Raw genomic sequence first — 127234 nt, 5'->3', positions numbered from 1 at the left:
ATAAACGAGACGAGGAAGCATTATTAAATGGCGCTCATTCGCTGTACTCGGACACTTTTTGCTGGCGCTGCGCCGAGTGCTGAGCGCTGTTCATTGTGAGCTTAAAATGCAAAATGCAAATAGCTGTAAAATAAGAAAACTGTGAAAACTGAAAATGTGCAATGCCAGTGGAAATATGATTCATTGACACTTTTGTTTTTTGTTCATTCTTTCCTTCTCATTTTTGTTTTTTTTTTTTTTTTTTGTTTGTTTTTTTGTTTGCAGCTGCATAATTATGACAACCGTTTTAACACCAAATAAAACAATGCGAATAACAAAAGCGTGAACTACAAAAACCAACAGCCAGGCAACAACAATAACAATTGCCATATTGTATTAAATGCAACGTAGCAGAGCGAGCGAGAATGATAGAGTGGGTGAGAGAGAGGGAGAGGGGAATATGTGAGGGCGAGCAGCCAGCAGCGAGAGAGTGTGAGGGGGAGTTGCAGCAATGGCGGTCACAATGGGCGCCAGTCTTACTCTGTGTGCATGTGTGTGTGTGCGTGATTGTGATTGTTTATTTAGCTTTAGTCACGCTTATTACTTACACACACAGACACACTGAAAGCTGATGGAGTTTTAAAGTGGCGCCCCCTACTCCTCGGCTCCCTTCCTGCTCCTCCTGGGGCAGCTATATCAACTCAGTTGTCACCGCAGCGATAAGACCTCGTGTGTGCCTATGGGCGTCCCTGCGGCGAGCGCTCGCAAAGTTAACTAAACAAAATTGCAGAAATTCAAGTGTAAACAAATTGTGTGCACAGCCACGCCCTGATCTGCCCTGCAGTGCACCCACACTCACACACGCACACACACAGAGAGCGCGACCTGAAGTGGACTTCTTTATTAGCCATCTGTTTGTTATTTGCACAAAATGTTGGCTTTCATTTTGGTTGCTGCGCCATGCAGCCCATGTGTGAGTGTGTGTGTGTGTGTGTGTTGGATTGGAGCCCAACACATTAAACTAGCAAATGTCTTGCTGACGCCATTTAAGCACACTTCAACAACTTCAACAACAGCAACAACAACGAAGAGCAACAACGTGATACGCATTGATAATGGACAGCTTAGTGTGGCAGTAGCAACAGCAACAGCAACTGAGTAAAGAGCAGCTAAGCCAGTTGTGTATAGAGTTGTTCAGTCAAAGGCAAACAATGCATGACAGAGCACAAATATGGCCAATAAAATAAAACGCCATTTAAACAGCGCAACAGCAAGCGCTCTAAAGTAAATACAAAATGAAAATGAAATGAAAAATGAAGTGCGCATCAAGTGAAAACATAGGAAGGAAATAAAAAGCTACTCATACGCCCACGCCTAAGCACGAACCAATGAGCAGAGCCCACTTGACGACCAGCAACATTTGAGCTGAGCCAGCAACATGAGCCCAGCAACATGTTGCAATGCTCACAAAACACGCCCCATTCCAGCGCAAGCTCAAACATACTTAACGAACGGGCAAAGCTTGTTAGAAAGCTCTTTTTAATTGATTTAAAATGTACACACACACACACACGCACACACACATGTCTATCTCTGTCTCTGTTGCTCTTTAGCTCGCTCATTTGTAATTGGAAATTGAGCTGTTGGCTTCGTCTGGCGCACTGCAATTAAAATGATCACCGTAATTTGGAGTACATACGACTACGGATTGATTTTGCTGATCATTAAATGCCAGACCAAATTTGACGTCAATATGCGAGCTAACGATATGCTAATTGTTGCCGTTGCTGCCGTTGCTGCTGCTGTTGTTGTTGTTGTTGTGGCTTGGTGTCATTAATTAGGGGAGGATCATTGAAACCTCTGATCTCGGCCAGAGATTGACGTGCGGCCTACGCCGCCTGCACCGACTGCTGCTAGTGCTACTGCTACTGTTGCACAAGTGGATAATGCCAGATAATGGCAATTTCCTGCCACTTGGCCAATTGTTGCTGCCGTGCCGCAACAGCAACAGCAGCACCCAACAGCAACACACACACACACACATACACAGACATACATGCATGTGCCCCTGGCTGACCGCAGCTTAAATAAAATTACATTCAAATTCAATTGTAAATGCATTTTATCTGTTGGTTTTCAGTTGTTGCTGCCGGTGTTGCTTAGACTCTCCATCGCTGTAAACTGCAATCATGTTGCACATTTTTCTTTCGCAGAGCCCCAGCAACGGCGGGGTCGCTGCCTGTGCCTGTGCCTAAACCAAGTCCGAGTCCGAGCCCGAGTCGCCGGCCTAGATGCTGGCCTTTTACAATCAAATGTAATTATTTTTGCAATATACACCTTCAGCTGCTGCTGCTGCTGCTGCTAGTGCTTCTGCTGCTGCTGCTGCTGCTAGAAGTTGCCGGCGTGGCAGCAACAAGTTGCTTAGCATACTTCCGTTTGCCACAAAGGCCGGGCGATCGCGTGATCAAAGTCAATTTAGTTACGATATACAGACACATTTGTTTTTGCTGCTGCTGCTGCTGCTGCTGTTGCAGTTGCAGTAGGCAAGTTGCACGTGGGCCGGGCCCAACGATCCTGTCGTCATCTGCTGCCGTTGCATTTTTTGTAGCTGCCTTCTGATCGCCTGTTCAGCTAAATTAAACCATTGCCGCCTTATCGACGACTGCAGCCAGAGCCAAAGTAACTGCGGCGCCTGCGGTCGTCCAAATGAGAATAAAATGGGCCAAAGGAGCTGCAAGTGCTGGCCCTGGCTCTGGCCAGGGTTAACTGCGAACCGGTTTGCAACCACTTAAGCACTCCAGCTCCACGAACCGCAAAAAGCCCTCGCACTCCCCATGCACTAAGCCAGCTAAACGCCCCATAAATGTGGTAGCAACCTCAAACAGTTCGAAATTACAAAACATGATTCATAGACCCTAATCGCAGCGCAATGCTGAAGCGAGTTTCTGCTCCTCGTGATGAAAGTCCGTGCGTCTCCAAGGGAATATTCTTATTAATATATTGCTCTACTTTATGTTTATCATTCATTAAAATAATTAAAAGCGAGGAGAGATAGTCTACGAAGTGTTCTTAAGAGAATAACTGAGTAAGCAAATGAAACATAAAAATATCAAAAATTAAACAAGTTGAAATATTTCAGTTTCACAAAATAAAATACTCGGATATATATACATACAGTTTATGCATATAATATTTATATATATCTCCAAATGATTGATAACATTTATATTATTTCATGTTTTTTTTTTCCTGATTTAATAATTCTGAAATATTTTAACTGGTTAGAATTTATTAAATATTTGCTTAATTTTTTGCGTTGCTGGCATTTCATCTATTATCTTTCATTTCCTGTTGCCATTTTTTGCTATTTCTTGCTGTCTGCATTTGTGCTGCTCCTCCTCGCTTCTTCTTCAGCTTCAACTTTGTGAAATGTTTATCATAATTAGCTACACGATTTTCTGCTTAATTGCCAAAGCGCCAAAAAAGGGGAAAAAAAGAAAAATTAACATAGACCACTGACGCGATCGCCAGAAGCGAAGCAAGTCGAACTCTTGAAATATTTAACTAAAAATCTCCGAAATCCTACTCATTTCATGCTAATTACATGGCTAGGCAAATGAATGGATGAATGAATGGTTACTCGACTGCGTCTGCTGCGTCTGCTGCGGCGGTCCGCCCGCCATTTTGAGCTGGGTTCAGAGACGCGAGTTGGCAGCAAGTTAAAAAATTATTTAATTTTAACCTTTGGGGGCCGGCAATCATCATTAACTACGCGTTTCGTATTTGTTTAGCTGGGCTTTGTGTGCTGCCTCGTAAAGGTTTTGGGTCACAGCCGAGAGGCATCTCAATCGCTGGCCAAGTCTTTTCGCCCCGCATCCCCCCGCCGCTGCGCTGCTCGTTTATCAACCAAAAGCGATCTTTGCAATTAGCCTTAAACGATTTTTGGCTCAACACTCACGCATTGCCATCTAGGTCAGGTGAGGCTGCAACTGCTGCGCCGACTGCGACTGCGACGACGGCGGCGACTGAGGCTGGACATTCGCCCGCTGTCCGTCACATTATCAGAACGAAATTATCGTATATCATGCAGCGCGGCGGCACAAGAACTGCACTCGATTCGAGGCGGCGAGGCGGCGAGGCGGACGTCGGCAGCGACGTCGACGTCGTTGCATATTTATTTTTAATCATCTTTGTGAAAGCAGGTGAAATTTTTGGCATTTATGAAAGTATGCAGCGTGACTGGCACTGGGCAGGAGGCAGCCAGCAGGCCGTTCAGTCTCGGGCTATATAAAAATTAATATAGATTGCAGGGTAGAGATACTCCTCGATACTGCAGGTACATGCTCGCCCGATCCGTTGGTACTTTAATACTCGGCACTTGGCACTCAGCACTCGGCTATCGGCTCTCGACTCTCGACTCTCGACTCTTTCGGCTGGCCGTTGCCCACTTTAAGGATGAGTTCGCCAGCTCTGGACTCCGCCAACAATTTGGGTTTGAAAGTTGCCTCAGCGCTATGTGCCGGTGCTGTAAATTTATTATGCCAAAGGCCGATCATTATCGGGTAGCCAAATTATATATGCGCGCGCGCACATGATGCGCATTAAAGGGTTGCTGCTGCTCCTGCTGCTGCTGCTGCTGCACAAGTTCCCACCAGCCAACGGCAGCAACGGGCAACATGTTGCTGGCAACATTACTCGCTCGCTGCTCCGATCGATCGCAGCGACCACAAGGCAAAACTATAAAATGTCGCAGACTATAAATCCACTTGGAGCAATAAATTTCTCAAAATGTCAGCACAGGCTCCCGCATTAATTACAGCCTCCACTCGATGCTGTTGCTCTCTGTTATTGGAGCCTTTCTGCGCCTGTCTGCAACACCCGCATCGAGGTCGCTGTTGCCTGTTGCTGTTGCCATTGCTGTTGTTGCTGACTGTTGCCTGTTTGTCGTATTGGGTAATGTGAGACCCAGCGATTGGCAACTTGTAATCAATAGTTGTAACCACCAACAGGCACTAGCACCACCAACACCACAAGCGTGCACTAGTGTTGCTGTTGCTGCTGCTGTTGTTGTTGTTGTTGGCGTATTGGGTTTTGACCGCAAAGCAAGTGCAAAACTAAAGCTTTCAATTTGCTTGTCGACGACTGCGTGCAGCAGGCAGCCGGCAACAGCCAAGAGGCAACAGGCAAAACAGCCAACAAGTTCTTTCAATTTGCGTTCGCAGTTGAGCCTGCCAGGTGGAAGGCGGCTGCAGTCAGCAACAGCAACAGCAACAGCAACAGCAATAGCAACCAGCAACTGGCAACTGGCAACCTACAAGAACAACACTCAACGTATATTCTCAACTATTGGGAGTTGCACATGTTTTATGCTGCATTTTGATTGCCTACAAGAGCTGTCGCTGTCACTTTGGCTTACCCAACAGTTGGAGGAGCAGGGCGTGGTGCGCTGTCGGGGAGTCGAGGGAGCGGAGAGACGCAGCCGAGTTCCAATTCAATGAAACGATGTTATTTTTGAATAATGAGTTCTTTAACATATTTCATCGATATGTTTCCATACATATATAATAGAGAAATGTGAAGACAGTATAATGAAGATCGATAAATAGAAGTCCCATAGAACAGGTTTCGCTTCATGTTTGGTTATTATCGCGCAATTATGTTGTATTTGATATGCTAATTTCAATGTGTTTGTTTACTGATTTCCAATCCAGCCCAGACCTAAAGATGGGAGACTTTAATGTATTCAACTCGTGGCTGCTCCTGCTGCTGCTATTGTATCAGACAGTCGCAGGTGTTAATTGATTATCATTGATTGGGCTGTTGTAATTTGTGTCGCTTTTACTGCTGCACGATTCGTTAACGAAATTCTCGAACTCGACTCACTCGATTATGGGAAACAATATTATGACAAATTAGTCAACATAAATCTACGCACTGAATATCACTTGAGAGTCTGAATGGAGTGAATGCATGAATGGAACTGCGCTCTGCCAGCCAGCGGCTGCAGGTTTTCTTCAGATTTTTTGTTAATTAAGCTGTATTTCATGCCGAGATACATTTATGAATAAAAGCGACCAAGCCACCTGAGATACAAAAGCAAAAACTGTTGCAAAAAACGGTTTTAAATTAAACGAAAAAAAAAAAAAAAAAAAATGAAAGAAACAATTGTGATGACACCAAAAGCGCGTAGCTTTTGTTAGGGCGTGTCAAAAGAAATTTCAACAAATAAATTAAAAATTAGCTGGCGGGCAAAAAGCGCCAATCCAACGAGCGACAAGCGACGACTGAGATTAAGTTGTAGTTGCTGCGGCGCGGCCTTAATCGCCCAGCCAGCCAAAGGTCGCACTCTAAGCCAAGCAATTGACAACGTTTCGCATTGACGTCATGTTCATTTTAGCCACAAAATGCCAATTTTTATGGCTCGAAGGGGCAGCTGCAATAGTTGCCGCTGCTGCTGTCGTTGTTGTTGTTGTTGCTGTTGTTGCTGTTGCTACAATTTGAACGTCGCCATCGTTTGCAAACTGTCGCAAGCAATTAATCTTCAAAAAGCAACAACATCGAGTGAGTTTCAGCTGTTTCAGCTGCTGCTGCTGCTGCTGCCGCTGCTGCAGCGAAGTTGCCGCGTTTTTATGACAAAACTTGGCAATCTGTCTAAAATGTTCAACTTCACTCATTTTCAATGGCAGTTGCAATTCCTTAGCGGCCGACTTAGAAGGTCGCCTGCCGTGCAACGCCCGCAACTAAAAGCTGCCCCAGACGCAGACGCAGACGCAGGCGCAGACTCTGAACGCAGACAACTGCCAGACTGAGAGGCTCGGGCGATCGGGCGAGGGGAGACGCTGCCGTTGCCGATGCGAAATTCATGCGAAACGCAAGACGACACTTGAATGTTGCTGGCCGGACAGGCGCACATGATCGATACGAATGAGAACTCCACCTGCCCGCCTCCGCTTCAGCCACCTCCGCCTCCTTCGCCGCCTTCTCATCTTGTCAGCTGCCTACTTTATGCTCCTGCAGTGCACGCATTAAATTCAAAATGCGTTTCAGATATTTTCTCATTTTTTTTTTTTTTTGTATTTGTTTTTGAGCTTGCGAAGGTTGCCAGCGTTGGCTGTGCATGGCCAGGCCAGGGTTGCCATTGTCAGCCAAAATACAAATGCAACAAAAACAACGAAACAAAACAAAGCAAAAAGCAGCAGCAGCAGCTGCTGCTGCTGCTGCTGCTGCTGCTGCTGCTGCTGCTGCTGCTTGGAAGCTTCTGATGTGTGCTTACCTCGTTGAGTTAGGATGTGTCGACTGCTGCTGCAATGGCCTCGGGCATATTCTGAAAGGAAGAGTGAACGAGGCAGGTTTATTAACGCTTCATTTACAACTGTAATTCGGCTGGGCTATAAAAGTGTTTGCTCTGAAATCGTGGTACAACTTTCTAGAAACTTTCGCATGGCTTTTACAACGCGCTGCCCACTTTATGGGCACTTTACGAGCCAGCTTCATTTTTTTTTTTAATATACACATATACATACGTATACACATATGTGCATAACTATGTTTATGTCCATGTTGATGCCTATGCCTAGGCCATAAAGACATGTGTGCCGCGTGTAACATGAAATGTGTTAACATTTCGCTGATGCTCATGACAAATCGTCGGAGCCGACAAAACTCTATTGCATTTAGCTGCTAATTGCCGCAGTAATTAAAGCAGCTCGAAACAAATCAAACATCATTAATCAAGCTCGAAAATACTTATGACTGAATAGTTCTACGGAGCTGTATAAATATTTATGCCAGCCGGACACACACACACACACACACACATAAACAACTCTCTATAGGTTTTGCAAATTTGTGAGTTTTTAATGATGTTTGCTTTTTTATGGTTTTTTATTCGACTTTTTTTTAGTTAAGCTAAAACGCAGACTGCGTGGCTTTGGCTTAGATTTGTGAGCCGTTTATGAATTTTACATTTTAATCATTTTTTTATTGATTAACAAACTTTAAACTTTCTGCATATATTTGCGAGAGATGTCGCTGGGCCGGGACGGGCCGGGCCGATTGCAACTTTGCCGCCGTTTTGGGCCACAAATTTGGCAACTGGACATTGATTGATGGAGCGAAATTACTAGAGAACTGAGAAGCGTTGCCACCCACAAAACAGACGAAGTAGACGGAAAAGAAACTACTGCCAATATACTTAAACAGTTGCTAGTGCCAATTAGTGGGGCGTGGCAGCAGCCCCCAAACGGTGGCCGCGCACAGACAACAAAAGCCTGAAAAGCCGCTCCAATGCCAAGCGCAAGCCACAGAGTCATGTTCCACGGCTGATTAATGATCGTGGCCCGTTTTAAATAAATTATAATATTTAACTCATTAATTATTTGAGCTGCAGTAGCAACAAATCAAAGCCCAATCAAATGCCAGAGCCAAGTGACAACATAAACTGCTTACCGCTCGCCTCCCCCTGCCATCTGCCTGCTGCTTGTTGCTTGTTGTTCTTCCCATTTTTGGTCAACAGCAGAGAGACATCAAATGAACAATAAACAATTGTTTTAATGTGTACTATTATTTACTAATCACACAGCAGAACTGTCAGCATGAGCCGCACCACATTTGCATTTTGCCTCGGACAATTGACAATTCACAATTGCGAATTGTTGCTGCTGCTAATTGGCTTGTTGCTGGCACAAAAGCGACATGTTGCTGCTGCGCCCACTCACCTCCCCCCACCAGCACCGCTGCAAGAGCGACAGCAACCCTTGTAACCGCAAACAGTAACTGTGTGTGTGTGTATGTGTGTGTGTAAGTGCGGCTGCTGGCATTTGCCACCTGTTGCAATTAGGCATGCAACATGGCATGTTGTTGCGGTTGCTGCCAATGCGGGTGAGCAAATAGCCAAAAAACAAAAAGCAACAACAAAAGCAACAAGAAATATGCACAAAAACCATGTGCCACATGAACAGCAGCTATTTATGTGGAAAGACTACCGCAGCAACAGTTGCTGGCGGCGCAGCTGTGCGACCTTAACAAATATGCCGCCCGACAAACTTGTTTCTAAACATATATCTCAGCAATGTTGCAGGCAGTCGGCCAGACTGAGAGACGGACGGACGGACGGACGGACGGACAGCAGCGCGCCGATTTCTGTTCGCTGCGACATGAATTTATTAGCACAACAATTTCCAATGTTCGGCATTTGAGAGTTTTCAGCTTTTCAGTGCTTGAATTTTCAGTCGCAGCTGCGCGCGGCTCGCTGATAAACTCTGGCTTCGACTCGCCTGTCTTATCGCGCACCCACAACAACAGCAGCAGCAGCGGCAGCGGCAGCAGCAGCAGCACGCATTGAAGCTGATGGCTCCCATGGCGTTATCTAGGCATTGAACCGGCCTGCCCTGCCCTGCCGTGCCCTGCCCTGAACCTTGGCCCGGCGCATCAGAATGTGCGTAAATTGGTACAAGGCAATGCTATGTAGCTCTGGCTGCTGCTGCGGACAACGCCTACTCAAAAATCATAAACATAAAAATAGAAAAGCCAAACGGCAACGCATACTTAAGCGATACTGCGATAACCATCATTGAGCGTTATTGAAATTGGAATTTCAAATGAGCTGAGAGGGAAAATCGGTTCACTTCTGCTTCTGCTGCTTCTTCTGCTGCTGCTGCTTCGACTTCTGCTTCTTTGTGAGAATATGGCATTTGAGTCGGTTTTGGGCGATTGTGCTTTTGTGCATATCTGAAAACCGTTTGACTTTTGCATTTAAACTTTCAAATGCAATTAGCTACGGGCATAAATTACACATGCAGAACTCGCAACTGACCAGCGAGCAGCAACAGCAACCAGCAACAGCAACCAGCAACAGCTACGGCAACGGCAGCAATACAAGCTGTTATTAACATGATTGCGCGGCTTCGGTCACCCTCCATCCAAACTGGAGCAGCACTTTGAGCCGAGAGAAGCTATAATGACCAGTGGCTAGCCATAGCCAAGCCAAATCCAAGCCAAGCCAAGCCAAGGCAGTCTGGGCCATGCCGGCCTAGCCACCTACTACAATCAACAAGGCGTACATGCAACTTAGAAATTGCTGCCTGCCTCGCAGCAACAGCAGCACAAAATTAGCAGCGCGTGCTAAACAATTGGCCCAGTCAACAGCGGCAGCAACAGCAACAATAGTCTAGCATACACACCCACACACACACACATACACATACAAAGAGACTGCGCAAACATGGCGGCAGCAGCAACAGCAGCAGCAGCTAGCTTTGGTAATTGCAACAATTTAACGGTCTGTCGCTTTGCTTTTGCACTTAAGTGTACTTTGGTGCGCTGTGCCAACTGCATACAGTGAGCCAGAGACTGCCCTGCCATCTTTTTGGGGACTACAACTTAATCAAAAACTAATTGCATTTGCATACAAGCAACATGGATGATGTTGCTGTTGCTGTTGCTGTTAAGTTGGCAGTTGTTGCTGCTGCCCACCACGGATGTGGTTTTCAACGCTTGGCTGTGTCAACTTTCAATCAAAGTCAACAAAAAACAACGAAAAACAACTAAAAACCCCTACTGTGGTTTACTGTACCACCAGCGCTTCCTGGCAGCAGCAACCGCAAGCAGTCCCGCTGACCCGCTGCTAGCGGGTGCTGCTCAGCTCAACCGTGGGAGCAAGAAAATGAGTAAATATATATCTGTATATACATTTTTTATTTTTTATTTTTATTTTTTTTTTTGAGCAGAAATAAAATACTCGAGAAACAACAACGCACATTCTAATTTATATGGCGGACGCCCGCGCAGGCTACGCATTTTTTCACGCAACGACGGCAACTGCAACAGCAATGGCAACAGCAATGGCGGGGCAAGGCACTCAACTGACATTCGCAAGTGCCTCAGTGCCACACAGCTGATGGATCACCGTAGATAAGCGAATCTTGCAGATAATCGCATCACTCACTGGCCATGCCAATGCTGCAAGTGTTTCGCCTTCTCAGTTTCTCGGCTTTGCATGCATGAGCCTGAATCTCAGAGTCAGACTGTAGACTGCAGACTGCGGACTGCAGACGGCGGACCACAGACTGCGGACGGCGGACTGCCGACTGCAGACTGGACATGCAATAATTTTCAAATACAGAAACAGCAGCAGCAGCAGCCGCAGCAGCAGCAACCGGCTCCAGTCCAGGCTGCAATGATGATGATGCATGACAGTGACAGTGCGTTGTAGTTGCTTATGGTTGCCGTTTGTTGTTGTTGTTGTTGCTGTCGTTGTCGTTGTTCTTGGTGTTGTTGTTGCTGTTCCCGCTGCATGACATTAAGCAGGTTGCAAACAGACGCTCACATGTCTGGACAGACTGTCTGTCCAACTGTCTGTCAGTGTATGTGTGAGTGTGTGTGTGTGTGTGTGTGTTTGTCTGTGTCAGTCTCTGGCTGAGCTCTGTTCCCGTCTCAGTCTCTGCAGCGAATTGTGGGTGCCTTTTGCAGCATTCTTTGCAGATTACTGAAATTAGCCGCGATTCGCCTGCAGCTTCAGTTGCACAACATATCTGTCTGTGTGTGTGTGTGTGTGTGTGTGTGTGTGTGTGTGTGTGTGGCAGGCAAAACTTATTTTCATGCTTTATTTGAGCGCGAGCCTTTACAAGCGCAACGAAACAGAAAATGAAATACAACTTTCAACTGTTGCTCCGGCTGTTGCTGTTGTTGTTGTTGCTGCTGTTGCTGTTGTTGCTGCTGCTGTCGGGCAAAAATCAATTAAAATTCATAGCCAATTGATTTGCGCACACTTGAAAAACTGCAATTGAAAACGCATTTTACGCACACACACACACACACACACACACACACACAGAGAGAGGCATACTCAGCCATACAAACATTTTGAAAAGTTATCTGACTTTCGACTTTTGTTTTGGGCCAGTAGAATACATAAAAACTGGCGCCAGTTGGGCAAACACAAGAGCCCCAACTGATAAAAATCACGCCGCTTACATCAACAAACAACCAGCAACAGCAGCAGCAGCAGCAGCCGCAGCAGTCGCAGCAGTCGCAGCAGCAGCAACATTAATGGTTTTCTCTACCTGTGCTTTGGTGGGGCGCAAAAGGGTTTTTTCTTCTTCTTTTATGTCTAGCCACCGACGCAGTTGCAGCCACCGCCAACACCGCAACCATCGCCACCACCGCCGCCGCCAACGTCAACGGCATCATCATTATCATCATTAAAATGTCAGTTAATAATTTTCTTGTGTTGCTGCTGTGGCTGCTGCTGCTGCTGCTGCTGCTGCTTCAAAACGTTGAGTGGATTTTCTGTTTGACGTTTACAACGTGGGCCAGCGCTGTCCGTCCAGCAGCAGCGGCGTCCCAGCCCTGCTGGGGCTACCTGACAGGCGACGGACTGCAGCTGCAGCTGCTTGGCGAGTGTATCTGGGTGGCCATTTTATTGGTCAAGTCGAATTCAAATTTTCGACCAGCCCTCGACCAATTGGACGCAGTTCGTTGCTTAAGTCTTTTGTTTATGCGCAGCGCAGCTAAAGTGCAAAACGCTGAAATTGCAGTGCAATATCAACAGTAAGTACTAAGGCAAGCTTGCCTGTTGTTGCTGGCTGCTGCACCTGCAGCTGCACACAATTGCTAATAATTATTTATGCCAGACAGAGATGGCCAAAAGGCTAGGAGGAGGAGGAGGAGAAGCTGTAGCTGTAGCTGTAGCTGCTGCTGCTGCTGCCGCCGAGTGGCATTGGCTACTGTTTCTCACTGCTGCGCGGCAGTGGCCACGGCTCATCAACAGCTAATGACCAGGCAGCCTGGCCAAGCCATCATCGTCGCCGTTGCCGTCGTCGTCGTCGTCGTCGTCGTCATCGCCATTGCAATCGCCACGTTGGCAACGTCTTGACTCCATAATTATGCACAGGCTGCATTTTTGCGCATGCCTCCTGCTCGACTGCCGTCGGGTGGGTGGAGTTACGCCTCGATGTGGCCGCCTTCAAGGCAACAGCAGCAGCCTCAGCAGCTGGCTCAACTTTTAATTTAATAATATTTTTATAGGCCGGCGCGACAAGCTTGTTTACACGCGTTCAACATGCAACTTTAAAGATACTTTCAGCCTAGCATAATGCGGCAATCATTTGTGTCTGTGTGTGTGTGTGTATGTGTGTGTGGGGGTTGCACTTTACATTCGCAAGTTGTGGCATTTTGCGCACTTCCTGTCGACTGTCAAGACATGCCAAGTTGTCCTCGTTCGGCGTCTTCTGCTCGACTTCCTGCAGGTAAAGCCCAGGCGAAGGTGGCTCAACTTTTGCTGCCTGCTGCCGTTAACTTTTTCCTTGCCACACGCACGCATTGCAGTTGTTTTGCATTTCTGTGGCAAGTGGCAAGTGGCAAGTGGCAAGTGGCAGTGGCATTTCACTTTTTACTCAACACCCCCGCCGCCAACAGCAACAGCAACAGCCACAGCAACTGCGGCGCCAGGTAATCCACACCAGAGACATGAGCTCCTCCTCGCTGTTGTTGTTGTTGCTGCTGTTTGTTGCTCGCTGATTTTCTGCTCGCTTGCATGCGATAAGTTTTGTAATTTGATTGCCGCGCAGTTGTAAGTTGCTAGTGGCACGTTGCGCGTTGCACGTTGCTAGTTAGCGTTGCATCTCACAGACACACATGGCAAGTAAGTTGTAAGCCCTGCGCCGGCTGCCTTTCGCGTGTTTGCTAATTGAAACAAGTCAAACTTCAGCCTCAAATGACACCAGACCTGTCCAAAAGACTTTACCAAAATTGCGCGCAACACGACCATTTATATGGCAGCCGAATATCTAATATCTAGGGGTAAGAAAAGGTATCTCTTCTCTAAAGCTGCTTAGAACCCAACTGAGTTGGCATTTTTATTTTATTTTTTGGCTCTTTGACTGCATTGCAATGCTGCATTTCCTGCTTAGGCGGGCAACTGGCTAACTACAGCGTCATGGCAGCAGAGATCTTACATAATTAGCCTGGCATGACGCGAATTCTGCAGCATCATCTAATCAAATCAGACCTCGGCCTCGGCCTCGGCGAGGCGAGGCGTAATAACTTCCGTTTTAGTTTCAATTAAATCAATGCCCCGGCTAATCAGGGCCCCTAATGGGCCGCATTGCATATCCGTTTCGTTCCAGCCAAATCACTGGCCGTCTTCCTTGCCAAGTCATTATCCCAGCAGCCGTTTGTGCTCCCGCTCGATGCTCTGCCCCGCTCTTCCTTCAACTCGCTGAGCTGGGCTCCTCCTGGCCGCAGCCAGATATTTTGGGCCCTCCGATAGATCCACGTGTGCGTCGTCTGTATTGTGAATGTGTGTGCGTGTGCGTGTGTGTGTGTGGACCAGTTTGACAGGTGTTTCTTGCGCCGACTGAAGCTCAATTCGACGTCGCGTCGTCTTCGTCTCTGTCTACTTATTCGTTTCAGATTCTGATTCTGTTGCTGTTTATTTGTTTTGTTTATCCGCTGGTCGTGTGGCGTCGGCGTTTGAATGCAGGTTGTTCTACTCGTATTTTAAATACGCTCTGACATCAGAACAGCATCTCGGCAACGGAATCAGCATCGGAATCAGAATCAGAATCAGAATCAGCGTCTTCAACTTAGTGGTCTTCAGCTGCGGCTGCTTTAATTATAATTTATCTGCCTGGTGGTTCGACGGCGACGGCGACGGCGACGACATCGAGGCAAACGTATCTCAAGTTTTTGACTTTTATCTGCTGCTGAATTGATGAGTATATAATAAGACTTTATTGGTCAAAGCCAAAGCCAAAGCCAAAGCCAAAGCCAAGCCAAAGCCGCAGAGCCAAAAAGCCGATAAACAGCCAAGACTGGACCGACGACACTCGATGCCCTGACTCGCTGTGGCAACATGTTTGTCTACTGATTGCCCGGCCATTAGCACCTGGGCAGCGTATCCCCCAGTCGCATACGCCCCAACCGCCATAGCAGCGCTAACTTGCTCTTCTTTCGAGCTGGGTCAGAAATTTATGCTATAAGCTGTCATGATAGCTGCGGCTTGTGGCTGAAGCTGTGACTGTGCCTGTGCCTGTGGCTCTGGGTGTGGGTGTGGGTGTGTGCTTGGACGAGCTCGGCGTGTCCTCCGTCCTGTCGTGGCGAGCGTGAGAAGCGACTGCGTCGCTGGCCTCAGCCTCTCGCATTGCTTAATTCAGCTCTTCTCGCTTGTTCGCTTGTCAAGGCTTGTCGCCTCTGCCCCCTCCCTCGGCCCCGTGGCAGTGCAATGCATTTTTGTTGTTGCTACAAATTCTACAAGCAAATCAACAAAAACAAACAACGTGTATGCCTTGGAATTTAAAACTTTACTTGGCGCACCGCATTTCGCTGTGGTTGTTGCTCTTGCTGTGGGTTCTTTTTCTTCTCTTCTCTTTTTGTAGCTGTTTTTTGTTGTTGCTGCTGTTGCTGTTGCTGTGTGAGTGTCTCTGTGTTTTTTTTATTGTATTTTGCTTTTTGTATAAATTGTCAACGGAAATCAGTTTGCCACTCAACAGGCTTCCCTTTTCCTGTGGCCAGCCGCGCAGATAGCGCTCTAGTTCTCCGTTTCTGAAACATTGGGGTGACAGCGGCGACTGCGAGCGGCTCAACTTGAGCTTTCAGTTGGCACCCAAAATAAATATTTAAAAAATGTACATGTGTATGTGTGTGCATATGTATATATGGAAAAGGAAGAAAAAACAGTAAAGTTTGGCTACTCGTCTGCCGTTTACTTAATTTTCGACTTTTTCAGTTTTTCTTTTTTAGTAATTTTTTCTTTTTTTGTGATTTATTTATGGCCAAGTTTATGCACACGTGCCAGCATTTAAAAGTCGCTTTGAATACAACAAATTCGAGTCTTTCTTTCGACAATTAGCGCACAAAAGCGGCAGCAAGAGTAGCAAAAGTGAAGAGCGCCGCAGCATCGCCACAGCCATAGAGATATGCATAAACATAAACATAATAATAACTATAATTTGCATATTCATTTGGCATTCGTTTCCAATCATCTCTCGAGCCCATAAGTCAGCCGAGGGCAGCGGCGCAGCGGCGCAGCGCAGAGCTAGGCTCAGTCCGGACTCCGGAGTCAAATCGTATGCTATGTTAGGCACATTGAAATATCACTGAAAGGCGGCTGCCAAACTGTAAAATAATCGCGCGACAAATTTATGATTAGTTGTTGGCCAGCTGGAGCTGTGCTGGCCATTGTGTGGCCAAAGGGGAGGCCCATCTTTTTGTTAGCCCTTTCGCAGGCAGCAAATCAAAGAGAATAACGAAAATGGCTTAGTGACAGTTTCTCAGGTTTGTTGGGCTTTAGGCGCGTCTACAGCCAAGAGCCAACAGCCAACAACAACAATAAAGCGGCTTACATTTTGTTTACAATGTTGCGTGGTATTTTACAGATTTCGTGTTGTTGTTGCTGGAGTTTGGCTGTGTTTTTGTTCTGTTGGCTGCGTCAATATTGATAATAAATAACAGCAACAGCACAGAAACAACAGCAGCAACAACAACAGCAACAAAACAAAGCAGCATTAGACAACAACAACAGCAACTAAAATAACGACAACGTCAGCAGCGGTCACGTCTCAAGTGAAAATGGTTTTTAAGTGCCCCATTGCCTAGTGAGAATTAAACTGTCCCTGGGCACGTCAGCCGCTGAGGCTGGACACAAGTCAGCGACAACTTCTTTAAACTGGGCAGAGTCTCTTCGTTCTGCAGTCTGCGCTCTGAGTCGCGAGCCCTTTCGAGCCAAGCCGCCTCAGCCGCCACAGCCACAGCCGCAGCCACCAAAACCAAAAGTGTCAACTCTAATTGCCTTTTGCTTGGCTTGCCCGCCTCGAACAAACTCAAACAGCGATTTGGTCATGGACCACTCCAGCTCCAGCTACAGCCGCTGAGCGTTGCGTCTTCAAAACCCCTTCCACCCCTCTCCGCATATGCTATTGCATGCCGACTCGCCGGCTCTCTCTCCCCTCTCTCTCTCTCTCGCTGCGTGCCTCCTGCTCGGCGAACATCTTATGGTCAGTCCCGCTGCCTGTCAAATATTTGCCTTAGCATTGCCTGCGCTTGCGCAAATACTAATAAAATTTCGGTTAATTTTTTTAACTTAACACACACACATTTACTTTTATTTATTTGCTTGGTATTTGTTTTTAGCTTTTTTTTCGTTAGTTGCTCTTGCCGTTGTTGTTGTTGTTGTTGTTGGTGGTGGTGGTGCGCACTTGACTGTAATGGATTTGTTGGCATGAAGATATTTTTTATTTTTGTCAGCCATTTGCGCGTACTTAAAACAAAACAACAACAACAACAATAACAACAACAAGAAAAGCAAGGCCGGGCTTTATTGCTTTATTTTCTGTTTTTCTGTTTTTGTTTTTTGGAGGCGGCAAAGGAAAGTCAAATATGTCAACAACAATAAGAATTACATAAATTAAGCGGCTGCAGTGTTTTGTTAAGAGATCAACAAACAACAACAACATCAGCAGCAGCACCAGCAACAGCAATATAAATTTCAAGTTGTTGAAATTGCGAGGATTTATGTACTTAATTAGCGGCGAGGAAGTCAGTAAGTCGCAGACAGAGCGAAAATCAGATTGGAAGACCTTGCATTATAAACTAATTGACTCATCATAAATCATGCGCCTATGACATTAGCTGAGCCGAGCCAACAAACTAAATGTGATTAGTGCTCGAATCGTAGTTGAGAGAAGACTTTCCCCAGCTCTCGAGCGGGAGGAATATTTCTTAGGGATATAATAATATAGTAATTTTAAAGACTTTCATATTTCTGTGCTCATTTCAGATTGCAGCACTTATGGAGTATTTCCTATAGGCAGAAAGTACATTAATGATTTGTAATGGACATATTATGAATTAGAACTTTGATATTTCTTCACGGAATATTTCTTATAATCAATTTCTCAATAGATTAACAATAAAGACTTTTGAGCTTATCAAAAAAGCTTCAGCTATCCAATGAATAGATTTCATATAGGTACATTAATAGTAGGTAGGTATATTTATGTGGCTTTCATAATTATCTCGCCCATATCAAGTCTCAGTCTCAAGTCTCTTCAAGTCGTCTACTCGAGCATTTATCTATTTCATTTATTGGATTATTTGACTATGTAATACACCAGTTTTGTTCATATCTTAATTTAGCGTTTGCTTTTACTTTTTATTGTCCAGTTGCATATTAAAAATGTTTATTACGCTATGAAGTTTGCATTTGGCGCATTGCTCATACGCCGTGTGGCGAAAAAAGAAAAAAAAAATGGAAACAAACAAAACTTGTTTAACATTTACCGAGCACATAAACAAACATTACAATTAATTTTTATGCGACAGGCATTTGTGCTTATAAAGTGCACTAAAATATTATGCGAAGCGCTCAGAAAAGCCAAAAACAAAATTGCAGCCAAGAAACCCCCGAAGATAAGCAACGCTTGGCCTGGCCTGAAGTGTGCGAGCGAGCAAGCAAGAGAGAGAGAGAGAGAGCGGGATGGGCTGAGCATTCAAATTGGCGACAGCGAGCGCTAAGTGCAGACAGTTGCATGTGCTAAGCGACAAATAGACAGATGGAGCGAGAGCCCGAGAGACAAAGCAACTGAAGGAGAAACAGAAACAGAAACTGAGCTGAACTGAACCGAGTGACCAACTGGGTGAGCATTGCGTGCGAGCAACAGGTTTGAATGTTGGCCTAATGAAGCGCCGCTTGCCGCATGCAGCTTGCCACTTGCCACTTGCCACTTGCCACTAGCCACTTGCCACATGAATATTATGAGTCAGTTATGGGCTTTATGCAACGCTCGCCTTGCGCAGTTTACGAGCCAATCGTAAATTTCTTAATTGGGCTGCCCGCCAAAGGCCCGCGACACTCGCGCGAAAAACCCGGAGACTAGCCACCCCCACCTCGGCAGCGGGCGAGTGGCTCAGGTGTCGCCCTATCAGCCAGCGGCTTATCACCACCCACACACTGCAAACGCAGAATTCAAGAAATTATTTGTCAAGAATCAATTGTTGAATTCATGAATTGCGCGCCGCTGTGACGTAAATGGTCCTCTATCGACTGATAAGCTGACCAAGTGCGAGTATGATTATTTTTGTGTTTGTTATTATTTATTATTTTTTTTGGCTATTCTCAATATATTTTTAATTTGTGTGCAAACGTTTCATTCAATTTGCTGTTGTTGCTGTTTGGTGGGTGGTCGCAATCTCATGATCTTTTAATATAATTTTTCAAATATATTTATATTTCCTTTCCTATATATACACATATTTGTCTATATGTATAATTTAATTGGCATTGCGAACGCGTCGCATAATCAACAATCTATGTAGTCCAATGACGTTAATTGAAACTACTCGAGATTAAATAAAATTGTTTTCAAATGCCGACGATGTGGCTCTCTGGCCGTAGCTGAAGTACCTCAGAGCTGTCCACCTCCAGGCTGAGGCACGTCTAGCTAAATGAGAGCCAACAACAACAGCGCAAATCGCATGTGAATTATTTTGAGAGCCAGATATGTTTATCAGTGCGGTTCAAGTACAATTTCTGCGTGTGGTTTCCCATTAAGAAATACAAAAAGAAAACAGTCCATGCATATTAAAAATCGAGCGATATATGTATATTTTTATAATCAAATGTATATATTTTTATATGCTAAGTGAGAGCCGCTGATAGCGCGCGACGCTTTTGACGTAGTAAGGCGCACCACTTTGCTTATCAGGAGCTGACAGAAAATAAAATATGAGGAATACGAAAACCACCAGGCAGGCCGCTTGAGAACATTTGCGCCCCACTCGCCACAAGCCCCGCTCGAAAAAATGGCCGCCAAAATTCCTGCTTCAGATTACATTTGGAAAGAGTTGCCGGCAATTCGCCGCTGGCTGCTAATTGAAGGGGTGTGATCTTAATTAGTCCATGCGGCTGACGGAGCGGGAACTGGGAGCTGAGGCTGGCCTACGGGCCACACACTAATGAAAAACAAAACGTTTATCAAATGCGTGATAACAACGGATGCCGTAATGGCACCCGAATGGACCACAATCAAGCTGAATTCAAGTCGACGGCCAAAGACTAGGCCCAAGCTCCAATCGAGCCCTATCAAATCTCTGCCGCCCGTAAGGTGTTAATCTCTTAGCAACTGTCGCAGCGTCCCCTCCACCTCCACCGCCACCTCCACTTCGACCAGCTCTGCATTCAGATCCAAATCCCCATTGGGTCTCTCTCCCTCTTCCTCTCTCTCTTTGTTTTATTGTTTAACGCATTCTAATTAACAACTTTAGTTTTAGACATTGCCACAGATCGAGCGTCTCGGAGTCGGGTCTGTCCCGCTTTTTAACGCACACGTGATGATTAAATTTTAATTTTAGTCTTTATACGGCGGATCGCACCGTGTGCTTTAGGGTCTCGAACTCGACTTGTGAACCCAGAGTCCGGCCAAGCAAGCACAACTAATCCAAATCAAATGGCTTCTCCAAATCAATTCGTTTTCAATCGTTTAAAGTTAATTAACGCGCCACAATTTTTATTTCAACTTAGGCATTCTTAAGTTCTTCAATTTCAGTATTCGCTACGTTTCGTTACGATTTATTGTTGCTTTTGTTGTTTTTGTTGCTTTTGTTACGTTGTTGGCTTTTGTTGTTTGTTCAGGTACACACACACGCCTTTGTTTCGTTTCTAAATTTTCTTGTATATATATATATACATACATATATATTTAATTGTTTCCATTTTGTGTATTGTGAACATTTTATTTTTATTTATTTATTTTATTTTTTCTGCTCTGCCCGATGTTCAATTTCAAAGCGCGCTTTTGTTATTCCTGTATATCATATATATACTACACATATATATAGATACAAATACATATATAAATTTCTTTTCATTGTTTTTTCTTGTTAAGGGCATTAAAATTGTGAATTTAAGGCTTTGCGTTAAATAAATTAATTCACGAAATGGAGCTTCAGACTTTTATATACCTTGCTTACCAATCGGGTAAACAGAACTTTATAAAAAAAAAAAAAATGCTGATAGATTGAGCCATATAAAATATCGAGTCCAGAATGATTTACTACAAAATTTATATTTTATAAAAATAATATTCTATACTCAATAAATACAAATGAAATTTATTTTCAGGAATATTCTGACACGATTTCTTAAACTGATTCTGTCTTCATTTTAAGTATCATATATGGTATATTATTATAGATTTTTTTTATATATCAAGCTAATCTAAATGAAAAATAATGAATCAATAATCCTGATCTATAAATCTGGAATTTATGAACTAGAAATCGATTGCAGATATAAACAGTTTGAGCTTTAACTAAATATTTTTATAGATATTGAAAGGCGTCTTATAGGGTATTTTCTATTCGACACCTGGAATAGCAGCGATTCTGTTTCTGTTTCTTTTTGTGAAAAATGTAAATGCAAAAATGCCAATGAAACGCACCGAGGGTGGCAGTGGCAGTGTATTAAATGCGGTTTCAGTCGGGGGCTTCGCCGGCGACTTTTAGCCACTTTAAAATGGCGTCGACTGTGGTGCGGGTGCTGTCGCAGTCGTTGTCGCTGTCGCTAGCTGCACCGCTGGCTAGCCGCACCGCTGGCTGCTTTATATGCCAAACAGACGCAGCAGTCGGTCGGACCGTCCGGCAGACGTCGTCATTGTCTTATAAGGCGCGGTGCGTATAAAGCCAGACATCGACATCGACGAGTTGAAAAACAAATACAAAAATAAGAAGAAGAAAAAAAAGAGTCAAGTAAACAGAGAAAAAATCACTTGGTACACTCGCGCGACATATTGAGAAATGTGCAATAGCTTAATGCCCATTTATGGGCTGCACTTTTCATGGCAAGTTGCATTTATCGAGCGATCAGCTCAAACGGGCGATCGATCAACTGTTTAGCCACCAAAAAGTATCATAACATTTCGATCGTTACTCATACGACCTGTGGCACGCACGCATGCTAATTGCCTGAGTGAGAGAGAAAGAGAGAGAGAGAAGGAGAACAGTAGCTAAAGGACCTAGGAAAACGATCAGCAGCTGCATTGAAGCAGCGTCCTAGCGAGAGAGTTGTTGCTCTTGCTCTTGTTGTTGTTGCTGCTCTTGTTGTTGTTGTTGTTGCTGTTGTTGCTTGCCTTTAAATGGTATAAATTACCAATGAATGACATACAATTTAATTGCCCGCTCTAAGCAGCAGCAACTCCTGCCGCATACAGAGCAGCAGAAATACTGTTGCACCGTGCATCGAGCAGTTGTCGCTGGAATTAATTAATATTGCACTTTAGAAGCGCGTGCATACAAATTTGTCAGTCGGCCGTTGGCCATTTTTATGCCGAAGGTGTAGCCAATTGGCATAGTTCACATTCACTCCTCTTTCCTATGGCATTTGATGGCAATTAAAAGTGTTTCGCATTAATTGTGCGTAAGATTCAAGGGCTGCAAGAATTGTTGCTGCTGTTGCTACTACTGCTGCTGCTGCTGTGGCTGCTGTTGCACGCCAGCAACACGTCCGGTTCTCTCATCTGCCTATGTGCGTACATCGCTGCTGTTGTTGTTCATTGCTGATGCTGTTTTTGTGCGTCAATTTGCTGGCCACACAATGTCGTTGTCATTGGCAGTGTTTGTTGCTGACGATTGACGTCAAACCAAATCAAATCGCAAGCAATAGCAGCGGGGGCAACCGCAAGACCCATCTTTGGGGGCTGGTTTATTGATAGCAGCCGCTATCAGTGAGGCCACTGCAATATGTTGTAGGTGTTGCAATGTCGACTGGCCTAACTCCTTTTGATTTATTTAATACAACTTCAACAATCACACACACACACACAACACTCATATATCAACTCTGGTGCTGCTATCTGATATTGCGTTGTTTGCAGTTGCAATTTGACTGCTAACTGATTCCAGGGCAACAACAACAACAACAACAGCAACAGCAACAGAACCGGCAACAACAATATCCGCAATTGGCTATGTAATTAGATCTATAAATTTTTGACACATTTCAGCAACAACAACAAAAACACCTTTCTGCTGAGGCAATCAGCGACTGGCGCCTGAGCCTAAAAGACGTTGCCGTCGGCAAAAAACAAAATATTCAACAACAACAATAAAACGAAGCTGAAAGCTATAGTAAAAAATCATTTAGCTATAGTTAGATGAGACTCACCTCTTTCGTTTAGGGCGCTTTGGCAAGCATTATCCAAGCATTATCCAATGGCAGCTGCCCGTTTCTTGTAGCTGTTGTTGTAGTTGTTGTTGTTGTTGTTGCTGTTGCACATTTATTATTATTGTTATTATTATTAGGCAAAATTCTCTTTATTTATATGTTGTATACTTTAATTGCTAATATCATAAAAAATATCACAAACTTTTGCTTATATGCTGAACGCGTGTTGTGTTTTAAAGAATTGCAATTATGTTAAATAACTTTATTGTTGTTGCTGTTGTTGTTGATATTTATAATTCAAACTTGGCAAGCTTTGCATGTATAAATCTTCTTTATAGCATATACATATGTATGTATATTTATATATATATATATTTCTTTAAGACACTTCAATTGCGACTTTATGCACTTATTTATATATTTATGATTTTATTATATTTCCTTTGAATTTCTTATGTAAAATATTTGTGATTTGATTACTAAGAAAAATTTGGCAAGTTTAGTTGAATGAGAGAGCAAAAATTGATTAGATTAAAAATTGTTGTTACTTTTTGTTGTTGTTGTTGTGTTGGTTGTAGTTGTAGTAGTTGTTGTTGTTGTGAATCGCAGTTAGGTTGAGTTAAGAGTGAAGTTTTAGCAAGTTGAGTGACTAAAAATTGAATATCAATAAATAGGTAATATTTTGTTGTTTGTTTTTGCTTTTCTTTTTCTTTTTCTTCTCTTTAATTTATTTATTATTTTTATAACTGACGCGTGTTAACGTTTAACGCTCGCTGTTGTTCTGCTTGTTGTTGTTATTATTATTATTGTAGTTGCTGTTGTTGTTGTTGTTAGTGTAGCCGCTGCACGCGTGTTCGTTTAATACACTTCGTACGTACCGTGTACCGTTTCTTGTTGTCGACGCGTCAACGTGCAAATAACAAATAACGAAAACGTACGAAAAAATGTTCACTGCAACGCAAAGAGATTTTCCCGTCGTTGCGTCGTCGTCGTTGGCATCGTCGTCGTCGTCGCTGGCTTCGGCTGCACCACCAACACGCACGCATACATCACCAATAAGGAGAGTGTGAGAGAGAGGGACAGCGAAGGAGAGCGAGAAAGAGAGGGCGCGAGAGAGCGAGAGAGCAAGAGCACGAGCGTCTATGTGCGACAGCCAAAGCAGCTGAGCGGGCGTTGGAGGGAGTTATTGCAATTGCACGCACAATTTGGCCAACCAAAAAAAGTGAGGCAGCTATTCGCGGGGCTTTTGGTAACTTGCTTTCGAACCGGGCTTGAAACTCTATTAACTTTTTGCGGCACTTTCGCGACAGCGAACTCGTGCGGGGCTCTGACGTTGAACCTGAACCGACACTGCCCAGCAAGACACTGGCGCAGCCAGCGGCCTTTCTAAGTAGAATTGGCTGCCAACGACGACGCAGCTGCTTGTGCTGCCGACGCCGCACACACACACAGCTACAAGCGAGCACACAGAAGCGTGCGTCTGTGTGTGTTTGTTGGCGTCTCATTCGCCGGATAAACGAACCAGAGAGCGCCCCAGAGAGCGAGTGTGAGAGACCGAGACTGGCTCAGCCAGACTGCAGCACGTGCAAAACAACATAAAAGCTGCCTGCTGATTTTTGTCATAGTTGTTTTTGCATTTTTATCTCTCCACTTCGCGGCTGTCAGCTGATGTTGTTGGCGTTTGTGGCTGCAACTGGCGAGTCTCTGCTGCTGTTGGAACAGCAGCTGGTCATTGTTGGTGTTGGTGGTGCTCATGCTCTTGCTGCTGCTGCTGCGGCGTTGGCTTTGGCTACTGCTGCTGCTGCTGCTGCCCCCGCGCTAGTCGCAAGTCGTTGTAGTTGTAGTTGTAGTTGTTGTTTATGGCTGCGTGGGTTTCTAATTGCTCAAACTTTATACCAATGAGGAGACTTCGTTGCATTTTCGCTTTTGCGAAAGCGAGCTCCGAATAGGCGCCTCCCACTTTTCCATTGTTGTTACTGCTTCGCTGTTTTGGAGCGTTCCAAGCGTTGGAGTTGGATTGGCTGGGGAATGGCTCATAGATACAAAGGTGGGGATGGGGGCGTATAGAAGTCAAGTACAGATTGCGTAATGAGAGCAGAAACGAGCCAATCAATTCAATACTAGAGATTATATATATTTTTACCAAGAAATATATACAAATTTATTTAAAATGCTGTGAAAGCGGTTAAGGCAAAAATAAACATTTAACTAATAAAGTGACATTTCTAAAAGTTTTTATAAACAGCAAATAATATATGACAAGACCAAAAATAAAGTTTTAATTGATATAATTACAATTATATGGGCATTGGAATACATTCACATATGTTCAAGTTAAATGATAAAGTTAAAGTTACTTACTTAAAGTTACTTACATCTAAATCAGACTTATATTCAAACAATAATTTAGTTATTTCAAATGTTTTTATTTCATGCTTTCGTGGTATATCATAATTTTTTTTTTTTTTTTTTTTTTTTTTTTTTTTTTTGAAATAAGATTCAATCTTTATTTATTAATTCAAATATTCAATAAGTATATATAAGTATATATATTTCATGTTTAAATTGAAAATACAAAAATTACCTAGTTATATAATTGAAAATAAAATATTAATTTAATATGATAATCTCACTATAAAAAGACAATCGCAGCATATTAAGAGCTGAAAATAAAATCAAAATTATTGTTTTCTTAAATCACAATCAACTGCCGGATAAAAATTCATTCGGATAAAATAAGACACGCTCACACAGCAGCAAAATGCTCTCATAGTTGTTCGCTCTTTATCTCACACACACACGCATATGTCGCTCATTGTATGCTCCTCTCTTGCCTACCTCACACACACACACACACACACACACAGAGAAAAAGAGCTCAGTCAAATGCCGGCAAACTTCAGCGGCAGCGTCGAGCGTCTGAACTTGAAATGCCGATGCAGCAGCGACTGAGAGCTGAGCGCGTGCTCTCAGTTGGCGTGTGTGTGAGGGCTCTAGATGTGTGAGTGAGCGCGACGCAGCTGCATGCCGACGGCCTCTGTGGTTGTGTTGGTACTGTGTGACTGTGTGAGTGTGTGCGGTGTGTTTACAAAACAAACACCAAAATGAAACAGAGCCGAGCCGAAAGCATGCCAGCCACTCAAACACACACACACAGCCAGTGGCCACGTTTTGTGAATGAACGAATAGTAGCACACCAACACAAGAGCGCTCACTCACACACACAGCAATGCCAGTGTGCGCTCTGCTTAAGTGTGTGTGTGTTTGCGTATGTGTGTGAATTGTGGGCAGGGAAAATAAACGAAACGCAAAAACGCGTTTACGCGATTCGTACAAAAATTTTTCGTGTAGCAACAACAACAGCAATCCGCTTGTAGGTGTAGCTATGCAGATAGATCTGTGTGCGTCTGTGTGTGTGTGAGTTATTAGTGTTAGTTGATTGGTGTGAAACAACTACAACAATAAGTTATTGAAATGAGACGACAGCGACAAGCACAACGACAATATTTACGCTGACGAGGCCGCGAGCCGCGAGCCGCGAAATAAAACCAAAATGGTGTAGGCCCAGTTGGCCGACGCGAAGGTGGCAGCAGCAGCAGCTGGCAGCCAATTCGCGACAGCAACATCAGCATTAATACGAATCCGAATGCTGATACTATTCGTGTCTTACGCCTCCGTCGCGACGCTCTGGAGGCAGCCAGCCAATAACCAATCAACCAACACAGCAAACAACATTTCTTGGCGTTGGCGTTGGCGCGACGCTGATTTGTTGATTTGCCGATTTCTTCTTGATGAAGTCGTCGCAGCTGCTGCGCTGCTTGTTTTATGCATATTTGGAGTCGACTTGAGTACATTTTAGTGTCGCAATTGCCTACGCCGGGCAAAGCAGCACGGCAATCCAAACACTAACACCCCGGCGTCTGCGACGGCGATCTTGAGCAGAGCTCATTATTATTATTATTTTTCTCTCTTTTTTTTTGGCATCTTTTTGCGCAGCTGCATCGAAATGTTCCATTGAAAATGCCTTCAGAGTTTGTTTGTGCTTCGGCTTTTTGTGCTGGAAATCTTCCCACGGTTGGGCAGGCATCACCCTCTCTGATTGAGCATTGTTGTCGCTGGCCCACCACTACCACTGCCACCGCCGGTACCGCCGGCACCGCCGGCACCACCCGAGCCAGCAACCCACCACCGCCGATCCCTGTCGTGCAACCCCCTAACTTTTGGCGGGAAACGACAATCTTGCAATCTCGGTTAACGTCTTTCAAACTTTCCTTGAACAAAAGCAAGCCGCCCGCGGTCCGCCTGTCAAGAAGCGTATTCTAAGCCGCAGGCAACCCAACCCAAGCCAGCCCAGACCAGACCAGCCCAGCCCAACCCAACCCAAGGCGATCGGATCCAGCCCAGCGATTTCAGCAGCCACCCCTGAATGGCCTTACCTGAGCACCGCTTCGCATGTCATGCTGCTCCTTTTTCCTTAATTTTAATGATGCTCATTCTTTCTCGACAGCATCTATCCTACCGGGCCTTGGCGTGGCGCAGCGCGGCGGGAGGGCAACGGAAACTGCGCCGCGGCGTCTGCTTTTGACTTTCCCAAACACGCGAAATACAAAACTAAAACTAAGCCTCGGCCAGGAGGCCGCCGTAGAATTCTCAATTAAAAACGCCAACATTGCGACAGTGTTAACTACATTTTGGCGCATTGATTTGCATTGATGCAGCAGAGGCAGCCAGCCCGATGCAATAACCATAAAAGCAAATGGCATTGTGGCACCTCGATGACGCCAACGGCTCAATGGAGAGTTGTGCCATTGCCGCTTTTCGCGAAATTCCCAGCCTGGGGGTCACTTGCAATGCGAATGCTCTAACTGCCTGCCCTCAGCACTCGGCACCGACACCGTACCCGACCGACCACCCTTCCCTGCTTCCACTGCACAGCTACCAGCTACCGTCTCTCGACGCTGTCGCCGCCTTTTATGCGCCAATTAAAAAATCTAATTTGCATGCGAATGCGAATGTCAAGATTTAGCTACGGACTCCGATTCTCACGGATAACCAGCGACTGACTGCACGGCATTTGAATGCTTTTTTTTTTAGTTAGTTTTTTTTTTTTTTTTTTTTTTTAATGAAAACACGTGTGGCTTATGATTTATCATAAGCAGCTGCTGCGTCCCAGAGAACAGAGATTACAGATCAGAGATCACTGCAACAATTATTTGCAACTGAATTAAAACAGTTAAGAGCAACAATGAGGATGAGTGAATGGCCCGCAGCTCGCAGCAACTGTAAATAAAAGCCGGCTTCAACTGCAACCTGTTCAATTAAGTGTTACGGCTTTTTTGACCTCTTGACATCTTTATAGAACAAACATATTTATAGAACTGATTTCACGATTTGATTTTGTTATGAATTTATGAGGATTTCTAATAAAAGTTATATTCTATAATTGCAACAGACTTGATTATCTTCACAAATTGTTTTGTTAATAGATATGATAAACAATAATAATCATTCATATACATTTTTAGCTTTTCATTTAATTTTGTCCTGAATTTATAAAAATCTCTAATTTGAGTTTTAGTCCGTAATTGCAACAGATTTAATTATATTTACATAAGTTAAACTGTTTTAAAAATAAGTATAATAAATATTCAAATACCATAAATTTTTTAGCTGTTTCTGAATACTTTTAATGTCAACTTTTCATTTCATTTCCATAATAATCATAAGCAACTGGCTTAATTATATTCGCATTGGTGGAACCTTTCTATAAATAGTTAAACAAATAATATGTATAATCATCATATTCAAATGGAATAGAATTTGTATTAGATATTTCTAAATACCTTTCGGTATCTACATTTTAAATATGTCAACTTTTAATTTCCAGTCGAATATACTTGACACATTTTCTACGGCATAGAGATAGCCCCATATAGAGCCTCATAGCTTGCTTCTCTATAAATACCTCAAACTAAGCATCATAACAATTATCGTTAAGAACGCTAAACGAAATCTTCTTTGGAATCAAGTTTGTTTCCTAAGTCTTTCGTTTTGCAGCGCTAGTGAGACACCAACGCCAATGCATAATTTATGCTCATGCCTCGATCGCAGACAATAAAGCAGCTTAATTTTGTTGTACAACACGCATTAAAGTCTTAGAAGCCCAACAACTCCCACAAACTATACAAATTTAGTGAATGCTGCTTCCGAATCGCTGTCGACATTCTCTCAACTGCTGCTGCTGCTGCTGCCTGATGCTGCTGCTGCTGCTGTCGGCTGTTGATGCCGCCTTTTGCCACTTTGGCATGAAATCAACTGTTCATTCAAACACAAATTATACTATTGGGCCCGTCGCTCAGTCCGTCTGTTTATCTCCCCATGGAGGAAAGAAAAAAAAAATGAGCTTAAGCTCATAAACGATTAACATACAAAACACACACGAAGGCCCAATCGCTCCAATCGGTCCGAGCTGAAGCATTTCAATATATAAGCCGTATAATAAAATATAACAATCATGCGATAAAACTCTTTCTCAATCACAATCCCATGAACACTCTCTCGCATACGCACACACACACATGCATACACACGCCTGGCGTTTGCCCATTCACCTGTAAAGTGTGGGAATGCATATACCGAAAATCGAAAGAAAAAAAAAAACCAACCGAGAAACCATCGAGATCGAGAGATGGTCAAGCTTTGGCCTCACAGCTATCAATAGAAATCAAAGTGGAAGGTAAAAAGCAAAGTCCGAGTAGAAATAGAAGTTGGAAGTCAGAGTTAAAGTCAAAGGCGAAGGCTAAGGCGACTGCGAAGGCGAATTCGAAGCCGAGTTCGAAACGCGCCTAAAGAAAACGTAGAAAATTCAAATTAGCTTCAGACTCGTAAATAAAAGATATTATGGCCAATCGAGCAATAAAACCAGTTAATCTCTAAATGTGCTGAGCGCTGAGGAAGCTGCTCGCGACTGGAACTGGGACTGGGACTGGGACTGGGCCGGGGGCCAGCAGCTCCATCAGGTTCAGCCTCATCAGAGAGAGAGAGAGAGGTCCCATCATTGCGGCTGCAGATTGTCGGCCTATATCTGAGCTTTACGACAAGCAACCTGCTAGGAAACGACAAATCAGTTAGCCCAGTGCTGAGGCGTATTTCAGTTAGCATTCCCAAGCATCAACATCTCCATCTGCATCGCCATCGACGTGGCCGAGTCAATCTTCAAGTTTATTTCCATCGGCGGGTGTCGGTAGTGCCTGAAAGGCAATCAAATCAATTTTATGAGCTCAGCAGACGCAATTGCAGCAGTTTTATGGCATTTCTAATACAGCAAAGAGAGAGAGAGAGAGAGAGAGAGAAGACTCATTCATTAGCTTGGTGTGTTGAGCCATTGATGGGGTGTAGACCGCAGACCGACCGGAAGCGGCAGCGCAGCCTGCGTGGGCATTCCAAGAGCCGCTCACTGGGAGCAGGGGGAGCGATTACCAGCGCTTAAAGCTAAGCCACAAATGCATTCGGTTATTAAGCCATTTAAGCGACGTGAGAAAATGCTCAGCATTCAATTGCGTACGGCTCAGCGGATGTTGTAAGTTAGATAGTTAAAAGCAAAAAATGGCAAGCGAACTGGAAGGGGCGGAGTGCGGAGTGCGCGCCATCTCGCTGGAGATGAAGTCAAGTGATCATCGCTTGCGGAAATTATTTATTAAACACTTTGGGCCAATCAAAGTGGGCTGGCTGGCTGGCTGGCAGGCTGGCTGCCTACACAGCTGGCCACAGCCAGCTCTCTTCGAGCTAAAACACATTTCTTTAATGACTATTTTCGGGAAACTAGCAACAAATTCAATTAATTCAACAAACACCGGTGGCACCGCTGGCCCGGCCGAAGCAAGCAGCTGCAATAACAACAACAACAAGAACAAGAACAGCTTTTAGACAGCGAAACCTTTGGCTTAGTTGGTGGCCTTCGCTCACTCACTTAGCAGGCCAATTGCTGGTTAGTTCTCTTTCTGCTTGCTGCTCATTTTGGCAGATCTTTCATTAAGACAAAAGTTTAGTGAATGAAACAGAGTTGGGGGCAGCCGGCCCTCCCCGCGGCCCGCCGTTTCCTTCCTTTCTATCCGCTCACTCGATCTTGGCCATCGCGTGCGCAGACTACGCTGTAGGTAAATCATTTGAAATTTGTTTTCCCCAAGATCTTGGCGAGATTGAGGCGTGCGCAAGATTTTAAGCTCATGTTGGTAGCGACGTCTCGTCGTCGACACTGCCTCTGGTGTCAGACTCGTCAGCGTTGGTGTTTTTCGGAATTTTGCTGTGTGTGGGATTCGTGCTGTTGCCGCAGAGGAAGTGCAAAGCGATCCCCGATAAGATCTTAGCTCACACAGAAATTAATTGCCAACGGGTGGCAAACAGCTTCTGACAAATAGGCTAACAAGTTGGGGGCAGTGTTCCAAGCCTGGCTTGGATTTACATTCGACCCGACTTAGCTATTGTGGATTCCAGGGAAGTCGAATTAAATCAAAGACGGATTCCCAACTATACATAGCTATGTTAAGAACTTTGATAAATAAAAACTCTCAGTCTGCAATTAAATCAGTCTCTTGCTTACATTTTTAGCCAAGCACAATCAGCCTCTGTTCGAGGCACGCCTTTCAGTTTTTGAGCACAATTGTTTCGTAATTGGTCAATTTAAATTTACATGAATGAAACTTATTTATTAGATATTAGAGTCAATATAAAATAAGGAATAACTTTAATTATTTGGCTTACTCAAGTATAATATATTTTTTAAATATAGATGTAATTGATGAATATGTGTTGATCTCTCTCCGATCATTCGTAGTTTTGGGGTTGTCGCTTATAGTACTCAATATTATGGAATATTGTGGAATAGGCTTATAGAACAAGAGTTGCCTGAAGAGAATCACATTGTCCCTTTCGTTTGCTTAAAATAATGTAATATGATGTACTAATTTAATATTAAAATACTAGTATTATATACTAATAAAATAATACTAGGAAAAAATAATCAAAAATTCTAGAGTGTAACAGACAATTATTATTATTATTATTTTGCTATTTATACGAGTTAGACAGCTGTCGTCAGAGTGAATTTAAATAATTGAAAATTGTCTTATTTTCGAATTCAATACATTTGTATATGGATAATAAACATTTAAATAGTTCTGAATATATGTAAATAAAATTATGTTCTACTTTAAAACATTTCATTTACTGAAATCTTATCAATTGCCAGCTATTATTTTTATTTTATTTATGAATTTTAATAGACTTCGATCAATAAAAGGTTTTCAATTAACATTCAGCATTCATTGAATAGTATTCAGTTGCGTCGAAAGTTAAGTTGAGTTTTTGCTGAATAAAACAAATACTTGAAAAGTATCTAGTTTACATGAATGTTTGAAATTGATCATCATTATCTAAAAACCATGTATCCGAAAACTTTAAATATTAATGAGCATCCTTGATAATAGGAAAATAGTTCTAGAAACATCTCAGTCACAAATGCAACATAACATATATACATGTTAGATACATATATACATATAATGTTTCAAATTATTCATTCAAGGGACATATAATTACAATATATGTAAATGGCAAATGGGCTAGCGATTGATTTCATTTTTTTATGAAATGTCAAAGTCAATCTCTCAAAAATAAAAATGAAATTATTTTTCTTGTCTTTAATAATACCATAGATATTTCGAGCTTATGAACAAAAATGGGCATTAGCCTATAGAGTCATAATAGAAGATATAATAAACAAGCAATCAACAGCATAAATAAACAGCAATCAAATATTATTACTCTCTTAATATACGTGCCAGAAGACTTCGTCATAGAAGAAGCCTTAAAAGATTCGAGAAACTGTACTTCACATTTTCCGAATGGATGCTAAAAAATTATGAAAATAAAATGGTAAATGAGAGTATTTCAATAGTGCTTAAGGTCTTCTCTCATCCTGTCTAAATTCCACGCCCACATTAAGGTAAGAAGAAAATTAGTAACAAAATGTTAGAAAATCATACTTAAAGCAAAAGATGGGCAAAGAATATATTGAACAAACTTTTGCTAATAAAAAGGTAATCAGGTAAGGAATAAAAAACTTTTTTAGTGTGCTACCTTATTCTATAACATCAAAGTAGAGAGAGGAATAGAAGGAACTCAATAGAAAAGGAACTCAGATTTGATAATGGTACTATAACTATAATTATATCACACATATGTATATGTGTATTGACCTTGTGGGCTGCCCAATTATATTCAATAAACTCTTATTAATTTAATTTTATAATAATAATACTAATAGGAATATAGGAACTCAATATAAACGGAAGTAAAATTTGATAATGGTAATGATAATGGTAATGGTGTTCTAGACTTAACCTAACTATAACAATATCATGCATTAATTGGATCGAGTGATATCTTAGACAAGGGACTCCTTACTCAATATAAAAGCAACTTACATTTGATAATGATAATGAGAATGCAAATGGTATTCTAGACTTAACCTAACTATAATAATATCACACATTAATTGGATTGAGTGATACAAGGGACTCATTACTCAATATAAAAAGAACTTTAAGTTAATAATGGTAATGAGAATGCAAATGGTATTCTAGACTTAACCGAACTATAATAATATCACACATTATGTATATCGACCTTGTGGGTTGCCCAATCTTTTGCTTAAGGCACACAAAGGATTGAGTGATATTCCTTCATAGTTTTATACAAGGGACTCATTAGTTTCGCAGACAAAGCTCATCAAATTGTAGCCAGCTGCGCTGGCTGTTACCCTTGGGGTGGCCCGTGCTTTCCTTTAAAGCTTCACTGCGGGAAACAACTATTCGGCCGGCAACAAACCAGAGGATGACAGAGTCCCAGGCTGATTGCCGTTAGCAACTGCGCAGAAGTTGCCTAATTTTGAATTTACATGCGCAGCTGCGTTATCTGCGCCGCGGCAAAAGAGGCCTACAGAGCAGGGTCGAGGAGGAGGAGGAGGAGGCCTGGCCTATTGCTGCCCGTTAAAGGAGCAGCCGGTTTGTCCTGCTCCCGGGTCGGCGGTGGCGGAAGGCGAACGCCGCAAAGATTACGCTGCAAATGCGCAAAAGATTCCGGAAAAGGAGAATGAAAAGGGGTGGTGGGTCGCCGCCGCCCTACCTAGTGTCAAGAAACCCGTTTTTCCTTAATGGACAGGCAGCTGGCTGGCAGACAGGCCCGAGCGAAGTTCGAGTCGCTTGCCAGCAACTTGAGCGTGACACATTGATAAATAAGCGCAGATTTATAGTCGCATTTTGAGTATGGCACAATGAAGCTGCGAGGGGCACACAAACTGAGAGCACACATGGCAGCCACCCGCCCTAGTCCTTCCAAGACATCAGCTTCGACTCTCAGCTCGAGTCGGAGTCCAAGTACGACCCCGAGTCGAATTCGCAAAGCAACTCCATTTGCCTCGTGTATATTTATGTCATTAAATTTAAGCATTTTCGTTTAGGCAACTCAACTGCCAACCCTGTGATTAACTTGGCTGCTGCTGCTGTGGCTGCTGCTGCTGCTGCTGCTGCTGGGGCCTCTTGGCCAATTGCATGTCCGGCTAATAGTTGGGAGTCCGACTTCAACTCCGACTCGGAATTTCATATGAAATTATAAGCGCTTTAGTTTTATTATGCGTTGTCTGCGTTGCCGAGATGTTGGCGTCGGCGGTGCTGCTGCTCCTGGGGATGTTGGTGGCGGTGTTGACCACTGCCACGCAGTGATAAATGTTTCCTATGCCTTGGTATTTCACCCGCGGCATTACCACAACAACAACAACAACAATAGCAGCAGCAGCAGCAGCATCAGCAGAAAGAGAATTCATACAAATGCAAATTTAATTGTAGTCGCAGTGGCATTCACATTCACATTCAGATCCAGGGGACGAGGCCCAAGTCTAAGTCCACATCAAGCTCGGCCTCAAAATGAATGCTTTCAGCATGGCACGCAATTTAAGTGGGCGTGCCCGGGGGCACAGCGACAGCCAGAGCTGAAGAAAAGCAGCAGAAACAAATATGCCAATTCGTTTGAATTTCTTTAAATGTTTCTGCTTTATATATTTTTTTGTCCACCTTCTAATGCTAGAATTGGCAGTAGCTAACGGTAACAGTTGCCTTTTTGCTAACCCCGTTAACGGTTCTGCAGCAGTTTCTTTTTGTCTGGCCACAGTCACACGCAACGCATATGCGTCGCTGTCTGCGCCTGCGTCGGCGTCTGCGCTTGCGTCGGCGTCGTCCATATGTCATTCGAGGCCGCTACGTTTGAGGCACTTGTTCTGGCCAATCGATTGCTTTAATAGCTGCCCCATGGCCAGGTTCTAATTGCAATTGTAATTGCTGGCCCAGATGCTGCTCCTGCTGCTGCTGCTGCTGTTGCTACATATCTGACACCTTCTCGCATGCAACCGCAAGGGATCCGGCTATAGTTTCACTTCCTTCAACTGTCGGCCCGTGCGCTTCCTGCGACTAGTCACACCTTCTCAGCTGTTCCTCAGATTTGTTCGACAGTTTTTCCAATGACTGTTTCGTAATTGCAATTGTGCGTGACTTCTGTGCACGTCTTCCTCTTCAATTCGTGCATGAGTGTGCGTGTGTGTGTGTGTCTGTGTGTAGGAGCGCGCCAAGAGTTTTTGTCCTGCGCCTCGCAACAGCTGTTGAAGCTGCTTCTGTTCAGTGTAGCTCATGGACAAAGAACGCCGCCCTTGCAATATCATTGTGCTGTTTGCTTGAGGTCAATAATCTCCGCAGGGGTGGCTTGCAATTAGGGGAATGTTTGCAGAATATTTTGCACTTAGAAGGACACCCTTGTCTTCAAGATCGGTGATCTGCGCTATTGCCTTCTAAGAAACCAGAACGAATTTTCTTAAATATTTATTTATATTTCTTATTTTACTTAATAAATATTTCAATATAATGCTAATATGTAATACGAAGTAATTAATAATATTTTTACTTATTCATACCGGTTTTTATTATGAAAATTGAAGGAATATGTATTTTAATAAGAATAAACAAAAAGATATAAAAATATATATTTTTTTAAATATAAAGATATATGTAGTAATTCAATCAAAATTGATAACATTTATTTAAATTGTTTGGTATGAAATGACTATTTACAGGAATTAACTAATTGGTATTGAAATGTGATATTAATTCTTTCGCTTTTATTTTTTTATTTAAAAGGACTTGCTTCTGTATGCCTTATATAAATTAAATTAATATGTGTAGGGTAACATTTGCCTAATTGGAAGATATTTACATTATGATTGGGTACATATTGCGAATGATTTGATTTATTTTATCTAATTTAAATACCACATGATGTTTAAATTAAAGCTTCTTAAAAACCATAGTAATACATTTCATTTCTTTTATATATATATTCATGGAAATACTAAAAAATAGTTGATGATATAAATAAAAATAAATATAAATAATTTAGAAATTCATTGTATTTCATTAATTGTATTTCTATACTTATATTAACTTAAAGACAAACCAAATATAAGAGCTATTATAATCGATGGCTAAAACTAACTAAAGAATATTTCAGCATAAGAATTAATAGCAGCCCAAAAGAATAGGAGGACAGGAGAATTCCAAAAACTTTTTTGGATATTTAGATTCTAAATGAAGCAGACTTAAATCACGATAATGTCTTTAGAATTAGATAATAAGATAATTATTCAACTGGAGCTGCACAGTTAATATTCCAATAAGTTAAATTCAGTTAACTTTGTTAATAATTATCTACTCATGCATCATGTGGCAAATACGCTTCGTTCATCTATTTGCATTGTAGGAAAAGATAATCAAGTTTAATTGCGATCAGGCATCAGAGCAGTCCGCTCTTTGTCGATGCTAATGTCATTAGTGTGGAGTACAAATATACTACATATGCTATGCTTAATGGATCATGCGGGTGTTCCCTTTCCAGCAGCAGCAACAGCAGCAACTCAGCAGCAACGAAAACACCAACAACAAATCAAAGTAAATCTCAAAGAAAGTAGGTAGCAGAAATTGTATGTTATTGTATAAGCGGAAGGGAAACACACCGGGCCGTAGATAATAACAATAATAATGATAATGCACAGGAGGGAACGCGCGCCAAGACGGCCGAGAGGAACGAGAAACGAGGAACAGCTGAGAAGCGCAGCAGTCAAAGGAAAGAAACCAAATATCGCCTTACGGCAGGGATTTCAGTTTTAGGTTCAGGTGCGAGGGTGTGCATTTTTTGTCATGCAGCAGCAGCAGAAGCAGCAGAAGCAGCGGCAGCAGCAGCAGGAAGAATAGCCTCCTGCTTGCTCCCTGCTCCCTTGCCATAATAATTTGTAGCACGTGGCCTATTTGGCCATTGTGACCCGAGCAAAGTTGGCGCCTTTTTTGGGCACACGGCCATAAAAAGACGGCTACGACGACGACGACGACGACGACGGCGACGACGTCGATGTCGACGTGATTGCGGGTGCCTCAATTATCTAACCATATGAGTGAATAAAGGGGCAGAAGCGCGGTAGACGGTGCCTGGTATCTGATTACAGAGCTCTGATACTTTGTTGCACTCTCGGTATCGATTGTTGGTCATTCAACACCCACGCGATGCGGATGCAGGAAGCGCTGCGGGGCTTCACAGCTCGGGATGGCACAGGAACTGTGCGCATGTGATCTGCATAAGGCATCAGGCATCGGGCATAAGGCCTCGCAGTTTGGCCGCAACAACTCGCTAGAATTGACCACGGCCAAAGAAGGTTATAATTGGCCCAAGGCAACGCCAATTCATCAACGCCGATTGCCATTTGTGTTGACAACTAACACACTGAACACTGGAACTTGGAGCTGGATGCGAATCCAAAGCTGAAGCTGCCACTGATGCAGCTGATGCAGCTGCCAGACTGCACATAGTTGGCATGAAGCGTGTTGATTTCGCACTTTACAGCTTGTACAACCAGCAATGGCAACTGACACAGCCAACAGCCAACAGCCAACAAGTGGCGTGCCTGTTGTTGCTTCTGCTGTGCTATGAAATTATTTTATTTAATAACAAACTGCAAACATGAATATGGTCAGCAATTGTCGCTGCTGGCCAAAGCGCGCTAATTGCGCACGAAAAACTCCACAGAATTTATTACATTTCAATTATGTATATGGGCAAATGTTGGCACAGCCAATTCGCATCGCATAAATCTCAACGAGCGCTGCTCACCGTCCGCAGCATCATCAACATCATTCAACTGCTGCCTGCCTGTCAAATTAGCCAGAAAATCAGTCAGCAACATTGCGCACTAAGTAGCCGCAGCCGCAGCCGCAGCCGCAGCTGCAGCTCGGCAACACTTTAGCAGCATGTTGTTACTGCTGCTTGCAACATGCAACCAACTGTGCCCCGTCCACAGCTCCAGTTGGCTTTTCACGTTGTTCCAATTGGTCCAACATGGTCTTACCCAAACACAATATGCACTTATGTTTGCTTATTAGTGATGGTATATATAGGCAATGTATCCATAATTGTTGCATATGCGAGTGAGTTACTAAATCTCGATGTATTCAAAAATATTTAGTTGAATAATATATGCTAAATGTTTACAGTAGAATGTTTACAATAGAATGAATAATATTGTAAAATATTTAGCTATATTTTAAATGAAACAATACAACTTTAAATATAATATATACTGTAGAATCCGTTTAGAGCGACGTCCATATAAGATTTTATTATGTTGTTACTTTGTTATTTTGATTTAAATATATTTGTTTGTTTAAATATTTTTGTATTAGTTTTAAATTTCAAAATTATTGACCCAAAGCAAATGAAGAATTACTATAGGTAATTTTCTGTTTTTTAAACGAATAGTTAATTATAAAAAAAATAATATAAATGTATATACATACATATATTTAATAAAAATATTTAAAAATGTGAGAAAAATGTGTTTTCCATATCTTTGTTACTTACGTCTTTATGATTATTGATCCAAACTAAATTGTTCTACGTTTAGCATTTTTATTTAGGCTAGCGAAAGATATTGAATTTACTGATAACCTTAATTGCCTCATATTCTCTTTTAGCAGTCCATTCAAGTTCTTTGTTGATTCATAATTAATATCTGTAAGAGTGTTTGCCCCTTTTCCTGGACAAGACAATTACGCATTCCTTCAGATGTTAGCGCTGTGGAGGAGCGAGGCAATAGCTGAAGCTCAGCAACGTGTGTGGCCGCTTAAAAGGTTGCTAGCAACTGTTGCTCTCGGCTGTTGCTGCTGGCGTTGCCTTTTGCAGTTGCAGCTCTTGTCGTTGCTCGTGCATAAATCGTGTGAAATATCGCATTTCGCGCAGTTTCGCATCGTGTTAACGAGTGTGACATACACACACAAGCAGAAACACGCATTTATTTGTCTTAGCCAGGCAACGTTGCAGTTGTTGTTGTTGTTGTCGTTGTTGCTACTGCCCAACTCCTTAGCTGGCCAGTGATTGTCACTTGATTGCTTTGCATGCAGTTGTTCATGTTGCTGTTGTTGTTGCTGTTGTTGTAGCTGCTTTGTTCACTGTGTGTATACTTGCATATATTGACAGCGCTGTGTGATAATTCTGTTGACATTGATATAGCTCTGGGGCGAAGGCCCAACTATGGGCCATATTGTTACTGCAGTTGCTGCCGCTGCTGCAGCAACGCCCACCAAACAATTGACAGTCAACATGCCAAAAACCTACAAAAACCAAAAGCAAAAACAAGAAAAAGACTCAACTAAAAAAAGCAAATGACTGAGGCAGCGTCAGCTTTTGGAGCTGCGGCAATCTGATAAAGCTGCGGCTGTTGCACATGCGCATGTTGCACGCCTACAAAATCATGTTGCACGTCAATTGCAAAGCTCGCAAAATGTGCATGCGCTGCATGCGTTTTTCTTAGCTCTTTTGTAGCTTTACTTGCCTGCTTATTTAAATTCTGCAATGATTTTTTCAAAGTACTCTTCGCTGCTCGGATTGCTTTTCAAGGCCGCCCGTGCAATGTGTGTGGCCATAACTTAGTCGGGGGGAGGCGGCGGCAGCATGTTGCTGACAGACGGCAGCCAGAAAGCGGGCAGTACGACTAGCAACACCACTAACAACAGCAACAACAGCAACAACAGCAACAGCAACAGTAACAACAACAATGAAAGCGAGTGCAACACCAACGCCAAAGCCACAACGACAATATCGAATTGCGAGTTTCGCTGTTGTTGTTGCTGTTGCTGTAGCTGCTGCTGCTGCTGCTGCTGCTGTTGGGCGGCAATTGATTCTTAAAAAACGCTGACATCTTACATGTTGCAGCAACATGTTGCCGCATGCTCAATGGCTCGCGAGCAGAGATTTGCCTACGTTGTCCGCAGCGCAGCCGAGGCAGCGTTGACAAATTGTTACATGTGCTCCGCGCACTCGAAGAGCATCGCATTACGCAAAGGAAACGCAGCGTTGGCTCGAAATCGCAATTGCAATATGGCGAGCGGAAATTGAAAATTACTTAAAAATTCGCCGAATAAAACGCCCACCAAATGGCAGCGAGTAGGTAGCGGGGCGTTGTTGGTAGTACAATAATCCTTGCCGGGCCAAGCTAATAATCGCATAATACACGTTCCAAGCTAATGATTAACTTGCATCATTATCGCACAAGATCAGCGCAGCAGCAATTGCAACAACAGCAAGAACAACAGCAAACAACCCAACGCGGACTCTAAGGGCTTTGAGCTGAGCCGAGCTCAAGGTTTGGGTTGGTTTTTTTGCTCCAATCTTGAAATTAGCTGCTGCTGCTGCTGCTGCTGCCGTATCTGCAGAAGCTGTTCCGATGGGCAGGACAACAGGGCATCCTGCACTTTTACTCGATTCATTGAAGAAACGACGCGCGCTCGATGCCCGGGGCAATGCTTTGGCTGCAATCTGCTTTTATTTTATGCGCAGCGCGCTTAAAAATGCAGTCAGCGTCTCAGAAGCTGGGCTCCAGACGACACAGACAGGAACCTGCCGCTTAGGCGAAGACCTGATGGCCCCAAAAAGGCAAACGGCCCGACAGCGACAGGCACCACAGCAACAACAACAGCTCCAAGCAAAAGCAACAAAGTAAACGGCAGCAAACGCTAAAAAATAAGTTTTGCCGAGGGAGAAAATTCACTGCATCCTCCCACTTTTTGCTGCTGCTGCTGCTGCTACGTGGCCCAGGCAATTGGCTATTATGTTGCTGTTGTTTCTGATGTTGCTCTTGTATTAGCCGTTGTTGTTGTTGCTGTTGCTGCTGCTGCTCTGGAGCCAATCATTATATGCGTTTTTCATACTTTTTTATGCGGGAGTTGCTGCCGGGAGTTGCTCCTGCTCTTGCTCTTGCTGTTGCTGTTGCTATTGCTGAGTTGCTGGTTAAGAAATGCTGCTACAATTTTTGATTTATGCACGACCAAATGAGTTCGAGTTTGCGAGAGAAACAGCATACGAGAGCCAAAAGCAGTAATAAAGAAAAATTAAAATCCTGGCTGCAGCAGTGGGTACATCAACGTGCGTGCACACCCACACTTCCGGCTCTAAATTGAATGTGGGCGTGGCATGTGGTGCACACAAACGGCAACGGGCAACGAATGGCCAAATGGAATGTAGCACCCATGTTGCTGGCGGGCAATCGCAGCAGCGAAATACACACATAATTATTCTGCTGCTGCTGCTGCTGTTGTTGTTGCTGTTGATGTTGCTGGAGTCTTTTGATCGTTTGGTAGCCAAACATCAAAGTATCAAGCTTGAAGCAAACGAAAAGCGAATTGCAAACAAGTCAAGAAACCAACGACGATCGCTGAGCGACAAATCGTCGAAAGTTACAGTTTAAGTTGCTGCTTAGCTAGACTCGCGGCAACAGTTGCTTGTAGTGATTGGCAGCAGCCAGCCAGCCGTGCAGCCAGCAGATAATCAGAATTCCAACATTTTCACCTGTTGCCGTTTGCTGCTGCCTGCAGTTTGACATGTGCCGCACATGCCGTTGCCATTTGTCTGCACTTTAATGACACACCACGTCCCCAGCCTCAGCCCCAGCCCCAGCCCCAGCCACAGCCACAGATTCAGCTTCAGCTGTAGCTACAGTCACTGACTCCAATCCTCGCCTCGACGGCAGCAATCAGCTAAGCATCTTGGCGCGTTGACAATCTATGCGCATAGTTTAGCATTTACTGTTGGAATTATTGAACCACATGCGAAGTTCGACTGGCAGTCGCTGGCTGACCCACTTGCTGCACCAGCTGATGTCCGCTCACGGCTGTCACGGAGCGGAGCGGGACTCCAGCGGGCCGAGTCGCATGGTCGCATGGGCAGCCCAAACATCATCAATGGGCAGCGGGCACCACCCTTGGCCAGCCTCAAAGTGTCATTAGTATGTTAATTTCACAGAAAATTCATACGCAGCGTGGTACGCCTGCAATGCAATTGCCAATGCGCATATTTAAATGTCTGCTTAGTGCGACTGTTTCTTGTTGCGGCTACCGTGCACATACCCTAGACGCCTTCAAAACGGTCCCGGGTAGCTTAGCTATATAGTTAATATAACAAAAATAACTGATTTCATTTCAATTATATTAGTATTATTCGAATAGAATATCTTATCGAAATATCAGTTGATGCATAGTATTGGGTAATATTGATAGAGTGAGATGTTAATTAACACTAATATCAGGTGTGGTCCTGACGAGGTTGCCAGTTGGTTACATGGATGTAATCGAACGTGCTAGTGAAAATCGGACAGTTGATTAGCAAGAGGAAGAAGAGCAACAGTGCTGGAACACGCTGGACTCCATAAAATTATCTAATCTGCTGAAATATCCGACATATATATACTATACATATACATATACATATATATGATAATTATGATTTCGAGTAGAAAATAAATATAAAATTTATATGACTTTTATATTAAACCTTTTTACCCCTGCCAATTCAAACTGCTTGAGTTACCTGCATTTTAGTTTGCTCCCATGATTTTCATAAGCAATACATAGTAATAATAATTATACCTCATTGATATTAATTTTCATGTAATATATGTGTCAGGATTATTATTTGATACATTATATATTTTTTAAACTAAATGCAAATAAAATATTAAAATACAATATGTAAAATTGTAAAAAAAATACTTTAAATTATAAAAGTATATGTATATTAAATGTTATACAAATATATTTATATATTTAAATATTTTTTGTTTAATACAAATTTATTACTACTATATTACTATATTCAAAATATATATATATATATTCAAAATCATATAATATATATTATTTATTATTATATTTAAGTATGTTATATTTAAGTTTAATGCAGATATAATACTATTCAAAAGATAATAAGCCAAATTTAAAAAAAAATATATATATTAACATAAATATTATTTTAATACCATTCAGATATTACTCACAGTTGTAACCAACTGCTTCTGGTCACATATATACCATGTATGTATAGATATGCTTGATTAGAAGTGTACAAATTTTAAATTCCTGACCTCCCACACACACGCATACACACACACATACACACATTGTGTGTGTGACGATAGCAGGCGCATCGAAGGGGGAAATACTCAATAACAAATAGCAAAAGCAACTGCAATCAAATGCGTAGTTGACCCCTGGCTTGGCCTCGGCGAAAACAAATAAACAACACAGCAAAAGACACTTGGTAAATGCGAAAAGGGGCACCGGCTGAATTTGCATAGGAAAAACATCGTTTCCGCCAACACAAAGCGGCCACGGGGCGGTTTAGTTGGTCAAAGGGGATGTGGGACTGAGGGGGCTGGCGTGGGGGCAATTGTATATATTAAATGTGTACTCGCACTCACACACTCGCTCTCACACACTCACACTTGTTATTTCGCACAGCTACTATCTCGCCTCGTACTCCCAGCGGGCGGCCTTCGATGGGCCGCACACAATGGGGACTCAGATTTAACTAGAAACTGTACTTTCTTCGAGTCGCCTTAAACGATGTGGTGCTGTGCGGTGGTGCAGTGGTGCGGTGATGCAGTCGCTTGGCCAATTTATGGACAGTGCCATCATCACTAGGCATTTGAGAAATGCGTGCAAAATGACAGAGCTGGCCACACTAATTAGTTTGTCTTTCAGCCCGCCTAGAGCTTGGCGAACGGAACAAGGCGTGGCTGCAGCTCCAGTTGGATCATCGCCGCCTGGCCGGCTTGCCGCTTCGATAGCCAGCGGCTGCTGCATAATTTAGGTAGCAAAAGCAGCCACCATACGGCGAACAAATTCCTAAGTCCTGCCAGTCCGAGCTCTTGGCCTGTTTTTATGGCCAGATCACTTTGCCAGGCTACAAACGCCCACACAGCAAACTCGGTTTCGCTACCTCTTGCTGGTGTGCTTAATTTCCTGGAATTAATCCCTGCTCTGGGCCATGCTAATATTTAAGTATTAAACTCAAAGGGAAACTGCCTTGACTGCATTGAACACAGAATACCCTATAAAAATATGAAAACACTATCCAACCGATCAGTGGCTTAACTGAGCTCGAATATATTTCAATAAATATACAAGTATATAAAAATATTTGTTTTCCACTTTCATCTAGTCTTCTTTGTATATCTGCTCTGTATATGGCATTATGCATTTAAAAATTTTAGAAAGGGTATGCGAACTGTGCGGCCTTCCACAATAAGCGCATGTCTTTGCCTTCTTTTCGCTTAGCTATTTACATAATTGGCAACACAGTTGGCCCTGAATATAGTCTCCATCTATAAAGTATTTCGAAGAGATCAGTGTTTAAAACCCTATTCTATTTAAATGTTAAAATGTTACCGAAGAATTCACCAGGCCGTCGGCGTTTGATTTCGCAAGTCAACGGTGAGGTGGGAAGATATACTGGATTTGCCCCGAGACTCTTCCATTTCCTGAACGTGAACTTAGGGTAAGTAAGGATGAGTCACTCCATGGATTGTGGTATTGTATACAGTTCACAGTTAAACAGCTCAGTTTTGTCTTTTATGCTTCAGCTTCGTCTCCTACAGAAATCCTCAATTTCTTCCCGAAATGAAGTACCAACTGACGTAAGAAACTTGTATTACTTGTCCAGCATATCATCTAAAATACCATCTATCCATAGGGACTCGGAGGCGTTTGTTAATTTGATCAAATGTACTCTTGGCACGGGTGTTTTGGCTCTGCCCAGAGCCTACTGTAACACTGGCTGGCTGCTGGGCCTGGCAGGCTCAATTCTAATCTCCTCCCTTCTGTTGTATGCTATGCATGTGTTGGTAGTGTTTGAATATATGCATGATCTTATAGCTCTTACACCATCCTGCCCCATCCAGCTCAACGACATCAACCTGACTCGCAAGCGCTATAAAATGACAATGCTCAGCTACAGCGAGGCCATGCATTTGGCTATCTTGAATGGACCCTATTGGATCCGGCCTCTGAGCAAGTACTTTGCGTGAGTTTGTGTCCCCCAAGATCAACATGGATGATCAATATATGTGATTCATAGCCGACAGGTGGATGCATTTCTGTGCATTTATCACTTTGGCGTGGATGTGGTGTACGTCGTGTTTATTGGCAAGAATCTCAAGGAGTTGGGCGACGATTATCTGCCGCCCATCGACACGCGCATTTATATTGCCCTCATGACGCTGCCTCTAATCCTAACCTTCCTCATACGCAACCTCAAGTATCTGGTGCCACTGGCCGTCATCTCAAACCTCTTTATGATTGTTGGTAGGTATCAGGTATCAGATCTAGTAGAATGACTTAAATGTGGACTACCTTGCAGGTGTTGGAATTGTTGTTACCTATTTATTAGTCGATTTGCCCGATTTGGAGGAGCGACGACCCGTGCAAAGTTTATCCCAATTGCCGTCATTCTTTGGCACCATTATGTTTTCGGTTAATGCGATAGGCGTGGTGAGTTGTATTCTAGCACCTGTCTGCCTTATTGTCGACCCTTCTTCTTACTTCTTATTAGACACTCCAACTGCAAGTAAATATGCGACAGCCAGAAAATTTTATGGGCACGTGTGGCGTACTGAATCGGGCCATGTTTATCTCAATTGCGTTCTACACTGCCTTCGGTTTCTTGGGCTATTGGAAGTACGGAGATGATACTGCGACATACATTCTCAAAAATCTACCGGACGAAACGTATGCTAATACTCGAAATCTTTCACTTCCCAACACCTCCATTAATTAAGTCTTCAACAGCCTATCCAAGTGCGCCACTGCCCTATTTGTTATGGCCATATTTTGTAGCTATGCCCTGCAGGGCTACGTGACCATTGAGATTATCTGGCACAGCTACATGACACCCAGGCCAATGGATAGCGCCACACTGTGGGTAGAGTATCTGATGCGCATGGCCATGGTGGTGGCATCAGTTCTGTGCGCCATTGCCTATCCAGACTTCGGTCTGCTCCTCTCGCTTGTCGGCTCCTTCTGCCTGTCCCAGCTGAGCCTGATTTATCCAGGCATTATCAATATATGCGTCTGCTATAGTGACGGATATGGACCCTTGAAAATTATGTTCTGGCGCTCTTTGCTTTTCATCGCATTGGGCTTTTTCGGAGGCATTGCTGGCACTATGGCCTCAGTAGCAGCCATCAAGCAAAAATATGACAATCGCATTTTATATTTTTTTAGTTATTTTCAACCGCATTAAATTAAAATATTCATTGATATAAGCTAACATATTCTAATCATTTGAATTATTTTTGTGTAATAAAATCAATCATTACCCTCAAAGTACTAATACTGGATAAAAGTAGTATCGACTTGGGTTTACCTGCACATATATAGATATAAATTTAGTTCGACTATTATTTATTTTCAACATATCAGAACCTTAGTATGTCGACAGATACATTTCAGAATTAGATTATCGTTTTTTAGGATTTTTCTAATTTCTTTTTTGAACCTTTTCTTTAATAACTTACCATTGTTGAGTCTAATTAAAATTGATATAGTGAAAAATTCTGCAGTGTAAATCACAGATAGAGATAGTTCGAGATGGCAGAAAAGTATGTGATTGTCTGTAAGATTATTCTGAGCATCTATAATAATCAGTTTCTATTAACTATCAACAGATCCAATGAAAAGGTGTTTGATCCATATGAGGCCCGTGAAGTGGAAAAACCCTTATCGTAAGTCTGATCCACATATATCAACCTACTGCAGGTCACTGAGCTCTTCCACAGCAATTGCGATGCGTTATTATCGCTGCTGAAGTGTGTGGTCGGAACCGGTTGCTTGGCCCTGCCCCTCGCCTTCTTCTATGTTGGCTATGTGGGCGGCATCATTCTGACGATCGTTGTCACAGCCCTTTTAATTTATGGATTGCAACTACTGGTAAGCGGCATATTTGTGAAAGGATCATGCTAAATATCCCCCATCCTTAGATTCGTTGTATGGTAGAGTCTAGTCGACGGAACATGGTCGGCTATATGACCTTTCCAGAGACAATGTCATATGCAATTTCTGTAGGGCCGAAGTGCTGCCATTGGGCCTCGAAGTGCTCTGGGCATTTAGTAAATGCTATTCTGATATTCTCCCACTACGGTGTGTGCGTAGTTTATATCGTGTTTGTAAGCGTAAATGTGAAGCAAGTTATTGATCATAACTGCAAGGAATTGGATGTCCGGCTTTATTGTTTCATAGTAGGAATGTTATCATTGCCACTATTTCTACTGCGGCACCTGAAGTATTTGGTGCCCACAAATATAATTGCCAATATTTTGATGTACACTGGTTTTGGATGTATCTTTTACTATTTTTTTACAAATTTACCTCCCATTAAAGATGTCGAGCTTTTTAATTATCAGCTTCCATTGTTTTTTGGCATCCTGCTGTTTGCCACTTCGTCCGTGGGCGTGGTAAGTCAATGTCATATTCATAGCCATTATATTTGAAATTAACTGGCCTTTCTCGCAGATGCTTGCCATCGAATCGAAAATGGCCAAACCACGGGATTATCTGGGCTGGTTCGGTGTTCTGAATCGCGGAGCAGTGTTTGTGGCTCTAACATATATAATATTTGGATTCATGGGGTATTGGCGCTATGGTAGTATTGTGGCGGCTAGTGTGACTTTAAATATGCCCACTAGTGAAGCGTAAGTATTCTTCACAAAGGCTCTAATATATGCTCGTATTTATGCACACTAATGCCAACAGGCTGGCGCAGGTTATCAAACTGTTCATTGCGATATCCGTGTTCTTCACGTTTCCGTTGAGTGGATACGTTGTTGTCGATATCGTATGCAATCAATATATTGCAAAAAACCACAATCCCAAGAACCCGCATATGATTGAATACATATTTCGCGCTTGCTTCGTGATTGTGTGCACAGCTAATGCAATCGCTTTCCCCAATTTGGGTCCACTCTTAGCTTTGGTTGGAGCATTTTCCATATCGCTACTGAATATCATTTTTCCGTGTTGGATTGAGATCTGCCTCTTGTATGGCTCATCGTATGGCCCTGGAAAATGGAAACTGGTTAAAGATATAATAATAATTATAATAGGGTTGGCTATTCTTGGATACGGAACTTATTCGGCTATCATGGATATGATCCGCGAGTATGGCGGTAGTAATAATGCTGACGCTGGTGCTGATAATAGCAACAAAACCAAGGGAGCCGAAGATATAGAAGATGAACTAAATGCAGCTACCATAAATGATCCAATTATTGATGATATAACTCCCGCACAGAAATTTTACTTTTGATTGTAGATTGCAACAAAGTTGATCCTGACAACGTACAGAAATCCAGAAACCCACATAAATAGTCTCTTCAAAGAAAAATCAGTGCATAAATCTCTATTTTATTTATATTATGAGGTGTTACCGTCGTCGTTTGATTTCAAATTTCGACGAGGAAGCAGAAAAAATACTAGATATACCCCGACCTCCTTCCATTTCCTTTACGCAAACTTAGGGTAAGTATAGATGAGTCACTCCATGAATTATGATATTTTTATATAGTTCACAGTTAACCAGCTCAGTTTTGGCTTTTATATTTCAGCTTCGTGCCCTACAAGAATCCACAACTGATGTAAGCAACTTGTACTACTTATCCAGTATATCATCGAAAAGGTCTATCCATAAGGATTTGTAGGCGTGTCTCATGCATTTGGTTATTTCGAATGGAGCTTGCATAACCAGATTGGGCAACATCCTCTCGTTTGTGACAGTCGAGTGTCTTTGTTTATCCAGAATATATGCCTCACCATTGTAAAGGATATGGACTCTCGAAAGATTGGACTTTGGCGATCTTTGCTTTTCATCATTTTAGGTGTGTGCGGGGACATTGCTGGCACTATGGGCTAAGCAGCATCCAACAAGGAAAAGAATGAAGGCTTAAAATTTCAATTTGTACCAATATACGTTAACATATTGTAGTAAATTGAGTTAGTATTTAATGGATTTATCCTTAATGGGATGGACCAGGGTGGTTTGGGCTCTTTGCCCTCATTTTCTTGGTTTACCTGCATTTTCAGGGATTATTTATTTCTCAATAATATAATCTTAGTAGGGCGGCAGATACTTATCATTTTTGACATTCGTTTTTATGACTTTTCTTTGTTTTACATCACTCACTTTTTTTTATACCTATATATAGTTTCAAAATCTTCCGTTTTAATTTTTCTAATTTACAAAATTTGTTTATTTATTTATTTTATTTTTATGTTTTTTTTTTTCATTTTTATATTAATGAATAATAGTTTTAAATTTATAGTATAATCCTTGGATCAGCGAAGCCATAGATCTGGCAAAAGGTTTAAATGGCAGAGTATGTGACTATTATTTTAATTGGTCAAATTCTTTCTTATGGTTAATAATAATCTGTCTCTATGCAGTGTCAACAAACCCGGAGAAAAGAAGTTTCATCCATATGATGCCCGTGATGTGGAAAAACCATTATCGTAAGTCAGATCCGCAATGATAAATCCACTGCAGGCTATTGAGCTCTTCTTCGCAGCAATTGCGATGCTCTATTTTCGCTGGTGAAGTGTGTGGTCGGATCCGGCTGCTTGGCCCTGCCGCTCGCCTTCTACCGTGTAGGCTATATAGGAGGCATCCTTATGACGATATTTATGACAGCCGTATTAATTTTTGGCCTGCAACTACTGGTGAGAGGAATATTAGTGGATGGATCGTGTTAAATATCGCTCATCCTTAGGTACGTTGTATGGTAGAGTCTAGTCGACAGAATATGGTCGGTTATATGAACTTTCCAGAGACAATGACATATGCAATTAGTGTAGGGCCGAAGTTCTGCCAATGTCTCTCAAAGTGTGCTGGACATTTCGTGAATGGTATTCTGATATTCTTCCACTATGGTGTGTGCGTGGTTTATATCGTGTTTGTCAGCATAAATGTGAAGCAAGTTGTTGATTATAATTACCACGAACGTATAAATACCAGGATTTATTGTTTCATAGTAGGGACACTATCATTACCACTATTTTCATTGCGGCATCTGAAGTATTTGGTGCCCACGAATATATTAGCTACTCTTTTGATGTACACTGGTCTCGCATGTATCTTTTACTATTTGTTTACAAATTTACCCCCTATTGATGAGATTAGGCAATTCAATTCCCAACTGTCTTTGTTTGTGGGCATCATAATGTTTGGCACTTCGTCCGTGGGTGTGGTAAGTCAATGTTAGATGAATATATATCATATTTGGACTTTGCCTTAAAACACTTTCCTTTTTCGCAGATGCTTGCCATTGAAGCAAAAATGGCCACGCCAGGGTCTTATGTGGGCTGGCTTGGTGTTCTGAACCGTTGTGCTCTGTTTGTGGCCGTCACGTATATTTTAATTGGATTCATGGGCTATTGGAGATATGGAGATTATGTGGCGGCTAGTATTACCTTAAATATACCCATTGAAGAAGCGTAAGTATTCTTCGAAAATTGCAGTTGTGCTTTAATATATGTACGCATCTATACACACTTATGCCAATAGGCTAGCGCAGGTTGCCAAAATGTTCATTGCGATATCCGTGTTCTTCTCGTTTCCCTTGAGTGGATACGTTGTTGTCGATATCGTGTGCAATCAATATATTGCAAAAAACCACAATCCCAAGAACCCGCATAGGATTGAATACATATTTCGCATTTGCTTCGTGATTGTGTGCACAGCTAATGCAATCGCTTTCCCCAATTTGGGTCCACTCTTAGCTTTGGTTGGAGCATTTTCCATATCGCTACTGAATATCATTTTTCCGTGTTGGATTGAGATCTGCCTCTTGTATCGCTCTTCATACGGCCCTGGCAGATGGAAACTGGTTAGAGACTTATTGATGCTTTTACTTGGTCTAGTTATTCTCGGATACGGAACTTATTCGGCTGTCATAGAAATGATCCGCGAGTATAGTGATAAAGCTCATGAGATTAAAGCTGGCAGTAGCACGGAGATCAAAACTCCCGAGGAAATAAATGCAGCACAAGACGCAGCTACTCTGGATTATCCAATTGTTGATGATGTAACTGCCTCTGGCAAATCTCGATTGCTTCGAGACTTTTACCTGTGACTTTAGTAATTTGTTAATCTTATTTTAATAAGAAATAATACCAAGCTAACATTTTTCTCTTTTCATTATTTGTAATTTAGGCAATATAGACATAAGGGTTGCCCGACTATGTAATAGTCGTAATAAAAAGTAAATGTTAAATAATTAATGGAACTTAATTACCAATAAAAAAAATATATTTGTGTTCCCGTACGTTCGTTGCCTTGCCGTATAATCGTCCGCACAATCGTATGATTAGTGACAAAGTTATGATCGTACGATTGTACAGCAAGCAGTTAAGAAACTTCGGAAAGCTATTTCATAGTAGTATTGTGACATTTTAATATTGCCCTGACCAAAAATGTTCATGTTGTATGAGGACTGCGATGATTCTTTCTGCCTATTACATACTTTTCACAAAACCATTACATTACATTACCCCATGTATATATGGGGACCCCTTCTAGATGCTACATAATCATTATACCATGATTTCGCCTTTTCAATGGGTTCGGTGTATGGAAACCCAAATATCTGTGCAGCTCGTTTGATATTGAAAGAGAATTGGGAGTTGATAGGTCAAGTGCGAGTTAGCTCATACAATCGAATGGCTCCAATGGTTATATGGGCTGCCATTATCGATGGCGACGTCGGCATTGGTATTGGCATCGGCGCTCATTCCGTCATTAGGTGGCACACTGGGTAGCCAGACGGACGGTGGCTTGTGGCATGTGGCATGCTGCATGCGGCATGCGGCAGGCAACCTGCTTGCAACTACAGCTACTCAGCAGCAGTGGCTGCAGCTCAGCCTGTTTATCTGGCAGTCGTCTTCAGGCCCACTTAACGATGCTCCGGAATTTATGCCGATATGGTAATGCATCTGCGCTGGGACCGCTGCGTCTGTGGCTGCTGCTGCTGCTGTTGCTGCTGGGGCGGCCCGCCGCTTGCCTCATTATGCCATTGATGGACTGCAGTTGAGCGTTTGAATTGCGTAATTTATTGTTTGGGTCGTCGCTTGATAAACTGGTGTTGGATTCCAACATAACCTAAATGGTCAAACGGGCGACAGGCGACATCTGTTTGTAGTTGTTGCTCTAGCTCCAGCTCTTGCTTATTATTGTTGTTGTTGCTGTTGTCGTTGTCGTTGTCGTTGTTATTGTTTTTGTTGGACAGCCAAACAATTTTTTGCCAACGCCTGCATATCACTTTCCGTTCAATCCGCGGGGCTTTAAACAACTTCAGCATGGCTCACATTGGGGGATTGAGCTATGCAAGTGTGTGTGAGTGTGCAGCATTTATGGCTCTAATTAGCTACGCTCGACGCATGCAAAGTAAAGGCGATTCAGCCAGTCGGACAGGCGGACAAGTGGCAGCTGTTGCTGATCTTCAGCTAACGATTTCCATTGAAATCTGGCTGCCACACGTGCAACTCCACCCATGTGGCCAGTTCAAAAGGTTAAACAGCGCAACTGTTGTGTGCAAAAGTTCTGCGTATGCGACGATTGCAACAAAGTGCAACAAATCATTTCGAGGACCCCCAACCCAACCCGAACCCAACGCAGCCCCTGCCTCGGCTCCAGCAATCCAATTTGTGTTCCGTTGCTTTGCCGTTTGTATAAATCAATTGGCTGGGATAGCCGGCGCGCGGGCTTCCCATCCCATCCCATACCATTCTAAGCAGTTATCCAGCCAGTTCCTGTACCATGTTGGAGTCGCTCTACGATTTGACAACCCGCTGTGCGGTGTCTATTGGCATGGCCATCCTATAAATTGCCTGGCTCTCTGATCTCCACTGATGCATTATGTGTTTGGACTATGATTTTTCACTTGTTTTAGTGCGTGCGATCTGCGTCTGATTGGTCTATAAATTATAAAGTTTATTGCGCCCGACTATTGACCACGATCGCCGACCGTCGACCGTCGACCGTCCACCGCCGACTGCCAACCGCCCCCGACACTGATGGATTACAAACATCGAAGCAGCCCGTTATCTATCGCCCGACTTAATACAAATATTGCTTTATCGAAAATTCCTTCAAAAATCGGTGACTTATTGGTTACATATTTATTTGCCTGACGACTTCACTTTCGATTTCTGTACAAACATTTGCACAATTTGACGGTCAGCGGCACTCGCTTGTTGACTGTAGGATAAACAGAAGTCGACTCTTAATTTGGCTGCCCCCAAGGCCTTGACCTCTGCGCAGCAACAGCGACAAAGACAGCAACTACGTTGCTGTTGCTGGGGCCTCACAATGCCGCCGAATGCCAAAAGTTGAGCAGGGAACTTGAGGCCAGTTGTAGGAGCCGACATACAGAGGATGTGGACGACGCCACCCAATAGTGCATTGCGCTGCGCCAAATTTGCAGCCCCAGCCCAGCAACATGGCTGTGAGGTATGTCAGCTACATGTTGTCTAGCAACAACTGACAATTGCTGACTGACTGACTGGCTGACTGGCTGACTGAATGACTGAATGACTGCCTGGACAGGCAATGTCTGTTAGCGGTACCTTTAATTGCCTGGCTGCCCAAAATGCATAGACAAAATGTCAGCCTAAGTAGTAGCAGCAACAGCAGCAACAATTGCTGTTAACTGACAACTGTGTTGCAGCAACTGCTGCCACAGCAAGCAGGCAACAACTGCTGCGCCAGCATTAATATTAATTAAATAAACGTTAATTCAGCGCATTAATGCGTAATAAATAATGCCACTTTGAGGCAAAAATTAATGCATAAACGCTACTTATCGCTGCCGACGCCACCGCCACGCACTTATCTGTGTCAACACAGCGCCAGAGGCAACAAGCAGCCCAGTGATGCTGCTGCTGCTGCTGCTGCTGCTGCTGGTGCTGCCGCCGTTTGTTTCTGCTACTGACAAACGCATTGTCAATAGGCCAGGCCAACTGCAATATAGATCCGTTTGGCAGCACTCGGGAGCTGGTAGTCGGGAGTCGGGAGTCGGTAGGCCGCAGTCGATGGCGCGTTGCAATTACATGTCTGTGACAAGAATTTTAAATGAAAACGGCCCGTTGCCGCACTGTGCACAGTGGACAAATGATTCAAACTTTCGCATTACGTGTGGAAAATGCTGAAAACTGCGCTGCCTGCAGAGGCGCCATGCCATGCCAGCAGGCACCAATCGCAGTGCTTTTCGCGATTTTTTCTCCTCGTTTTTTTCGCTTTCCTGCGCTTTGCATGCCCGCCAGAAGGAGCCTTCTATGGCGGCAAAAACGGCGACGCATGAAATTAGAAAGGCATTATTGCAAATCTCTCGCATTTGAGGTTTATTTATCAGCAATTTGTCAGAAAGTGTTTGTCCAGATGCAGCGGCTCAGATTAAAGCGCCCATGTCTTCGTCTACTTTCTAATACGATTCACTGAGCAGAGCATTAAAAGAGTCACATTTTACGGCGTGATGCGGACCGCACTTCGATCCCATTACAATTGGGTCAAAGGACTAGCTAAGCACTCCATTATGGTGAGTTATGAAGAGCTTAGACTGCGCACCCCGTTAGCCTCTAAACAGCGTAAAGAATCACACAATCACAATTAAACTTTCAAAGAGGTAGAGTTTATGTTGTCTTTTATGTTTTTGTGGCCATCTAGCAGTATTTGCTTCTATCATTTGATTACAGTCGATAATTTAAAATAACGTTATATAATAATATTTTATTTCATACAGTCCAAATATTAAACCATTAAATAAAGAGGGAAAGCTTTGATATTTTCTTTGTTTTGAATATTCAAAAACAATTCGACCGAAGAATTATTTCAACAGTAGAATACTATATTATGCTTGATGAGCATATGTACATACATATGTATGTGTTTTAACTCTTTCAAATACTTTCAGGATCAATAAGAAAACTGTGATTGCGGAACTCATTTAAAGTTTTTACGCGTGTTTTATTCCATGTTAAAAAAGAAATGAAGAAAAATATTTCTTTTTTTCTTTGTAATTTTGGACACATAATATATATTGTTTTTTTAATGAATATAATTGCATTGTTGCTGACTTGTTATTATTTATTGATTCTTATATTTTTACGATTCCTGAAACTCAACTTATTTCGCTGCGAGGAAAAGAAATATCATTACTGGTAAACGCTATAAAATAATGAATAATAAATATAAAAAGTATAATACAAAAAATAATAAAAAATAATAATAATAATACAATAAATAATAAGTATAGATTACATACACAGAGACACCAGAAAGGTCTATTGTAGTCAATGCTAATTTCATTATTGTATTTGATGCCATTTTCATCAAGGAAACAATTTATTTCTTGCTTTATAACTCTCTGGCATAGCTCTGTCTAGAACAATTCCTTGCTGTGCCTCAGACATCATTACAACCAGGCATCGCAGTTTTGGGGCGCTTTAGATTTGTGTTTATGTGAATGTATTTTAGCAGCCCAATATGGTAATCGCTTTGAGCTGCATTGCACAGCATATTGGAAGCTCTGGAGCATTTCGGAATCTGCTTAAACTGCAATTTAATGCAGTAAATCGCTGTACCCACGCCTCAGCACAACTTGCTGGTGTAATTTATAGCCAGGCAGTGGGCCATGTTACTGCCAGCCCATGAGTGCATTAGATGAGCCACGCAGTGTGGCTGTGCCAGGAGCAATATAATTCAGCAGCGCACCTTTAGTGCGGTTAACAAATAACATCAACTTATTAAATAAAGTTTCAATTCATGGAGAGAGCAACAACAGCAGCAGCAGCAGCCGCAGCAGCAAAACTGGAAGACGGCAACGCATCCAAGTGAACAGCGGCTACCGTACTGTGATTCTGGACATTAGACATCGGTGAGCAAAGGATGGAGGTCGCTGCAGGCGCAGCCGCAATAAATCATCACATCGAAGCCATGGGCGCAATTTGGGAGAGGAGACTGTGGGGGCAGCTCCGGCTGTTTGGCTGTTTGGCTGTTCGGCTGTCTGGCTGTCTGAGTGGCTGGGCTGGCAGTAACTGCGGCCAAGTTATGTGGCTTCATTGTGGACAGAATGAACGCTTTTAAGCAGACAATTGCAGCCTGCGGCGCAACTGCAGCAGCAGCGGGAATAGGAGCAGCAACAACGCCAACACGGCAGCAGGTAGGCAAAAAAAAAAAAAAAAAGAAATACAAAACTGAGACTAAAGATTGCTGAGCCACCATCTAGCAGCTCCCACTGCCCCAATGCCATTGTTCAGCAGCGAGGAGTTGCTTCTTGTAGCTGCAGGAACAGCAACTGCTGCTGCCGCTGCTGCTATTGTTGTTGTTGTTGTCGTTGTTGTTGCTGCTGCTGATACACATTTTCGTAGGCAGCGCTGTGCACATAAATCATTGAGTCGACTCCAACTGCAGCGTCGAATTGCCTGCTTGCTCGCTTGCAATATGAGTTAATTTCTGCGAGCTGAGAGTAGTGTGCGGGGCCGACAGCGTACTTACGTATTTGCGTATTTGTCAACTGCAAATTACAACTTTTTCCCACACGTTCGCCTGCCTACCTATCGCAACGTTGACACACAGCACAGAGCACATGTGGGTGTATGTTGCGATTTATGGCACGCCCGGCATTATAAATTTTCTATTAACTCGCCAGACGTCAGCCGGCGACCAGCACCTGGGCGAGAGTGTGAGATTTGCATTGAATGCCCAGAGCCAGAGCCAGAGCCAGAGCCAGAGCAGGGCACCACTGTCGACTGTCGACTCTCCGCTGTCTGCTGTCTGCTGTCTGCTCTCTGCTGTTGATAGCGCATTATCTGTTTAAGGCTTTAATTTTGCTTACCAAAAATGTACGCAAAATAAGTGCGCGAGCCACAACGCCTTCTACGGAGCGAGGACGCGACGTCTGCTGACTTCAGGCAACTGCATTTGCATGCAATTGACTTGAAAGGCGTTGCGTTGCGGATATTCGTGAGTGTGCCTGGTGCTGGCGTTGCAGCAGTTGGCTGTCGCATCTCATTGAACCCGACAAATTGGTCATAATTTTTAGCAACTAAGTAATCCCAATAAACATGGCCCAACATTGTGCACCTGACATTAAGCTGCCAAGCGTACAACTAAACAGCTATTGGCTGTCGAGAATAGAGATAGAGAGCGGCAGAGATAGAGACTCGCTCTTGCATTTGCAGTGGACAGCAGCAGCAGCAGCACCAGCAGCAGCAGCGGCAGTAGCCAATAAAATGCATTTATCTGTGCATCGATCAGCCAGAAACCTGTGTGCAGGCAGCCTGCACAACTGTAGAGCGCCGCATCGGCTTGGCCAGCAGTCACACATCAATTGCAAATTAACAGTAGTTAAAATCCAAATGAATTTGCGAGTGCCGCCAATTTATGCAGCTGGCAGCTTATGCCGCTTAATCTGCCGGTTCAAAGGTTGTGCTCACATCGCCTGTGTGATTTAAGCACCAGCGCTGAAATATCCTCAATGAAAACCTTCTCGACCCAGCCTGATTTAGCGTTGGCTAAACGGACTCCAAAAGCAGCGCGTATCCATCAGATACACACACACTCACACACACAGCCATGGCTCTTGTTGCGTTTGCTCAATCAGTATGGCAACGAAGTCTGATTGGTTTTCAAAATTCACACGCTGCGCGCTGCTTATCGAGCTGCAATAAAAAAAAAAAGCAAAAGAGGTAAAGGAGCTGCACGTGTGTGTATCTGTCAGATACAATTTTTGGCTGTGCACGAACTTTAAACTCTTTTTCCAATTGCTGGCTGCCTTGAACGTTGGTAAACAATAACATTTCAATTGCACACACACACACGCACACACACACAAATGTATATTGCGTCACATGCAAAACGCTTATCGCATCAGTATAGCAGCGATATATGATTTCTTGCCGCTTATTTGTGTGTGTGTGTGTGCCTGTCTGTTATCTGTGGGTGTAATTTTCTCACGGTTCAGTTTTCAGTTACTCGGACCTAAATTGCGTTTGCACATTTCCCTTTTCTTGTATCTTCTCTTTTTCTGTAGTCCACTCGCCTTTTTGCCCACCGTTTTGTGGGTGATTACGAGAGAAGCAGAAAATAAAAAATAAAAAACATACAGTCTACAGCACCTGAATAAATATCTTATCAGCGTTTCGTTTCGTTTTTCAGCACTTAATATCACATGTTAATTTGACTTCTTAGCTCTCAGCTCTCAGTTCTCGCTCGCCCTTCCGAACGCCATAAAGAAGCGTGGGAATGCGCTAAAAATTGTTGCAAAATATGGCAACTGTTGTTGTCGCTGCGGTTTGGCAGTCGACTCCTTATCACTCGCTATCAAGTGCTCGGCTTGCTTGCGCTTACCGCAAATAAACATGTGTGCCAAATCTCCTCTCGCTAGCCGCTGGGAAATGTCAATAGAGCGAAGGCGATAACTAATTATTGGGACGCATTCCCAAGGCCCAGTGAATTAGGGGGCGTTTGGGAACAATTAAAAATCGGGTAGACCATGGGAATGCTAAAGTGCATACGGAAGCAACTGTTTTAAAGTCAAGTCCATATTATAACATATTATATGGATAATACTTAATAAAAATAATGTAAATATAAATTTAATAATTACATCTATAGCTTAAATTGCATCTGCCTTAACCAATGAGCTCATTCTAAATTTCACATAAAAATAGAAGAAACTTAATCTCTGATAAATTTTTAGTTAAATTACAAGCTTACAAATGGGTAACTGGAGTACCCTGTATGGCCTAATAAACATATATTTAAGAAGTAAGAAAGCTCTAGTCGGGACTGCTCGACTACGAGATCCCCTGAGCCATTCGAGTAACTGATATTTCAATAATTATTACATAGCTTCTTTTCGGCTTACACAAAATAAAGCACATGCACACACACACGCCCCCACATAGCGTGGGCTCAATTGTTTCATAAATCTGCTTGTGGGTGGACTATCTTCATGAAACTTCAGATCGTTATTATAAGATTAATATGCATACATTTGCCATAGCACAAGTCTCTACTATTTGAAATACGAAATCGATTTTTGAAGAAAAATGAGCTCGGTATACACTCTTGTGTATACTCTTATATCTTGTGAGGTCGACGCGTTCAAACATACGGACAGACAAAATTCTAGTTTGATTCGAAAACGGATTATATTTAAAATTTGGAATGGTATTCATCATATTTAAGAGTGTATCTATAAATTTAACCAGTCGATTGAGTCTTCATTGACCAATTGTTGGTCTTTCTCTTAGTTTTAGGAAGCAGGGGCTGGCATATATTTGAGCTACAATACCTATTCTAATATGTAACTTAGCACTCGTCTATTAAGAGTCATCGTACATAAAATGATGAATACTTCAAGATTCTTTTGTCAGCACTCCACTTCTCAGCCTCTTCTTGGAATGGTTTAAGGAACATAAATATATATAGTCTTCGAATCCAATAACTAAAGTGCCTATCCGCAGGGAAGATAGAATAGAGCACAAGGCATTATTCTATTACTTTGCTCTTTTGCTCTCAAGTCAGTGGTCAAGAAAAAGGCGTAGGCAGTTTAATCTAAAGGTCGAAAAGCATGCAATACTTTTGTCAAATAAATTCCATAGCATACTTTTGTGCTGCACATAATAATTATCTGTAGCATACTTTTAGTCTGTCGTTTAGAAACATGCATGTATATTATGACAAATAAGACATACAGGGCACTCCAGAAGCCCCTTTGTAATCTTAATGTTAAAATTCTACTCATTTGAGCGCGCTGGCCAGCTTAGCTGTAGCAATTCACTTTATACAATACTTACAAATCAATATTAATGACACCTGTGCGACAGCTTCTGTTCATCATTGCAGGAGATCGAAGAATTAAGTCTCTTGGTTGCCTCCGGTTGAGCCCCCTAAAAGTTCGGTGTCTTGGGAGTGTGTTTCTGTACCGCTTTAAACTCTAGAGCTGGTTTATTGCATCAAATACCGTGGCCAATTTCAGGTCCATGTGGTGTTTTGAATAAACCATTTGCAGCCAGTAATCAATCTAAAAAAAATTTTCTAGATAACCTGAACAAAACTTAATTTACGTGCAAGATTATACTATATTATACATAACACTCAATGGCGTACCTAGAGCATTAACGCATGGAATAACAGATCATTGCGCTCGGGGCGACCGCCCGCCCAATCTGTATCTCTCTCTCTCTCTCTCTCTCTCTCTCTCTCTCTCTGTCCCTTTCTATCTCTCTCTTTATGCATGTATATATAACGCTATGATTGTCTGTGGACAAGAGAGAGAGAGAGAGAGAGAAGAGAAATGGTCGATCTGGATAAGAATGCCTACCGGAAATCCGTTATTGGGCACAGTTGAAAATATATAAAATTTGAAAGGAATACACAAGTACTATTATATTAAATTGTATTAGTTTATTGGATTTTATTACAAATTTTGAATTGCTTTTGGTTTATACTGATTAAGTTTTGTTTTCCAGTTCATATCATCTAGAAAAACTAAATAAAATTCGAATGTGGTATTTGAATTATTTTGAAAATAAAATTTTATTTGCAAATGATGCAATTTGTGTCATTTAGGATACGTATGTATACATTTATATATATATATATGTCATGAATAATAGAATAGGGCATACAAATTAAGAAATTCAATGATATTATAATGAACGAAAAATATAACGAAACTAACATTGGTTCTGCACATGCGTTCATGTTTTGTGTGTTGTCAGTTTTTGTTTTGTTTCCTCTTGTTGTGTGTGTAACTAATTTAGTTCGGCTAAGAACTAATTACAACTACTTTAACTACGATTTATTTTGCTGTCAAAAGATCACTACGTTTACGAAATCACTTTTGGAAGAATTCTCTAAATAAATGTGATGCCACGATTACTGTTCGTAATGCGGCATCGACTAAATCAAATACTTTGCTTGGATGATAGTAATTTTAAGGGTAGAAAGGCAGAGGGGTATAGGGGCAGAGGGGTTGCAAGATAGCCGCCTGTTGATTAGCTTGAATGAGGCTCATGATGTTAGAACATAATCGGTTTATAGATTTATTTTGATGTTTTAATAGGGTGGATGGATAAATGAGAGTGGCGGGGCATTGATTGGGAACGTAGGTGAAAGTGTCGCAGAGGGAGAATCTTATAAAACTTTGGTTAGCCCTAAAATTAGTTAAAAACTTAACTTAGATATCCCTGTGCTTAGAAGAGTTTTATTAAAACTAATCTAAAGTAAATTAGCATAATCTTTCGGCGGCCGCTCACTGTGCATCGCCCCCATGGCCGCCATCGAACTCGGCCTGGAACTCGCGTATGCTCACGTACGTGCCTGTCACAAAGCCAACAATGCCGAACAGTATCAGGCCGGAGTTCTTCCACAGTCGCCACTTGAAGCGCCCGAAGCCGGGCTCCTCGTAGTACACAGCCAATTCGATGACCGCTGGCACGATCATGCCCAGCGTACTCAGGCAGACGGCGCCGATGAGCGAGATGAATGGCCCGAGATTGGGCAGCGCCACTGCAATGCCGCAGCACAGGCACTGGCAGATAGAGAAATTCCACAGTGAGTTATTGGCAGTGCATTGAGCAATCTAATTAGACTTACCACCAGGCCCACTCGCATGCCGTACTCGCTCACGTTCTGGCGGGCAGCGGGAATCTTGCTCTCGATGCCCTTCCAGAGAATGCTGACTGGCACATAGAACTGCAGCGTAAAGGTGAAGAATATGGCAATGGCAATCATCAGCTTGACGGACTGAGCCAATCTGCAAGAGAGAATATGAATCGAAAATAAATAGCTCGATAGGACCACGCTCACGCTCGCTCGCTCGCTCGCTACTCACTTGTCTTCCAGTGGCAGGTTCAGCGTTATGCTCGCCTGGGTCTCGTCCCCGTACTTGAGGTAGCCGAAGAAGCCGACGAGTGTGTAGAGGCCGATGACCAGACCCATGCCGAAGTTAAGCACCGAGGGGCAGCCAATGAAGTGGCTGGGGTTCTTCATGTCGTTCTCCAGGGACATGACTACACCGATGCCCTCGAGGGCGAAGATGACCGTGCCGAAGAAGAGGGGCCATTGTGCGGGCGGCACGATGCCCGCGCGCTCAGACGGCGCTGGCAGATCCGAGAACATGTAGATGAACGTTATGACAATGCCCACAAACATCAGAATATTGGCGATCATGGAGAAGGGCGTCAGAAACTTGAGATTGCGCACCAGGCACATGAACACCAAGGGCGCCGACACAATCACAATCCACAGGCGCACGCTCAGCTCGGTGTCCATGTAAACGCCGACGACCTGCTGCACATTGGTTGCCACAAACACCAGATAGATGCAGCAGCAGCCCAGCAGATCGATCACCAGAAACGTGTTCACCATGAAGCGTATGAAGCGGGACCAGCGATTCAGGGCGGGCGGGCCATCCAGGAAGGCCTGCTCGGCCACATCGGCGAAACCCATCATGGGTATCTTGCGACGCCGGCACAGTATGTGGGCACACTTGACCAGCACGTGGACGCAGTAGGTGCACAAGGTGCCGACGGCAAAGGTGGCCAACAGGCCGAACCACAGACCGGCATTGGCGAAGGCCATGGGCATGGCCAATATGCCGGAGCCCAGAGAGCCCTTAAGCAGATGCACAAAGGTCTCCAGGTCACTGGAAATCGAAATGAGCTCGAGTAAAAATTGGCATGCAATGCATCTAATACTTAAATAATATCTATATTACGCAAATCCCGTCTGGCTGCCAAAAATAAATAAACTATCTTAAGTTGCATTCAAATATTTACAGACTATCAGAGAACTCTGCCAAAGCACTGCCGACTGCTGCGTTTCTAGCGATGATTCGCATGGTCAGAGATATATAATAGAGAGCGCATTGCATGCACGTATGTATGAACACACACTCACACTCTTATACCAGTGCGCCAACTAGCCGCAAATTTCATAATTAAAATTATAAATTGTATTTCTATGTTTAGAGCAGTTCGTTAGTGAGTCAATTCTAAAGTATGAATCGAAATTGTCGAATCTAGATTGTATTAAACTTAGTTTGCCTAACCCAACATTCTCTTTTTGTTCTGGCAGTGCAGCGCCAATGATTTGACGCCGCGCCTGCCCCTCTCTCTGCGATTCTCATCCACAGCTACATTTTGAATTTTGCACTGCGAACGAATCGTTCAGCATTATCTCGACATTTGTTTTTGTTTTTGTCGTATTCTGTTCTCGTTTCTATTTGCGAATTTACTTTATTTTTAGTTTAAAAGCTTTTCGGCAAAAGTCCAAGGACAATGTCAATAGAATTTCAAATGTATTTCCGTTTTTTTCCTTTTCGTTGAAACCACAAAGCCAAGCAGAGAAATCAAAGTCTAGGCAAAAGTTCAATGACGTTAATTAAATAGTTAGTCACTGATTTATCTATAGCAAATATCAGCTGTTTATATAAGATATTTCGAGAACAGACTTTTGATTCGATTGTGTTGCACATTGCCATAGATACCATTATGCATACACCCGTACACCCGGTGCAAAGGACATTGGGTCCTTAACTGAATTTAAGGTTTCTCCGAGCTAATTTTCATACTTGCTACTTGATACTTACGATGTGGGGTGCTCCACTTTGCGATGCTCGAAGGGATTGTAGAGGCCGTCCTCGCCATCGTCGCCGCCTTTTTTGCGCGTCAACACCAAAGGGAGGGTGGAGCCCGCCGCCTGCTGGGCAGGCACATCGGCCATGTCGGAGCGGATGAACCTATCCGAGGATGAATACATTTCGAACATTGTAGTCGAGGAATTGTTATCGACATTCTTGTACATCTTGTACAGCGAGTGCACAATCTGTATCTAGTTGTAGGAGTGATTGGTTCTTGAGTCGGATGCGCGATATAGCTACGTTGGCCACGGCATCGAAAACTTAAATGAAAGGTACTCACTTGGGCTGGCCCATGCTCGCGTTGTTCCTGTTGCCATTTTTCCTCTCGCTGTCGTAGACCGTCACAACCGTCGGAATTTTCTGCAAAAGAGATCGCCGATCGTCAGAATTCGATTGAGCAACTGATCTAGTGCAATGAATCAAATGCCACTGCACAGAGAGAAACAGAGAGAGAGAGAGGACGAGAGCGCGCACTTATGTAAATCGGCCAGCTGCTGCTGCTGGCACTAGCTACTAGCTGCCAGTGCAGAGAAATGCACCTATGCCAAAAATTATTTACGTATTTGTTGGTGCGAACATTGTTTTCGTCAGTTTATGGCCAGCGGCGAGAGTTGAGCGGCATCTTGGTAACTTGTTGCTGGATATGCAGCCAGATGACCTTGAGAATCTCAGTGCGCAAGGTCAAGCGAGCACAGTTTACATCACTAGACGCGAACGGATCGAAAAACTTGAGCGATTCAACTGTAATGTTCCGATAAACAAAACACCCGACAATGCAGCGCATTGAGACAATTTTTGGCACCACGCGCCGTATGCGCAATATTCAAGTTCAATAGACAAACTGCTATGCGGAAGAAGCAAAATGCGTTCAAACGCGTACACACACGCAGTACACAGCAAGCAGTTCATTTTCAGCTTTTCAGGCGCACCTGCTGATCCATGCTGGCGCCACTCAATGATGTGGTCATTGTGGCAGCACCACTTGACGGCGCCGGCGGTGGACCGCCGCGTTTGAGCGACATCTTCAGCTTGTGGCGACTGAGCACGCCGCTGGATAAACGCGTCTCGTGCTTCCTAGGGCCAAAGCTGCTCAGCTCCTGCTCATGCGGCTGCTGCTGACGCGGCGGCAGTGGCGGCTTTCCGGCGGTGGCGTTCAGCTTGAAGGCGTTGCGCTTTTCGCAGTCGATTTCGAGATCAAATTCAAGATCGAGCGATTAAGCGACATGCGCGACGTTTTCACGTGCAGTTCCAGTGAGTGACGATACAAATCTGTTCGCGTCCACGGCCAATGTCGTCCGCTTATATGCACTTTTGTTGCCAAAATGAAAAGCGACAACTACAGCAGCGGCCACAGCGAGAGTGGTCTGCGGTATATTGCGAATAGCTTTGAAAATAAATAGTAGACGCAGAGCAGCACAGGAACCCACACAGCAGCAGAGACTGCTGCATCAGAAGGGGCGCCTTTTCCGAACTGAGCAGCCATTTAGTGGTGCCAGTAGTGGGAGAGCTCAGAACGAGATTTTCGGCAGCTATAGCTGTAACTGCTGAGATACACTGCTTGGGCTGCAGCAGCATACAGAATGCCCGCATTAAAAATGACGTCATTGAATGTTTTGTCTGCTGCTATTGTTTCCTATATATTCACACGTGTGTCTAGCAAGGCAGAGAGATAGAGAAAGAGATAGAGAGAGAGAGTGAGAGTGACAGAGGGACGGGGATCGGAGAACGGAGAAAGAGAATCGTGCGCGCTGCTATTAAAAAATAGGTACAATATCAACGTGTGCTCCCACATATAAATTGATCGAAATCAGTGCGACGCCGTAAGCGACATGATCCGCCTATGGTAAGTGCGACGTAGATAAAATTAATGAGGAAACTGTAAATTTGCGCAAAAAATGTGCGAAAAATATTTACGACGGCAGGCAATACACAAATAGAGCCAAAAGCCAGCTTGATTTTAGTAATTTTTCATGATTTGTATTTTTGTTTGAAATTGTCCAGAATTAAAGCAAGGGGCAGATGTATGTTTTATTTATTTATTTATTTTTTTTTTTTATTAGAAAATTGCAGCATAAATAACCCATTTATTCGCCACATTTAGCTCAATTAAAATAAAAAATTTGTTATTTTGAATTATTTATGAGATAAACGAATTATGTCAAATAAACAACGACAGGCAACAGTGCGTATACTTATTGTACATTTGCTACCGCCATCTATGTTCGTTTAGCCGAAACTGCAACAAACACGCCACACTTAACAGCGGCGAGCGCCGGCGCGCAGAAAAGTAGGCAACGACTTTTTTTACAAACATTTCCGCGGCAATTGCAGCAAGGCCGAACGCGCTCGGTTTTGACGTTTATTATATAATACATAATAAATATTTTAATTTCAATGTCTAGTGACATTTGAACGTTGAGTAATACAAAATTTAGCTGTTATTCGCTACAAATCGTTTTTTAAATATAAAAACAAGTAAGAACGTTGCAGTCGGGCGTTACCGACTGCGGAATACTCATTCACATCCCATCAACAATTTAGTAGTTAAGTTTCGTTCTAATACTCTAGAATATACAGGTTTTTCCGATTTGCCACGCCCCAACTGGGCGTAGACACCTCATTTTTGGTCAGTTTTTAGAAAGAGATAACGTTACCCTAACTGCAAAGTTTGAATGCTTACCCTAAAAAAATGTGAAAATTACAGGGTATTTTATTTTTTTAAAATTATTTTTGGGGAATCGATAGAGGAGGCTACCAGTAACTCAACTATCCAAATTTGAAGCTTCTAGCTATTATACTTTAGGATATAAACTTTTGCGGTTTGCCACGCCCCCTGTGGGCGGACATATATCCGACAAAACTTTTTGGTCTTGGGTGATCAGTCCGAGTATATATACAAAATTTGAGGTCTCTGCCATCAATAGTGTCCAAAATATAGGAGAATTTAAAAAATCACTATATCTTCAGGTCCGATTTGCCACGCCCCCAACGGGCGTAGACTTATAATTTATCTTCAGACTTTATAGAATCATACCATTAGCTGACGTGCAAAATTTCAGCATTCTAGGTTTACAACTTTAGGAGATACAGTTTTATCCGATTTGCCACGCCCCCAATGGGCGTAGATATATCCGCCATAGCTCGTAATCTTGGGTGGTCAACGCGGACCTACATACCAAGTTTCAGCTTTCTAGCTCTTCAACAAACATGATTTCTGGTATATCGGAAAATGCATTTTCCGATTTGCCACGCCCCTAGAGGGCGGATCGGGAAAATTTTAACACTTTATAAATCGGAGATATACACGAGTATGTGTTCCAAATTTCAAGTCTCTAGCTTCAATAGCGCCGAAATAGATTGCGTTCATACGGACAGACGGACAGACGGACAGACGGACAGACGGACGGACGGACAGACGGACAGACGGACGGACAGCAAGACGGACATTGCACAAAACCAATATACTGATTCACTTTCGTGAATGAGTATAAAAATAGATACATTTAAATAGTGACAGACTGGCTAGACACCGGAGCAGACTAGCGAGAAGATTGCTTCCTGCGAGACCACTAAGGCGATTAAAACGCTTGGGTTTTGCCAAAAATATGAGATAAGTCGTTTAGGGATACTTGTAAATATATATTTGTAAGTCCTCCTGAATACATCAGAAGGTTAGGTGTTATATAAAAATTCTAATTGTGTTGTTAAGGTACTAAACTTGCATTGTACAGATTCAGCGCTTAAAATATATATACAAACAAATAAAACACAAAAAAAAAAAAAAAAAAAAAAAAAAAAAAAAAAAATTTAAATATTGAATTTTAAAATAAACTCGAATTGAAAAAGAAATTTATTTATTCCTTAAGTCTCCCGGTTCATAGGAAGCTGATAAACCTTAGTATAGGTATACCTCCATTCCATTGTTTCACTCCCTTCACTTTTAGAAATAATCTTAAACAAATGTAGCACATGCCAAAATGGAACTTGACAGTTTAACGCATCAGTTGACATTTTTTATGGACTACAAACATATGAGTGCTATAAGCGTAAGCGCATAAGCACTATTCTCGAATCAATTTCAGACTGATAGATACCCTCGAGAAACATTCATATATTCATATATACTATTTATAAATAATACCGATGTATATAAATAATTTTTCGAACATATTTTAAGTCCTCTTGCAACAGATCTGGTTTTCTTTTTCATTAAGTTGTATTGTTAATAAAATATATTTAATAAATGACATGGATTCAATTTTAATAAAAGACTCTAATCTTAGTATATAATAGACATGCATATGGATACCGACATCACACCCTGTTTATCCATATTGCATCGAGATTAACACAGAAATTCCTAGAGCTGTAAATCGACGAATTCCCTAGTTTTCCATAGACAAAAGCCAACATTCGAGCAATAAAATGTGCCTTATTTAGTGTTTAAGTATATGGCATAACAATAATTGCTTATAATCATCGCTTCACATCACAAGTTCGAAATAAAAATAGTTTACGCAATAATTAGACAGCTGGGCAGGCAGAAACTCAGCTGCATTGTGGCGCCAGTGCATCTACAATAATAATAATATCCAGCCAATCCGGCAGCCAGTCACCCAATGAGACAGTCAACTGTTTTGTCGCGTGCAACATTATATACTGTGCAATAGTTTAAAATAAAAAACATTTACAGTGCTGACAATTTTTTTCCGCATTTAGCGTAGCGTGTGGTCTTTTGTTGGAGGGTCTAGAATTTGTACCCGCATTCAAATAGCAGCAACAGCTACCCAAATAACACGAGCAAAATGAAAACGATTCGAGACTGCCTGACTAGAAGATGCCCTGAACTCCCCTGGGAAGAACTCTAGTCTCTCCATGATTTTCTGATTCATAAGCAAGAGCTCTGCTAGCAGCGCAGTTTAATTTGAGCTGTTTCGTGGGTGCCTTTATTCTTTCTATTAGGAGGACTTGCATTAATAATATTCATATGCGTAAATCTGTCAATGTAAAAGTAGCTTTTATTCAAAACACTTTGTTTTTAATACAGGAGAAGGCAAAAAATCGCTTTCCTCATTTCACAGAAGTAGGATGTTAATTTGATATCTCCAGCTTCTACAGTGGGCAAGCCAAAATGGGATGAGTTCTCAATACAAATTTATATATCTCATTTCATTTTTACCAGATCTCTGACATCATAAGAATGGACTGAAAGACGGTCATGGGTGTATCGCTATAACTCAGTTCGTCACGCAGATTAAGAACGTATATACTTTATGGCGTTCGCCGGGCCTTCTTCTGCCCGTTCCCTTTGCTCAAAACCATTATACCCCGACTTCCCATTTGCAATGGGTTGAGGGTATACAAATGCATAAAGTAAGGCACAAAGCATGTGAACAAAACAACATTAACGCAAATGGAGCTCAAAAGCGAACTGCAAACAAGCTTCCCGCTCCCCGAGAGAGAGCAGCGAAATGAGCGATCGACACGTGTCGCTGGGGCTCTTCAAGTTCAATATGGTCGCAACTGACGATAGAAATGCAAGCCATGGCGAATTGGGAGCTAGAGAAGCGGTGATAAGAAATAATTTTTTATCAAATGAACATTAAATTGAACAAATGAAAACTAAAGAAATAGTTATTGCGAAAATTTCAAAGAGTTTCATTGTTAAGCGGATTTCACATGATATAATATTGAGGATTGTGAGCAGGAAAGGGTAACTACATACATATATAAAAATTTTTGTCTTTAACTTTAATAAGATCATGAAGGTTTATTTGATTTATTTTTACCCAGCTGATAGGTAGAGAGATGCTAGTTTTAAATATTTGCGAAATGATTTATTCTACAAGCGTAGCCGTATTATATTATAGAAACAATATACCTTATTGATATATTGCATAGGCATGCAATGAGAATATTCTATTTATAGTGCCGATTGTCAAGTATGCATTGTATAGTCAGCCTAAAGCAAACAGCATGCCAAATGTTACAGCTAATATAACCCCAAGATGACGCAGAAAATCGTGAAATGTACTAAAGTCAAAGTAAACGTGATTATGGCCAAATGGCAAATGGCAAATGGCAAATGCAAATTTAATCTTTTTTATTAAATCGATACAACAATTGACAAAGTTGGTAGCCCATCAATCAATACTGAATTCCTAGTTTATCGTAGGTATTTCCTAATGTGTGCATTTCGATAGCGATAGCATACAAATTGATTCCAATAACTCCGATAAGAACCACAAGAGGAAACACTGTCCGCAGCGCAAAAATCTCAGTGTAATCTTAGTACGTGCTATTACAAAATTGCGCTGCAAGTGTAAATAATTATTTTCTAGTCTTGTAATGCGTGTTTGCACGATATGACGAAATGGCCCACACTCTGCCCTAGCACACTCAACAACCCCTCTCACCCACCCCCTTATAAGTGCAATGACTAACTAAGCAAATTCGCACATTCGCAGGCGTACAGGGCTGGCAGCAACATGCCTTCATGTCTCACATCTAATTAAAAGGCACCTTTGGAGCGTTAGAGCTGGGGCAGTTCTAAAGCTCCATAATTCTGCGTCTACGGGCTCTTCATAGTTCCAACTGCATGCCATTGAACTTACATAAGTGAGTGGAACAGAAACAGCAAGAGAAACAGAAGCAGCAGGGAAATGAAATCGAAAACGGCACAAGCAGCACAAAAAAAACAAACAAAGCCAACAATTTGTAATGGAAAATTTTTTACAAAACTGGCTAAAATGCAAGCAGCGAATATACATATGTACATATATAAAGCACAAACGAATAGTGCATCACGTGGCGCCCCGCGTCGGCTGAGCGGGGCTTGTTGCGGCTGCGACTGAACTCGGCACAGTCGAGTTCTAGCTAAATAACTGTTAGCAATCAGTCAATGCAAACACGTCGATTTATGGCTAGGTATGCTCGCCGAATTGTCGCACGGGGCGTATGGCAAATGCATTGAAAATGCATTTTAGGCGCCAAGCAACGCTCAGATAAGATAGTCAATGGGGCGGCAAGTCCATGAGGGGGATACAATTTCGATATTCCAGCTGCGACAGGCACCAATCAGAGACAGCATTAATAAGCGCAAATTGAAACGGATTCGATCCGAGCACAAGCTGCTCACAACTGAACAGCAATTAGAGAACCCATTCGAGACTCTGTTTACCTGAGCCCCTAACAGAATTTGTGCGGCAGTCGGGTTTCAAGTGCAGCGGAGTTGGTTGGCTCGGAGAGAACACGAGCGATATTTGCAGTGCCAGAGTCGAGAGAGTTTGGCCACACTTTCTCAATGCGACATGAATGCTCATGGCATGGAAAATTACCAAATGCGATCGAATTTTAAATTGTGCCACTTAGTGAAAACCAAACTCAGCAAATTCACTGGCGGCGCTTGCGCACCAGCAGCACGAGTGACAGACCGCCAGATCGGGCGACTGACCGACTAACAGACTAGCAGACAGACTGACAGACAGACAGAGTATTCGAGTCAAAGTACAAAATACCATGATTTTTGTGCATATTGCCACGAAATCGTAAACGCGCTCAGCACAAATATGTAAACCCTGAAATATGCTGACGCGGTAGGTAGACGAAAGACGAAAGACGACAACGTCGACGTCGTCGTCGGCATAGACGGCGAGCAACATGCCCTACTTCGTCCCCTTGAGCATTTGCGCACCGAACTCGAGTCCCAGCCAGGCAAACATAAAAATGCAAGGCGCTCGCACAGGCTGCGAGTGGAAAATTCCACTGCTCACAAACAAAGACAACAAACATTAGCAACAACAACAACAACAGCAATTACAACAGGAACGAGCATGCAAAAGTCATTGTTTGGCTGTAGGACTAAGAGCGAGCGAGGGTGGAAATGCTTAAGTGTGTTTCTCATAGCGACAACAGTAGCCGCAGCAGAAACATCCCCGAAATTAGACTTCAGTTTTGGGATTCCTCAATTCGTTATCATATCATGCAAGGTAAACGATTTGCATGCCAATTCGATCAATCAATGAAAAAAGCAGCAAAGAGTTCTAGAAGGTTTAGAAGTAATCCCTATATATATAGAATGCTTATGGTCAAATGACACTTGATTAAATAGATATGTCACATGATTCACTATCTCTGGGAATCAAGTAAGACCGAGCTAGGTGGAATTCACTCTGACTCAGAACGTAAATTAAATATGCCAACATATGACATGAGAAATAATTATCAATTGGTCTAATGCAGATTACGTTTCATTCTAATACGATTGAGTGAACCAGTCGAATGGGAACACAACTGTCATTACAGACAACTCTAACGGTTTTCAGATAACAACAACCTAGTGCCTCTGTCGTCATCAGGCGAGCCCAACATTAACCCCCCGAGGGAGTTCTCTCATTAACATAAGTCGGAAACCGGAACTCGGAACTTGAAGGCCTCACGAACCACTTGGGTATGGTACTTACAGTATATTCCGCCGGTGCGAGCGGCGTGCGTGAGTCGCTTTTGTGAAAACTCATTTTCACCGCAGCGAAAATCCAGTTGGTCCTGTTATCCTGTCGGCAATGGCAACTGTCGCGCGCTTAATGTATTCTGTAAACTCTCGGTCAACGCGTTGCAGTGCGTTTTCCAGCAATTTCCAAACACTTTTTGCGATACAAAATAAAATTTAATGGGGAAATTTAGTGCAAAAATTGAGACTCGATTTTTTTGGTTTATTTAATTTTGTAAAAAGATAAAATGCAATATTACTAATGCAATTCTCAACACTTGCGACCGCTCTAGCTTCGAAAGAAAACCAAAATTTTCTTCTCAGCCTTATTTTCTTTGTGTCGAGCGAAATTGAAAACGTTGCCAAGACGTTGCAAAGAAATTTTCAAAGTTCTGACAACCGCACGGTTTGACAAACAGAACAAGAATGCCAACCTTCGCGTAAAAACGAGCGAGTAAAAATGCACGATTTGACGATTGAGCTGCCAGAGAAAAGAGAGCGTGAAGCCGCGAGAGACGCACAGAGAGCGACGGAGAGTGAGAGAGAGGGAGAGAGCCCGTCCAGTTCCGTGTTTGATAATGAACACGTAAACTTCCATCGAAAGGAAACTTGTTCGGCACTCATATGGGCGTACCGGGGACTATCCAATATTCTCAGTTCCGCTGCACTTATTTGATACATGAATCCGAAACTCTCGCTCTCTCGAGCAAATAGTAACGCAATCATGAAATCGAAATCTATCAATCGACAGAGTCGACTCATAACAATACCCTGCTCGAACAATCCACCCCGCTAGCATTATCATGTGCATTCACTTTGCTAACGACACATGTTCCTAACTGAATAGTTAAAGTAAATACGAATATATAGAGCGAGAAAAAGGTTAAAAGTTGAGTACAAATATAATTTATTTATGTGTGTATAAAAACCCAAAAATAGTTGACAACAATAAGTTGCAATAAATCAATATAATTTTTGTATATCGATAAGAATAAAAAAAAAAAAAAACAAAAAAAACAAAAAAAAAAAAACTTGTTTGTTTATTTATTTATTTGTATTTATTTTTGCAACTTATGGTAGCTATTGGTTATATATGTATATTGCTGTATAAGTAATGTGCAGGCATTGTAGATAAGGCATTCGATACATGGAAAACTCTCCACAATATGCATAGCAAATAATGCTCTAATTAATTAGCGATGCCGTTAGATAAAAGAGGGCCCTAACAGAGACAGAAATAGAAAGGGTCGTTCATTCACTGGGGCCGAGCTTGGCGAAAATATGTAAAAATATCCAACTGCGCAAAACCGAATGGAACGGAACGTCATGAAGTTGCATTTGCCTCTCCGCAATTTCCCCTTTGGCTGATAAAAATAACTTTTCTGTCACTCGCCCAATTAGGTATCAATTGAATTGTGTGACGTTTACCCGAAGCAAGGCAAGTAATTGGCCATTGATTGCCGAAAATGTGAAAACGCAACATCGACGCATTGACATCGATTAAGACAAGGAAAGTATATAATATGTATGTATGTATATAAATTGAATACGTGCTCGTATATAAGCAAATAAATGGAAATGTGTCTATAAAACAACTGCAAATTTAAATCAATTTATGTAGGTTCTTTGCGGCGCATTTATTTATGTGTAATTCGAAACGTGACAGCTGCAAAAATCGAATCGATACCGATCTCGTCTAACATATAACCGGAGCAAACCAGATCGCTGCGAGCATATGGAAACTTTTCTGATTCCGATTTATTATTTGCGGATCAAAAAGCAATTGAAGAAATTAGAAATAGCTTCAACTTGACCGACTTTAGCTTTTGAAATCAAAATCCATCAAGAGAGCGGATTAGATAAAAATGGCATTGAAGTCAACCTGAACCTTTGTCCTTGCATGAATTCCAATCGCAAATCAGTATGTGCATATGATATATCTAATGGATGTATGTATGCAATGAATTAGAGACTGAACGCTTCCTTTTCGATTGTTAATATAGGAAAATTGTGTTTCAAAAAATTCTAATGCTAATTTTAATTTAATCTAATATTTAGCTTATAAAGTCATAAAGTCAGTATGATGAATATTATTTTCAAATTTCAAATCTTAAATGCATCGCATTTGAACTTCCGTTTCAGTTTATTTTGTCGCGTAAATTAGTATTGCATACTTTTTTGCGCAGCGGCTATTGGCGCCATCTAGCGGGCAGTGTTGACAAGTCGCGTTCAATCTACGAAACACTTGTAGTCGTCAAATCTAAGCCACTTAACGAACACTCACAGTGCGCCAGCTTGGCTGGACATCGCGCATACGCCCCAAGGCGTAAGTTGTGTGTTTTGAATGCGAATTATATTCGCTTGAAAAGCGCGATTAAAATGGACTTAATTTTTGTGACCTTTGCAATGATATCAACAATTTTAGCTGCTTCATTTATAGAAAAACAAAACGACAAATCCAAGTTCACACGCTCATCGCACAAATCAAAATCAAGTCGTACTTGACTGCTTATTTACTGCAATTCCTTCCAACTGTTATCCATATTGTAGCTGGCGTGCAAATTAGCTTTAAGTTGAGCTGAGCTGAGCTGAGCTGATCTGAGAAATTTATTTGCATACAGAACTGCCAGAGACCGGAGACATAATGCATTCTAAATTTAGTCAGAAAACCGGTTGCCCACATTTGCTACATTCATTTATATTATGATTTTATTTTATTATTTAGCTCGCACAAAAGCCAAAAGAATAAAAACACAGCCGACCGTGGCTAAACTTAATTCTATAGAAACAATAAACAAAAATTTGTACTATGCTCCATTCAGATAAACATGTACAGATATATACGTATCACTTTCGTATGCAAGCCGCATGCCTGAGCTGCTAAGCCGACTCTCCATTAAGCTCATTGGACGATAAACGAAACACATATCTGAGAGCCTACGACGTGTTATTTGTCAAAATGTCGGTAAGTCCCAGACTCACAGGGTTTAACCCAATACTTGTTTACCTCAAGTCGAAGATCCTGTTGAGAGCGTAAGTGAGGTTCGTTGCTTATCGATAGAGTTCTCATTTCTGCATCAGCTGACATTTCGTATATATCCATTGTCGAATGTATATCACTTGCTCCTAATTAATTCACTCCGTTCAATAATCACTGCGGAACTGATTTCTAGACGATATTTTCGCTCCTAAAGTAACATTGGCCAGCCGCGTATCTTGCGACTTTGTTATTGGCAAATTAACCTAATCAGAGTGTAACTAATCAAATCGGTTCTTAGAGTTTGTAATTAATAAACAACTATGGAACTCATCAACATTCCATTCCATTCCATTCCGATACACTATAAATCAGAAGCGCCGATCCGACAGATTCGCCATATGCCATATGTTCCTTTAAGCAAAAGTCATGCATTCCCCCGACTGATTAGTTTACTATTGCCAGCTACTTTTGCTATTATCAGCTGTGTATTATTTAAAATACTTACTTACAGCAATGATACTATTACAAAAAAAAAATAGTTTGAATAAAAGAATGGCTGGAAATCGAACTGGGGATATTAAACCAATGCAATATCAATTTTTATGGTCAATAATCAAACACGATAAGAAATGCTGTTCTGGTTTTAAATTTCCATTACGTATTGAATTAGATTACGTTACTGCAATTATCTTTACGTTGGGAAAACACACTGTTCTTGGCACTTTAAGGAAGTAGAACGCAGAACCACACGGACTGACAGCTAGCCAGTAATAAAGAGAAACATGTAATTTATATTGTCTAGAGATCAACTTTGTAATGGAATTTGTTTAGTTGGCAGACACGATTTTACAATCACAATCCCATGAGAATATGCTTAACTGCAATTGTTGTTGGCGACGAGTTATCAATTATATTGTGTATAACTTTTATTTGAGCCATTAAAGTAATCCATTCAATGCGCTTGCCAGAGCGCGCTTATTAGGTAACTTTTTGGTAGATGAGCGTCGGACTACTGCCGCTTCTTGCCATCATATAAACACCTCTAGGCAATCCAAATGGGGTGAGCTGATAAGAGATTTGACTGATGTGTCTTTGCCATTGTTTACTGTCGTCACAAACTGTCGACCAAACAGATGAGATACAGAAATCCAAGCACAGTCTGTACCAAAAACAGTGGATGTCAGCGGCAAATCAAGGACTCACCCAGCTTAGATATCACTTTGGCAGATTTATATCAGCCTAATTGTAATTTAATCGCACACAAACTGGGCGCACGACCACAAGGTCTGATCCACAATCACAATCATTATTGATGTACGATAATGAATTCATAAATATGTCACGCACAATCGGGCACTTATTGTCGAGAGCTGATAAAGGCACTTTTCATTGGTAAGAACTTACTGCTCCATTATTAGATTCCGTAGCTGGTCCACTAATTACAGCCAGCGTCATTATTTTCGTTGTTTTTTTTTTTCAATCACGTGCCTTTTTACACTGAACTCGTGAAGTAATTAAGTTAAGTATACGCCGTGCTGTGCGACGGTTTGCTGTTTATGTGGCGATCGGCGTGAACGGAATAAGCCCGCAAACCTTACAATACATTCCGTTTTAAACACAGAGCTAATACCAATTTACTCAACGTTTTAACTAACTGCACTCCATTCGAAAATAAAAACCAAGCAGAAAATGGTATAAAAATAATGAAAAAGCACTCAAAACCCGCTCGCTGCCTGAGTGAGTTTTATGGTTGCAGTCTGCTGTGCTGTGATATTGGAATTTACTTTGAGACTGAGATCATTCGGAATACACATCAAGCGCCTGGCAATGGCTGCGGCTTAACATTAACATTGAACATTGAAATAACGCCTGCCAGCCCGTACTCGTCGGGCTTGGCATGATTTTGCTTTTGTTTTGTCAATGCAAATGATTCAGTACAATTTGTGATGCAGACAGCGAAACGTGCGAATAGACTCAGAGAACCCGACAAATGTTTACCTGCCAAGCTGATAAGATGGAGACACTTTTGTGGGCCAGCGAGCACAACGACTAGCCTGTGCTTATCTAGACCGCTTAAGGGAAGCAAACACACAGCAAACTCACTCAGATTAGTGCTGGAGTGGTTGTTGTTCCATTAGTCAGTTTTGGCATGCGGCTGCCAAGATTAGGCCAACTGATTGAAGCGTCAGCCTCGTGCCAATCGTGTGCAAGTGCAAAAAGCCACTGAGTTGCTGCTGACAACAGCTCAAGAGGGGCGAAAATAATTAGCAATTATTATCAATGTAATTACAGAAATATTTCAAATTCCACGACAACAGTTGTAAATCAATTTCAGATACTCTTTATAATAAATTTAAAATTTTACAGAATTATTTCCGATTGCCAATCTCTCAATCAATGAGAATTGAGATTCTCATTTCCTTTAATGGTGAGTGTGCGCATGTGTGTGTGGGGGTATCTATTTTCGGAGCGAGAGCAACAGATAAATCAACATCACCCAGTTTTACATTTTACGGTATGCCGAAAAGTACTATGCGCAATTTTGTACTTGATTTTAGTTGCACGCTAAATTTCTATTAAGTATATAATACGTGAAATAGTTGAGATATGAGATGCCCCACAAATTGACAATAACAAGGTAATCATTCAATTAGGCCACCACTTGCATATGCCACATGAGCCACGGGTGGCTAGCAAGATTTCAATATCACACTGATAGAAACAAAGGACCAGATATAATACAAATGCAACTCTGACTGCTAGCAGTCGGGAATGCCAGACTGGCAGATGACCTAAACAGCGTTAATGTTGTACATTTTGGAAGCGAATTGTATATACACTTACTTTATGTACTGTAAGATATTATGTATACGAACTTTGGTTGAAATACCTCTTTAAAGCTCCTCGATTACTCACTTATATTAATTGATATCTGCTTTTTACTTAGATGCACATAAGGATACGACTTCATTTTGCTCGGATTCAACGAATAAAGACATTGGCAGAGAGGCGCACAAGAAGAAGAAGCACACAGATCTAAATCTTACTCAGCTGTTGATCCTGATTCTGAATATAGTTAATATACTTTCCAAAACCGGCATACCCCATTTTGTTCCCATTTTGAATGCGCATCTGAACGGAAACTGAAATAAAAGTCTGGAGTATAAATTATAATCAATAAATGTATTAACACACACATATATTTATTTATGTACATATATTTACATATATTTCGCGTGGCTTTGACCCTTCAAGCGACCCTTAAGGGTTACTCCGACACGATTCTAATTTTAAGTTAATATCATGTGTTTATTAGTGTAATGGAATTGTTGTTGATCGCACAAGTTCATGGCGAAAACAATTTTCAATTATGTATTACTTTATTTTTCAGTGTTTATTTTTTTATTGTTATGAATATTTTCCGCGTATTTATTTCTATATTTATCAAAAATCGAGCCAGAGTCAACTACAATACAACAACTGTTTATCATATACTCGATTTTCGCTTCTAATTATTCTATGCAATTCATATTTATCTAGATTTTTTTTTTTTTTTTTTTTAGCCAGCGAGCGTGCAAATTAAACCATTTAATTAGCGTGTCTACTGGTCAGCCAAATAATTGGCCTGCTTACGTATTAGCTAAAAGGTTTTCTAGTTGACAAAAAAATAGAATTCGCTTAGGGCAGCACTTGCACGGAAATTCTCAATTTAATTAAGAGCATTTCGCAAACAACGATCCGGTTTTAATTATGCAATTTAATTTGAATAAACAACGCAAATCGAATTGATAATTTAATTATACTTTTCAGCAGATTTCAAACGGTTCGGCAGCAATAGAGGAAACTCCAGCTGCTCTCAAATTAGCACCAATTTCTCAAGACTCGCGGAGGCGACTCTTAGCACCTGGTGCTTAGTGATTCTCCCCTTTAAATGGATGAACACGGACATAGGCAATGGAATCTGTGGTCAGACATGGCAGGCGAATAACATTGTGTGAAGTGCGTAGATAGCATTTGGAGAGATGATCATCAGCTTCAACTACTTGATTTACATGCTCGATACAGTCCCATATGATTCACGAGACTACCAACTCGCCGCTGACGTCACAGGCCAAACATGTTCAAGAGATGATAATGGGGTCTACTAAACTACGTCAGAGTCCGTGTAACGCCCGACCGGTTTTTAGCAGCAGCTAGACATGGGCCTGGGCTAATGGTTAGCCGGCTGTCGGCTCTGCTTACACTAGCGCTGGCTGGGTCTTGTTCGATATCCGAGAAACTGTAACACACGGCGTATGCGCAATGCATGCAAAACAAAAACTATTGGAAGGCCGCCGCTGCAAATGAAATTTGGCGCAAGCGCGCGAATTCTCTTCAGCGCAAACCGGTTGCGCGCCTGAGAAAGTGCATTAAGGCACTGCTGCCCCAGCCAGCAACACTAACAAAAAGCAAAAAATGTTAATTGACGATTTTGGCAACAACAAAGCGCTCAGCCACTGCAGTCACATACAGTGCCCGCTGAAAGCACCTTACACCTCACTGCGCACTGGTTCTTTCGGCAGTCGTAGCATTGTTACGAGTCCCAGCAGCAATGGTCGAATATTTGGCAACGACTTTTTACGCCTGGCCCTGCCGCGACTGGAAAGCGCTCAAAAAGAGAGCCAGTTTATCGTCTTTTATCGTTTTGTATGGCTTACGCATTAAAAGACAACACGCATCATGTTTACAATTATCGTAGTTGCTTTTTCATGTCATGCCTTCGATAATGTTTGCCGACTGAGAGTGCGCATCGAAGACGTACTGACGCAGTCGCAGAGCTAAGTAAATAAAATTAATTTGAGTTCATAAAAAAATAACGACTTTAAGCAAACTTGATATGCTTTATACTATGACTGAATTTCTAGTTTGAATAAGCAACACATTTATATAATTGTATATATTTGATTTAGCTATAGCATTTTTGAGTAATTTTATTGAATTTATTTAACTAATTATTTGTAAATTGCACAAATATATTGATCAACCGAATTTCCTTGAAGATCATAAATAATTGATTTAAATGATGTGATTTCGCTCGATGCTCAGACTTGCTTCAATGATTGCTTTACATAGCCATACATCTTCTAGCTCTCTGTAAAATCAATTCTAAAAGTAGAACTACCTTAAAAAGCTTGAGTAAATATTTTGAGCTCTAGCCAGATTATGTGAAATTAAGCTGGGACCATTAGCGCGCACATTTGAGTGGATATGAGCTGTAGCATCATATGGTACGCAGTTCGTTCATACGGCATCTCACTCTCATCTCGCTCTCAGTGAGGTTTTTTGTTTTAAGGTGAAGCCAAAGTCTGTAGTGAATAATTTTATGTGACTGTGGATTCTGCGCGAAACGACGTTACTTAAAAATTTAAGTTACATTTTGACGCTCGGTGTGATTTTCCATGAGACTGGTGGTGCAGCTACCCCGTACCCTGAGAGAACGAGTATTCGTGAGTGGTTAGTTGGTTGCTTGCCTGCTGGCGTTACAATCGGGGGGCAACATTTCGCGGAGTGCATAAAACCGGTGATCCACGTTGGATCTGATTTAGTCGTTAGCGCGCGGGCAACTCGATCACATCGTTCACATCGCAAAGCGTGGATCGTTCCCGTTAGATTCGCTACCTTTGACACCGGCAACTCGCGATTTTTTGTATATTAGTTTCGGCTTCGGCCTTTCAAGGTGTTTCTCAGTCTTTACATACTGTAATTTAAAATAAAGTAGTTCAATACACCCGACTCATCACGTGCGAATTGGCGATAATTTACAATCGTGTATTTTCACATTCTGCTTGCATATTACTCAAAAAATAATCTGTTCTTGGGCTCATCGGTAAGTTGTATTCGTGGGCAGTGTCTCAGCACGCATGCTTAAAATTTTTGCGGCTAATTAACACCGGAAGTGTCACAGCATTTGCAAATTACCAAGCATAGCTCAAACCTCTAAAAAACAAATGAAACAAATGAGAAATTCGGAGTCAAGCTTCAGCGCACACTCTCAGGCCGGACTCTGACTAAGCGTGATGAATGAGTGAACGAGAGACTAGCTGAATAGCTCTTTTGTAGATCTAAATTAATTGCGCTTAAAATTAGCACACAAAGCGTCGAAACTGTAGACGTAAATTATTGATCAAGTGTACGAAAATAGAACAATCTCAACGTTTTCGCGACATGCAAAAAGAGCGTGATGCAAACTCATATGCAGTCGAGTCTCAGCATTAGAATGTTAGTAGATATATGAAAATAGAGTCGATCATATCTATCCGATTTCGGTTTCCAGTCTGTACTCCTATATGAGCATTAGATGTAGCTGAAAAAGTAGACAGATCTCGGACTTTGGAGCATTTCTGAAATAATATCTTGTTCAAATTTCTCGAACAATTTTACTTGTCTTGCCATCTTCAATTCTGGCTGTAATTTCTTCTTTACTACTCTCATTTTGAAACTGGGCCCACGAAATAATTTTATTAACATCGGAACTCGCTTTCAAAACATATATGATCAACGGGGAAATCTTCTATATTTCCATTTTGTCCACTATTTAATGATATGCTGAAATGTTAATGATGATAATAGTAACAGAAGAAAGTAGTATCAAGCTAATTCGCTTTATTCTTTAGGGCCTATGCAAATATTTTTAAATTCAAATCAAAATGCATTTTCTTTTGCTGCCTTATAAATACGTTAATCAAAATGACATGAGTTCAGATGTGAACAGAGACCTCTGATTAAGATAGCTACAAGAACACGGCTATTACGAAGGCAAACTTCAAATAAGTGGTGCAGCCTTCAATGTGTTAAATATTCTGAGCTCTAAGGCTAAATACTGAGTTGGACTATAATTAAAATGTCATTCGATCGTACATAATTGATATGCGTAAATTTTCCGTTAATACAGGTTTCTGCATAAAAGAATCGGAAAATTTTCTCAATGTCAAGCCAAGTAAATGAAATATGCAAGCGAAAAAAAACTAAACTGCACTCAGAGCGTATCAAATGTCCATGCAAATAGGCATACGGTTGATAGGTTGATAGAGTCGAGTTGAGTTGCTGGAAATGAAAGGATATTATCAACTAGTCAGAATTTTTTCAACATGTAAACGATAAAGTCAAATAATAAACGTAATTATTGATCAAATTCAATTAGAATAAAGGTACTGTTACCTATGCATCTCGTTTATTTCATAAATTTAAATAACAGTTAAGGCAAAATGCAGAGCAAGGCCAACAACTTCTCGACAGCAGTCATAAGCATGACCAATTGATATTGCGAACACGTCGCTGACAAATGACTGTTGAATTTCAAACACAAATAACAATAACAGAAACTCCACAAAGGCCGGCCAGTAAACTTGGCTCATTGAACTCGAACCCGTCGGCAGATCTTGTAAAGTGCTTAGCACACATTATATAAAGTGTCGCGTGCTGATTGAGTTTGATGATATTTCAATTATTCTGTATACACTTGCAGAGGGTATTACAATTCTTATCACGAAAAGTGTAACGCACACAAGATGACAACAAATGCATCAATAAATAAGCTATATATACACTCGATCAATAACCGTACCAGGCAAGTCTACATTAGGTTAGCTATGGGCATCATTAAATGAAATAAAAGTTAAACTTGGTATACGTATTCTAGAGGAATACGTATACCAACCCCCACACCCACAATGGATTTTAGATATTAATCATGTGAGCTCAAGCTGGGGAAAGACAAGGTCAGATTAAATCAAATTTGTTGTCTTGTATATCCATAATTGATTAAACGAACATTAATATACATATTTTTTAAATTTAAATTAATTAAATTTATATCCACCTTGCTGATAACAACAATAACTCACCTATAGATAATAGCTAAAAAGGGTATACGAGCTTTGGCGCCTATATCAACTTAATATTCGCATATTTATGAACAGTATTTAACGCGCTGTTAATATTTGCTAAAACGTCGTTTTTTGCTATTCTACTAATTATTTTATTCATCAAAGGCGAATTTGCATCGAATGGTATTGCGCATTTAGGCAAAATCACGTTTGATTTGTGTTTTGTCAAATGGAATTTATTAAGCGTATTGGGTCTTTGGCTGGCGGCATACAAGTTTTTCTTGCCTCTCTGTTTTGGCCAAAAGGTTCGGTGCGAAAGACAGCACGCATCCAGTTTGAACCGGTTGCAGTTCATTAATAAAACAAACTATGAAGTTTTTTTTTCTTTTGCTTTATTTTAGTAAAGTTTCGCATAAATTATTGATGAATAAATTATCTGAAGTATTTCTGCGAAATTAGGTACAACCACTAGGAATAAGTGAGTTTTGTGAAAAAAAATAAATAAATAAATAAATAAAAAATAAATAAATTGACAGAAAAAAGTTTTAATTATGGACATACGTAATCTGTAGATTAGAAAGTTATTAATTTTGTATATTTAAATGTTGACTAGGTCCATTCTTTTCATTTCTACTGCTTGTCTAGCGTTTGATATTCTCCCGAGTTTATTCAAGCAGGCAATTCTCCCAACCTATCCATTTAAATATATAGTTTCTATAGGTTTATGTTGCTGTGAATTCAGATGAAGCTTACTCTCAAATTCTATCCTTGCTATTTCGCAGAACTCGTAATGGTTTTTTCATGTCGGAGTTTTTTGTTTTAGATTTGCAATCAAAGCCAATTGCCGTAGTCATTTGGCTACATTGCTTTTTATGACTTCCGCATACCTCAGATCTGATTGCGGCGTACCTCACACTACGGGCTAGAACAAAAAACTAGCTGTACTTGAAATTATGCATAATTTGAGCTTCCGTACCAAAGTGGGTGTCAAAAATTTGTTGCTCAACATATAGTATAGTCATTTAATTATTCAATCCGAGACAAGCTAATCGATGAATCAGTTGCGAATGACCTTCTGCGCTCGTCAGTTATGTAAGTCAGTGCAGTTGGAAATGTGTCGAATAATATACATACATTATGCAGGCATGCATTCAACCGAATCGCAGTATATATAAGTATATATGTATTCATATATATGTATCTATATATATGTGAAAGTCGAGAAGTCAACTGGTATAATTAAATATAGCAATTGCTGTCAAAACCGGAAAAATTGCCATAGGTCCACAGATATTTTGATTGACCAAATTTAGTTGTAGTGCCTAACATTCGGGAATTTTCGACTGGGACTTTGACTTTATCTCCACTAAGATCTTGTGCCTAATAGCGGGCAATAAAATGTCAAATTGTGCATGTCACACGAAAAGATTTTCTAATTAAGAAATAGGCAATTATTTTTTGTTTGTAGATTTGTATACAACACAAAGTTTTCCTTTCTTTCTTCTTAAAAAGAGTAACAGCAAAGCTAAGCAATGCCAAGCGCTAAATGAAATCACAACAATCTATGTACACTCCGAAGCCACTCACAAGTGACAGTAAAATTGGCTGCAATTAGAAAATGTTAGCACGTTTCATTTGCAACAAGTTGTTGGCAATATTATATATACACATTCCGTCTCACTCTCTCTCTCTCCCTCTCTCTCTCTTTCTCTCACTCACTCTCTCTCTCTCTCTCTCTCTCTCTCTCTCTATCGTTCTCTGTCTGTGTCACACTCACCAACACAGACACAATAGAGTCGATGTGCCCCGATGCGGGGCAATGATTCCGTCACACTGAACTTGACATTGTCGTGGGTCTGTTTTTAATTTAGATATATGTCAGACTATTTTCAGCTGCATTTGCTGCTCTTAGATAGATCGCGATCTCTATGGAGAGTGTCAGAAATTAAATAATGATTTTATACACAGCCACGAGTACAAGTAAAAGTGCGGAAGAGCTCGACTAAGAGATACCCGGAACTCACACAAAATCAGGCACTCTGCTGACTGCATTAGCTATACTATGTAAAATAAAATAAATTATATAAGTTTTGTATCAGTTTCACATTCATAGCCAAATTATAGGGCAAATTGCACTATAAAATTTCAAATTTACAGCTTTTGTCGGAATTCAAGCTATGCTTAGTAAACAATATATGTATATATGATATGTTACTTACAATGGGAATTTGATAACTTTTTTTGTGCAAGGACTTTCTTCATGAAACTTTCAGATCGTGATGATCTCTAGTCTCTAACTCTTATATCTTCTGAGATCAACGCGCTTAAGCATACGGACAGAGGGACGGAGGGACAGACAGACGGACAGGGCTAAATCAACTCAGCTCGTCGCCCTGATCAAGAATATATATACTTTGTGGGGTCTGCCACGCCTCCCTATGCCTGTTACATACATTTCAACAAAACCATTATACCCGATGTCCCATTTTCAATGGGTTCAGGGTATAAACAGTACTGCCCATAGTGCACATATATTCAGAAAATCAAGTATCCGGCTTTTGTGGTTTATAAGATCGTTGAGACCAACTCAGCTCGGCGTCCTAATTGAGAATTTATGAGTCTGCCACGCCATAAGCCTTTTCACAAAACAGTTATGCCAGGGAATCCCATTTAAGAACAATATGATGAAGACTTTATATCGCCTGGGCAAAGATATTACAAGTGTATTTTTAAACAAACTGGATATAATATACGCCGTTTATAATATAGAAGTTCAAAGAGGGTAAGGCGCTTATATTTAATGACGCGTGTACTCTTTTGGCCAAATCAGGTTTTAGTATTAGGCTTTGGGCGAAGCAGACAGACGCTCAGACGACAATCTATTGCGCATAACCTGTTGTTCAAGAATCAAATGAGCTATATGAATCATTAAAATCATTAAAATTCAAATTAAAATTAAAACAGAAATTTATTTAAGTTTACCTCTCTCTCTCTCTCTCTTTGTCTGTATTCATTCCAGCCATGAGTAAAAATGGACACAATAATCAGGCGTTTGTCAGTGATCATGTGGACAACATCAAGCAGCAGAGCAGCAACAAGTACTCACTGGAGCTAGCGGAGAAGGGTGCTGTCAAGGCTCCCGACTACAATCCCTACGAGCATCGGGATGTGCCGCACCCCACAACGTAAGTGTAGCAGGAATGCAAACTCTACTCCATGCTAAGATTTCAATGTCTTCAACAGCAACTGGGAGACACTATTCCATTTGCTGAAGGGCTCTCTAGGTACTGGCATTCTGGCCATGCCAAATGCCTTTCGCAACTCGGGCTATGTGACGGGGACGATAGGAACCATTGTGATCGGGTTCATATGCACCTACTGTATACACCAGCTGGTCAAGGCGGAGTATGAGCTCTGCCGGCGTAAGAAGGTTAGTTAACGTCAACTCTTATCTCTATTGGAAGCTCTTCTCATTGTGAATCTCCAAACAGGTGCCCAGCATGAACTATCCAGCTGTGGCGGAGGCAGCCCTGGGCGAGGGTCCTTCTTTCTTCAAGAACTGTGCCCCCTACATAGGCACGGTAGTAAATGTATTCCTGCTGATTTACCAACTGGGCACTTGCTGTGTCTACGTGGTCTTCGTTGCGTCCAACATAAAATCCATTGTCGATACCGTCTACGAGACCAACGTCGACGTGCGTCTCTGCATGATAATCATATTGGTGCCACTGATACTCATCAATTGGGTGCGACAGCTGAAGTACCTGGCGCCCTTCTCCACACTAGCCAATTTCATCACAATGGTATCCTTTGGCTTCATTTGCTACTATATCTTCCGGGAGCCAGTTACACTGGAGGGCAAGGATGCCATTGGCAAGATTGAGAACTTCCCACTGTTCTTTGGAACAGTTTTGTTCGCCTTGGAGGCCATTGGCGTTATTTTGCCTCTGGAGAACGAGATGAAAACGCCACACAAGTTTGGCGGCTCCTGTGGCGTTCTGAACATTTCCATGGTATGGATTGTTTTCTTGTACGTGGGCATGGGTCTGTTCGGATATCTAAATTACGGTGCCAGTGTGCTGGGCTCCATCACCCTAAATCTGCCCGAGCATGAAATGTAAGTAAACAGAGCACAATGCTCTTGACCAAAACTCACGATTGTCTCATGTCCTCTTGCAGTCCAGCGCAATGCGTGAAAGCCATGTTAGCATTCGCCATCTATATCACACACGGTCTGGCCTGTTATGTGGCCATCGACATCACATGGAACGACTACGTCGGCAAGAAGCTGGGCCCCCAACGCAATAAGCTCTTCTGGGAGTATGCCGTGCGTACCGGCCTTGTGCTGATCACCTGTAAGTAGCTGGACAAGCGAATAAAGAGTGAAGATATTAAGTATCTGATTGATCTTCTAGTTCTGCTCGCCGTGGCCATACCCAATCTGGAGCTCTTCATTTCGCTTTTTGGCGCTCTGTGCTTATCCGCCTTGGGCCTGGCTTTTCCAGCTCTGATTCAGATCTGCACGCACTGGTACGAGACCACTGGAATAGCCAAGGGCTGGCTGCTGTTAAGTGAGTGTTTAATCTAAAGCCTCGTTTATGCGTATGATTACATATCTTTCGTTTTTAGGCAACTTTGTGCTGATTATTGTTGGCATTCTGGGTCTAGTTATTGGCACCTATACCTCTGTCAAGGAGATTGTTCTCACATTCACCGAATAGTTGGCTACTTGCAATTACTTTAAGTCAAATAATATAATTTGTTATATTCCATTCCTTCGAATTTGTCGTACAAGCAAAGCACTACGCACTCAATATGACAAATGGGCCAATTCGAAAAGAACGAGTGCTGCACCGAGCGACTGTATGTCAACTACTGATTCGTAAAGTTAAACTTCAATACTTGTAAAAACTAAAAAAAAAAAATTATCAAATTTGTGATATTTTTAAGCATTGTGCCCAAAAATTTTTACATACACATATTGTATTTGTTCATAATTTATAACTGTATAGATGGTTAAGTTCTAAGTCGTATATTTTTAAGCATTATTTAAAATACGATAACAAAACAACAATGAATTACAATTATTTTTGCCATATTAGAAAATCAAAATAGCTCACGTGTGTTTAACACTCTTTATAAAGGCTTTTAGAGCCAGACACAGACGGCTGATCCCATCCACAAGTTTTTCTTTCTTGTGAAATGCTATGGATATGCGAAAGAATTGTTGTCCCTTTCCCTCCTCAACAGCAAATCGTGAACCAACAATGAATGTAATCTTCTCATGCTCCAAACAGTATTCCAGAAATTCGGTTGCCTTCACCTGGTCCGGCAAACGTATCCAAATAAAGTAACCTCCAGAAGGCGCTACAAATCGACAGGTGTTGGGTAGTTCAGACTTTAACACCGCGATGACAGCCAACATCCGCTCTTTGTATGCTGCATAGAGTCTTGCAATATGCGGTTGCGCCAGTTGAAGTTCAAATAGACTGCCAACAATTCCAGCTGTGTAGTTATTGAAGCAACCACCGCTGTTAATGATCCCACTGTGAAGAAGTTGCGGTTTAAGACGTGGAGGCACCTCTAGCCAGCCTAGGCGCACCCCAGGTCCAATAATCTTCGAAAAGCTGCCGTTGGAAATCACATGGCCGACGTAGTCTTCATCTGTGCGTGTGTCATAAGACATTAGACGCGAGTGCTGCGGTTTATTGTCATAATGAAGAATGTTGTAGACATCATCGCACACTACTAAGAAGTCGTATTTGCGTGAGAGCGCCACAATTCCACGACAAACAGCTGGCATAGAAGATAAAGCGATGAGTGATTAAAGCAAGCGTTTTCACAATTTTATAGTTATAGTTACTTGGTGAGAACAAAATGCCGGTAGGATTGTGATATGTGGGTATCGTATAGTAAATGGCCCAAAACTCTTTGTTCTGTGATTTAAAGCGACGTTCTTTTACTTTAACCTCCAGATCGTTAAGGTCGACGCCATCGTCATTCAGTTTAAGAGGAACAATCGTAAGACTGGTGAAGTGTTTCATGCTGTCCAAGGCAATCATATACGTGTACTCATCCACAAATAAATAGCCATTAAAGTCTATCATTGTAGAGAGCAAGAAATGCAAGCCTTGACTAGCGCCAGTTGTGACTATCAGGTCTTCGCTGAAAGTGGGAATATCAATAGCTGAGCAAATCTTAAAATTTCTCATTACATACCAGTTTACGGGACTATCATACATTCCGGTCAAGTACTTGGCGATTTCGTTGCGTATTTCATGAGTGCCGTTGGTTGGTCCATATTGAAATATCAGAGACTGGTTGACCTCTTTTTCCCTTTGCTACGGACAACCAAAGGTTATTAAGAATAATGGCGAAATCTAATAATCATAAAAATCATTTAGTACTAACCAAGCAATGTGCAGTAGCCTCTTGAAAAATATCACAACAAGGCTCTAATAGATCTGTGCCTGGAGCACCGACACCCAAATTTAATACAGTCGGCTCATATACATTCCATTCCCCGCCATCAAAAAGATGCTTAAGCTTCCGCTCCCTATTCTGATCAGACATTATTTTGCGTTATCTTGAGCGCTGGCAAAACTGAACTGATCTCATATCGATAAGGAAAATCCACAAACTTTATGAGCGCCACAATATTAACCATTCCCAAAGAGACGCGTGCATTTGCCAACACTGTCAAAAGCAGTCAGCATTCACTTATATCGGAGACACCAGCTGTTGATGCAATTGTTTTGGAAAATTCGTCAAGTAACATGGACAAGGAGCAGCCAACAACAAGCACTAACGCTGCTCAGGCAAAGGATCAGGATCATAATCCGCTACTCGACTCACCGATGCGGGGTCCCACACTGTCGACTTCAACATCCAGCTTCGAGGCCTTGGCCCACGCCCATGACCCAAATCTTACCAAACTAGCCACGAAGATGTTCCAAAAAACAGAAGAATATATAACGCACGAGCTCAATGCGCCATTAGAAGACTACAAATTGCTCGAGGAAATGAACAAGGCAACCATAGCCAAGTACAAGGACATGCGGCAAATAGCCGAGAACCTCAACGTATCCACCAACGAGCTGTGCGTCAAGTTTCAACAGCTAGCACCCCTCATGCAGCAAATTGATGAAATATCAGACACCGTGGACAAGTTGGAGGCTGCTGCTTACAAGCTGGATGCATATAGCATAGCCCTAGAAAACCGCGTTAAGTGTGTGCTGCAGCGCAAGTCGAGTCACCATGTAGGATAATAATTGCGAGTGTTTCGAAAACCATTAATAGTACATTTATTACAATAGAATTTAAGTTTTACCCAAGTAACAGTTTAAATATAATCGCTATTACGTTAAGAAATATCAGTGGAACTGTAAAATTGAAAAATGGACACGTGTTAGTTATGTTCGCTTTATTTTATGCAAATATGCAAAATTATGTACAAATACTCACTCTTGGCAACTGTGCGGATCGATCGAATAAGATTTAGGACTTGATCCTTAGCACTGGGAGCTCCGAAATCCTGTTGACCGGCTTGTCGTCCCCAGCCAACTATAAATATCATTTTTTGGTCAGAGGTACAAATATCGGCCTGCAATTACTTACACTTGGCCAAAAAACGCTCTTCGTGCAAAATGCAAACTGCATTTAGACAAAGAAGCGAGGCCTCAATCAGTGTCCACAGTGTAAACATTTTTACAACTTATCAAAAAAAATGATAAACTAAATAATTGTTGACGTCAGTTTCAAAGCGACACTTGCCAATCACTACGAGACGCGCACAAACAGCTGATTGTGTTAGTGCGACGACCAGCCTCTGTCAGTCTAAAGTTGTTTTACAGCACTGTGTTATTTATTCTTTTCAAGGGATCCGTCAAATTGTTTACTCGTTTTTGTGTGCTCATAATTTTGAATTTTTGGGAATTATTTCTGAAATAAATCAAATCACAACTATAATGGGCTCATTTGCAAAGGTTGTTTTATTGCTGGCCTCTTTAGTCACTTTCTGCTACACATTTTATGTGGTCGGAAAATTGACGCTGTTTCTCTCCAAGCCGCGATCGATTTCAAAAGCGCACATCTGGGTCTTTAATTTATTGGACAACGACTCGCGAGTGGAAACCGCATTTGGACCGCTTGTATTCGACACTATCTATTTAATCACATTCATATTCCAGCATAGCTTCTTTAAGTCAGCAATAGTGAAGAATCTGCTGCGCAAGTTGCACTTGGCTCCAGCCGAGCGAACTATTTATACTTTGACGTCATCGCTTTGTTTACATGTATGTATATATCATATACACCGAAATAGCCTTGAGTTCCTGTATACATAAACACACTCTCCCTATTCGTTTAGCACTTGGTGAAGAACTGGGTGCCTGCTCAGTCGATTGTGCTCTGGCAAATCGACGTGGAGGAGAGCATCCCGCTTTGGTGGACTTTTGTTATAACCCATGGTATATGTTGGGCTATCATTTACGGAGGCAGCTTCATTATGGACCTGGGAGAGCTGCTGGGCATCAAGCAGACCTATTATTATCTACATAACTACTCCGAGCCCATCACATTCAAGTCGCTTGAGCTGCGCAACCTGTACTCCCATGTCCGTCATCCATCCTTTGTAGGATTCACTCTCATTCTGTTTGCCACCAACGTGATGAGTATTGATCGCTTCCTGCTCGCTGTGCTGCTCACTGCGTACATGTATGTGGCCTGGTCCTCCGATCAGACCGACGTCGCCTACCAAAAAAAACAGCTTCAGCGAAAGAAACAAGAACTAAAAGCTCATTAAGGACAAGATTAACATGCGTTCTAGCGGGTCCTTTCCTGGATACCTTTTTAATTTAAGGATCATACATGTTTAAGTATCTTATCTATATATATGTGCCTAATAAACTACTAGCTCATCCGCACCACCGACGGATCAAAGGGTTGTCCTTTAAACGGGGAGCCTTCTACATCCCATGCTGTACGCAGGCGTTCTAGCGTTTTGGCCTGCTCCGGATCTGTAGTCCGCATGGTATTTTGTTGCTGATCCGCTTCCATCTGTTGCACGCGCAGCTTCTCAATGGCCGCCTGCGACTCTTGGGGCAATTCATCTATGTAGCGCTCACAGTCAAGTTTCTTTATATCGATCTCATCGTCATCCTCGAAGAGCCGCTCCCACCAACGTTCCTTCACCTTGTCTAGAACAGTAACCAATTAAGGTTTGTTTCGATATTAGCTTGAAATACATACCACAACAGATCAGCAACCGGCCATCTTCTATAGACCACATGGCTTCATTCTGTCTTATACGCTGGCTGAGCGTACCCTCGAGGATCACCTGTTCCGGTGTGCTCTTACTGCTCACCTTGATTTGCTGAGCTTTGATATCGATGGACAGTTGTTTGGCAGTTCTTAGAGTGGGTGGGAGTTGAACCTGCACTTCCAAATCTTTTAGAGTCTGAGCCCAACAATGGCGCTCAAACACGGCGCCATTCTTAAAGTCACCTGCCTCAAACGGTCGGCTTAGGTCGACCATCTTCTCGCCTGGCTGTGTCGGATGTGTTTTTGGCGGTGTTTCCTCTGTAGTCTCCACACAGATTTCTTCAACTGCGGGCGGAGCAGTCTCCCCAGAATCCCCAATATCGCTTTCAGCGCTCATAGTTTGTAGCCAGCAGTCAGGATCATAGCGCTGCATGGCGCCATAAAGGATTTGATCCCTCATTCCTTTGGGGAACCCGATTTGGTCTGATGCATCCTTCTTGGTATGATAAAAATCGGTGCTGCAAAATATTTTTATTTTTCCTTATCCTTTCTATTACTGAGGAATATTTATTACTTGCGCCTCAAGAAACCAAATATCGCGTCTAAAAAACCAGTGATTGTTTTGCGCTCCTGCAATATTTCCATAAGAATAGCATCGCTTCGCTGAAAATCCATACTTTATTGCTCTTAATACTTATTTATCAATTGTAAAAGTGTAAACAAATTTGTGGCTTAACTAGTGCAATTAGTGTTGATAAACGATGTAAATCGCTGGGGATGGCAAAAAGAAATATTAAGAAGTTTCGCGCCTAACTATTTTATTTAAATATTATTTTGAATATATTTTTAATTTTTTCAAATGCAGTTTTATTTTGTTTCTTTTTAACAAATTAATTAGCATTGGTAGGCAATACTCCAAGTGCACATTTGGACCAGGCCTTATCTGTAATAGAGTATATTAAAACAGTGTAAAACATTGCAGTAAAAACTTCTGCTTACCCTCTTCGAGCTTCCAAATGCCAAATACAGTTTGAGTTTTATTAGAATTATCTTCTGTCGCAACGACCGTAGAATGATTATCAGTGTTAAGAGGCTTCTCCTCGTCTATATCTTGCATCTTAGCATTACAAACCTTAGTAAAATCGTCAATCTGTTCGTCTGATAAAGGCGGAACCACGAGAGGCAGCAAACTGAAATATATATATATATATATATATATATATAAAACAACAATTAAAATCTATTTGCAACTAAATAAAAATTTATCTTACCCCTTCAAAATGGGTACTGAGTATTTATTCAGCGGACCAAGTCTATTCATTAGAAATTCTCGCTCAAATACCCAAGAGCGAGGCTTCCTTGGACATTCGCCAAAAATCAATGTGAGACTCTGATCCACACCCGAGTGAATAAGCAGACGACGCATAGTTTTTGATATCTCCGATTTGTTAAGTGTTGTAAAATCCACAGCCTTTATATTGGAGTTCTATAAATAAGAAAACGTTGTAGAAATGGCGACAGTCTATTTCAAATGCTTACCGAATCTAATTCCTCTTTGTACATGCGCTTCATTCGGCACAGCATGCCAAAAGTCTGTAGCATCTTTGTGGCCCAATAACTTGCGCCTCGCCGCCTCTCATCGCATTCAGTTGTATTCTCTGATAATTGCACGAATGCTACAAACATATTCTCTATGTAGCCCTGCATGGCCAGCAGTCGGAAGAGGCCCTGGGTAGCCTTAATGACGAGCTCCTCGTTGTCGCTGTGCGCAAGGCCTGCGCCTAGGAAATATTTCATTTTAAGCACACCCGCCATATAAATGTCAAGCAAATCCTTCATTGCCGAATTTTGTCTTTTCACAGCTACGCCCAATTCACTGACCACCGTATCAAGTACCTCTTTACTAATTTTCAGCTTTCTCGTGGAACAATAAACCCGAATTTTGTTGAACTCCGCGCTAGGCTTCAGTTTACTGATCGACTTCAACTTTTGTGCACCGTTCAGTTCGCATTCTAAGGCCAAATCGAACATCTCAAAAAGAGTCCCCACCTCATTCTCAAATTTGACCACATCCTTCCGCTGCAGCTTTGGCGCATCCAGATTACTCAGTCTCTCTTTTTGTGGAAGCCAGTAGTAGGTACGTAGCCAGTCCAAGCAGTGGGCGGCTGTGTGCCGCAATACAAGCACAGGCGGCAGCTCCTGTCCATGAGCGCACAAGTGCCTCAAGTCCACGATGAAAGACTGCAGGCCAAGCTGCTGAGCCGTGACGTACATGCTAGACATGTTGTAATTCTGCATAATCGAGGACATAAAGTTGAAGAAGCGCGTGAAGGCGCTTGCATATATTGACTGTATGTTGTCGCTGCCTTCTTTATCCTCCAGCTGTGCCTTGACCAGCACGGCAGTCGCCATCACGGAAGCCGGACATAGGCTGCCCCGTCGCAAGTTCCATATTCCCATGTGGCTAAGAGCCTTGCGAAGATTTGCAGGTGACGACTGCTTTCCAAATAACCAGTCGTATACAGAGCTAAACTCTGTGCTAAAAATTAAAACAGTTTAGATTTTAGGGAGCCTTATTAGAGCCAATCACCATGTGTTTACGCACGTGTCACGCCAAGGTGTGACAACCATTCTCTGTTTAGCAGGCGGAGGTGCTGTTGTTGCAGTCAGAGGACCCTCGGCATGTTTTCTTTTCGCATTCGGCTCTTTTTCTTTGGCGGCGACCATGATTTAGTTATAAATTCAATTGTTATGAAGCGCGTCCAAACACTTGTGGAATGTAGCTGTCACTGTTAAGTACAAAAACACATGTAACGAGTCTTGAATGTTACTATCGATATCGTGATTATTCTTCACCAAGTCACAATACATATGTAGATAGTATATCCCACATTTATGATTATCTAAGTAAGGTCATTTAGATGAGCGTTTTATTTTTTCTAGTTATAAATTATGTTTGTAAAGTCAATTTTAGATGAACACGCAAATATTTGCAATGTGTCCATCTCTAGCAGTGTACATCGTTCATCTTTAACGTGTGCAAAGTTCAGTGTTGTAAGGCGCGAAAAAAGGTACACAACAAGAGCGACGAATTTTTCTTGTGATTAAAATACATTTAAAAATGCATATTATATTGAAATAGTAGATAAATATAAAATTCTTTATATAATTCCAGTGAATGCCAAATACAGCTACCAGAAGGCATAGCACTAAAAGTAAAACATTTTTCCCGCCCGTAGAATACGCGCCTTTTTTCTACCTACGTCTACCTGCTGCATTTACTCCACACATGCATATCGTCTACAATAACAACTATAACAATAACAACTTGGTGGATATTTTTAATAGTGAATATGTGGATGGACCGCTGACGTCCAAGAGAATGATAATTGGCTCGTTTTCAATGTTTCTGATATTTTCATATCTTAAGCTGCTGTACATACTCGTGGCAATCTATTTGGCGCTGCACCACGTCCACATATAAATAGGTCGAAAAAGGGGCAAATGTATCACTTTGTCTCAGAGCGAACAGCGGAAGTACGCGTCTCCGAGAACGTGCTGATTCCCAGCAAGACGACGCAGTACTTAAAGAGCTTTCAACTCGAAGCAGTGCGTTTTCTCTATAAGCGTCTGTCCCAACAAGAGTTTTGCATTTTGAATGATGAGAGCGGTTTGGGCAAAACAGCGTCTGTTGTGGGCCTGTTAAGCGGACTGGGAACGGCCAAGAAGACGCTAGTTGTGTTGCAGAACGATGAGCAGTTGCTGGCTGGCTGGCAGTTTCACCTGGGAGTGCTCACTGATTTGCCCGTATGCGTTATTAAGGATGTTAATGGTATTTATGGTTTATATAAATAATTATACATATGTAAATAATATAAAATGATCCACGTCTATTTTGTAGACACCACAGAGTCGGCGCATAGCGTTTATCTGAGCAAGTGGAGTGTATTACGCAGCATAGGCGATCTCAGCAAGCTGAATTTTGACTATATCATTGTAGATCATCGCGGATACACATTAAATAATAACTTTTGCACTTCCATGCTGCTGAAGCAATTCGAAGGCAAAGTGAACATTGTGATCTCTAGTGTGGACATAACGGTAATAGCATTATATATATAAAAATATGAAAGTCTAAGCATAAGAACTTGATCCTTTTTCCAGTCTGACGTTAAGTTGCTCTATAAGGTGATGCAATTGGGAGGCTGTTTGGATCATCAATTCAATAGCTTTAGAAGTTTCGAGAGCAAGTTTCATCTACCAGATGTTCAGGAGGTGCTAAGCAAGCGTGTCGATCTCGAGGAGTACTATAAGCAGCGGGGTATCCTCGGCGAATACATCAAGTTGGTGAACCTCAGCAGTAAATTTAAACTCATTTACTAATATCTCAATAATAATTTTATGAACATTTTGAATTATACTTGCAGGGATTATCGTCTTCGTCGCTACCGCCATCAGTTCGATTCATGCCTGCCTCTTGTCACGGCCGAGCAATACAAGAGGAACGTCTCTCTGTGGCTGGGCGAGAACAATAGTAACAGCACAATAAGTGACTCTACTGTAGGATCAAAGACATCAGAAGTTCCCTCCACAGGCGACACGGATGAAATCTTTGATTGTCTATTAAGCCTTCAACAGGAGCGACAGTTGGCGGAACGCCAGGAGCCAGATAAAATATCGCTGTCTGAGCACAGTGATGACGTGATTGCCATGGAGCCTTTGATTTTGGAGTCCGAATCAGAACCTGAGGTTGAAGCGGATGCCGATGCGAACAAGTGCAGCACTAATGTGGTATTGCTTTCCAGCGATGATTGCGAAATTATTGAGTCGTCGCAATCGGCGCCAATGACATCGAACTCACCAGCCAAACGAAAATACACGAAACGTGTACAAGTTCCAAACTTAGTGGAGCTGACCGAATCGGAAACGGAAGAGCCACCTAATACATCGACGATAACAAGGAAAGTACTTAACGTGAGGCTAAGACGAGCTTCCATACAGAGCAACCCCACAAACTTAGCAAAAGCGTCGGAGCTGCCGACGAGAACTGTCAAGGCTTCGCCTAAGAGATCACCCAATTCTCCGCGTAAGCCGAAGTCACCTATAAAACCCGAGCCGAAAACTCCGAAACGTGACACATTGTTGCCAGTTACGCCTAAAACTGAGCCAAGGTCAGGACGCTCTAATGGAAATAAAAACGTTGACGTGGAACCCAGACAGACGCGTGGAATGCAAAGGTTAACGCGTTCGGCGGAGTCACGGTCGAACAGCAAGTACATGACGCAGCTGAAGGCGCTGGACTATGAGAAGAAAGGGACACCCAGAAGAAAACGCAATTCCGGCGCTAATCAAACGCCCAAAAGTAGCAAGGTCAAAAAGGAGAAGGCTACTGTGAAGCAAGAGATTGCAATCACGCCTAGGACATCAAAGACAACGCCAATGAAAATGAACCAAAAGGAACCAGAACCCAAAAGGACGACCAGGAGCCGAGCGGAAAAGGAACATTTTTCGAATAAGCTGACCTCTTTGCCTGACAATAAAAAAGTCGAAAAGGTAACTTCTAAAACGATTAAGGCTCCGACCGCTGCCACCTTGAAGCCATCGGAATCTGCTCCCAATAACGAAAGAAAGAGCAAGGCCAGTCCAAAAGTTGTAACGGCTTCATCAGAAGTTACGCCCGATCTACCGAATTCTCCTCTTGGCAGTCAAAAAAATTGTTTGACCAGCTCGAAACCCGTGACAGCTGCTCTCGCTGCAACGCCTGAGATACTAAGCTCTGGTTCCATTTTGTCTGATAACTCGTATTTGCAATGCGCACAAAAGCTCCCAGAGAACCTCGCAGAACTTGAGGCTTTGGAACTGCCCGAGTTTCGGGTGCCGCACGCACCGCCGACAACTCAGCTGCTGTTGCCGGTGAACCTGAATCTGCTTAGTGGCTCCGAGGTGGCTGTCGTGCCCAGTCCAAACCCAAAGCCAGATGTCGTGGTGATCAATAGTTCCCATGATGAGAGCTCGCAGCCATCGACTAAGCCATCGCAATCCCGGCGCACTCGAGCATTGAAGAGGAAGTCTGTAGCTCCTGCCAAGGAGCAACAGTCCCAGCCGACCACCTCCCGATTCGGCCTCATGCTGGCCCAGCACCGCGGCTCGGTGAACAAATCCCCAGACATCTTCAGCAACTGCTCGGAAGCGTCGCAAGTTTCGCTAGCCCAGCCTGTGCCATTTGAGGGCTTCAAGATATTCGGCTCGGAGGTGAGGCAGTCGCATCAGCAGCTGCATGACAAAACAGGTGTAGGCATGCCGGCTAAAAGGAAGCGCGAACGCTCCTGCCTGGAACTTTTGGAGAAAATGTTTGAGCCCCATCAGGCTAATCATAACGAGCCGGGTGTTCAATTGCTGGCGGATCTGCCCAGTCCCAAGCAGCAGCTACCACAGCGTCGGTTCACCTTGCTGGACGACGACATCTTCGAGATAACTAATAATGGGGAATTCGGCAGTCGCCTGCGAGTTGACTCCACAGGCAACGTGTCGCCCGTGCAGCCACAGCAGCTGGCACAGCGTAACAAAATCACAAACTATCTGATCAGCTCTGGTGGTGCTCCGGAGGATACTGGCCAGCGTACCCAATCCAGCCAATTGCTGCGCAAGTCACCCAAACCGGTCAAGTCCACGCAATCTACAAAGCTGACGCGCTGGTTTGGCACGGCCATCTCAGGCGGATCCCAGAGCGCGCCTAGCACACCTGTGTTGCCTACCGAGGCAGCCGAACGCGCCCGATTGGCGCGCAGCGCGGGAGCGAAGAAACGCAAGCGACTAGTGCTGGACAAGTGACTCGATATCGATATCAAGTTGACGACGTGATCTATTCAAAAGACTCGAGAGACTCAAGACTATGTAGCGAGTCGAGCTAAGAAAATTTGCCAAAACTCTTATCAAAATCTAAGTCCCATTGTCTAACAACCCAACCAGACTTAGTTATCAACTTTTTTTTCTTTCTTATAAATTTTAATTCTTTTTTTATTAAATTTTTTTTATGGCTTATAGCATGTACCTCAAGCTAGGAGTTTAGAGAATCTAATACAAAGATCTTTCACTGCAGAATTTCAATTGTGATGTCTATTCACAGATCGATGAATTATTTATAAAACACAAAATATATATATACACATATATATTTGTATATTTTATGGAGGCAAGCATTTCAATTTGTAAAGAATATTCTATACTATGCCTGAATTTTCGATTTAGTATACATTGGAATCATGTATTTTAATTGTTTTGTTATAATTGAACAAATACTTAGCAACAATTTCTGTTTGTTAATTTAGTTGAGTTGATCATTCAATACAATGTAATTTTAAAACTTTTTAGATGTGAAAATACAAAGAAATAGAGCAAAAGAATGAATAGAATGGAATACGAGACTTTCATTATTGCAGGCGCTGACCTGGGACTAAGCCCGCTTGAATATCTGAGTCAGATTGTGCATCACAGCGCGGCGCTGGAACTCGAGCTCGCGGCGACAGGCGGTGCCCAGGAACGGCGGGCACTGATATTGGATCTTCTCATTGGCATATGTGCCCGCTCCTATTGAGCTGAAACTGAATTCGCTGCGCGAGTGCACTGAAAAAAATAATTGGAATGAAAAGCAAATGCAATTCATGAGAAACGTGCAAGCATGTGCTTGGACTGCTCGAGCACTTACGGCAGTAGTGGCCGCCGAGGAAGCAGGTCTCGTGTGTCGATTGGATGGACCACGCGGGCGGATGGACGCCCGGCAGGGTCTTGGTCACCACATAGTGGGCGGTGGCTTCGTTCAGCCAGTGCGGCCAGTGCGACAGACGCTCCGTATACCTTACCGTGTAGCGCCAGTCGTGGGCGTGGCCCTGATCGGCGAGAATTCTAAAATTGATGCTGGTGCGCGAAGCTCGCGTTAGTTGTTGCTATCCGAGACGCGGGCGCATACTCACATTGTGGGATTCAACAGGCGCATTTTGTTGAAGTCCGCCACATACTCCCAAACTGCTTCCGGTCTGGCATTGTCGATAACGCCGTCTATTTGATACTTGTGATAGCCGCCAGAGAACACGAATAAGTACAGTAAGACGACCGCGCCGAGCAGCAGCGCCAGCCGCTTCAGATTCCATAGGCGCATGCTGTGCATGGTGGCAATGTGTGAATGTGTTTGTTAGAATTACAATAAACAAATCGAGACAGAGGCGGAAGCAGAGACAGAGACCAAGACCGAGACGATGACCACATAAACAATGATCCAGCAGCTCAGTGCCGAACCGAACAGCAGCGAGGCAGGCAGATGACTAAATGTGGAAGAGTTTACCCGGCGAGTCGTAAATATCTCACTGGATCAAAGGCTGTGCCAGTGGCGTAGCACGAAGGGGGTGCGATAAAATTCAAAAAGAGTGCAGGGATTTTAACTCCTCTGAATCGTTTTATAAATGAATATATACAAATATTCTATTTTTATTGATTTCCTCCATTTTTGTTATGATTTTTATGAATCAGAGAGGTACTGATTGCAATTTAATAGTCTTGAATGAACTGATGTCCATGCATCTCTTCATCGGTTGGTGTTTTAATAATTTTAACACAACTTGTTCATTATTTTAAACATATGTATTTGTATATAATACTATCATCTTATTTTCATTCAGTTATTCAATCTCTCTTTTGTAAAATTTTGTTATTTATCTATAAGATATTTTTATAATATTAATTTATTATTTTATTTATTTATTTTTTTTATTTTATTTGTTTTTGTAATGGTCATCAAAATGTATTCAGTTTTGATTAAAATCCTTAAAATTTTGTGTTATATTATCTAAAAAAAAAAAAGCGAGAGAGACAGTGAAGCTCATGAAACTTCACAATGACACCCTGTTAAAATTATACATTTCTTAGGAATAATGAAGTTTTATGAATGTGTGCAACGACCGAAATTTCTAATTGATTCAGCAAAAATTTTGTTATTGTATTATTTTTAATAAATGTAATACATATATATGACTGAATGTGGAATGGAATATATGCACATATACAGTAGAATCCGGTTATAACGACTCCGCTTAAAGCGTCCAACCGGTTAAATCGACGAAAATCCGATGTCTTGTTTGGTCCCCATACGAACTTATATGAAAGAGCCTCCGCTTAGTACGTCTCCGCTTTTAACGACAGTCCGCTTATGCCTAAGATTTTTTTCATATTTTTGAGTCAATTACCCGTTATTAAGACGTAATAAAAAAAATCGAGAAATAATGACAACAAATTTCAGCATAAAAAGACTGTTAGAAATGTATACAGTCTGTCAAGAAACGCTTTACACAGTGGAAAAAAACTCAATTTTTTTTACTTATTTTATTTATCAGTGATCAGTATCCTTGATTGTGTGCGTAGCAACGCCAAAAATGCTGCTAAGACAGAGAGAGGGAGAGATACAAAGTACAATGCCGACGTCACAAAAATGTTTCTAAACCATGTTATTGAAATAAGTTTATAAAAAATGGTTCTTTTGATTAAAAATTTAAATTATTTTATAGTAAAAGCTATTACGAACATGGCAACCGTTAAATCGTCGGTCCCTTGAGTGTCGCTATAACCGGATTCTACTGTATGTATATAAAACTAAATAAATAAAAATGTTTATAAAAACTTAAATTCAAAATATGCCTTCTTTTTGATTTTATAAGATCTGCCCAGAGATTATATATGCATTTACTCATTTCTTTGATTATTACATTTATATTTTCATATGAACTGTCCGATAAGATGAAATCGTTCATATAGTAGGGCTACCCGCCAGCGTAGTAGATTACAAATTGCTTGTTCATTAATTAGACTTGTTACACCAATACAACTTTCAACTGTGTGCGTGTGCTTAGATGGATTTGCAGAGCTTTCGGACCAAAGCTCGCGGTGTATAAATGCCATATGATCAGAGCGTTCAGTTTATAAACAACGCTCGGCTGTTGCTGTTCGTATTTTCGCCGGTGCGGAGCTATTCGAGTGGGAATAACAAACGCTTTCGCTTGTGAGGTAAGCGTAAGCACATTGCCGGGTCTAAGTTCATGCTTATCAGAATTGCTTCTAATTGGAATGTTTTGATGGCACAGCGGAATCCAGGCGGCAAGCCCCCAGCAGCGAATTGTAGGTTAGGTAATCCATCGGCCGTGTCAATAGTCTCTGATTAGAGGCAACAACGTATAAAGGTCCATCAAATGCGATTGCTGGTGAAACGCTCGAACCTGTGGCTGCGGCAATGCACGGCACAGCTCAGGCGACAGGCGTCAAACATGGCAACCGGTTCCCAGTTCCACAAACTGGCGACGGCGGCAAAGAGTGCGGCAACAGGTGCACAACTCGATATTAAGAGCGACAACAATGCGCTGGAAGCGGCTGTCACGCAGGTGATTACCATATAATTTATATAAAATAGACTTTGATTAATCTGTGTGAATGACATTCGTACATAGAGAGCTGCTGCCGCCTCGCCCCTGACAGACAGCTTTGGGCGGCATCACACATACCTGAGGATTTCGCTCACCGAGCGCTGCAACCTGCGCTGTAAGTCGACTTCAGTGCTGCCCGATTGGGTGAGGACGTTATCTGTCCGAGTGCCAGACTTTGAGTGCTCGTCGCTGATAAGCAGTGGTGAAATAGTTTCGGCTCTTCAATTACAGGTGACTACTGCATGCCGGCCGAGGGTGTGCCGCTGCAGCCCAAGTCCCAGCTGCTGAGCACCGAGGAGGTGCTGCGCCTGGCGCGCATCTTCGTGGAGCAGGGCGTGCGCAAGATACGTCTGACGGGCGGCGAACCGACGGTGCGGCGCGACATAGTGGAGGTGGTGGCTCAGCTGAAGGCGCTGCCCCAGCTCGAGCACGTGGGCATCACCACCAATGGGCTGGTGCTGACGCGCTTACTGGTGCCGCTGCAGCGCGCTGGCCTGGATACGCTGAACATCAGCTTGGACACGCTGCGCAAGGAGCGCTTCGAGCAGATAACGCGCCGCAAGGGCTGGGAGCGGGTCATCGCGGGCATCGATCTGGCCATTCAGCTCGGCTACCGACCAAAGGTCAGCATAATATAAACTACATATTATCATTCCTAATGGAGCGACTCATCATACATGATTCTAGATCAACTGCGTGCTGATGCGCAACTTCAATGAGGATGAGATTTGCGACTTTGTGGAATTCACCCGCGAGCGACCCGTGGACGTGCGGTTCATAGAATATATGCCCTTCTCGGGCAACAAGTGGCAGACGGAGCGCCTGATCTCTTACAGCGAAACGGTGCAGACTATTCGTCAGCGATGGCCCGAGTTCCAGGCGCTGCCCAACGGACCGAACGACACCTCCAAGGCGTATGCGGTGCCTGGCTTCGCTGGCCAACTGGGCTTCATCACCTCCATGACTGAGCACTTCTGCGGCACCTGCAATCGCCTCCGCCTGACGGCCGACGGCAACATCAAGGTGTGCCTCTTTGGCAACAAGGAGTTCTCGCTGCGCGACGCCATGCGCAGCGAGGGCTGCACGGAGCAGCAGCTGGTCGAGCTCATAGGCGCCGCAGTGCAGCGCAAGAAGCGACAGCATGCAGGTGGGTGTCAAATTGTTGGGGATCACCATTTGTAGTTGTCTGTATTAATGGGCGCATTAATCCTACGCAGGCATGCTGAATCTGTCGCAAATGGAAAATCGCCCAATGATACTCATAGGCGGCTAGCACAGAGATTGCACACCATTCCCCTAGAACGAACTGTTTGCTTGCAGGTATCGGCAGCTACAGGATCGGCAGCAGGACCATGCTTCATCCTCATCAACCACAGCACGCACAGCTGCGCAACTGCAGTGGATTGACGCACATCAACGCCCAAGGCAAGGCGCAAATGGTGGATGTCGCCGGCAAAGCTCATACCACCCGCACGGCCAGCGCCGAGGCCACGGTTCTTGTGGGCGAGCGTCTGACAGCGCTGATTGCAGCCAACGAACTGGCCAAGGGCGACGTCCTCAGCGTGGCCCAGCTAGCCGGCATCATGGGGGCCAAGCAGACGTCGCTTCTGATACCGCTGTGCCACAATATCGCCTTATCATCGGTGCGAGTGCAGGCCACGCTACTGGAGCAGCAGCATTCCGTGCGCCTGGTAGCCACTGTGCGCTGCAGCGGCCAGACTGGCGTTGAAATGGAAGCCCTGATGGCCGTCTCTGTGGCCGCGCTCACCGTCTACGACATGTGCAAGGCCGTCTCCCACGACATCTGCATCCAGAATGTGCGCTTGCTGAGCAAGTCGGGCGGCAAGCGGGATTACCAGCGTCAATAAAATCACTCAGCTTGTGCATCCATTTGCCATTTCAAATTAGCTCTTTTTGTTTTAATTGTGGGCCGATCGGGTGAGAGTTATGCATGTGAATGTGTGTGAATCAATGGGTGGGTGGTGCGAATGTGGAAATGTGAGTAGGGTGGGGTGGTGGGATGGGTTGGGACCTGGATGATTGACATTTGCGTGTGTAACGGCGCCTTATAGCTAAAATTACATATAACATTAGAATCATAATCAATGCATTCATTATTGTAGTGCCGCCGCACAAAGAACCTCAATGGACACAATAAATACGCTTCGTTCTCCTCGTACATCTCGTCTGCTGTTTGGTGTTTATTTCTTGGCTTCGATTAGGAGACCAGCACGTTGCGATTTTCGGATTTGCTGGCGTTTTCCGTGTCCGCCGGTTTGGCGGCGTCGGTGCCTATTTGTTCACCGCGTATTTTGATGTTGTGCTCCTCCTTGAATTTGTTCAGCTCCACGCCCTTTTTGCTCAGATCAGCTGTGACAGTCGCGATGGTCTTCGCAATGAATTCCTTGTTTTCCACGAGCTGAGGCAGGACGTCTTTAACGGTGCGCTCGCACAGCACGCCACCGATGAGGCGGAAGCACTTGCGGTCGGGGTCCACTGCATTCAGTGTTTCTATCACAGTTCTATTGGAATATATGGATAACGACAATTTGTTGTTTATATTTGATATTTTGGAGGTTAGGTTTAGCGGTCCCTTCTGACTCACTTGTGTTCGCGCAGATCCATTTCCAGCGTATTGAGGCTGTTGGCCAGGTTTCTTTGTTCATTCCGCAGCTGTTGGAACTGGGCGACAATTTTCTCTTGGGCGATCTGGGCTTTGGCCGCTTCGTTGCTCATTTTTCAAGTTAATTTTTGAACAGATGTCTAATGAAGTTGAATGCTAGCTCGATAAGGTGTGGCCGAAATTCATTTAGTTTGGTATTTGAAAATTAAGTTAGGGCATTTTTACATAATTTGGATGCGGTCACACTGCTGTGGATCTTATTATTTCTTGCACCATTTATTATAAGCAAGGTTGGCAGCGCAGATTATAGAGCGCGCACTTTAAATTTTGCTCAGATATTAAGAATGACAATTTAACAACAACAACTATTTGAATACCGAAATAAAGTTGTCTGTTATGATTAATATAATTTTCTAAGCAAAAGTGTTTAGGATATATAGATTAAATCTCATAGGCAATTGGCAATTGCAACACGCAAAAAGAGTCATTCTATTCAAGTTGGCAGTTCCGATTTATGCAGCGGGTATTTCAAAATTGAATAAACTATTATTTTATTTTATTACTATTATTATTGCATTGACTATTATAAGTGATTAGAATAATTCAGAAATGTTTTCGTATTGTATTTATTAATAATTATATGTGAATTATGGAAAATTATTCAAGCTGCATGAATCGCGGTGCCAAGCTTTATAACCCAATTCATCTGCTAATTGTGTGCGCAAATATTGGTTTTATTTGTATCATTCATCATAGCGGCATTCGCAATTCTGATTGTTTCGGAGCTATCGACGATGATTCTTCAAGCGCTTTTTGCACTCCACACACAACTGTCTTTGGAGTTCGCAATGCATTTCACAATCTGTCTGCTGCCGCTCATTGGCCTCTTGCCAGTCCTGCACGGCTCCTACGATGTGATAGCGCCTGCCCAAAACTTAACGGCTTACTTGCTCGCGCGCCAGAAGCGCCAGTTGATTTTCCCGAGAGGAAGCACCATTCGCCTATTGCTTGTCCCCGTGTCTGCCATCCAGCTGGATGATCCGTATAAGTGGCGCAGCTTTGTCGCGTTCGTGGTGGTACACCTGGGAGGCTACAATTTGCCAACGACACCCCTCTACCCGTGGGACAAATGGGATTCCGTGTTTTCCCGATCTCTCAAGGAAAAGATACGGCAGCTGGACGCATCGCACGAGGATGACACACGCCTCTTTGCCTACGCCGCCCTGGAGCACTACATGGACAACGCGAGCAGCGTCCCGGGTCGTGGTCGTCAGTGCCTGCTCCGTGCCATGTGCGAGAATGCGCAAGTGCATCACCATGTGGGCATCATAGCCGAGCTCCTGAATTTGTTGCTAACGTAAGTCGTGTAGATCGAAGATCTCAATTGCCTAAGGCTTCATTTCCCCATTGCAGACCCGGCAAGGCGCGACTCGATCAGCACTACAAGGAGGCCCACGCCGCAGGCCTGGCCGGCGTCGACTGTCTGCACCAGTTCCACGGTTGTCCCAGAGGCGCCAGCTTCTTGGATGAGCTAACGGTGGATGTGAATTATTGAGTTTCTGTTATGGTCTAATCTGAAATAAACTTGAATTAAAGAGCAAACTATGCAACACAATTTGGAATGCGTTTCACAGTTTCTTTGCTACTGTAAGCGGACTTCGCTGCCACGCCCCTCAAATGCTGGCCCTCCCCCCGATCAGGTTGCGGCTGCGGCTTGCTGAGAGCTAAATGCTGTGCAGCGAGCGTGGGACCGCCATTTGTCAACAATGGCTTCAATTAAATGGGAATGCAGCAACAACAACAACTACATCGAGTGCAACTACGATAGCTGAAAGACAGACAATAAATGCGTCTTAAGTGCCACATTAGGCTTGCCAGGTGGCTAACGCGCTGACAACAACAGCGACAACATCGCCCGGGTGCAACGGGTGCTCCACTCCAGCGCAGCTCCCACAACTGCCTCTGCATAGGCAGCAGCCTCCAGCTGCAGTTGGGGCACCCTGTACGACTATCGCTCGTCGTTTTGTATGCACAGCTAATTCAAATGCGATTATGACAACGCGAACAACGCTGCTGCTCGGTGGGGCGGCTGCTCGGTGGGTGGACAGTGTTGACAGGGAGTTAAGCATAGATATATATAGAAGGAGAGAGGGAGAGAGAGAGAGAGAGCAGCAGCAGTTGTGCAACTTTGCGGTATTTGAACTTCTGATGTCGCATAGGAATAGGTAACAATCCAGCGGCAGAGACGTTTATGCGGACAGCGAATTCGTGAAATGGAAAACTGAAATGAAAATTCAAAGAACAATTTGACGAATGTTTAAGTTTAAGTTTAAGGTTTAAGGTATCCGAATCAAAATATTTAAATACATATGCATGTATATTAAATGAAGTGGGAGGTAAAAGCTCGCCAATAATAATTCGGATTTCCATTTTGATCATCCACTGTGGGTAAACAAAGTTAAATTGTAATATTTGAAGTCAATAGTTGAATCGCATATTCAAGTTCTCCTAGTTTGTCGAGCTCTGTTGGCAGACAGAGGTAAAATTATTTTAAAATTCGCCCTCGCGTCTGTGTGTCTAATGTTAATTAAACTAATCAGGTTTGCTTCTGTGTCCAGAAATGGATGTGATCAGAATATATATATATAGTTTTTACCATAATACGGAAATACCGCTAATTTCATTTGAGGAACCTTCGTGTAAACTGTAATGTTTGTTTAGCCTTTGTGTGCTATAGGTTTGCTTGTGTAGCCGCCCCTATTGCCGTTTCCTGCCGCACTCCGCATGCCACATGCCGCATGCCACATACCACATGCCACATCCCACTGCGAACGCCTTTGACAGAGAGTCGCAAATTATGCAACAGTCGCAACAACAAGAAGCAGTAGACATGCATTTTGATTTGTGCCAAAACTTTATTGTTGTCCAATCCAATGCATCAATCGATCCGTAGCGAAAATCCAATTAATCAAATTTCAGCTGCGCTCCGCCACCAACATCTCGTCCAGAAAGTTGAGGCCACGTGGACAGGCCTCAAATACGGCCAGGCAATTAGCACCCGCCTGTCCAGCCGCAAAGGCATCGTGATAGCAGTTATCTATATCGGCTTTGCCCGGACTGCACGGATAGGAGAGAGGTGATGGAGGTAGGGCGGGGTAAATGGTGCCAGAAGGAAAGGTTGGAACAGTTCGAATTGTTTGCTCACCTCAGCACAATGTTCAGTATTTCGGAGAAGATGCCAACGTGATGATGCACCTGGGCATTCTCGCATATGGAGCGCAACAGGCATTGCCTGCCCGCAACCATGTCGTTGTTCCGCCTGCCCATGTATTCCTCTAGGGCCGTGTACACCAGCTGTCGTGCGTCGTCCGCGTATCGAAGAGCTCCGCTGGCCGTGTGCCTCTCGATGTTGCGCCTCATTTGCTGCAGAGATCGGGCAAAGGTGGTCTCCCACTTGTCCCAGGGCCAAATCGGACTCGTGGGCATGTTGTAGGTGCCGCCCTGCAGGGAGAACGAAAGGACCGCCGAGCGGAATTTCACGGGATCGCCCAAAGGAATCGGCATCGAGGCCCCTATGCTGAACTTGATGGAGCCGCTTCTCTGAAAGATAAGTCCGCGCCGCTGTCGATGGGCCAGGAACTCGGTCAGATTGGCCGACGCGCTGGCACTGTAAATGCAGCCGAGGGCCAGTAATGTGAAGCCAATGAATCTCTTGCCCGTTCCAGACATATCCGCAGCACGCCTCGAAGCTAACTAACGACCGCCGCGCCTAATCAGCAGCGCCTCAAGTGAGTCGTCAACGATGATGACAAGTGGACAAGATGACAAGAGGCACAAACATTTGCCCAGCCAATTAGCATTGGAATTGTGCTGGAAATTGAAGCCCCGAAATTAGTTTGGGCTTCTATTTGCGCACGTGAGCTAAGAATTTACATTCGACTGCCCGAAGGGGTATCTGTGGCACGCTTGATAGCCTGGCCAAGATGAGCTGGCCAGACGCTCGTTGATCTGGACTGGAGACCCCACAAAGTATATATATTCTTGATCAGGGCGACGAGCTGAGTCGATTTGGCCCTGTCCGTCTGTCTGTCTGTCCGTCCGTCCATCTGTTCATATGTATGAACGCGTCGATTTCAGAAGATATAAGAGCTAGAGACTTAAAATTTTTTTTTTAAATGTCCGTAATTACACCGCGTATATCGATAATAATCAAATATTTGGCCAATTAACAAACGCACGTGCAGCAGCTACAACAGCATCGTATGCGTGTGCTGACATACATTCAAACTTCTTCTGGAACATTTTTTGAATCACATTAGCTGTTAGTTTGGTTTAGTTTTGGTAGATGGCCCTGCAGCAGTGAATCTATTTGAGTTTGCCAGCGCCGCTTGCAGAAGTGAGGTGGCGTAGTGTGTTAGCTGCATGACGCTCGATTGAGAAGTCGCGGTTCGAATCCCGATCGGTGCAACTGATGTTAATTTTCTTAATTGTTTCAAAATATTTTTATATTTTCATAAATGAGTTTTCTATTTAATTTATACTTTTAAATACACCGAAATTGAAATTTTAACCATACTTAATGTGCGTTTTTAATAGTTTGGTTATTCTAGAAGATTCTTAGAATCACATCAGCAGTTAGTTTGGTTTAGTTTTGCTAGATGGCGCTGCAGCAGTGAATCTATTTCAGTTTTGCCACCTCGGCTCCCGAAAGTGAGGTGGCGTAGTGAGTAGCTGCGTGACGCTCGATCGAGAAGTCGCGGGTTCGGATCCCGAGCGGCGCGAGTTATATTAATTTTCTCAATTGTTTCAAATTATTTTTACATTTTATATTTATTTATTTTTTATATTTTTATATTTTATTTCGAGCACTCTCGACTAGAGTTTTCTTACTTGTTTTTATATATTTTATTTTATTATAATAGATAATATACGAAAAATAAATGAAAATGAATTGCATATTTATAAAATATAATTTATTAACAAATATGAATGAAATGAAAATATAGATAGTCAAACAATTATTTATACAAATGTATTTAGTAAAATTGTTAAAGTAAATTTATTATTGATTAATTAAAGTTGAGTTTAGGAATCAGCTCTTACTCTAGAACTTTTTGTTCGGGTCTTTAGCTTGGTTAAAAGGCAATTAATAAAACTCTTCCTCTAATACTTTCTATCTGGACTTTTAGCTTTGTGAAAAAAAATAAAAAAATATTATGAATTATAGTTCTAAAGTAATGAGCTCAGTGAATAGTAAAAGGACGAGGTGCAATAGCAATAACAGAGAGAGCGAGAGAAAAAATAATAAAACTAGAGAAAATAATTTTATTTTAACATTTTTTTTTTGAGCGATAATAAATTATTTAAGAGGTATATTTTAATTGAAAATGAATTATTTGTAATATAAAAAGTTCAATTGTTGTTGGCAATTTATACATGTATGTGACAACACCACAAATGAAAAATAATTAATAAAAAGTCATAGAAAATAAATAGAGACATAATAGCAAATATCAAATTCAATACAATAATATTTTAATACTGAAAGGTAAATTCCCTACTGTATCATCATTCACTCGAAATATTATTATTTGCATGTGATTTTTGCTGCCTTTAGTTAGGGTATCTCAACTACAACAAAGCTGCCTACCGCAAGGGCGACCAAGATGACAGCAGAACAGCATAAACTATTACATTAACACACATTCACGCACACTTACAATCACACACATATAAAGTCTCCCATACTGTTGCATAAATCTACAAATAGGTAAAGACACTGGGACAGACTGCGTCGCCAGCAACTTGAGCTCTGACATGCTCTGACAAAAGCAAAATGTACTGAAGCTGCGGCTCGCCTTTGCTCCTCCTACCCCTCTTCAGAGTCATTTTGATCATCACCTTGGTCGCTTCTATTGGCACTGCTACTGCCACTCCGAGCCCCACTCTGTAGTCCATTTCCGCTTGCGATACCGCAAGAAACTTACATGAAACGAAAACGCAACGCAAATAAATTCCTGTTGACAATTTGAATGATTTATTTATGGGAGCGTACCCAAAAATCGTCAGACACCCAAGAGGGAGCGGAAGGGTTGGGGCTAAGTTCTAAATAAACAAGCACCACAGCACGGTTAGAAGTGGTAAGTGGAAGGGCCAACAATATTAAATTTATTTAACCACAAATTGGGAATTTCTCATTCGAAGCTGGAACTGGTAAGATTCTCTACACAAATAAAAAAAAATAAAAAATAATAATAATAATAATAGTAATAAAAAATTAAAATAAAAATTAAATAAAAAAATTAAACAAAAATTAAATAAATAAATAAATAAAAAACTACAATTAAATAAAATAACAATAGACTAAATACACTACAACTTTGAGTAAATACACTAGCAAGACAAAGACAAAACAAACAAGTAAGAAAGCTCTAGTCGAGACTGCTCGACTACGAGATCCCCTGAACCCTTGGAGCAATAGATATTTCAATAACTTTTCGCGTCTTTCAGCTTACACAAGAAACACGCACACACACACGCACGTACGCACACACAGGCATACACACACGCATACAGACACACATACACACACAAACGCATACACACACACACATACACACACACATACACAAACACATACACACACATACACAAACATTTACATACATATACACACACAAGCATAAACACGCATGGGCGGCAGTGAGCGCTTACTGTGAGAACTTAATTGTTTAATAACTTTTTTTGTGGACGTACGATCTTCATGAAACTTTTAGATTATGCATGTATTTGCCAAAGCACAAGTCTCTAGTATTTGAAATACGCTTTTTACAAAAGTGAGGGTGAGGGGGTGAATTTAAGGGTGGGGGGTAAATTTTAACAAAAACCGAAATTGTATAAATTGCATATAAGCATACATTAAAAATTTGGAGACTCTAGCAATAAAGGTGTAGAAGATATAATTTTATAACTGGTTTTCGATAAGGGTTTTTATCGATAAAAAAAGATCGGGATGAGTTATCGAATTTTAATGATAAACTTGATATGCGCGCTGTAATTACGGACATTCTAAAAAAAATTTGAAGTCTCTAGCTCTTATATCTTCTGAAATCGACGCGTTCATACATACGGACAGACGGACAGACGGACAGACGGACAGACAGACGGACAGGGCCAAATCAACTCAGCTCGTCATCCTGATCAAGAATATATATACTTTGTGGGGTCTGCCACGCCTCCTTCTCCCTGTTACATACATTTCAACAAAACCATTATACCCTGATTTCCCATTGAAAATGGGTTCAGGGTATAAAAAAAGTTATGTAAAATAATTAAAAGAACCACCAAAGAACCATAAGAAATATATTAATATTGTAATCCTAGAATAAATGTTGAGTTATCGTTGAAATGAATTATATGAATAATATAGGAATGAAAAAAATTAATAAGAGTCGTTAATTATAAACGCGGGTTGATATAATCGGGTAGGCTAGCTAGTGTTATCATTTGATTTGGGGTTTTTTCTTTAGATGAAAACCATGGTCCCGCTTACCTACCTTGCAACCGAAAGAACAACGCTCTGGCGCACAATCAGAGGCTAGAAATTAGTAGATGCAGAGTACCGAGTGTTTGTTTCAATTTTCATAACGCAGTGAAATTGTTTACATAAATTTTTGGCGCCCAACGTGGGACATGGAAGTATGTAGCCTTATAGGCATAAAGCTTTCAGTGTCCCATCTTTTGTTCAAATAGTCAATACAGTCTGTTCTCCAATCGGAGAGAAAGAGTTGGCTGTTTGAAACACCCATTTTGGTGAAGGTTAAAAAACTCAGTGTCTAGATTCCTGAAATAGCTTGGACTTGCTTGGTCGGCCTTTCGCAACTGCGATGTATACAACTGATGTACGCAACTGATGAGTATAAAAAATTCTTAATAGGAACTACGGAGCTGAAAGATTCAAGCAGAATCTCAGACCGAGAAACCTGAATAAGATACATTCAACATTAACTTATAACACCATCTGTTTCACCATGTTCGCTCGTTTGTCTTCGTATGGTTGTTATTTCACTTAGATATTATTTTAATTGTGTTTTGTAAAATTATCAAATACGATTCCAGAATATTGTATATTGGGCTCATCTCGGATATCAATACTGATTGTTACTCTGGTAGTTGTTGCGAAACCAAATGAGATGAATCTGTGTGCAATATCAACTCATACCGGTCTGGCCAGTAGATGTTGTTGTGACAGAAGTTGCTAAGTGTTGAGAGGGTTGTCAGGAACTTGTGTATATGCTGCATTGGCGTATCCTTGCCAAACACCCACACTTTAGCCAACTTTTGAATAACAATATTCTATAATCAGCTTCAATAGCAATAGCCCATAATTAATTGTTTCCCCTTATTGTATAATAAATAATAGCAAGAAAACAACACAAAACCGAGCTTCCTTTCCCCAATTATATCAACTCAAACTTGTCACATTTATTCGCTAATCATAAAATATTTTTAGAAAAATGCCTACTTCAAGAAGTCCTCAAGAAATGCGCACAGTAGAGAAAACTGTTAGTTTGTGTAGTCTTTTTAATCAAGGGATGAGCACTGTTATTGTACCCCTTGCCACTCGTGTAATGTCGGCGCTCCGCATTGATTCGTGGCCCAGCTCAAGCCGTCTATTCCCACTCCTATGGCATACTCGCCAGGAAGCTCGTCTGACTAAAGCCGAAGAACAGCTGACATCATGCAAAGTGGAACCTACATTTTGATGGGTCATCTGAAGGACTAGGAGTAGAAGAGTTTATTTATCGTCTGAGAGTCCTTACTGACGAAACTCTCGAAAGTGATTTTATGGGGCTTTGCCAACACTTGCACATTCTTTTTTTTGGGAAAGTTAGAGATTGGTTCTGGAAGCATCATAAACAGGTAGATAGAATTTTATGGAATGATTTTTGTGCAGCACTTCGACAGCAATACAAAGATTATCGCTTAGAATTTATGAGTAAAGAGTTAGTGAGAGCTAGAAAGCAAAAAGTCGGTCAATCTTTTGTTGCTTTTCATGATTCTGTGGCAGCATTAATCGACAAATTTGGCCTCAAAATCGGCGAAGACGAATTATTAGAGATATTGCAAAATAACCTGTTGCTTAACAAATTACCTTAGAAGTCAATCAGACAATTTTTTTTCGACCAAAACCGGGTGCGGTTCGTCGTGAAATTAATGAAATCGGGAATACTGGTCCCGGAACTGATGTTGAAGAGAGACAGGTTCAGCAGCGTTAGAAATTGCAGTGATGCAAAAGGCATTCCAACTAGACATGCTGGGACCGTGAAGAAAAGGGACATGTCCGGGAAAATTGCATGCGGGATCGTAGAGTGTTTTGTTATGGTTGTGGCACACCACAGGTATACAAGCCACAATGTAAAATTTGTAATCGTAGGTTTGCGGAAAACCAGCAGAAGGGGGCATCCCCCAAAAATCGGGTGCCCACTTTCGCAGTTATGCGAAAGTATATAAGTTGCATTGGCGCTACTCTAGCGAAAAACGACTTTTCAAAGACTGCATGTTTCAAGTCGCTTAAATCTTTTGTCAAAACACCAGGTGGCGAAAATCAAGCCGTTATAGTTGTAAGTGTTGTTGTGCAATATAAGGCAATATCAAAACCAATGAAACTGTATATTATCCCCAACATTAAATAGAATCTAATTCTCGGTCATGACTTTTGGAACACATTTGCCCTTGCTCCAAATATTATCAGTGCTGTGGAAGCAGACACCGATGTTGTTGACGAAGATGTTGAAGGGAAATGTCCACTAACCAACCTTCAGATACAACAGCTCATTGCAGTTAAACAGCTGTTTCCCAATGCTGCAGAGAAGTTAGGTAGCACTTTACTGATTAAACATCACATTGACGTGGGAGAAGCAATGCCAGTAAAGCCACGCTTTTATCCTGTTAGTCCTGCAGTCGAGCAGTTGCTATATAACGAAATAGATCGAATGATTTGCCTTGGCGTGATAGAGCCCTCAACAAGTGCATGGAGATTAGTGGTCCCCCATGAGATTAGTGGTAAAACCAAACAAAGTTCGCCTCTGTTTAGATGCACGAAAGCTTAACGCGGTGGCCAAGAAGGACGCATATCCATTGACTAGTATGGATGGAATCTTTTCGAGATTGCCAAAAGCAACATTATCTCCAAACTTGATATAAAAGACGCCTATTGGCAAATAGAGCTGACAGCTGACTCAAAGCCACTGACAGCGCTCACAGTACCAGGAAGACCACTATATCAATTCAAGGTCATGCCATTTGGTCTGTGCAATGCGCCATCAACGATGTGTAGGCTAATAGATGAAATCATTCCGCCTGATTTACGGAATTGTGCCTTTGGATGTTTAGATGATTTATGCATTGTATCGGAAGATTTTAATTTAATTAATAACACATCTCCGTACTAGTAAGAATTGCAGAGCAATTTCGGAAAGCAAATGTCACTCTAAATATCGAAAAGAGCCATTTCGCAGTCACCAAAGTTAACTATCTTAGTTATGTAATTGACAAAAAACGCATATGCACAGACCCTGATCAAATCTCTTGGCCACCTCTGAAGAACTTAAAGTAAGTGAGAGGCTTTTTAGGTGTGTGTGGTTGGTATCGCCGTTTTATACAAAACTTTTCGGACTTAGCCTGTCCTACAACTGAGTTTTTATCTTCTAAAAAGAAGTTTAACTGGACTCCGGAAGCTCAAACTGCTATGGAAAACTGAAAGCTGTGTTAACCACGTCTCTAGTTTTGCAAAATCCAAAGTTTGACCAGAAATTCTTTTTGCATTGCGACGCTAGTGATTTTGGAATTGGTGCAGTGTTAGTACAACTTTCCGAAGATAATGAAGAAAAACCAGTAGCATTCATGTCTAAAAAACTCAGTCGATCTCAGCGTAACTATAGTGTTACAGAGCGTGAATGTTTAGCCGTTATTCTAGCTATCGAAAAGTTTCGCTGCCATTTAGAGCTGCAAGAGTTTGAAGTCATCACTGATCCCTCCAGTCTCTTGTGGTTGATGAGACAGCAGAACGATTCTAGACGTTTAGCTAGATGGATTTTTCGTTTGCAACAGTATAAGTTCACTACGTCGCATCGTAAGGGAAAGAATCACATTGTGTCCGATGCTTTTTTGCGATTGCACGATTGCAATGAGAATTGAGTCCCATCATAAATTTAGAATCAGAGGCATTTCAGTCCGACGAGTACAACCAATTGAAGTCTAATCTAGAGCAGATACTAATCTAGAGCAGATACAAATTGTGGATCATAAAATCTATATTCAAACTGAGCACTCGACCGGAGATGAAGTTCAGGATAAGTTTTTGTGGAAACTTTGGGTGCCCAAACCACTAAAGGCAAGGTATTAAAGCAAGCACATTAGTTCTGACTAATGGGTAGGTGATTTCTTTTCCCGCGTTGGCAAATACATATTATAGATATACGTGGTCGGGTACTCAAAGTATTACACATTCAAAAGATCATTCATTCAGTTTCGAAACTGAGTTTTAACAACTTCCAAGTACCGTATCAATTCAAAGTAAGTATCAATTCACTTCGAGTCGTTATAGACAAGCTTTACCTTAACTACGGCATGCATATACATACGTATATATGTAAGTATATCTAAATAAAATACTTATAATTAAGAGTTATTCCCTTTCTAGGCGAATATTATTGATTAGTTATTGTCTGGACTGGCATATTTGGATTGTTCAGTTTGTCCTTTACAAAAGTGAGCTTTTATATTGTTTAAGTACGCAAAGAGAGTGTACGACCATTCCTAACGAACGAATATAGAGAAATGCGAATAATAGATGGGCTCTATACTCTAATTACAATGGTCGTACATTAGAATTTTTAACAAAAGCCAGTGTTCTTTGGAGCTACAATCAGTTCAGTATATACGTTGTAACTTAAATAGATATGTATTTAGTGTTAGACACAATGTATTTATCGTATAAATATTATACTATATATGAAAACAGGTAAAAATGTTGAGTCTTGTATACATATAAAATTAATAAATAAATGGTGTTCAATTGGCCTCGCTCCATAAATGTGTGTAGCTGACGAGCTCAACAGTAAGACTTAATAATCCAGAGCTTCATCTTTAGCCTTTTCTAATCTAAATTGCTTGTTACTAAACTTCTCTTTAAATTATAATATATTCATATATCTAGTTGCAATATCTATTAGCTTAAAATTCCAGTTTTGTGATTGTTTGATCTAAGGACTTTAATACTTTTTAACTATAAAGCAGAAGAAGTTTATATTCCAAATAGAATATTTGTATGAACATTAATCAATTTTGACACTGTTATTTGTCTTAAAACTAGTAGACTAAATAAAACGTGCTGGGCGGCTAACCACATGTTCTATATAGATTAACGAATCGGAAAATAAAAAATTTTGATAATTTTTATATTTTAAGTCGTTTTCTAGGCAGTTGTTGATCACGCAATCCCTTGACCACACATACTTTCGCCGTAAAATACTTATTTAAATGGTATTAATAAGTATTCTGTGTTTTTAATTATTTAATTCATTTACAGTTTTATTATACTTATTATAACTAGACTTATAAGTACATCTGAAAATGAATCTATTTACTTTCCTTATTGTGAAATACATTCTACTTCTAATAATTGCTTAACTTTGATATTAATATTAACATGACTTGCCTATTCAATATGTTTTCTAAATAATTTTCTGTGATAAGCAAGCTATCACCATTTAAATTACGGAAAATTAATTCTAAACTCTTATTACAATTCATAATTTCCTGTGATGGTTTGCAAAGCCCTCCTTCACTGACTTGGTCGACCCAGGTCGACCCAGGTCGACCCAGGTCATCATTCTGCTCTGACATCTTTAGGCGGTGACAAATATATCCAGCCATATTTTCCAAGGCATCGTATTCAAATTCTGGTAGATCTTCCTCGTCATCTGTAGGCGCTGGCTTCGTTGCACATCTAAAATGTGAAAGTATAAGTTCTGTAAAGAAAAAAGAATTTTATCAGAAATTTTAGTACAAGTATTTTAATATTAATAGCTGTCATAGAAGGACTTGCTGATTCTAAGTGCGGTGTGTCGTCTGGCGGCACATTTGCATTGTTGGAGAGCACGCCAAAATTTCGACCCAACAAATATGACCGAAGTCTATATTTAAATTCCTGGCGATCGGGATGGTCCACCTCTGGCTCTTATAATACCAAAGAAGCTCTCTAATACATCTTGGTTGAGGCGGTATGTCAATAAGAATGTTATTTTATCATTTAAGTCGTTGTTAGTTTTAAGGATACCTATAATATAAAATCGGGTCTATTCTTGTCAGTATAAAGAAATACTTCATTGCACAAACCTTATTGAAATTGCAAAATTGCTGAATTTCTGCCAACTCGCATGTTCAATATAAGGCAGCTCATTCCAAAATATTATTTTGGGTCTCAAGTGCAAGGCCGTAAGCGTGCATTCGCTCCCTGCTGCTCTTGGCACTCGAACGTTGAGAACATCGAACCAGTCATTCCGTCTAGAAAGAAAAGAGATTTAAAAAAAAAAGGTTTTTCCACAAATATATTATTCTAACTTACTGTTTTAAAAAGTTCATAGCACTCAGCCCAATTATGACCAGTTAAGTACCCAAGGCTTGCTGCCCTTTGAATAGCTGCAGCGACTGTATTTGAAATGAGCTTTGTTGCCATCTTAACCTTTTGCCTTTCTGATCTTGCAGCAGTTAAACTTTTGTGGTTTATTTGATGGGCTATGGACAAGTCACCCACAGTAATATTTAAAGGCTCCGATATGATAGCTGCATTAACGGATTTACCATTAATTATAAATCCGGAATCTATAAAATGATTTCTAATCAATTTTATTAGATGCGGCACATCGACAAAGACGTAAACTCTTCTTCCATCAATTTCTTACCATGGCTGCGTATAAGTCACTTGTAGAGACGATAAGAGTAACTGGTTTGTCCCACCCAAGCCACTATGGTGTATCCCATATTTTGAGTGGTTTTTAAAATTTCTTTAATTTTCTAGTCCGTCATTGGTCCAGTTTGCTATTAAACCTGAAAAAATGTTTTGATTAAATTTCATAAAATATGTTATTGTTGTCCAGTCTTACCTCGCAGCATTGCAACTAGCACATAGTTAGAGGGCGGCAATGTAGAGTCTGCAGATTTATCGTATGCATAAACACTGCGCACTTTCATTTCATCGAAACTCAAAACGCATAACCTTTGAGTTTCGGACATATGGGTAGTTGCACTTAAAATTCTTACAACTGGCGTTAAAATTCCGGGGCATAAATATATAAATTTTTTGAGCCCAATGCTGCAAAGTTCTTAATGCAGGAAGTGAAAGATTATTCCTGCGGAGCAGTCTGTATCCCTTTGGACTGGGTGAATAAAATGTTATTGACCTGGCAATGTCGTCAGTATTCCAATTTTGCCTTCGGTCTTTATTTTGCAATTTTGTTATTTGCGCTTCTATGAATGTTATTTTCAGGCTGTTTTCCATATTTTTGGAGTCGTTTTTAAATTCAAACTCCTTTTTACGCAACTCTATCATGTGCCCTTATCACGTAACGCAGTTTGCAGCTTCTGATTTGCTGATTGCAATGCTCTTATTTGGCTTTAAAAGAGCTTTATGCGTTCCTTCGTCTTCAATAACCTCAGGCTCACATAAATTTTCTTTATAAGCTAGAATTTCTTTAACTAGTTTCCGCCTCTTACGATCTGCCGAGCGCTGTGTATGGTGACTTATATTAGCGCAGTCAGGGTCGGCTTTAATTGTAGGCACGGCGCCTGGCTTGAGGAGCAGCTTTCTTGAGGGGCCTACAAAATTAATTTGTAGTTATATTATTATTAAATTAACTCTTATAGATTTACTTACCAAGTCCACATTGAACTTTGCCTATCAAGCATTTTGATTCAAAATGTGCCTCGCACACTTTCCAATTTGGGCAGTTATTTTGTCTTGGCCACTTTCCACAGAGCTCCAGGCATTCCCTCTTCAGCTTAATATCTAAAGGAAACGAAAAAAAAAAAAAAATTTACTCCCATAATGGTTCTTACAACTTAGCACCGAACCATTTTTGGTTTTTGATTATAATTATTTATTAATTGTAAACAACAAAATCTCAGATTATGCTTTAATTTGGCACGCACTCAATTAAAGCATAATCTGAAAATGTGACGTCATAAGAGAGTTAGTTAACATTAAAAGTAACGGGACTGCTATCTCGAACCTAAAAGTAGGGAGCCGAGCGAATCCAAAGCTGTCTGGATTGTTAAAGCCTCAGAAAAAGCGTGCAAAAAGCTTTCCACTAGTTGTCTAGTCTATGTGTTCTCTGGTTAGTGCTACTAGTGCTGCAAAAATATCGGATCGGAATCGTTATAATCGATATTTTCGAATTTTGGCAAAAGATCGATATGGTTTTCTTAGTATCGATATATCGAAAAAATGGTTATTCTTGGCGTTGGTTTTAACTGTGTAAGAAGCGCATTTATTTAATTTTGCTAAATTGTATACAAATTGATTGATTTAATTTAATTGCAATAGAAAGAAAAAAAATTGATCAGTTTTTGGGAAGAAAACGTAAGTACAATTGATATATCCTATTGGAAAAGCTTGGAATCATAGCTTGTGTGTTTTAGGCGCGGCGAGGGTGGACTCCGATGAAGAAAATAAGACCGTGGGAGCCCCAAAAAATCCGAAGTGTGGAAATATTTTGAAAAAGGAAAGAATGGTTGTGCGGTGTGCAGAAATTGCTTTAAGGTCTGCAAAACAAATGGAAATACCACAAGCCTTAAAAATCACTTAACACGCATGCATCCATCGCTGCAAGAGAGTGAATTGGCACCCAAGTCCGGTAGCATTTTGCACTTCGTAAATAAAAAATATGAGGCAAAGATGGAATGATTGCTAATTCCAGAAGGGCGTCATTAAAGCCGGAAACAGTAAACAAACTATTTTTTTTAAATAAAAACCAATGGGTTTTGTCTTAATTTCTTTTCTTTTTCAAACTGCCATGGAGGCAATTGTTTTTGTTATTATTATAATATAATTTTAAGGAGCATAGTGAATTTGAGCTTTAATGAATTGCTGTTTTAGGTTTAAGTTAATGAAAAATAATTTGTTATACGACTTTGTTCGGTTGAATAAATTTGTTTTTGTTTGATGCTGTTGCTTTTATTTTAATCTTGAAATGGTTGCCATTTTATCCATTAAGAAGTCATAATTAATATAAATATTATAATAGGTTCTAAGCAAGAAAATTAACATTTAAAAGAAGTGTTCGATATATCGTTTTTATCGATCTTTTTCTCTGAAAATATCGTGAATATCGATATTACGGAATATCGATTTTTTTGCAGCACTAAGTGCTACAATCAAATGTCACAAAGCAGTAACAAATATATCGATTGTGCAAAAAAGCCATCGATCTATCGGGATATTTAATATCCATCGATAGATCGGTATAAGCCAGCGATAGATTTGCAGCCCTAATGTCTAAATTCGAAATTCATTTAGTTTGGTATTTTAAAATTACTGTACGGCATTTTTACATAATTTGGATGCGGTCACACTGATTTGAGGATGTTGTGGATCTTATTATTTCTTGCACAGCAGTGCTGATAAAAGAGCGCGCACTTTAAATTTTGGTCAGATATTAAGAATGACAATTAAACAAAAACGAACTATTTGAATACCGAAATAAAGTTGTCTGTTATGATTAATACATTTTTCTAAGCAAAAGTGTTTAGAATATATAGATTAAATCTCATAGGCAATTGGCAATTGCAACACGCAAAAATGTCATTCTATTCAAGTTGGCAGCTCCGATTTATGCAGCGGGTATTTCAAGATTGAATAAACTATTATTTTATTACTATTATTATTGCATTGATTATATCTGATTAGAATAAAGCAGATATGTTTTTGTATTGTATTTACTATTAATTATGCGTAAATTATGGAAAATTATTCAAGTGTTATGAGTCGCGCTGCCAAGGTGAAGAATTTATAACCCAATTCATCTGCTAATTATGTACGCAAATATTGATTTTATTTGTATCATTCATCATAGCGGCATTCGAAATTCTGATCGTTTCGGAGCTGTCGACGATGATTTTTCCAGCGCTTTGTGCACTCCACACACAACTGTCTTTGCAGTTCGCAATGCATTTTACAATCTGCCTGCTGTCGCTCTTTGGCCTCTTGCCAGTTCTGCACTGCTCCTACGATGTGATAGCGCCTGCCCAGAACTTAACGGCTTACTTGCTCGCGCGTCAGAAGCGCCATCAGCTGATATACCTGAGCGGAAGCTCCATTCGCCTATTGCTTGGCCCCGTGATTGGCGTCCAGCTGGATGATCCGGTTAAATGGCGCAGCTTTGTCGAGTTCATGGCGGTGCACTTGGGAGGCTACAATTTGCCTTCGGCACCCCTCTATCCATGGGACAAATGGGATGCCGTGTTTTCCCGATCTCTCAAGGAAAAGATACGGCAGCTGGACGCATCGCACGAGGATGACACACGCCTCTTTGCCTACGCCGCCCTGGAGCACTACATGGACAACGCGAGCAGCGTCCCGGGTCGTGGTCGTCAGTGCCTGCTCCGTGCCATGTGCGAGAATGCGCAAGTGCATCACCATGTGGGCATCATAGCCGAGCTCCTGAATTTGTTGCTAACGTAAGTCGTGTAGATCGAAGATCTCAATTGCCTAAGGCTTCATTTCCCCATTGCAGACCCGGCAAGGCGCGACTCGATCAGCACTACAAGGAGGCCCACGCCGCAGGCCTGGCCGGCGTCGACTGTCTGCACCAGTTCCACGGTTGTCCCAGAGGCGCCAGCTTCTTGGATGAGCTAACGGTGGATGTGAATTATTGAGTTTCTGTTATGGTCTAATCTGAAATAAACTTGAATTAAAGAGCAAACTATGCAACACAATTTGGAATGCGTTTCACAGTTTCTTTGCTACTGTAAGCGGACTTCGCTGCCACGCCCCTCAAATGCTGGCCCTCCCCCCGATCAGGTTGCGGCTGCGGCTTGCTGAGAGCTAAATGCTGTGCAGCGAGCGTGTGACCGCCATTTGTCAACAATGGCTTCAATTAAATGGAAATGCAGCAGCAACAACAACTACATCGAGTGCAACTACGACAGCTGAAAGACAGACAATAAATGCGTCTTAAGTGCCACATTAGGCTTGCCAGGTGGCTAACGCGCTGACAACAACAGCGACAACATCGCCCGGGTGCAACGGGTGCTCCACTCCAGCGCAGCTCCCACAACTGCCTCTGCATAGGCAGCAGCCTCCAGCTGCAGTTGGGGCACCCTGTACGACTATCGCTCGTCGTTTTGTATGCACAGCTAATTCAAATGCGATTATGACAACGCGAACAACGCTGCTGCTCGGTGGGGCGGCTGCTCGGTGGGTGGACAGTGTTGACAGGGAGTTAAGCACAGATATATATAGAAGGAGAGAGGGAGAAAGAGAGACAGAGAGAGCAGCAGCAGTTGTGCAACTTTGCGGTATTTGAACTTCTGATGTCGCATAGGAATAGGTAACAATCCAGCGGCAGAGACGTTTATGCGGACAGCGAATTCGTGAAATGGAAAACTGAAATGAAAATTCAAAGAACAATTTGACGAATGTTTAAGTTTAAGTTTAAGGTTTAAGGTATCCGAATCAAAATATTTAAATACATATGCATGTATATTAAATGAAGTGGGAGGTAAAAGCTCGCCAATAATAATTCCGATTTCCATTTTGATCATCCACTGTGGGTAAACAAAGTTAAATTGTAATATTTGAAGTCAATAGTTGAATCGCATATTCAAGTTCTCCTAGTTTGGTTTGAATTTTGATCTTATCGAGCTCTGTTGGCAGACAGAGGTAAAATTATTTTAAAATTCGCCCTCGCGTCTGTGTGTCTAATGTTAATTAAACTAATCAGGTTTGCTTCTGTGTCCAGAAATGGACAAAATATATGAGATTCTGTAGAGTAGTAACTAAAAGTTTTTACCATAATACCGAAATACCGCTAATTTCATTTGAGGAACCTTCGTGTAAACTGTTATGTTTGTTTAGCCTTTGTGTGCTATAGGTTTGCTTGTGCAGCCGCCCCTATTGCCGTTTCCTGCCGCATTCCGCATGCCGCATGCCACATACCACATGCCACATCCCACTGCGAGCGCCTTTGACAGAGAGTCGCAAATTATGCAACAGTCGCAACAACAAGAAGCAGTAGACATGCATTTTGATTTGTGCCAAAACTTTATTGTTGTCCAATCCAATGCATCAATCGATCCGTAGCGAAAATCCAATTAATCAAATTTCAGCTGCGCTCCGCAACCAACATCTCGTCCAGAAAGTTGAGGCCACGTGGACAGGCCTCAAATACGGCCAGGCAATTAGCACCCGCCTGTCCAGCCGCAAAGGCATCGTGATAGCAGTTATCTATATCGGCTTTGCCCGGACTGCACGGATAGGAGAGAGGTGATGGAGGTAGGGCGGGGTAAATGGTGCCAGAAGGAAAGGTTGGAACAGTTCGAATTGTTTGCTCACCTCAGCACAATGTTCAGTATTTCGGAGAAGATGCCAACGTGATGATGCACCTGGGCATTCTCGCATATGGAGCGCAACAGGCATTGCCTGCCCGCAACCATGTCGTTGTTCCGCCTGCCCATGTACTCCTCTAGGGCCGTGTACACCAGCTGTCGTGCGTCGTCCGCGTATCGAAGAGCTCCGCTGGCCGTGTGCCTCTCGATGTTGCGCCTCATTTGCTGCAGAGATCGGGCAAAGGTGGTCTCCCACTTGTCCCAGGGCCAAATCGGACTCGTGGGCATGTTGTAGGTGCCGCCCTGCAGGGAGAACGAAAGGACCGCCGAGCGGAATTTCACGGGATCGCCCAAAGGAATCGGCATCGAGGCCCCTATGCTGAACTTGATGGAGCCGCTTCTCTGAAAGATAAGTCCGCGCCGCTGCCGATGGGCCAGGAACTCGGTCAGATTGGCCGACGCGCTGGCACTGTAAATGCAGCCGAGGGCCAGTAATGTGAAGCCAATGAATCTCTTGCCCGTTCCAGACATATCCGCAGCACGCCTCGAATCTAACTAACGACCGCCGCGCCTAATCAGCAGCGCCTCAAGTGAGTCGTCAACGATGATGACAAGTGGACAAGATGACAAGAGGAACAAACATTTGCCCAGCCAATTAGCATTGGAATTGTGCTGGAAATTGAAGCCCCGAAATTAGTTTGGGCTTCTATTTGCGCACGTGAGCTAAGAATTTACATTCGACCGCCCGAAGGGGTATCTGTGGCACGCTTGATAGCCTGGCCAAGATGAGCTGGCCAGACGCTCGTTGATCTGGACTGGAGACCACTTAAAAGACCATTAGGAAAACACACAATGAAAAACGAAAAATCTTTTGCAAATTATTTATCCAAATAAACATGACAGAGCCTGCCCCAAAAAGATGGGGATGGGACACCGCAGCGACGATGGTGTGGCCACGGAAACAGTTTTGCTGCAGATAATATCCTTTTTGGTTGTTTGTGATTTGTCGACGTGGCCGGAAATGAAAAGCAAACAACAGCAGCAGGAGCAGCAGGAGCAGCAGGAGCAGGAGCAGTGCCGACAGCATACGAATAAATTTGCTTATATAACAACAGCCGCAGCCAAGAAATATCGTCTCTGCAAATCGGCCTGACTAGGTGAGACACATGTGCACACACTTTAATCTAATTCATTGTGCAATCTTCATCCAGAATATTTAGATAAAGTTCCCCAATAAATATATGGCAAAGAATAGTTTGATAATCAACAGCATAATTGATTAAACATTTCATATTATATTATATATACATATGTATAATATTGTTGTTGAACTATCAGAAATATTTTTAGATCAAGTTATTTTATTTTTATATATTTTATTTTAATTTAATATAATAGATAATATACGAAAAATAAAATAAAATACATTTTATATTTATAAATTATAATCTATGTATTTAAATGAAAATATATATACTAACACAAATATATATTCAAATGTATTTAGTAAAATTGACAAAGTAAATTTATTATTAATTAATTTTATTTAGTCAATAGACGGAAAGTTGAGTTTAGGAATCAGCTCTTACTCTGGCACCTTCTGTCCAGACCTTTAGCTTGATAAAGAAATTAAAAT

General features: G+C 42.0%; 20 protein-coding genes and 2 long non-coding RNA genes across 38 annotated transcripts; 12 read left to right on the top strand and 10 right to left on the bottom strand.

Annotated features, from left to right (window-relative positions):
* The first annotated feature begins 44930 nt into the window (after positions 1–44930).
* Positions 44931–46877, top strand: LOC108612428 (proton-coupled amino acid transporter-like protein acs). Of its 2 annotated transcripts, none has more exons than XM_089466979.1 (8): positions 44931–45112; positions 45213–45251; positions 45308–45458; positions 45516–45637; positions 45692–45918; positions 45974–46104; positions 46166–46341; positions 46402–46877. In XM_089466979.1, the coding sequence occupies exons 1-8, from the start codon at positions 44997–44999 to the stop codon at positions 46853–46855; spliced, it is 1416 nt and encodes a 471-aa protein (XP_089323105.1). In that variant the 5' UTR covers positions 44931–44996; the 3' UTR covers positions 46856–46877. The 2 variants fall into 2 exon arrangements, with proteins under 2 accessions (XP_089323105.1, XP_017860799.2); XM_018005310.2 differs by having other exon boundaries at positions 45198–45251.
* Positions 46878–46958: 81 nt separating this feature from the next.
* On the top strand, positions 46959–49611 carry LOC108614722 (glutamate transporter polyphemus-like). The gene is made up of 7 exons (XM_018008965.2): positions 46959–47213; positions 47280–47336; positions 47391–47541; positions 47592–48065; positions 48124–48302; positions 48364–49128; positions 49215–49611. The coding sequence occupies exons 1-6, from the start codon at positions 47203–47205 to the stop codon at positions 48914–48916; spliced, it is 1425 nt and encodes a 474-aa protein (XP_017864454.1). The 5' UTR covers positions 46959–47202; the 3' UTR covers positions 48917–49128; positions 49215–49611.
* Positions 49612–49763: 152 nt separating this feature from the next.
* Positions 49764–51783, top strand: LOC108614721 (glutamate transporter polyphemus). The gene is made up of 6 exons (XM_018008959.2): positions 49764–49982; positions 50050–50115; positions 50172–50322; positions 50373–50849; positions 50918–51096; positions 51167–51783. Exons 1-6 carry the CDS (start codon positions 49975–49977, stop codon positions 51732–51734), a joined length of 1449 nt encoding a protein of 482 aa, XP_017864448.1. The 5' UTR covers positions 49764–49974; the 3' UTR covers positions 51735–51783.
* Positions 51784–61182: 9399 nt separating this feature from the next.
* Positions 61183–77504, bottom strand: LOC108613925 (proton-coupled amino acid transporter-like protein acs). 5 transcript variants are annotated; one of them, XM_018007729.2, is made up of 7 exons: positions 73059–73243; positions 72773–72952; positions 64591–64670; positions 64260–64409; positions 62502–63314; positions 62264–62423; positions 61183–62198 (listed from the first exon to the last, which is right to left on the bottom strand). In XM_018007729.2, exons 2-7 carry the CDS (start codon positions 72824–72826, stop codon positions 61920–61922), a joined length of 1536 nt encoding a protein of 511 aa, XP_017863218.1. In that variant the 5' UTR covers positions 72827–72952; positions 73059–73243; the 3' UTR covers positions 61183–61919. The 5 variants fall into 5 exon arrangements, with proteins under 5 accessions (XP_017863218.1, XP_017863219.1, XP_017863214.1 ...); XM_018007730.2 differs by lacking the exons at positions 72773–72952; positions 73059–73243 and adding an exon at positions 77183–77504; XM_018007725.2 differs by lacking the exons at positions 72773–72952; positions 73059–73243 and adding an exon at positions 75806–75993.
* Positions 69480–72987, top strand: LOC149269459 (uncharacterized). The gene is made up of 2 exons (XR_016270042.1): positions 69480–70023; positions 70778–72987. It is a non-coding gene; the product is annotated as an uncharacterized LOC149269459 (long non-coding RNA).
* Positions 77505–81342: 3838 nt separating the features above from the next.
* On the top strand, positions 81343–88721 carry LOC108613926 (proton-coupled amino acid transporter-like protein acs). Of its 2 annotated transcripts, none has more exons than XM_018007731.2 (7): positions 81343–81644; positions 86663–86828; positions 86887–87073; positions 87135–87760; positions 87823–87998; positions 88059–88214; positions 88273–88721. In XM_018007731.2, exons 2-7 carry the CDS (start codon positions 86665–86667, stop codon positions 88362–88364), a joined length of 1401 nt encoding a protein of 466 aa, XP_017863220.1. In that variant the 5' UTR covers positions 81343–81644; positions 86663–86664; the 3' UTR covers positions 88365–88721. The 2 variants fall into 2 exon arrangements, with proteins under 2 accessions (XP_017863220.1, XP_089324761.1); XM_089468635.1 differs by lacking the exon at positions 81343–81644 and adding an exon at positions 83130–83384.
* On the bottom strand, positions 88660–90216 carry LOC108613927 (uncharacterized). Its single transcript, XM_018007732.2, has 4 exons — positions 90055–90216; positions 89863–89984; positions 89507–89808; positions 88660–89439 (listed from the first exon to the last, which is right to left on the bottom strand). The coding sequence occupies exons 1-4, from the start codon at positions 90214–90216 to the stop codon at positions 88760–88762; spliced, it is 1266 nt and encodes a 421-aa protein (XP_017863221.1). The 3' UTR covers positions 88660–88759.
* A 71-nt stretch (positions 90217–90287) lies between these two features.
* Positions 90288–91014, top strand: Blos2 (biogenesis of lysosome-related organelles complex 1 subunit 2). Its single transcript, XM_018007737.2, has one exon. It carries the CDS (start codon positions 90288–90290, stop codon positions 90909–90911), a length of 624 nt encoding a protein of 207 aa, XP_017863226.2. The 3' UTR covers positions 90912–91014.
* LOC108613935 (immediate early response 3-interacting protein 1) lies at positions 90924–91404 on the bottom strand. Its single transcript, XM_018007741.2, has 3 exons — positions 91261–91404; positions 91108–91206; positions 90924–91025 (listed from the first exon to the last, which is right to left on the bottom strand). Exons 1-3 carry the CDS (start codon positions 91346–91348, stop codon positions 90970–90972), a joined length of 243 nt encoding a protein of 80 aa, XP_017863230.1. The 5' UTR covers positions 91349–91404; the 3' UTR covers positions 90924–90969.
* A 206-nt stretch (positions 91405–91610) lies between these two features.
* Positions 91611–92574, top strand: LOC108613929 (nurim homolog). The gene is made up of 2 exons (XM_018007734.2): positions 91611–91937; positions 92012–92574. Exons 1-2 carry the CDS (start codon positions 91611–91613, stop codon positions 92444–92446), a joined length of 762 nt encoding a protein of 253 aa, XP_017863223.1. The 3' UTR covers positions 92447–92574.
* Positions 92461–93620, bottom strand: LOC108613928 (nudC domain-containing protein 3). The gene is made up of 3 exons (XM_018007733.2): positions 93479–93620; positions 92893–93422; positions 92461–92840 (listed from the first exon to the last, which is right to left on the bottom strand). Exons 1-3 carry the CDS (start codon positions 93577–93579, stop codon positions 92554–92556), a joined length of 918 nt encoding a protein of 305 aa, XP_017863222.1. The 5' UTR covers positions 93580–93620; the 3' UTR covers positions 92461–92553.
* A 77-nt stretch (positions 93621–93697) lies between these two features.
* On the bottom strand, positions 93698–95892 carry LOC108613924 (uncharacterized). 3 transcript variants are annotated; one of them, XM_089468632.1, is made up of 6 exons: positions 95761–95892; positions 95495–95693; positions 94444–95443; positions 94176–94390; positions 93904–94094; positions 93698–93847 (listed from the first exon to the last, which is right to left on the bottom strand). In XM_089468632.1, the coding sequence occupies exons 2-6, from the start codon at positions 95629–95631 to the stop codon at positions 93795–93797; spliced, it is 1596 nt and encodes a 531-aa protein (XP_089324758.1). In that variant the 5' UTR covers positions 95632–95693; positions 95761–95892; the 3' UTR covers positions 93698–93794. The 3 variants fall into 3 exon arrangements, with proteins under 3 accessions (XP_089324758.1, XP_017863213.1, XP_089324759.1); XM_018007724.2 differs by having other exon boundaries at positions 95510–95693; positions 95761–95888; XM_089468633.1 differs by lacking the exon at positions 95761–95892 and having other exon boundaries at positions 94444–95438; positions 95510–95693.
* On the top strand, positions 95852–96388 carry LOC108613934 (uncharacterized). Its single transcript, XM_018007740.2, has 2 exons — positions 95852–95975; positions 96080–96388. The coding sequence occupies exon 2, from the start codon at positions 96083–96085 to the stop codon at positions 96386–96388; it is 306 nt and encodes a 101-aa protein (XP_017863229.2). The 5' UTR covers positions 95852–95975; positions 96080–96082.
* A 20-nt stretch (positions 96389–96408) lies between these two features.
* SuUR (Suppressor of Under-Replication) lies at positions 96409–100321 on the top strand. The gene is made up of 4 exons (XM_018007720.2): positions 96409–96736; positions 96806–97005; positions 97069–97247; positions 97332–100321. Exons 1-4 carry the CDS (start codon positions 96409–96411, stop codon positions 99733–99735), a joined length of 3111 nt encoding a protein of 1036 aa, XP_017863209.1. The 3' UTR covers positions 99736–100321.
* On the bottom strand, positions 100165–101261 carry LOC108613932 (uncharacterized). Its single transcript, XM_018007738.2, has 3 exons — positions 100875–101261; positions 100610–100818; positions 100165–100527 (listed from the first exon to the last, which is right to left on the bottom strand). Exons 1-3 carry the CDS (start codon positions 101066–101068, stop codon positions 100358–100360), a joined length of 573 nt encoding a protein of 190 aa, XP_017863227.1. The 5' UTR covers positions 101069–101261; the 3' UTR covers positions 100165–100357.
* Positions 101262–102810: 1549 nt separating this feature from the next.
* On the top strand, positions 102811–105274 carry Mocs1 (Molybdenum cofactor synthesis 1). 2 transcript variants are annotated; one of them, XM_018007722.2, is made up of 6 exons: positions 102811–102954; positions 103032–103325; positions 103392–103482; positions 103599–103990; positions 104055–104514; positions 104688–105274. In XM_018007722.2, the coding sequence occupies exons 2-6, from the start codon at positions 103137–103139 to the stop codon at positions 105233–105235; spliced, it is 1680 nt and encodes a 559-aa protein (XP_017863211.1). In that variant the 5' UTR covers positions 102811–102954; positions 103032–103136; the 3' UTR covers positions 105236–105274. The 2 variants fall into 2 exon arrangements, with proteins under 2 accessions (XP_017863211.1, XP_017863212.1); XM_018007723.2 differs by having other exon boundaries at positions 104585–104774.
* Pfdn2 (prefoldin 2) lies at positions 105254–106184 on the bottom strand. Its single transcript, XM_018007739.2, has 2 exons — positions 105973–106184; positions 105254–105889 (listed from the first exon to the last, which is right to left on the bottom strand). The coding sequence occupies exons 1-2, from the start codon at positions 106101–106103 to the stop codon at positions 105586–105588; spliced, it is 435 nt and encodes a 144-aa protein (XP_017863228.1). The 5' UTR covers positions 106104–106184; the 3' UTR covers positions 105254–105585.
* A 600-nt stretch (positions 106185–106784) lies between these two features.
* LOC108613930 (uncharacterized) lies at positions 106785–107592 on the top strand. The gene is made up of 2 exons (XM_018007735.2): positions 106785–107347; positions 107404–107592. Exons 1-2 carry the CDS (start codon positions 106785–106787, stop codon positions 107543–107545), a joined length of 705 nt encoding a protein of 234 aa, XP_017863224.1. The 3' UTR covers positions 107546–107592.
* Positions 107593–107594: 2 nt separating this feature from the next.
* Positions 107595–110284, bottom strand: LOC149269458 (uncharacterized). The gene is made up of 2 exons (XM_089468636.1): positions 109196–110284; positions 107595–109107 (listed from the first exon to the last, which is right to left on the bottom strand). The coding sequence occupies exons 1-2, from the start codon at positions 109717–109719 to the stop codon at positions 108966–108968; spliced, it is 666 nt and encodes a 221-aa protein (XP_089324762.1). The 5' UTR covers positions 109720–110284; the 3' UTR covers positions 107595–108965.
* A 7730-nt stretch (positions 110285–118014) lies between these two features.
* On the bottom strand, positions 118015–121415 carry LOC149269457 (uncharacterized). Of its 7 annotated transcripts, none has more exons than XR_016269783.1 (8): positions 121284–121415; positions 120929–121060; positions 120159–120870; positions 119958–120102; positions 119621–119891; positions 119392–119559; positions 119098–119332; positions 118016–119024 (listed from the first exon to the last, which is right to left on the bottom strand). It is a non-coding gene; the product is annotated as an uncharacterized LOC149269457 (long non-coding RNA). The 7 variants fall into 7 exon arrangements; XR_016269784.1 differs by having other exon boundaries at positions 119102–119332; positions 119621–119877; XR_016269780.1 differs by having other exon boundaries at positions 119102–119332; positions 120929–121112; positions 121284–121388.
* Positions 121416–122684: 1269 nt separating this feature from the next.
* Positions 122685–123974, top strand: LOC108620562 (uncharacterized). The gene is made up of 4 exons (XM_089467648.1): positions 122685–122893; positions 123029–123050; positions 123126–123729; positions 123786–123974. The coding sequence occupies exons 1-4, from the start codon at positions 122852–122854 to the stop codon at positions 123925–123927; spliced, it is 810 nt and encodes a 269-aa protein (XP_089323774.1). The 5' UTR covers positions 122685–122851; the 3' UTR covers positions 123928–123974.
* LOC149269456 (uncharacterized) lies at positions 123879–126172 on the bottom strand. 2 transcript variants are annotated; one of them, XM_089467650.1, is made up of 2 exons: positions 125606–126172; positions 123879–123946 (listed from the first exon to the last, which is right to left on the bottom strand). In XM_089467650.1, exons 1-2 carry the CDS (start codon positions 126127–126129, stop codon positions 123904–123906), a joined length of 567 nt encoding a protein of 188 aa, XP_089323776.1. In that variant the 5' UTR covers positions 126130–126172; the 3' UTR covers positions 123879–123903. The 2 variants fall into 2 exon arrangements, with proteins under 2 accessions (XP_089323776.1, XP_089323775.1); XM_089467649.1 differs by lacking the exon at positions 123879–123946 and adding an exon at positions 123977–125517 and having other exon boundaries at positions 125606–126169.
* Between the last annotated feature and the right edge of the window lie 1062 nt (positions 126173–127234).

Source organism: Drosophila arizonae, chromosome 4 (genome assembly GCF_054131065.1).
Source record: "Drosophila arizonae isolate 15081-1271.41 chromosome 4, UAZ_ARI_1.0, whole genome shotgun sequence".
Lineage (NCBI taxonomy): Eukaryota > Metazoa > Arthropoda > Insecta > Diptera > Drosophilidae > Drosophila > Drosophila arizonae.
This window is presented reverse-complemented; position numbering and strand designations above follow the sequence as displayed.

What these genes read in the sequence shown, in the direction of transcription:
- LOC108612428 (XM_018005310.2), top strand. Translation starts at nt 44,997, where the DNA reads ATGTTACCGAAGAATTCACCAGGCCGTCGGCGTTTGATTTCGCAAGTC. An exon ending in GAAATGAAGTACCAACTGAC is followed by an intron (nt 45,252 to 45,307) that starts GTAAGAAACTTG and finishes ATCTATCCATAG; the next exon opens with GGACTCGGAGGCGTTTGTTA. An exon ending in TGTATGCTATGCATGTGTTG is followed by an intron (nt 45,459 to 45,515) that starts GTAGTGTTTGAA and finishes TGCCCCATCCAG; the next exon opens with CTCAACGACATCAACCTGAC.
- LOC108614722 (XM_018008965.2), top strand. An exon ending in GAAGTGGAAAAACCCTTATC is followed by an intron (nt 47,337 to 47,390) that starts GTAAGTCTGATC and finishes GCTCTTCCACAG; the next exon opens with CAATTGCGATGCGTTATTAT. An exon ending in AATATGCCCACTAGTGAAGC is followed by an intron (nt 48,303 to 48,363) that starts GTAAGTATTCTT and finishes TAATGCCAACAG; the next exon opens with GCTGGCGCAGGTTATCAAAC.
- LOC108614721 (XM_018008959.2), top strand. An exon ending in TTTTTGGCCTGCAACTACTG is followed by an intron (nt 50,323 to 50,372) that starts GTGAGAGGAATA and finishes GCTCATCCTTAG; the next exon opens with GTACGTTGTATGGTAGAGTC. An exon ending in GCACTTCGTCCGTGGGTGTG is followed by an intron (nt 50,850 to 50,917) that starts GTAAGTCAATGT and finishes CCTTTTTCGCAG; the next exon opens with ATGCTTGCCATTGAAGCAAA.
- LOC108613925 (XM_018007725.2), bottom strand. Translation starts at nt 75,901, where the DNA reads ATGGATATATACGAAATGTCAGCTGATGCAGAAATGAGAACTCTATCG. An exon ending in AACAGGATCTTCGACTTGAG is followed by an intron (nt 64,671 to 75,805) that starts GTAAACAAGTAT and finishes TCTCTTTTGCAG; the next exon opens with AAAATTCCGACGGTTGTGAC. An exon ending in GCATGCGAGTGGGCCTGGTG is followed by an intron (nt 62,199 to 62,263) that starts GTAAGTCTAATT and finishes TCTATCTGCCAG; the next exon opens with TGCCTGTGCTGCGGCATTGC.
- LOC108613926 (XM_018007731.2), top strand. Translation starts at nt 86,665, where the DNA reads ATGAGTAAAAATGGACACAATAATCAGGCGTTTGTCAGTGATCATGTG. An exon ending in AGCTCTGCCGGCGTAAGAAG is followed by an intron (nt 87,074 to 87,134) that starts GTTAGTTAACGT and finishes ATCTCCAAACAG; the next exon opens with GTGCCCAGCATGAACTATCC. An exon ending in CAAGGGCTGGCTGCTGTTAA is followed by an intron (nt 88,215 to 88,272) that starts GTGAGTGTTTAA and finishes TTTCGTTTTTAG; the next exon opens with GCAACTTTGTGCTGATTATT.
- LOC108613927 (XM_018007732.2), bottom strand. Translation starts at nt 90,216, where the DNA reads ATGTCTGATCAGAATAGGGAGCGGAAGCTTAAGCATCTTTTTGATGGC. An exon ending in AGGCTACTGCACATTGCTTG is followed by an intron (nt 89,985 to 90,054) that starts GTTAGTACTAAA and finishes GGTTGTCCGTAG; the next exon opens with CAAAGGGAAAAAGAGGTCAA. An exon ending in TATGATAGTCCCGTAAACTG is followed by an intron (nt 89,809 to 89,862) that starts GTATGTAATGAG and finishes TCCCACTTTCAG; the next exon opens with CGAAGACCTGATAGTCACAA.
- Blos2 (XM_018007737.2), top strand. Translation starts at nt 90,288, where the DNA reads ATGAGCGCCACAATATTAACCATTCCCAAAGAGACGCGTGCATTTGCC.
- LOC108613935 (XM_018007741.2), bottom strand. Translation starts at nt 91,348, where the DNA reads ATGTTTACACTGTGGACACTGATTGAGGCCTCGCTTCTTTGTCTAAAT. An exon ending in AGAGCGTTTTTTGGCCAAGT is followed by an intron (nt 91,207 to 91,260) that starts GTAAGTAATTGC and finishes TGATATTTATAG; the next exon opens with TTGGCTGGGGACGACAAGCC. An exon ending in GATCCGCACAGTTGCCAAGA is followed by an intron (nt 91,026 to 91,107) that starts GTGAGTATTTGT and finishes TCAATTTTACAG; the next exon opens with TTCCACTGATATTTCTTAAC.
- LOC108613929 (XM_018007734.2), top strand. Translation starts at nt 91,611, where the DNA reads ATGGGCTCATTTGCAAAGGTTGTTTTATTGCTGGCCTCTTTAGTCACT. An exon ending in CGTCATCGCTTTGTTTACAT is followed by an intron (nt 91,938 to 92,011) that starts GTATGTATATAT and finishes CTATTCGTTTAG; the next exon opens with CACTTGGTGAAGAACTGGGT.
- LOC108613928 (XM_018007733.2), bottom strand. Translation starts at nt 93,579, where the DNA reads ATGGATTTTCAGCGAAGCGATGCTATTCTTATGGAAATATTGCAGGAG. An exon ending in TTTGGTTTCTTGAGGCGCAA is followed by an intron (nt 93,423 to 93,478) that starts GTAATAAATATT and finishes AATATTTTGCAG; the next exon opens with CACCGATTTTTATCATACCA. An exon ending in CCGGTTGCTGATCTGTTGTG is followed by an intron (nt 92,841 to 92,892) that starts GTATGTATTTCA and finishes TTACTGTTCTAG; the next exon opens with ACAAGGTGAAGGAACGTTGG.
- LOC108613924 (XM_089468632.1), bottom strand. Translation starts at nt 95,631, where the DNA reads ATGGTCGCCGCCAAAGAAAAAGAGCCGAATGCGAAAAGAAAACATGCC. An exon ending in ACAAAGAGGAATTAGATTCG is followed by an intron (nt 94,391 to 94,443) that starts GTAAGCATTTGA and finishes TCTTATTTATAG; the next exon opens with AACTCCAATATAAAGGCTGT. An exon ending in TCAGTACCCATTTTGAAGGG is followed by an intron (nt 94,095 to 94,175) that starts GTAAGATAAATT and finishes TATATATTTCAG; the next exon opens with TTTGCTGCCTCTCGTGGTTC.
- LOC108613934 (XM_018007740.2), top strand. Translation starts at nt 96,083, where the DNA reads ATGCCAAATACAGCTACCAGAAGGCATAGCACTAAAAGTAAAACATTT.
- SuUR (XM_018007720.2), top strand. Translation starts at nt 96,409, where the DNA reads ATGTATCACTTTGTCTCAGAGCGAACAGCGGAAGTACGCGTCTCCGAG. An exon ending in CGTTATTAAGGATGTTAATG is followed by an intron (nt 96,737 to 96,805) that starts GTATTTATGGTT and finishes TCTATTTTGTAG; the next exon opens with ACACCACAGAGTCGGCGCAT. An exon ending in TCTCTAGTGTGGACATAACG is followed by an intron (nt 97,006 to 97,068) that starts GTAATAGCATTA and finishes TCCTTTTTCCAG; the next exon opens with TCTGACGTTAAGTTGCTCTA.
- LOC108613932 (XM_018007738.2), bottom strand. Translation starts at nt 101,068, where the DNA reads ATGCACAGCATGCGCCTATGGAATCTGAAGCGGCTGGCGCTGCTGCTC. An exon ending in CGCCTGTTGAATCCCACAAT is followed by an intron (nt 100,819 to 100,874) that starts GTGAGTATGCGC and finishes TTCGCGCACCAG; the next exon opens with CATCAATTTTAGAATTCTCG. An exon ending in CCTCGGCGGCCACTACTGCC is followed by an intron (nt 100,528 to 100,609) that starts GTAAGTGCTCGA and finishes TATTTTTTTCAG; the next exon opens with TGCACTCGCGCAGCGAATTC.
- Mocs1 (XM_018007722.2), top strand. Translation starts at nt 103,137, where the DNA reads ATGCGATTGCTGGTGAAACGCTCGAACCTGTGGCTGCGGCAATGCACG. An exon ending in TGGAAGCGGCTGTCACGCAG is followed by an intron (nt 103,326 to 103,391) that starts GTGATTACCATA and finishes ATTCGTACATAG; the next exon opens with AGAGCTGCTGCCGCCTCGCC. An exon ending in AGCTCGGCTACCGACCAAAG is followed by an intron (nt 103,991 to 104,054) that starts GTCAGCATAATA and finishes ACATGATTCTAG; the next exon opens with ATCAACTGCGTGCTGATGCG.
- Pfdn2 (XM_018007739.2), bottom strand. Translation starts at nt 106,103, where the DNA reads ATGAGCAACGAAGCGGCCAAAGCCCAGATCGCCCAAGAGAAAATTGTC. An exon ending in ATGGATCTGCGCGAACACAA is followed by an intron (nt 105,890 to 105,972) that starts GTGAGTCAGAAG and finishes ATATTCCAATAG; the next exon opens with AACTGTGATAGAAACACTGA.
- LOC108613930 (XM_018007735.2), top strand. Translation starts at nt 106,785, where the DNA reads ATGATTCTTCAAGCGCTTTTTGCACTCCACACACAACTGTCTTTGGAG. An exon ending in CTCCTGAATTTGTTGCTAAC is followed by an intron (nt 107,348 to 107,403) that starts GTAAGTCGTGTA and finishes TCCCCATTGCAG; the next exon opens with ACCCGGCAAGGCGCGACTCG.
- LOC149269458 (XM_089468636.1), bottom strand. Translation starts at nt 109,719, where the DNA reads ATGTCTGGAACGGGCAAGAGATTCATTGGCTTCACATTACTGGCCCTC. An exon ending in ATACTGAACATTGTGCTGAG is followed by an intron (nt 109,108 to 109,195) that starts GTGAGCAAACAA and finishes CTATCCGTGCAG; the next exon opens with TCCGGGCAAAGCCGATATAG.
- LOC108620562 (XM_089467648.1), top strand. Translation starts at nt 122,852, where the DNA reads ATGTCATTCTATTCAAGTTGGCAGCTCCGATTTATGCAGCGG. An exon ending in TTATGAGTCGCGCTGCCAAG is followed by an intron (nt 123,051 to 123,125) that starts GTGAAGAATTTA and finishes CATTCATCATAG; the next exon opens with CGGCATTCGAAATTCTGATC. An exon ending in CTCCTGAATTTGTTGCTAAC is followed by an intron (nt 123,730 to 123,785) that starts GTAAGTCGTGTA and finishes TCCCCATTGCAG; the next exon opens with ACCCGGCAAGGCGCGACTCG.
- LOC149269456 (XM_089467649.1), bottom strand. Translation starts at nt 126,129, where the DNA reads ATGTCTGGAACGGGCAAGAGATTCATTGGCTTCACATTACTGGCCCTC. An exon ending in ATACTGAACATTGTGCTGAG is followed by an intron (nt 125,518 to 125,605) that starts GTGAGCAAACAA and finishes CTATCCGTGCAG; the next exon opens with TCCGGGCAAAGCCGATATAG.